The sequence below is a fragment of the Canis aureus genome, chromosome 35 (genome assembly GCF_053574225.1).
Source record: "Canis aureus isolate CA01 chromosome 35, VMU_Caureus_v.1.0, whole genome shotgun sequence".
Classification (NCBI taxonomy): domain Eukaryota; kingdom Metazoa; phylum Chordata; class Mammalia; order Carnivora; family Canidae; genus Canis; species Canis aureus.
The window spans coordinates 13,916,579-14,060,757 of NC_135645.1; the positions used below are offsets into that span (position 1 = coordinate 13,916,579).

Here is a 144,179-nt window from a genome sequence, read left to right on the forward strand (position 1 = left end):
TCTAGTGGTGTTGGAATAGGAAATTAGTAGGATAAAGATCAAGACTTGATTTTACCGAAATTAAAGTTGCCAACCATAACTCAAGGAGTCTCAAATAAGATGCTATAAATCGTGTGGAGTTCAGGGCACACATGTAGAAGGTGAGGGAGGGAAAAGGAAGTGGAAGAGCTGTATTAACTGTTTTAAAAGATAAGTCACTTCGAACTCTGCAAATGAACAGTCCATCAGAAAACCTGAGGCGTGGCCAGCACTTCTAAGGGCTGGAAAACAACCGTGGACTCAGAACATTGTTTATGTTAGTAATAATCTCTCTTTGGAAAAGGAGGACAGTGGTCCTGACACCTAGGAAGTACTATAGTATTAGTTTTTATTATTCACATGTGATAAATAAACACAAAGGGTAAAAAAAATATATATGTAAAAACCCAGTCACTCTTAACATTTGGTTGGTATATTATTTTTAAGTAACCACATGTTTGCTCTTTCCAAAATAAATGATATCTAGGATGGAAATGAGACAGTTTAAATCAATGTTGGTCTGGGTCTAATAACAAATTCATGTTTTTGTTCAGATGAGGAAATAAACTTTAATAATTACATTAAAATGACCTTTGATTGCCTGATATTAAGATGTCCAAGACAGGCGAATGTTTAGACTATTTAAAAACAGCATACTTTTTTTTCTTTTTTTCTGATTAAAGACTGGTTTAAGAGGATAAATCAGTATCACTAGAAATGCAAGTCTTTCCCATCAGAAGAACCTTCTTTTGTCTTTGGGGCCAATGTTCCAAATCTGTTGGAAGAGCGAGTTGTCTAGTTCCTTGAGGTTCTCTGCTGGCCCCCACGAGTCCTTGTGCCACACCAAAACTCTGCTTGCTCTGGATGGATGTCCTTGCCATAAAATGGCCCCCGCTGGTCGAACCACGTGCTGGAAGATGCAGGCAGAAGAAAAGGGTCCTTAAGTGCTCCTCAAAAGCTGTGCATTCAGTGGAGGAAATGAATAGCTGGCTAGAGAACTCATCCGTCCTGGCTAGTTGGAAAGGAACATCCCGGAGACTGCCTCATTGAATTATTTCCTTCTGAGAAACAAAAAAGTGGGGATACACAGTATCTTAGCTGCCTGAAAGACGTCTCTTCTATTTCTTCCATCTGTCAACATCTGTGAGTCTAATAATTGTCCTGGACCTCAGTTCCTCATGGCTACTTTGGTGAGGGGGACCCTGCACATCATATGTCAACCTCTAATCGTCTTTTAAAAAGACACATTTCAGCTCCCCCAAATTACTTTTTTCTTAAAGTACAGGAATTTTGTTTATCTGACTTCCTAGAGCTATTGCACAGGAATATTCCAGAGGCAATTTTTCCATTAAAAGATGCTGGACAACAGAATGGCAACCTGAGGAGGAAAGAGTCAGAACTGCTGCATGGACATAACTCATCTCCACAGAAGGTCAGGAGCAATTTGAGGTGAAGTGCAGTTTTAGGGAAACCTAGTCTTGCTAAGAAAAATGCAGAGAAAATTTATTCCAAATAAAGGCCAAAATTAATTTTAAGAGTTTTCTTGTGTGAACAGTTGAATGTTTATGCAAATATTACGTTTTGAAAGGAAGAACAGGAGCAGGAAGGTGAGGCCAGTATTAAAAGGAAAGAACTAAGAGTCAAAATCATCGGTTTGTAGATTACCTGATAAACAATTCTGGTTTTGAAAACAACTTGGAATTCTTTTTTTTTTTTTTTTTTTATGATAGTCACAGAGAGAGAGAGAGAGGCAGAGACACAGGCAGAGGGAGAAGCAGGCTCCATGCACCGGGAGCCTGATGTGGGATTCGATCCCAGGTCTCCAGGATCGCGCCCTGGGCCAAAGGCAGGCGCCAAACCACTGCGCCACCCAGGGATCCCCACAACTTGGAATTCTTAAAAGTTATTTCAACGTGCATAACTTCACATGATACTCATAGCAGGGGTAACTGCTTTTTTTTTTTTAAGATTTTATTTATTTATTCCTAAGAGACACAGAGAGAGGCCGAGACATAGGCAGAGGGAGAAGTAGGCTTCCTGTGGGGAGCCTGATGCAGGACTTGATCCCAGGACCCCAGGATCACACCCTGAGCCAAAGCAGATGCTCAACCACTGAGCCACCCAGGCATCCCCAGGGGTAATTGCTTTTATTTTTATTGTGAGTGTCTTTAGTTTTGAGACTATGTCCTATAAAGGTATGAATTTTGAAAATATAAAAGTCCTTGGAAGATAATTTTCTATGGGTCTGAAGACAAATCAGTCTTCAAGGTGTGATAATGGTGCTTTTCCAATTTTCTATTTGGGCTTAACAATTTTAGCATGTAAACATCATCATTAATAGAAGGGAAAAAATAAATGTCCCCTCTTAAAAACAAAACAAAACAAAACATGAGACTGTTCAATAAATAAGATCTATTGTAAAATTAGAAATTTGGTTTCAACTCTGAGGATGAAGTTGTAAAGAGTTGGCCACTTTTGATTCTGAAGTGGGCCTTTGTAGTTGTCTCCTGAACCCCTGGAATAAAGAGGGTTGATTTGCGATGGAATCTCCAGAGCCCGCAGTCATATATTACAATATGTTGTAAATCCAGAGGGTACAATATAGATTTCACAGGGGGCCCGGGGGTTAATTGAAATTCCATCTGTTTCTTCTCTGTGGCAAACTTAGTATCCTGGGATATTAGCTCAGGATAAGATATGACATTTACAACTTTTTAATTTTTAGGCTAAAGTAGAAGTTTGTCTAAATCTGCTCCTCCCTTTCTACATCTTACCTTCTATTAAAAAAAAAAAGTTTACAAGACAGCCTCTATTTTCCCCACAGCTGCCCCTGAGGCAGCCCCCCTTCTTTCCAGTGCATGCCGGGCAATGCCATGTATTCTTAGACTCCCAATGGCCCCCATTACTGTCAATTAGTTACGGAATGCTACAGGGATTCATGCCTGACAGCTCGGGTAAAGGCAGGAGAAATGGGCCCAGTAGGGAGCGAGGGGCCTGATTCTTTTTTGTGCACAAGAAATACCTTTCTCAGCAAAGCTTTTAATGGCCTTCCCTTCATTCTTTCCTTCTGCTCTAGCGCTGCGCCCCCCATGATCCCAACACATCATATACACATGCGCTCCTATCTTCACACACTGACACGTTTGTGTGACTATCGCCCAGGACTGTGAGAACTCTCTGGGCAGGAGGCTCTGAAATGTCCTTATAACCCCTGAAAATTACAGAGCTTTAACATTCCAGTATATATCTTTGCCTTAATCTGATTCCTAACTTCCTCTCTTCAGTAGGTTTCTTGTTACCAAGTGCCTCTTTGGCCTCTGGCTTTTTAGCATATTTTCCTTCTGCAGCTCTCCTCCTTCCAAAGAAGAAATGCATTCTCCCCCGGCCACAGGCTCTGGGTCGGGAGCCCACTGTACCATGTGGTCAGAGCTGGGCAGGCGGTTGTGCTTGGCCTCTCTTGCCACTCCCAGGCCTTTCTGACTTCTTCCTCTACTTCTTGCCTTCTCCTCTACTTTCCCACAATTTCTCCCTTTCCTCCTCCTATCTGTGCCTAGATCGTTCCATTTACTCTGGAGGCTTGAGGCCAGGGGTTTTGTTGTACTCATTTTTGTTCTCTCTCTTCCCTTCCTTACCCACTCCAAGTATTTATCACAACAGGACAAAGACTTTGTTTTGTTCACCAACATATCTGTACTCCATAGACTAGCACCTGCCACAAGTAGGAGCTCAGTAATATGTGTTGAGAATGAATGCATGCGTAAAAAAGCATTTAATGCCATTGGTGGTATTCAGGGTTAAGGAGCACCCAGCATCCCATCGAAATGGTCTGCTGTTCCTAGTCTGCTGTCTTTGCTTTCTTGTAGGAGTCTCAGCCTTTTCTTAGCATTTGTAACAAAGATACACTTAGGAAAAGCCTACCAGGAAAATAACATGTCCCAGCAGGAAATAAATACAATGCTTAAAGTGATTACACTTCTCTGATGGGTTTGAAAAAGATGACAGAGTAAAGGTATAAGATGATGACACACTAGAGAAAAACACTCTCTGGGGCAATTCATGCCTGGGTTACACACTGTTCCAGGCCCTTCCTCTCCTGGAGCCCAGCCTTGTGGGGGGTGTTGAAGAGTAACCCAAGGACAGTTTCAGCCCATCAAATCCAGACGTCTATTATAAAGGGCAGAGGAAAGATCCAGAAGGCAATATGATGGAAACAGGGAGGAATGTAAACATTGGAGGGATTTCCTGAGCCCAAGAGTAAGGCTGCAGGCATCTCTTTTAGGGCTCTTGCCCTTGACACTTGACACTGCCCACAGCAGGACTCTGGTCTGCAAAATGCAGCTATTTTATTATGGTCAACCCATCACCACCCACATATTGCTGTAAGATTCTTACAGATTCATTAAGCTTCGTATTTATGCCATCTGAGAGATACTTCCAATGCTGTCTATCAAATCTGTCTTACTTCAGTGCTTTTCAAATGTTAATGTGAATGTAAATCACCTGGCAATCCCATAAAAGTGCCGATTCTGGGGAGTGTCCTGGGTTTCTGCATTTCTAACAAGCTCCCAGGTGATCTGTTACTGCTGGTCCACTGACACACTGAATAGCAAGACTTTACTTCATGATCTTGGCAAGAGGTAGAGAGGGCTTTGTAAAGATAAATTGACTCTAACCTGAAGGAGAGAAGCCAAAGTCTCATTGATAAAGATTCTGACTCCTCAGCTAAGAAAAAAGATGTATTTATTATGATTCTCATAGCTTTCCTTTTTGGTGAGTATATGAGGTGCTTGGAAATAATCAATGAGGAGATCCCTGGGTGGCTCTTCAGTTTATCATCTGCCTTTGGCCCGGGGCGTGATCCTGAAGTCCCAGGATTAAATATCCCACATCGGGCTCCCTGCATGGAGCCTGCTTCTCCCTCTGCCTGTGTCTCTGCCTCTCTCTGTGTCTCTCATGAATAACTAAATAAAAATATATATAAAAAAAGAAATAATTAATGAACTCATGAGCTAGATATGCTAACTCTGTTTGTCCAGTGTATATTCAATGCTTTTTCTACCCACTTGAACAAGAATTCTATTACAAAGTTTCAATTTTTGTTTTTGTTTTAAACAGTGGAGTTACTTCATCATGAAGAAAGAAATGAGTCATTGTAGGATAAGGCATGAGGTTACTTGGAAAAGAGTATGATCAGCTAACTACTTTGTTTCTTTCCTACCTGCTAAAGAAGGGGCAAAGAAGAGGTAAGGTCCATAATAAAGTTCCATTGGTAGCCAATAAATATGATTCTGATTGGAAAGACGCACAACACAATATCCACACCTGCATATGGTTAATCCTGCCCGAGGTATCTGGTGCTAGGTGCCATTTGGGAGTGCAGATCCAAAAGGAATGGACAGTCTAATTTGGAAAGAACACAGTAGGGGATCCCTGGCTGGCTTAGTGGTTTAGCGCCTGCCTTCGGCCCAGGGCGTGATCCTGGAGTCCTGGGATCGAGCCCCGCATCCAGCTCCCTGCATGGAGCCTCCTTCTCCCTCTGCCAGTGTTTCTGCCTCTCTCTCTCTCTGTCTCTCATGAATGAATAAAATCTTTTTAAAAAAGGAATATAACACAATGAAAATGAAACAATAATTTAAAATGTAAACTATAATTTTTCATTGTTCATAAACTTCCAGGTGTTCATGGGAGCTAAAGGGAGATTGAGATTGAGATGGTCAGGGAAGGTTTTCTAAAAGGTAAGATATGAATTGGAATTTGAAAGAAGGTTAAGCCAGGAGATATGGGAACAGAGTGATGACTGCATCAGGAAGGACAAACAACTGTGCAGAGGCCAGAAAACATAAAGTGTGATGGGGGCTTATGGGTAGAACAGTCGGCTGGAGTGATTTATTTAAAGGAAATATGGTAGAGAGAAATGTAAGAACAACAAAGTTGGGATCAGATTAAGAAAGGTCTTGAATGTTAGGCTACAAAAGTTGGACTGATTCTGATGATGATGATGATGATGATGATAATAATGATAATAATAAACCACTGTATATTTTGAGTAGAAGAGCACATTTTAACCAAAGTATTCTAATAAGTTTATTTCAATAGCCCAAGTGTAAGGCATAATTATTAGGATGGTAGCAAAGGACACCAACTATGTGGGATAGAAGGGTTGACCAGAAGGAATCATAGACTTTAGTGACTAATTATACTCAATGAGTGGGCAGTGACCTTGAGGCTTGAAGTTAGTAAAATAGAAAATAATGTGTGGGGGTTTAATTTGATATATTTTAAATTTTAAGTACTATGTGGACATATAAGTGGAAAAATCCAATAGATAGTTGGAAGTGTGACAGTAAGACCCTGTTGAGACAGGGTGGTGACTGAAACCTTGGGAGTGGAAAACAAGGAACTCCAAGGAGTTTCTCCAAGGAAAAAACATGCAGATATTGAATCTGGGGAAGTGCCCCTATGTATGGCCCAGATGGGTGAAGAAGCAGAGGCACACAGAGAATGAAAGAAGAGAGGGGAAGATGGGGTGACAGGGGCTACAGCACTGAATGCCACAGAAGAACCCAGCATGACCAGATCAGGGGAAGGTCCTTCAAGGCTACTGGTGCCTTTCCCAGTGTGGGCAACTCAGAGTGGAAGGGTGAAAACCAGATGACAGGAGACTAAGGGGTGAGCAAGTCATAACAAAGAAAGAATTTATGGACTTTTCTTTAGGCAAAAGTAAAAATAGAATGGAAACTGAAGGGGAAATTAAGACAAGTGTTGTTGTTGGCCTTTATATCTATTATAATGGTGACATGATTTTTTTTGTGTATTGATTAAGGGAAAGGAAAAAAAGGGGAGAGAAAAAAATAGTATTTTAAAAATTGCAGAGGAATGGGAATTTGAGGTGGTAAAATCCTGAAGGAGATGGGCTTCCTGAGAAAAGGTGAGCCCTATAAATGGCAGCATGGCAAAACAGAACAAAACAAATCTAAACCAAAAAACTCCCCAAACAACACTGCCTCCATATATTTGAAAGAAAACAGGTGCAGGCTTTTGGGGGTCCCATTGCCTCAATCATGTGAGACGGTTTCCAAGTTCTGGGTATGAAGGTAAAGTAGAAGAATGGAGACTATTTGGACCGGCCATCCTATTAGGAAATGGGCAAAAGATGAATAAAAAGCATCATCAAACAACAGCTGAGATGAACGTGAATTTGCCAAATAAGCACAAACACACACCTAGAGACAGTACACAGGGGGCATGACTCAGGGATGTGGGACCAACACAACAGACTGGGGACAATGAAGCTCCAGAACACAAGATGTTGATGAAGACAACGCCAAGGGGGCTGGCCTTTGAGTCCCAGTGGTTAATAACCTCAACCGGCATGATCCAGAAACTCTGGCATATCGACAAGCGAAAGATGGTAAGGAATGCTGGACCATGGCAACTATTTAAAAAGCACTTGTTAGGAATCAAGCAAAGGACAATAACTCAAGGAGCCTGGATGCTCAGCGCTCTGCTTGGATACAGCAGAACCACCAGGCCGCGTCCTGCCCTCCAACGTCAGTGTAGTTGGGGAGCGGCGCTGAGCACAATCGAACCCTGAGAGCGCATCCACATTGTGCAGTAGATCTAGACAGGCCCTCAGGTAGGTACCATGAGGAAGAGCTGGTTGGAGCAGGGCCAGCTGAGAAGTAGCCAGGGCGGCAGCATGGAAGTGGTCTGCCATCCTACGTCCTTCACATCCTCACCAATAGTCACAGCCAAGCTGCACAGCCGTACCTGCAAGACTGGAAATGGAGCCGAGGCAAGGGTAACTGTGATTTTCTTATCATGTGAGGGAGACCTGAGAGCTATAATCTCCCTGCACAGAGGAGAGAGATCTGAAAGCAATGCTCATCTTCCTTCTGTGCCTGGTGTGGGATGCTTTGCTCAGCAGAGCAAACTGTGTTAAGAAGAAGGAATGAGATTTGGGAGTCCTTTTTAAACAATTCTTTAAATTTATTTTCTCGGGATCCCTGGGTGGCGCAGCGGTTTGGCGCCTGCCTTTGGCCCGGGGCGCGATCCTGGAGACCTGGGATCGAATCCCACGTCAGGCTCCCTGCATGGAGCCTGCTTCTCCCTCTGCCTGTGTCTCTGCCTCTCTGTCTCCCTCTGTGTGACTATCATGAATAAATAAATAAAATCTTTAAAAAATAAATAAATAAATAAATTTATTTTCTCTCCTGTTTTACTGAGATATAATTGACGCAGAACAGCATGTATGCTTAAGTGTACAACGCAATGATTCGATATATGTATACATTGCAAAACGATTACCACCCTTCTAGTAGCGTCACTTTTCATCCAAAACAACACAGGTTCCCTAAACTTCCTCATAATTCGATACTGAATTCAACCCTTATGAAACTCTTGATCCAATATCTTCCTATAATGGCATTCATAAGATTAGTTAACATCCATTACCTCACACAGTGACGTCTTCTCCTCGTGATGAGAAATGTCAAGATCTACTCTCAGCAACTTTCAAGTACGCAGGGCAGTATTGTCAAGCATAGATGAGAAGGGCAGCTGCCGGAAGCCGCTCCACAGCTCACAGCCACCCAGTGCATGAGTAGTCTTTAGGAGCATCCCTATGGGCTGTGGTGAAGACCGCTCCCCACTCCTGGAGTCTCCCTCCACTTCAGAGCCTGCTGTTCAGGTCATTCAGGCCTGGGGGTGGGGGTGGGGGTGGGGGTGGTTCTGGCTCTGCTACTTACCAGCTGTGTAACTTTGGGCAAATTGCTTAAGATTGAGTCGCATTTCCCTCCTCCAACGGGGTAACAATTCTTGTAGGAAAAGTGTATGGCACTAGGCAATTACTTGATGATTTTGTCATTTCCAGTTGCTCTCTCTTTCCCTTACCTTCATTGCTTGGTATTGAAAAAGTAGTTTCCTCCTTCCTGTTTCATTCAGTCTAGGCAGCTGAGAGTCTTCCCCTGGTTGGATGGATCTGGCCGAAGCACCTGACCATTTGCCTGGTACTGGACTAGTGCCCCTCTGATCCCCCCCCCCCAAACACACACACACGTGAGGCCTGGAGTTCATATGTTTAAAAGTCTCTACTCCCGATTAAGACTGCTATACCTATTCAGACTCAGGTACCCCATGAGAACACATAATGATATTGTACGGAAAATAGATGAATTATTTTCTACCAGGCTGAGTGCATTAGGAGGCAGCAGCTGCCTCAATCACAGACTTAGGAATAAATTGAAAGGGATCCGTCTAATTGGAGACTTAACATTTCAGAGAAGTCCACCATCAAAAACAACTTCCTTTTTTTTTTTTTTTTTTTTTTTTTTGCTTGTTGAAACAGTCTACCGTTGAATCTTAGGTTTGCTCCAATCTTTCATTTTTGCTTTTTTGGGTCGAAAATTACCGTCACTCCATAGTGGATGTTTCCTTTACCTGTGATCATGTGACTCATGTCCTTGTAAGGAGTCAAGGACTGAGGCATCCACTGAAGGAGGAGAGGGGGTGGTGCACAATGGAGGATGGAAGGTGCAGAGGCTGAGTGGGGGTGATGGGAGAAGGCAGGGAGAGTAGCGGGGTGGGGGGCACTGGCCCTGAACTGAATGTCCCACATGTCCAGTTCTGGCAGGCAGGTGTAAAATTCAGCAAATCTGACTCAAGGAAACAACTTTTCAGATGTGTCTAAAGTCTTGCCCAGTGTCCCACACTTTTAGGTGTGTGTGTGTGTGTGTGTGATGGGGGTGGGGTGGCTGTATACTCAGAGTTGAAAATAAAAAAGCTCCCTCTATTGACTCCTGAATGGCTGAGATAAAGAGAACCACATGGGACTCATTGTCAGAAATGAGAGCTCAGAAGCTGGCCTCCTTTTTCCCATTATTGTGCTATTCTCCTCCTTCCCCCTATCCCTCCCACCTCAAAATGTTTCCCCAGCCCCCACCCAACCCCCACTGTCCCCCCCAATAGCCCAAAGACCCTCTTTTCAAGCTCCCACTGTTGAGGCCCCCTCTACGGAGCCCAAGACCTCCATTCAGAGTCACTGGTTTGGGTAAAATCCCTTATTCACCCCCTACCCACCCCCCTGCCCCATCAGCTGAGCCTCAGTTCAGACCTCACAAAACAAAACAAAACCAGGCCATAGAATTGATGGTTGCTGCTGGAGGACCCCCCTCCGCTCTGTCCCCCAGGGGCTCCTGCCAAGGCAGCTTCTATTCTCCAGTTCCCTCCCTCCCTGCCCCCAATCCTGCTGGATTTTTGTAGTTAACAAGCGCACACTGTTATTATTGTGCCCCCTATCATATTTATTCCCTTTCAGAGCTGATCCGCACTTTTGTCAGAGGCAACCGAGGCATCTTTTGACATTTTAGCCTTTCTGTCTGCTGGGGAGTGATGGCATTGGTGGCAGCAGGGGTGACCCATGCTTCTAAGATGGAGCAAGCAACGCAGAAATGAGGAAGAAGAGAACAAAACCCCAAAACAACAGGGACTGGAGAGGAAAAAGAAAAACATTGTAACTTGTTAGTGACCCAATGCGAAAGAGGTAAGGGGAGGAGGACGCTAATGAGTTTGATGACAGTTGTATTTAAAAGAGTTTTATTTCCCAGCAAGGCTGTGAGTTGGCTAACTTCGTGATAACCCTCAACTAAACTTCCATTTTCACAAGTTACCTAAATTTGAGAGAAATGAGAAAGGGAAACAGAGAAAGTGAGAAGGGGTGGAACCCAGAGAGATTCAGAGAAAAATAGCAACCAAAAACCAAAAAAAAAAAAAAGAAGGAAAAGAGAGACAGAAATAAAAATTTCTTTTTAGTGTTCTTAATATAACACACAATTGCAAGTAGCTAATAGATTTGGCAAAGGTCCCTTGTACATTTTCTACATGAAAACCTTAGGAAATGTCACCAGAATCTCCAAACTTAAAAAAAAAAAAAAAAAAAAAAAAAGAATCCCCAAACTTTGGTGATTAGTAAGCTTCCCAGATTCTTTCATATTCATTTCCATTAAGAATTTTGTGGTCATAGGCTAGAAGTAACGTCTGAAAGTGTTGTTCTAATTAATGACTACAGCAGAGTGCTGTAATGTCAATGGAGAGAAACTTCAAGAAAACACAGCTAATTAGTTTTCATTTGACCTTGCAGAAAGGGACATTTTTATTCCAACTGTACATCTGAGGAAAGAAAGCTGAACAGCACTGTGATTTGCAAAGGCCCAAGGTAGGACAGAGAACATCTGACTGCTGGGACCCCAGCCAGCTCCTCAAAAAACCACAGCCTCCATTTTTCATGATCATATTTCTAGGAAAGAATGCATTTGTAGTGATGAGGAAATCTGAACGACAAAATTCAAACATACTCCTATAGGAGAAGAGCCTGTGTCAAGAGAACTTAGTTAAGGGAAGAGATTAGCCTGTGGGATTAGTCATCTCCTGACTTGATTTTCTTTCCTTATAAGACAAAAAGGGAGGAAGCTCATAAAAAGGCTACATAGAGGGAGATGCTCCAAGTCACAGCCTCTCTGATCATGTTCTTTCACTTTTCTAAATAATTCGTTGTATTCTTAAAGACCTTGTTTTTCCAAATTGCTCAAAGCACTTACAAACATTAATCGAACCTGAGGACAGTTGTAGGTGACATATATTATTACCTCCTACTTTTAGATGGAGAAACAGGCTTAGAGAAATGAAATTTCTAGTGCAAGGTTACTCAGAAACTCCACAATAGAACAAGGTCTAGAATTCATCATTCCTAGGCTGAAATCCACCCATCGTATCATCCAATATGTCCTCCAACAAAATTTCCAATGGCCAATTCTTATTTTTATGCCCAAGCTTTCCCCTGTCTCCTCCTACAAACTTCATTTTATTTTTAAAGATTTTATTTATTTATTCATAGGGACACACACAGAGAGAGAGAGAAGCAGAGACACAGGCAGAGGGAGAAGCAGGCTCCATGCAGGGAGCCCGACGTGGGACTCAATCCCGGGTCTCCAGGATCATACCCCGGGCTGCAGGCGGCGCTAAACCGCTGCGCCACTGGGGCTGCCCTCCTGCAAACTTTAAATGGTGCCAATCACACTTTTTATAATCTTTCCTGAGATATGAAATTTAAGATTCTCACAGGTTTTGCTTCAGAATAAACCCTTCAACCTTTACTTTATTCTCCCACCATATAATTTCTACTCATCTCGGCTGACTCACTTGTATTTGGAGGCAGAAGCAGGATACCTGCCCCAATTTTCCTTTCTCAGGACTATAGGTACCCCTACTGGTATTAGTACAAAAATAATTGCTCCATGATATTTGTAGAATGCTTCATAACTCATAAAAAGGTTTCATTTAATCCTTCAGTTGGATTTTGCTATAGTCCTAAGACTTTTATAGACAAGGAAACTGAGTCAGGTTCAAAGAGGTTATGTATCTAAAGTCTCATGGCTAGGAATTTTGTGTGGGGGCTGGGATGGAATGCAGGGAGACGAGAACCAGGTCTTCTGGGACTCAGGTACAGAATATTTTATGCTAATGTTGGAGAGAGTGGCTGAAAAATGAATTTTCTGTATATTCTGAAGAAGTTAACAAGCGCAATATGGTCTTTGAAAAGAATTCAGCCTCGAAGACAATTTGTAGTTTGACCTTGCAGAATATTCTATTCCTTAAGTATTACTAAGGAACCTAGAACCGCTACTCGAAAACAGGAAGACTGCAACAAGTGTAAGGTAAATTGCAATCTATTTGGATGCAGAGATGTGAAATCTGGTTGACATTGAAACATTCTCCTACATTGTGAAAGATCATTCATTCATGTAACCAACTAGTAGAGTTTTGGGGTCAGGGTTATGGCTCATTTTAGAAAAGTATCTTCTGTAGATGTTGTGTGAAATTTTAAAATATTTTTAAATATTAATTTTTTAGGTTGAGGTGGGTCAATAGTGTTCAAGTCATCTATGTCTTCACTAATTTTTGGTCTAGTTCTATCAGTTGCTGAGAAAAGGGTGTTAAAATCTCCAACCATGACTGTGTATTTGTCTATTTCTCCCTTTAAGTCTGCTCATTTTTGCTTTGTATATTTTGCAGCTCTGTTATAAGGTGCATACTCCCTTATTATTTTATGCCTTCCTGATGAATAGAGTCTTTATCATTATGGAATGTCCCTCTTTATCTCTAGAAATACTCTGCCTTAAAATCTGCTTTATCTGATATAATAGAGCATTCCATCCTTCTTATGCTTACTGCTTGCATGGTTTATCTTTTCTACCCACTTACTTTCAATCCTGTATCATCTACTCAAGCTCAAATACATCTAAATTCTTATTTATATAAAAGCTTTTGTTAATTCTATTAGTATGAGTAAAATACTGAGGGTATGATCATCTCTGGATGAATAAATAAGAGGAAATTTCTGAACTTAGCTAAAAGGTTAAAATCAGGCACAGGTGGTCCAGTGCACAGAATTTGCCAGCTCCCTGACCCAAGTTCAAAAGTCATCATCTGACTTCTCCATGTCTTCTCCTCTCTCTTCTCAACCAGATTTCTCAAAATCTTCTCCCACTTTCCACTGCCATCTTTCCCCCTTTCTCTCCAAAAGGTAAACACTAAACCATGACCTTGTCACTTGGTCCATGATCATTAAGGTTTTCTCAACTCCTGCATCCCTGCCTCTCATCTCTTCAACCAAAAGACACAATCAGGGAGTTTTACTGAATTTCTTTCTTTCCTGAGACTCTCTCCTCAATGCTCCTTTTGTTTCCCTTTTAACCCCTTGGTTTGGTAATAGCTCACATTTTTGATGCCTCTTTATCCCTTTTTAAATCCCTCCATAAAACTTACTTTTTTTTTTCAGTCTCAGTTTTTTCCTCCTTTTCAGCCACATCAACTCAACTAGATGTCTCCCTGTTTATTCAGTGTTTTGTTTAAGCCTAAATCAGACAGTCAACGCCTTGAGGCTGGGGTTTCATGCTCAGAATTCTGTGCTTTGCAAAATGCCATCTGCACTTACCACACTCTACAAATAATAAATAATCAGACCAAAGAATCAGAAAACTGGTGCCAGATCACTGATTAGCATAAGTACTCAACACATAGAAAGAGCTGCTGCTGCTGCTGCTACCACAGAAACTTTTTTTCCAAGAAAATGAAAGCAGTGAACAAGAAACTTGGAAGAGATACTTGGTCACGATTCAATTTGGATGAGGTAGAGGATGAAATGACTGTGGAGGGGAAGGTCCTCAGGGCTCCATCTCACCCTCTGTGTCTTAAGGAACTGTGGCCTGAGAGCTCTCTCTAGGTCTTGTCTTATTCTTCCCTGTACCCAGCCCCTGGCCCAGTGCCTGACATGAAGGAGCCACAGAATAAACATATTCTTGAACTGTTGAGTTGAACTTAAAGAGTTAGGGGTACAGTTATCTCATTCCAGTGCCTAGCTATGCCTCTTGTAGGAAGGGAAGTCTAGGAAGATGATTTATAATATACATTTTTCTAGCTGTGTAAGATTTCCTCAAGACCGAGGTCTCAGCTGGCTCTTCATTTAAGGGGCTCTAGATCTCAAGAAACTGGTTGAGGGGCCATAAGTCTCTATTGTAGTGATTCAGCTCAGAGTTCTGTTGAGCAAATCTAGTTTTCCTGCTTTTACAAATCAAGAAAACCTTTAGTAGACTGTCCATCTATTCAGCTCTAGGAACAGCAAAATTAACTAGCCAATGCCAGTGACCTTGGAGGTTCAAACCATTCTGTTTATTATTTTGGCTCTTTTACCCATTCTAGTAATCATATCCACCTTGCCTTTGTGACTGTCTGCCACTTAGCCCTGAATCCCGGGGAACCAGTTAGATGGAAAAAAAAAAATCTGCCGAGCATATAGTGGCAGATACAAGTTTTCTATATCTCTAATTTCACTAAAAAGTTTGAATTTTTATCATGAAAAAATGCTGCCATTTGTTTTCACAGAAGTAACATGAAAATGTCAAGAAAAGCCTACTGTTCATCAGTCTTTTTTTCAAGTAAAAGGTGATATTCCATGAAAAAACCCTGCTAGTTCAGCTCCCAACTCAAACAGTCAAGTGCTTTTTCTCAAGATGACTATCATATTTTCAGCATGCAGCAGAAGTGCTTTGTAAATACTTTCCCTTTGGGGGCACCTGGGTGGCTCAGTCAGTTAAGTGGCCAACTCCTGATTTCGGCTCAGGTCATCTCAGGATCATGGGATCAAGCCCTGCATTGGGCTCCTCACTCAGTACAGAGTCTGCTCCAGGATTCTTTCTCTCCCTCTCCCTCTGCCCCCTCCCCTGCTGCTCTCTCCCCTGTGCATTCTTTCTCTCAAATAAATCTTTAAAAAAATACTTGCCCTTTGGAATATAAAAATAGTGAAAGGGATTGTAAGGGAAAGGAGGAGAACTGAGTTGGAAAAATTAGAGAGGGAGACAGACCATGAGAAACTCCTAACTCTGGGAAATGAACAATGGGTTGCGGAAGGGGAGGTGGGTGAAGAGTTGGGGTAACTGGGTGATGGGCACTGAGGAGGGCACCTGATGGGATGAGCACTGGGTGTTATACTATATGTTGGCAAATTGAACTTCAATAAAAACAACAACAAAAAATACTTATTTAATTACACAGAATATTTAAAAGATGTTCATTCAAGCATTAAAACCTAATACGATTAATATTATTCCTGCTTCATCAAGGATATTCTTAAGTGCAGTTAACACTTTCTTTTTATTATGAGTGTGTGGCAGTGTAGATCAGAAAGGTGACTAGTATAGTTTGGTGATCCTGCTGGATTCTTCCAACATACTTTACCCATAATTGCTTTTGCACCATCAGCGCAACATAGTGACAAATGGAAATAATTATTATGAAAGCAGTTTTGATCTTATGCACCTGTGAAAGGGTGTTGCAGACCCCCAGGACTTGGTGGACTACATTGTAAGAACTGCTGCTCTACAGTAGCTCAAAGAAGTTCTGATTTTTTATCTAAGATAGGCCACCTTTGCATCCAGAATTCAATCAACCAACTCATGGTAGAGCCATTCCCAACTGCTCTTGGCTGCTTGAACTAGTACTTTGAATCCAGAATCTTGGTTTAGTGTGCCCATATCAATGAATTAGGCCATTTCCAACATTATATTCCTTCCACACTGATCTGTCATCTTTAGGATCTATGTAGGATTCTCATACATTTTCCCCATTTTCTGTGAAAATGGGCAAAATTGTGTAATTCTTTTTGTGTATACAGTACCTTTTCATGGATCATCAATTCTGCACGTTACCGTTGGGGCCTGCTGGGACTTGAGTCTAGTCATGGGTCTAGAATCAATGAGAGTTTGTGGGGGAAGGTCTAAAAAAATATCAGGAGTTACCTGTAAGGCCAGTACCCCAGGATTATCCATTTCAGGTTCTTTGGGTAGGGGAGACTAACCTCCATAGACAGGAAGGAAGGAATGCTCCTTTCAGCAGTGAAGACTCAGAGAACTTAGGGGTTTAAGGTCAGGATGTGGCCATATATCTTCATTACAATGTGAGCTGGGAATCTGAAGCCCTGAACTCACCATTTTAAGTTCTCCAGCTTGTTAAGAAGTATCTAATTAGCTCCTTTATATTTCTTATCTTTATGTTCTATGACAATGTCTGCTTTTTCACAAAAAGCTTTGACTTCTGTTGGCAGTTGTTTACACATGTTTGCACATAATAGGTGATAATATAAATTCTGTATTGGAATGACATAGGCTACCAGTGTTCCCCTTTACCACTGGCAGTAAGGGAATTAATGCCATTAAATCCAATCAGATTAAAGTAACAATTCCAGAAAACCCAAAGCTAATTCAGAGAACCCATCCTTAAGGCTCTGCTGCTCTAAAATCACTTCCAGTGCTAGTTTCTATATCAGTAAGAATCAGTAAGCAAACCCGTAAGTGACATAGAGTAAGGGACTTTTAATAGGGATTAGGCCTTGCACAGTAATGGTTAAGCAGTTTATTTAAAGCCATGCCTCCATATCTCATGTGGGGCCCTAAGTCACCAAGGCCAATAGTCAGGAAAGAAAATTAGATATAAACTGGGAAGAGCAGATATCCATTAAGTGCTTACTATTATGTGCCCTCTGCTCTTCTGGGCCCCAGAGCGGTGTCCTCTGTGCATCTCATCACTACTGACTTTGCTGGCATTCATGGCAAATGTGAGCAGCATACTGAGGTCCCTTTTGGCTCAGGCAGGGATAGTAATCATGGCTGGAAGTCTTGATATGCAGACCCCTCATATGCAGACCCCTCTGGAATTGAGCTAAGACCTGTATTTGGCCTTGGTCCAGGTGGTCTCCTCTGCTGAGTATAACCCAATGCCAGATTAGCAGACCCTCTGTGGCAACTTCTCCAGATAGATCCTCACCTTAATTTGAGCTCTGTATGCCCTGGATAACTAAAGGTGGTTTGGACAAGCTAAATTAATATGCCTTCCTCTGCTCCACACCATACTCCTAGGTTTACATTAAAGTAACACATCCCATGTCAATCAAGGGCAGCACAAGATGTAATCTTCCAGAGCCCCAAGTGAGGAGTCAAAATAAAGATTCCCTTCCTCAAAACTCACTTGCTTCATTGGATGTTTCTAAGGCACCCCTGACATTTCAACTCATGGCCTGTGTACATATGTACATGCTGGGTGGGGTGCGGGGAGGGAGAGAGAGAGAGAATGAATTCTATGGATCCAATAGTGTGTTGGTCATCTAGATCTGTTACGAAAAAAAAAGCCTTAATGTGTAATGTTTGCTAATTTCTGTAATGAAATGGCTGATTTCAAGCAACCAAAGATTTAACAACCTGCTCAGAAAATTTTTGAATATTTAAAAAGTAACCTTGCTAGCCAGTATAAGCTGACTCCAACATTCAGCTGCCTGGAGCCTTCCTTTACCTAATTTTGTTTCCTTCTATTTATCTATTGTCTCTTCTTACAAATCCACAGCCAGAAAGAGTGGGTTTTGTTTTTCTTTTTTTTTTTTTAAGATTATATTTATTTATTCATGAGAGACACAGAGAGAGAGAGAGAGAAAGAGAGAGAGAGAGGCAGAGACACAGGCAGAGGGAGAAACAGGCTCCATGCAGGGAGCCCCACGTGGGACTCGATACCCGTTCTCCAGGATCACGCCCTGGGCTGAAGGCAGCACTAAACCACTGAGCCATCCGGGCTGCCCGTGTTTTCTTTTCATTATATCACATTCTTCTATTTTGGAGTAGGAAGCCTCTTGGCTAGGCGAATCATAGAATTTATTATCTGAATCAGGACTTTTTTGAGTGAGAGGGAGTACTCTAAATTATTCATCAGAATAATAGGAATAAACAAGACTGTCCCAGAAAACTGGAATATATGGTCACCCTATTCATGACCTATTGTTCACAATCAGTAATTGTGTCTTCCATAAAATGTGTGGATACTGTATGATCTGAGTTCTTCGTGCTTCCTTCCCAAAGAAATTTAAGAAATCTTTCACAGTCAAAGCCTGGATTTTAAACCTGTTGTTTTGTTAAATGGGCCTCCAGTATGGAGGACTACAAGGAAACATCTACCATTTTAATATTTTTATCCCTTTCTTCATTTTTTAAAGATTTTATTTATTTGAGAGAGAGAGAGAGCAAGAGCGAGAGACAGCAAGAGAGAGCATGAACAGTGAAGGGGCAGAGGGAGATGCAGACCCCCCCCCCCACCTCATCAAGCAGGGAGCCAGATGTGAGACTCGATCCTGAGACTCTGAGACCATGGCCTGAGCCAAATACAAATGCTCAACCAACTGAGCCACCCAGGCGCCCCTATTTTTATCCCTTTTTGTCAATAAATATAAATATCCTTACAGATTTCCCAGTGAAAGGGAAGTCCTGTCTTTGAAGTCAGACTGGGATACAAATTAGGTTCTGCCATCACATAGTGTGTGATCTTGAGCAAGTTTCTCAATTTCTTAGAGCATCAGTTTTGTAGTCAGTGAATTGGGGGATGGTAGAATTGGAGTTTAATGGTGTTATCAGCTCTCCCTGATTTACCTGAGATTATTCTCATTTTGAAACTATAATTCTGCATCTCCAGCATCCCTCCCAGTCCTGGGCAGACTGGGATGACTGGTCACCCTGCAACCTAGAAAATCGTTATGAAGCTCACATATGTAGTAGTGCATCTCATCTAGATGGAACTGCTATCCTCAGGGGAGGGTGAGTGAGTGGTCAGAGGATACTACCTGGCAATCGTTTTCAGTTTTACTCTATACTGTGTTTCTACAGTTCTACTTTATTGCCAACTATGGTTGGGGGGGCGGTTACCATGTATCTGATGGACTTGCCCATGGATGATGAGTTTGTCCTTTATGTCATCTTGGTAATTCAATTAATTATTAGACACAAAGTAGGAATTTTGAAGACTGATCTGATATAATTCTAGTCCCAAAATGACTAAAGAAAACGTCTGTATTCCTCTTGCCAAGGAAAGTCTAGGTTGCCAAGATAGACTTTATCCTCTTGTTACTTCTGTTAGAATGATCACTGTAATCAGAGAGGCAGAGAATCAATCAAGCGATACATTCCATCCACCCCTCTGGGGACCAGCATGGAACTGTTTTTTTCACAAAGGCTTTACTTAGACTGGCTTAATAAGAGCCTCTCTTTTAAAAATATAATGTGAGTTTAATACTGATGACAGGGGCTGGATGGCAAGTGCAGAAGCAAGTCTTCTATTGATTGAGAAGTTTCAGCTAGTGTAGCTACATGAGTTTCTCTCTCCGAGTCTGAGCCGTGCAATCTGGACAGGTAGGAAGTAGCTCTCAAGGGGCCTGTCTGGTCTCAGGGACTCATTCCAACTGTGACACCTTGGCCTCAGCTGCCCCATTATGTGGGGCAGTATGAATGACTCTTGCAGAGGCAAGGCTTGGGATGACATCAACCTTTTTCCATCTGGAAAGAATTGAAATCATCAGCTCATTTTTGGTAGTTTCCTAGAGAGTCAAGGTTGTGATTTAAGAAATTGTGACTTGGAACTGAATGTGGGACAAAAGATGGTACGTTCATAGCACTTTTATTATCATCTCTTCAAGCACACATCCCTTTTCTAAGTTGGCAGGCCCTTCATGGTTGGCGTTAATAAACCCAGTTCTCAAAATGATACATATTCCATGCATTGGCTGGAAGGGAAGGATTAACAAGTTTCCATTCTTCCTTTAATTCCAGCCTGCCTCACCTTTTTAAGAGTAAGTTGTAGTGGAGGCAGAAGTAGGAAGAGCAAGGATTAGGAACCATCACAGTCCCTGGCACATAGTAGGGATAATGAATGAGAACTGGTACCTGGCCCTGGCTATGGCATTAACTAGTTCCATGACCTATGAGTCAGTCTACCACTTTGGTTCTATTTCCACAACTTTAAGTGAGGGTTTGGGCTGGGTAATCCTCAAAGCCTGTCTTATCTGTAAAAGCCAATGAATTGCATGCTTCAGTAGCTATTCTACTTTTTCCTTTTCTTAGTTTGTGTTCCTCTCTGCCTCTCCTTAGAAAATGAGTAGGTTGATGAGATGGTCCTTGTCAGGGATGAGGAGATGGTGATTAGATTGGTTAGGGGGTGGAAAAAAAAGGATGTTTCTTTTATACCCCACACTCAAGTCTTGCTTTCAATAGGGGGCCTCTTCAGGCACCAGTTGGCTCTGCCCTCTTCTGCAGACATGGCTTCACCTTGTCCTTTCTCATGTCAATCCTTATATTCCTTCTAACTCTAAATCTATCATCTCCAATCTTGGGGAGTGTCCCTTTATGGTTATTGGCATGTGTTCTGGTAAACCAGCTTTATAAAAATGAAGTCCTAATTTGTAGAATGTGTCCATTTTCATGGTGTAAATATTACTTTTGTGGCTGATTTCATGCTAACAATGGTTTAACAACCTGCTCGAGAATTTGCTGAATATTTAACACTGTTCTTATGAGCTGGTGTGAGCCAATTCCAGCACACCACTTGGTCTGGCTAGATTGTAAATAGAAATCAGACTTTCTACTTCTTTCATTGGTCTATGGTATCAATACAAGGTTGTGCATATAGTAGGAACACAAGTGAAATCACTGGTTGACAGAGCTTCTTTGTGCCTTAATTAGTACAATCTTCCTTACTTTCTGCTATAGACTAAAAGCTCACATCTTTCCAAAATTCATTTGTTGAAATCTAATCCCCAGTGTGATGGTATTAAGAGACAGGGACTTTGGGAAGTTGTTAGGTCATAAGGGTGGAGCCCTCATGAATGGAATTAGTGCCCTTTCAAAATAGACCCCCCCCCCCAAAGAGAGAGAGCTCTCTCACCCCTTTCCACCACATGAAGACACAGTGAGGGGCTGTCTGTAAACCAGACCCTCATCAGACACCAAATTAGCTGGTGCCTTGATCTTGGACTTCCCAGCCTCCAGAATTCTAAGAAGTGAATTCCTATTGTTTATAAGCCAGCTTGTCTATTGTATTTTGTTATAGCAGCCCTCAACAGACTAAGGTATCTTCATAATCTTTCTTAGGGAAAGTAACTGGAATAATTTCCAAGTTGGTCTTAGTTCTTGGCCCTAATTTATTTTATTTATTGTGGTTTTCTTTTCAGTTTACAAATTAGCCTGGTTTGCTTTTCTTTTTGTTCCCTTCCTCTTCTGGTATTTTGATATTTAATGTACACATACACACCCATGAAAATACAATCACCTTTAAGCTTCCTTGTTTGTATCTCAGAAAAAAGAAGATACTCCTAGAGCTCAACTTCAGGCCATGTGAACTCCATCTCACACTGGAGTTTTCTTGTGGTTCAGGTCAGCCTGTGAGGTACTCAAGGATTCCTTCTTGAAATGTCACCCATGGTGATCGCTGTGAGCTGAACATCAGGTCAGAGGAATATTTTAGAGACCAACCTAATATTAGTGAATCAGATACTACACAAAAAGCCTTAATAAAGAACCGCCTCTATTGTGCTCTTTATCCTTTCAGTTCTTCCCTTGTTTAACTTTTGCCCTAACTCTGTTGTGCAAGCTTACTTTGTAGGGCTGTGCCAGTTGTGGCTCTAGGACAAAGTGTTCCTTTTTCAGGCAGAGATGTTTCATCTGGAGCCAGTCTTGACTTTTCTTTCAGCCATAATGTAAGCATGAAAATATGAAAATGAACAGCACAAATAAGGTTTTATGGCTTTCTCCAGCAATGTAGGAAGCCAGGCAAGGCAATAACAGAATTCAAGCCTTCATCCTCCTTTCCTATTAACTTGATTTCAATTTCCCTTCCAGAATAAATATTCGACAAATTTCTTCATTAGTTGTGGAGCTGGAGGAAGTGCAGTCATTTTGGCTCAGGCGTGTCAATATTGTCCTGCCCTGGCCCTTCTGCCTTGTGCTGTTTAGGGCTGGGTTTGTAATTTCTACCAGGCTATGGTGGCAAAGAGTAAATAAAGAAGGTGATGAAGTTGCTGAGTAGGGGGTCCGAGGCTGAATCAGCAACGAACAGATATCATAGGTCAAGGCTGAGGTGTGCTGGCAGAGATGTGCTTAAGACCAAATGGTGCTTGCATTGGCTATATCCATGCTCAGGAGCACAATCCATTCTCCAAAGTGGAAAAACACAAGAAAACTGCCAGAAATTGAGTGAAGCCTTCAACAAATTAAAAACAGTCATGTTCTTCACAGACTTCAGGAGTTGAAGCATTAGGAGGTCAATTGCAAATTAGATTAGGGAGCAGTGAACACATATGCACATTCTAAAAGGGCACAGGAGATAATTTTGAGAAGGCATAGTCAGGGCCAGTCTGTAGCAAAATTATATGATTTCTTTTGGCATCCCCAACTTCTGCTGTCCTTCCATCTTACTTTTCTTCTCTTATGTCTTGCTTAAGTCTTATGACTCCCCACCCTTTCCAGGGCCTTCCAACTCTACCCATTCAGTGAGATAGTGGACTCTTGCTAAAACAGAGATGCTTCCAGGAAAATGCCACATGGGGAGTTTGATAATTTGGGACTCAGGTTTACATGTAAATATTGCCTTCCTTTCACTCTCTATTCCAATGATGTGCAAATGTGTATCAATACTTAGAATAATCTGGAAAGGCTTTCAAAATACCAACCCATTTCCTTCCATTCTTATTTTCATCCAAAGAAGCAAGATGGTAAGGGGGTGGCAGTACTATGATGACGTGGTGGTGGGAGGCAGTCTGATGGCGGAGGAACAAAGTGGGAAGATGTAGAGGTGGCAGATGGAGGAGGCAGCTAGAAGTCTGTAGATTGGTTACCTTTAGCAAATAAGTTAATTGAGCAAATAAGTAAATATACTGAGGATAGTCAATTCATATTTCTTACCATCTCAGTCAAGATTTTCAAACATGGTAGGGAAGGCTAGAAAGATTCTGAGGTGTTGTGGATTGAAGTTTTAAGTATTGGTATGAATTCATGAATTTTAAATATATATACATTGATATAGAAATAGTTTGAGCATGCCATGTCCCCAGATCTTGGTTTTTATTTGCTTCCTCTATTAAAAGGAGCCAAGGCTCCTCAGAGGAATGGCTGATTGTAAGGCAAGAACAAGGAAAGAACCAGATGAACCCGAATCATCTTGTGCCAGGAAGTAATGCTCAAAGAATGATGAAGACATATCAATCAATAGGATATATAAGTCAGCTTAAAGAGCTTCCATTGGCCAAATCCAGGACCACTAAAGCATCAAGATAAATAATAAAACATTGGCTTGAAACTCAATGAATAAAATTAGAATCTCTAAGTTCACAATGATATAAATAAATGTATAAAAAATGAAGGAAAAGTTCTTCCTTACAGTACATTTCCAGTTATTAAATGTACAGATTTGATGTATAGCATATTGGTGTAAAACTGACTATCTCCCTACAAAATACTAATCAAATACAAAGAAAAGTGATGACTTTGTAGTGGAGAACTTGGCAGATATAAATCTGGCCAAATGATTGAGGTTAACATCACCAGTAATGGGACAGGCTGTAGTATAGCCTCCTAATGTGACATAGTGAGAGGGGCACAGCATCTTTTCTCCAATTTTTCTGCCAAGAATGCATGGCTTGTGTCTAAGGAAACATCAGACTGATCCAAGTGGAGGGTCATCCTCGTGAATGAAAAGTCTGTCTCTTTAAGACTATCGAGTACACAGAGCCAGGGAAAGAAGGAGGGACTGTTCCAGACTGAAGGAGAACAATGAGACTATGGGTGTTCCTAGAGAAGAATGAGAAAAAAGAGACATTCAGACAGCTGGAGAAATTTGAATGGGGTCAGTGGATTGGAAGTTGGTGTTGTGTTGATGTTGATTTTCAGATTGGGACAGTGGTCTGATGGTCTCACAAAAGAGTGTTCTTGTTTTGTCAAAGTAGACATAGAGCATTTAGGAGCCGTGAGTCATGATGTTGGGAAAAAGACTCTCTGTACACACATACACACACACACACACACAAAACTTATACACAGACATACATATATACACACACACATATATACATATAAGCAAATAAAAAGTATGTATTTCTCTATTAATAAATTTATAAAGAAACTTTACATATGTATCTGTATGTGTGTTACTAAAATTAGCATAAATACATACAGACCTTGGACAATAATGGGGAAACGAAATGGCAACTTCTAACATTTTCTCCATCTTTACTTGTCATCATTTGGATCAAACGCACATAAGACACCATGAACCCATTTAACTTCCTCAGAGTACACGAAATACCTCTTTTTTGGTCACCACCTCAGAATGAAAATCTATGACACTCTACACTAGTAATTCATCCAAAATTTTTTTTTTCTTAGAGAGAGCATGTGTGTGTGTGGGGGGGTAGGGGCAGAGGCAGAGAATCTTCAAGCAGACTCCCTGCTGAGCCACCGCCTGATGCTGGGCTCCATCTCACAACCCATGAGATCACGACCTGAGACAAAACCAAGAGTTGGACATTTAACTGACTGAGCCACTCAGGGGCCTCTCATTTATATTGATATTTTAATAATCCTTCAAAGCCACAGTAGCATTCATTCACTCAGTATTTAATAAGCAATTGTTGCCAGGCCCTATTCAGGTGCGGGGACACATGGTGAACAAGGAAGATCCCCTGCCTTTGTGGTGCTTTATATCAGACAAGCACCACAAGTGTGTTGTCCATGACATAAGAACAACGGTCATCTGATGGGTACCATCTCACCAAGGTGTGAGCACATCATAGCAGTGTTAATCCATAGTGTGCTTATTCTGACTGAAAAATGGAAACTGTTCATACTGTGCCTACCAGCAAAACCTTTCCAGAACACCAGGAAACTGAGAGAAGCTCTTTGATAACATAACCAAGTTTCCTTGGTGATCTGCACGCACCACACCTCTTCTCCTTCAGGCGTGGGGCACACACGTGACTTTGAAAACAAACACTTCTCAGCACAAGCTCTCCACTGAGCAGAGCCACACGTTCTCATGTGTCTGAGGCAAATACATGTTTTCCGAACCGGAAATCAGAACCTGTGTCTTCATTATTGTAAATTCCAAATTATGTGGGCATGAAGGAGGTGAATACAAACGCTTCCTTCTTTCTTTTTTTTTTTTTTTAATTTTTATTTATTTATGATAGTCACACAGAGAGAGAGAGAGAGAGAGAGGCAGAGACACAGGCAGAGGGAGAAGCAGGCTCCATGCGCCGGGAGCCTGACATGGGATTTGATCCTGGGTCTCCAGGATCGCGCCCTGGGCCAAAGGCAGGCGCCAAACCGCTGCGCCACCCAGGGATCCCCGCTTCCTTCTTTCTTAACCTCACAGCGGCCCTGACAGGCCCTGCTGACTGAGCTTAACGTGTTACCAATTTAGGAGAAGCAGAGTATCTATACCTTGGACCCCAGAGGGAGACTGGCTGTGCCATAATGCTTTCTCTTCTCTGGGTCAGCTTTGGTAGGAGCTCCGGCGTTGGCCTTGAGCCTGACTTCCCCCTGGCTGCCCTGGCAGTGACCCCAGCCTGACCTGGCTGAGTTTGCCTCCCTCTGGTAAGAAATGTATGTCAGGGAGGCTGGGGCAGGGCAGAGGGGTGTTAGGTGAGAGTCTCTGCTCAAAGTTTCTTTTACCACAGTGTAGACATTGTGGTTTTGTTGGAATCACATTTAGGTTTATGTGCATTTGGTTTTATGAAATACTGAGGGCCATTTGCCCAGGAGTGAAATGAGTTGACCCAGCTCAGCCACAAATGACATTCTGGCTAAAGATAAGCTCCTGTAGGGAAGGGGAAACCTCCCTTCTTTAATGTTAAAGGTTCTCATGGGGACAGCGCGGTGAGGGAGAAAGAACAGGAGGACCTGGGTTCTGCTGCCAATCCGCCATGTGGCCAAACGCAGGCCACTCCACCTCTCTGGGCCTGTTTCCTCATCTCTAATATGCATGGGGGTGGAACTGGTGACCTTCAAAGCCCTTCCGGCTCAAACATGCTATGATTCTACGTAGGACTGTCTACATAACTTGAGGGCCCAGAACAAAAATAAAAATGCAGGGCCCCTTGTTTAAAAAAAAAAAAAAGTATTAAGAACTTCACGACAACAACAGCAGAGCATGAAGGGAAGCATAGGGTCATTCCAGCACGGGGCCCTGCGTGCCTTACCCCAAAGCATGTCCACCAACCCTTGATTCTGTGGGTGTCCCCATCACTACCCTTTATTGATTACATTTGATGGAGCCGCTGCTTAATATAATGGGAAGCATATGGGCTCTGCAGTCAAAAAGCCTTGGCCTTCCACATTGGTCCTGTGTACTAGTGTGTGACCTTGGGTGACTCATCTAAGGGCTCCTTGCCTCAGTCTCCTCGTGTGTGAAACAGTGCGCCCACCCAAGAGGCAGGCTGGAAAGGATACAGACAGCCCCGTAGAGCACGTGGTCGGGGTTCAGGAAGCAGCACCACCAGTGTCACAAGGTACTGCGTGTTCACACTAAACAGAATTCCATCTGAAACAGGGTTTAAAAAGCTACTGCTTTTTAAAGAACGGCTATGTGCCGCTCAAAAGATAGATTCAAAACAGACGTTGTTTTTGCCAAAAAAAAGAAAAAAGTCACGAGTAGCTTTTTACAGTAACTGTGTCTGTGGTGCTCTGCTTTCTGGACCACACACTCTACGATTTAGGAAGTCATCCTGTTCCCAATTGTAAATTATCTCCTGGGCCTGTTCCTTTTTGCACTCAGTTCCCTGTCCTCCCACTCTTTCCCCTGCTATTCAGGACTGCATATGGCTTCTGAGAAAACCATCTGAGTTTCCCATTTATCTCACAGTTTTTATTTCTTCCTTTGCTTTCCTTCACGTGTGTGCACATGGGCTCGCACGTGTGCAGTCTTCCCCTGTCCTGTGTAGCCAGAGATGACTAGCCTCTCCTTGGGTCTCTCTGCGATGCTTACTACTGTGGGTACAGGTCAGCTTCTGCCGAGGAGAGAATTCCACTCATTCATTCATATGTTCATTCCTTCCTCCCTTTGCTCACTCATTATTTTTTGAACACATAACATGTGCTGGCCATGTTGCCAGGCACTGGGAATATAGAGATGAATTATGATCCCTAAGAAACTCCAGAGCTAACAGGAGAGACAGATGAGTGAATATAAAACCTGAGATACCACAAGGTAAATACCTTTAAAAGGATTGTAGGGATGGGGTGGGAGAGAGAGGATTCCCATGAGTTCAGTTTCTACCTGGGTAAGTCAGAGAAGGGAACTTTGAGCTGGGGTAGGAGTTTTCCAGGAGATGATATGTCCATCTGAAAGGAACCCTGCAACCTCACTGCTGTTTTGCCATCCTTTAATCAACCCATAACATCTGTCTGAGGATTATTCTGTGGTACCACAGGTTCACACATTGGGCAGGCCTTGGCGCATGCTCTGCCATCTTGCTCTAGGGATGAGAATGTCTGGAGGTGAGGTCCCTCCACTTTCCTGTTTACCTTAGTGATGTGGTGCTTCACTCCTCCTCCTTCCTTTCCTTCTCTCTCTCAGAGAAGAGGTCCTTTCTCTTTCTAAAAGCAGCTCTTTCTCAGGGATTCCAAGCCAATTTTGACAGAGAGAAATAAGAATAGAACTTTCCAGGTGAAGAAAACAATTTCAACAACTGTGTCAACATGGGAAAGTACCATGGGTGTTTGGAAAACCATGAGTAATCCAGATTTGCTGAAGCTATCTAGTCTAATTTAATCTTCTTGATGAGTATGAAAAACTACATATTCCTTTAGGAAATACATAGTAAGTGGCATGACTTAGGACTGTGGCTTATGCTTGCTTCAACAAAAACATTTATTTGAGTGCTTCATGTTTTTTGTTAGTGCAGGTACACACACACACATGCACTATACACACACACACACACACACAAGATCATGCTGGGTGGTGTGGATACACAGACCTTGGTCTTGAGGAACTCACAATCTCTTAGGGAGGAGGGAATAACAACTTCATACCGTAAAGACTATCAGTGCTAGCAAAGATGTGTGCAGTGCCTCTGGCAGCCAGAGGAAGGAAGAAAATTAAGTTGGCATGGACTGTAAGGGAAACAATATAGATAGATAGCATTTGATTGAGGCCTTCAATAATAAGTACAAGTTTATCAACGAGATAGGGAAAAGTAGGGTGTTTCAGGCAAAGGGAACAGGAAGAAAGGTGTGTATGTGTGTGTGTGTTTAGTGGGATATGGCGTGTGAAAATGTGTTCATAGAAGGGCAAGTTGTGTCATGGGTTAGAGCAGTGGTTCTCAATGGAGGTGAGGTAGTTATCCCTGGTGGTTCTCAATGGGGGTGACTGTATGTCCCAGCAAACATCTGGTGATGTATTTTAACATTTTTTGATTGTCGTGACCTTAGGGGTGGGGTGCTACTGGTATCCAGTGGGTAGAAGCTAGGGTTGATGCTAAGTGTTCTATAATGCACAAGACAGTCCTTTATAACTAAGAATCGTCCCATTCAAAATGTCAACAGTCCTGAGACTCAGACACCGTGGGGTAGAGTATGGCAGTCCTACAAATAGTGGCAAGACATGAAGTTGGGAAGACAGATTAGTGTTAATTTGTGAAAGGTCTTATATGCTATATAGTATAATAGAGGTTTCTAGAAAAGCAGTTTTCATGTTTATTCATTTGATTGGTCTCAGTTTACTCAATAATCCTCATTTATAACATAGCTCACTTAAAAGTGATAAAAGAGCATTTTCTGTACAAAATTCCATAACTAAAGCTTTGATCACTTGAATCAAGATCTCCTTATGGAAAAGTGTTCATTTGTGTCTCCTTCCTCGTTACCAGCTAGATTTCTTTGCCCCTCTGCCACTCCTTCCCCACCTCCCTGTAAGTTGTCCAGGGTCATCTGCTGAGCCTCTGTTTAAGCTGACCCATGAAGTACAAGGGCTGAGCTCAGGGTGAAGGTGGACCTGGTCTCTTTGAGACCATGAGTGATCTGCTCACTTGTTTAGAATTACAGTTAGGTATGGGTTTTCAAGAAAGATGGGCTCTGATCCAGGACTAATACTGGCTGTTTGTGAACAGAAGTCTGAGGATCACTTTTTCTAAGCCTTATTTATGTTGGAAAAGCTGAATTCATATTCTCTTCACTTAATTCAGTACTTTCCCCCACACTCTTGCATTATGAATCCCTGCCCCATCCCCAGAATTTGGTGTTAGAGCCACTCCATTATTAGGAACTTGATAATTAGCTGGAGCTTACTTAGGAAACACAGAAACTTCCAAGGCCTAGTTTCAACCTTCTAAAATAAGGTATCTGTCCAGAAAGTATTTTCCAAAGAATGGGGTCCAGGAAGGTTACAGGGCAGGCTCCTCATTCTGATTTAGTGATCAGTCAATTACTAGAGACTGTGTATTAGTGCTTCTCAAAACTTGGAGGCCAGAGAACATTTTCAAATACTGGAATTTTTGATGGCACACTTGAGATTAAATGTTATCTACTGTTATCATCCCACAATGATGGTATTCATATACTTAAGTTAAAATGATAACCTATGCCCAGAAAGGAAGAAAGACCACAAATTTTAAGTCAGACAAATCCCTCACCCTTCTGCTCCAGAAGTGTATGCTTCAGAGTAGGACTGCCAGGTAAAATACTGGATGCTCAGTTAATTTTGAATTTCAGATAAATAATGAATATTATTATAGTATATAAGTGTGTCCCATGATAAATTCATTTATCTGAAATTCAAATTTAACTGAATACCCTGTATTTTTATTTGTTAAATCTGGCAGTCCTACCCCAGAGAGAAAATGAGATGGCAATCTTATATTTATTCAGTCAGGATCTGTGCCCATATGCTTCTCTGGGGTAAGCAGCTTGTCTCTCTGAATATTATTCTTGTTAAAGATGTACACCACATGGGCCCTTGACCCTAGGCAACTACTTCACCTAGTGTTCAACCGAAGAAATCGTGATCTGCCTTAATGCTGGAGGTGGAGAAACGGCTACCTGGAGAGGGCTTACTCAGAGATATTGGTCTCTGATGTGGTAGGTTTCTTAAGTATTTTTTTCATTCAACAAGTATTAATTGAGTGCACTTAGGAAAGGTCCTTAGTAAGAAGAAGGAAGTCATTTCTTGTTAAAACAAGAAACAAATCATTCCTGTTCTCATGATGTCTATGTGCTTATGGGGGAAAAGTTTTAATACTAATCTTAATATCCTTAGCTTTTATCCTAGAGTTGATCTGAGTTAGATGTGACTCCATGTATTGGCTTTATCACACTTGAGCTCCTTGTTACTCTTTGAATACATTTGCTTATGGCCCTTGATCATGCTTGCTTTTTTGCTTTTGGGGGCAAAATTCTCGCTATCTGGCATCTCTTACAGTAGATTCTATTAAAATATGCAGCAATATATATACTGGCGTGAAAAGGAAAGCTTTAGAGGCATGACTGTCCTGAGCAAACTTTTTGTTTCTTGGGTGTGTGCATGTGTATCAGTGTGTTTGTGAGTATATCTGGGTGTACAGATGATGGGTCTCTTGAAAACGCTGGGTGTACAAAGACTATCTCTTTTCTGAGTGAGCCTTAATTTTTAAAAACCATTTCCTTAACTAGTTTAGTTATAAAAGCAAACAGTTGGACGGTTCCAGGAACAACTTCTTGGGCAGGAAAGATGGTTGCTGCTCAGAGCTTGGTTGAGTAGCAGACACCGAAATGTGGCTTGGCTCTGTCCCCTGGCAAAGGATGATGGTGTTAAGTTCCACTAGAGGCCCTGGTACCTTCTCAGAAACCTGCCAAATCAGGCACAGACTTGCTAGCAGCCACAATGGAGGGATCCTACTGACCCATGCCCAGTTCTCAGGAGGTAACTGGCAAGAGAGAAGAAAGCAAAACAAGCAACCAAATCCCTATATACCTTATAAATCTGACTTGGAAATTCTGCCTCAAGGCTGTCAAAAAGTAGAAATAATGATTCCAAGGCCAGTTCTTGGACATTTAGTCTTCAACATAGAAAAAAATAGATCCAATTACTTGATTATCAGCTTGTTTTTTTTAAAATCTAGCCATTCTCAGGATCAGATGATTCTGGTCCTTTGCCTGTGAGACGTTTCCTTGATTATCTGAATCTCCTCTGCTAGAGATAAGTTGATTTGTCTCCATTCTGTCCGAGGTTGTGGAGCTAGGATTCCCTTGGAGAAATGTAATGTAGATTAAGTTCCTCTGCTTGGCTTCTGACTGAAGCCAGAAAGAGGATTTAGAGGCAGCAATCTGGGCACGGCCTTTTGCTGCCCTCTGGAGGAAAAGGTGGGTATTGAACTAGCCTTAAAGACTCCGTTGTACCCGGTAACAATTTATACTTAAAGCTATTAAGTTAAACTAAAATGTGAATCTACATGTCACAATAGAAAGATATATTAAATAAATGGAGTTTGAAAGGTTTCTCTGTAAGAGTATTATTTTAAGTAATGGGATTTTAATTCCACTCCCTATTTTTCTGTTTGCTAAGAACTTGTTTCTTGTTTTTCTCTCTAAATTCTTTTTTTTCCTTCAACCATCATTTCGTGTACCTTGAGAGAGCTATAAGAATATCATAAAGAATAATCTTTAAACATGTTTAAGAAGTGAAAACCAGCATTTGATTGAGAAAAACTGTCATTCTGACACACTCCAAATCATAAACTCAGATTTATACCTATATATTCAGATCAAAATCCAAACCAAAATTCACTTTAAGAATTCAAATGAATTATGTTAGTCTTATACCTTCTGAGAGTCCCTCAACGCAAGTGAGAGACTTCTGCATGCAAATTATACTTTTTGTTTGTTTGTTTTTTAAGAAGGCTCCCTGCCCTGCATGGAGCCCAGCTTGAAGTTTGAATTCAACAGGAGCTGAGGTCAGGAGTCCGATGCAACCAACTGAGCCACCGAGCCACCCAGGCGCCCTTTCACTTTGATTTTGGATAGAAATATATGCCTAGCTCACCTAACAGTCCAAGCAGTTGTTCCTGGTATACAGTGACTTTCCTCCAGGCAATGATTCCACCAATGGCTCTGCCATCCTTTAGGGCTTCATCCTATCTCCTGAACAGGAAAGAGGGTGTGAAAGAGGCAAAATTATTCTAAAGACACTAATTTAGGGATGGCATCCATTGTTTAAAACTCAGTGACATGGTCACCCTAAATTCAGAGAGGCTAAGAAGAGCAGCCCAGCTGTATACCCAAGAATAAAAGGAGAACCTCGATCTTGTTGCACAGCTAGCAATCTCTGATACATGGTTTGTGTATCATGTTATGAGTTTCAGGCTTTATCGTGGACTTAATATGCCATTGACAGCCAAAGAGTAAAATGATCATATTTTTAATTTTGGAAAAGTCATTCTATCAGCAGCAAAGAGAATGGCTCGGCTGATTGATTGGATAACCGGGAAGAGAGAAATGTTATTCAGTGAAACACAGGAAGAGGTGCAAGTTCACAGGGAGGGGGTGGGAAATAAGTGCAGTTTGGGACGTGCTGAATATGAGATGCTTTGGCATCATCAGGGGAAAATACAGATACATGCTCTGGTTACCTGCTCTAAAGTCTGAAGTTCTGGAAAGAAACCTGAGCTGCAGATGGGGATTTGTGTTTTCATCTTCTGGATGTAGCCATGGGAGCATATAGAGAACCACTGGGCAGAGGGAGAGGGACTGGCAAAGGACACTGAGTGGGAGCATCCCAAGCAAGAAGGAAAAGTGGCAGGATGTAATGTCACAGATGTCACAGGAAGAAATTATTTCAAGTAGGCAGTAGTTGACAATGTCCAAGCCAAACACAGGATATTTTGAAAAAGAGGCTGTGTGAATATGCTGGTTATTCTATTTATCTACCCTTCTCTCCCTTTCTCTGTGCCCCAGAGGCTGAGACCTGCCAATACTTTACCACTTGAGCTCCTTTGCTCTCTGGCTTCCAATTGCGTTTGGCCAATGGCAGATCAGAAAGCAGAAAAGGGCAAGGTATTTTCCTCCATTCCTTCCCTGTTTCTGTGTCTGGTCTCAGGGAGTAGGTACATCAGTTGACTTGACTTCAGTTCCCACCAAGTGTCCGGCTCTCCTGTTTTAGTTCTCACTGTGCTACTTCTTTTTTGTTTCTTCACCCCCAGGGATGATAATGGCTTACCACTCTCCCTACTGTCTGAGTGCATCACCATCACATGGCTGTTGCCTACATCTCTGTAAGTAACCTCTTCTTTTGAGCCATCTGGAGTGGATTCCACTTCCTTCTGGCACACTCCTTGATAAAGCAGTTTTAGTAGGAAGTCAGAAACCAAACTGTCATGGGTTAAAGACTAAGTACATAGTGAAGAAGGAGTTCGACATCCAAGAAATTTGGCCACAGAATTAATTTTTCTCTTATTGTGAAAGGGAAGGAGAGAGGACAACCACTATAAATACCCTGAAGTGGAGGGAGGAGTTTGTTCTTTCCAAGATGGAAGAGACTTGCTTATGTTTAAATGCTGATGGGAAAGAGGGTATATTGTTGATATTCATGAGTAGGTTCATCTATTGCCTAAAGTGTATGAGAAGGCAGAGTGATTGGAGACATGGAACACAGATGGGGGACTTGCCTTAGGTGAAGAGAGGATTGCCTTATCCAATGTAACTGGTGGAATGGAAGAGGGGATGGGTAAGGAGGACAAGAAGGTTTATAGGTTTGGCATTAGGAATTGGAGAGAATTCTTATCTAAGGGCTTGTTTTTTCCTGTAATCACATAAAATTCAGAGAGTGGAATTAATATGGGGGTAGGCATTTGCCAGGCAAATGTGATAAAAGTATAATGAGGTGAGGGAGTTAGGAACATCAGCAAGAGATAGACTAGGAGAATCTAAGCTGCATACAAATAGGGATGAAGGTGAAAGGGTATCAATGAGGAGAGAGAAAGAGTTAAGGACTGGTGCTTCAGGGAGGCTTAAGATCAGTTTTATAAGGAGTAACTTGAGTAAGAAAGTTGAAAAGACAGAAGCTGATGTGACAAAGAGAAATGTCTGACTTTATGATTTCAGAGATGGAACAATTGTGGATGACAACAAGATTTAGGATATGACTTGTGAGTCACGAATGGAGTGAATTTGAAAGTCACCAATCAGGAATGACTATTATTAATATGCTGGCATCATTTTCACTCCAGATATAGATCTTTTTCGCCTCTTCCCCAACTTAGAGTCATACTCTATGTAACATCTTATAACCTCTTTTATAAACTTTATATAACGTGAGCATTTCCCTGTGCCATTACATATCTTTGAAAAATGATTGTCACAGTTTTTACCTGTTCACCAAAATCCATTTCCTTCTTGGACTATATTTCCATGGCTCTCCTGCTGATAGATGTAGCCAATGGAATATGACTGAGTGTAATATGTGCCATTCCTGAGCCAATGCTCTCAAGACGGTGTTTTTCCTGTGTGTTATCTGTTCCCCCTTCTTAGAGCAAGATGCAAATGATAAGGCCCCATGGGAATTCAAAGTCAAAGGGAAGAAGGAGCCTAAAATTCTGAATAATCATGTACAGTGTGGATGAGAATAAACAGGTTTTGTGTTTGAAACATTATATTTTTGGGTCTGTTTATTATAGCAGTTTTACCTATCCTGTTTTCATCCTACTATACTTTTTTTTTAATTCAAAATTTTTATTTTATTTTAGTTAATTTTTGAAATTTGAATATAGTTGATACAATGTTACATTAGTTTCGTTTACAACATAGTGATTCAACATTTGTCTGTGTTATGCTATGCTCCCTACAAGTATAGCATTTGACAGATGGTCACCATACAACACTATTACAATATCATTGATTATATTCCCTATGTTGTACCTTTTATTCCTATGACTTATTTATTCCATTCTTCCACTCTCTTTCCCACATTTTGCCCATTCTCCACCTCTTTCCCCTCTGGCAACCATCAGTTTGTTGTCTGTATTTATAGGTCTGATTTGGCTTTTGTTTACTCATTTGTTTTTTAGACTCCACGCATGTGTGAAATCATATGGTATTTTTCTTGATCTCCCTTATTTCCCTTAGCAGAATTCCCTCTAGGTCTATCCCTGTTGTTGCAAATGACACAATCTCATCCATCTCAAAGGCTGTGTAATATTCCATTACATATGTGTATATGTATACTGTGAACATGCGTGTATATATACATACCACATCTTCATTATCCTTTCATCTACCAATAGACACTTGGGTTGCTCCCATAGATTGTCTATTGTAAATAATCCTGCAGTAAATCCAGCAGTAAACATAGGGATGCATATCTTTTGAAGTAGTGTTTTTGGTTTCTTTGAGTATATTCCCAGTAGTGGAATTTTTGGATCATATGGTATTTCTATCTTTAATTTTTTGAGGGACTTCCATACTGTTTTCCACAGTGGCTACACCAAATTACACTCCTACCAACAGTGTACATCCTTTCTCTATATCTTTGCCAAAACTTGTTATTTCTTGTCTTTGATTTTAGTCATACTGACAGGTCTAAGGTGATATTTCATGGTGGTTTTGATTTGCATGGCCCTGATGAGTGATACTGAGAATCTTTACATGTGTCTGTTGGAAAAATGTCTATTCAGGTCCTCCACTCATTTTTTAATTGGACTGTTTTTTTTTTATGTTGACTTGTGTAAGTTCTTTATATTTTTTGAATATTAACCCCTTATCAAATATATCATTTGCAAATTCCTTCTCCTATTCAGTAGGTTGGCTTTTTGTTGATGGTTCCTTTCACTGTGCAAAAGCATTTTATTTTTATGTAGTCCCATTGTTTATTTTTTGCTTTTATTTCCCTTGTCTTAGGAGACACATCTAGAAAAATGTTGCTATGGCCAATGTCAGAGAAATATGGCCTGTGTTGTCCACTAGGATTTTTATGGTTTCAGGTCTCATATTTAGGTCTTTAATCCACTTAGAGTTTATTTTTGTATATGGTATTAGAAAAATGGTCCAGATTTCATTCTTTTACATGTAGCTGTCCAGTTTTCCCAGCACCATTTGTTGAAGAGACTGCCTTTTCCCCTCACTGTATATTCTTGGCTTCTTTATCCTAGATTAATTGGCTCTATAAGCATGGGTTTATTTCTGGGCTCCCTATTCTGTTCCATTGATCTATACATCTATTTTTTTTTGTGCCAGTACTACACGGTTTTGATCACTACAGCTTTGTAGGTACATCATGAAATCTGGAATTGTGATACCTACAGTTTGTTTTTTTTTTCTCAAGATCGTTTTGGCTCTTTGGGGCCTTTTGTGGTTCCATACAAATATTAGTATTATTTTTTCTAGTTCTGTGAAAAATGCTGTTAGTAGTTTGAATTTGTGGATTGCTTTGGGTAATATGGACATTTAAACAACGCTCCAATTCATAAGCATGGAATATCTTTCCATTTTTTAGTGTTGTCTTCAAGTTCTTCCATTAATGTTTTATAGTTTTCAGAGTACAGGTCTTTTACTTCCTTGGTTAAGTTTATTCCTAGGTATTTTGTTCCTATTGGTATGATTGCAAACAGGATTGTTTTCTTAATTTCTCTTTCTGATACTTGTTTCTAGTGTATAGAAATGCTACAGATTTCTGGGTATTAGCTTCATATCCTACACATTTATTGAATTCATTTATTACTTAGTTTTTTTTGTTTTGTTTTTTTGTTTTGTTTTGTTTTGGTGAGGTCCCTAGGGTTTTCTACATATAGTATCACGTCATCTGCAAGTAGTGATAGTTTAACTTTTTCTTTACCAATATGGACACCTCATTTTATTTTCTTGTCTGATTGCTGTTGCTAGGACTTCTAGAACCATGTTGAATAAAAGTGGTTAAGAGTGGACATCCTTGTCTTGTTCCTGATCTTAGAGGAAAACCTCTCAGTTTTTCACCATTGAATCTGATATTAGTTATGCATTTTTCATATATGGCCTTTATTATGTTGAAATATGCTCCTCTAAGCCCACTTTGTTGAGAGTGTTTTAAAATCATGAGTATTCAATTTTGTCAAATGCTTTTCCACATCTGTTGAAATGATCATATGACTTTTATCCTTTGTTTTGTTGATGAGTACCACATTGCCTGATTTGCAAATAATGAACCACCCTTGCATTCCTGAAATAAGTCCCACTTCATCATGATGAATGATCTTTGAATGTAGCTTGTTAATATTTTGTTGAGGATCTTTGCATCTATGTTCATCAGAGATATTGGTCTTTAAGGTTTTTTGTTTTTGTTTTGGTGTTTTATCTGGTTTTGGTATCAGGGTAATGCTGACCTTATTTGAAAATTTTCCATTCTCTTCTGTTTTTTGGAATAATTTGAAAATAGATATTTACTTTTTTGGAAATATTTGTTAGAATTCACCTGTGAATTCATCTGGTCCTGGATTTTCATTTTTTAGGTAGTTTGCTTTTTTTTTTTTTTAATAACAATTCAATTTTGTTTCTAGTAGTTGGTCTGTTTAGATTTTCTTTTTCTTCCTGATTCAGTTTTGGAAGATTATGTTTCTAGGAATTAATCTATTTCTTCTAGGTTGTCCAATTTGTTGGTATATGTGTTTTTCTAGTATTCTCTTATAATCTTATGGTGTCAGTTGTTACTCCTCTTTCATTTCTAATTTTATTTATTTGGGTCCTTTCTCTTTTTCTTTTGATGAGTCTGGGTAAAGGTTTATCAATTTCGTTGATCTTTCCTGAAAACCAGCTCTTGGTTCTTTGTTTTGTGTTGTTTTGTTTTAGTTTCTATGTCATTTGTGCTATGATCTTTATTAATTCTTTCTTTCCACTCACCTTGGACTTTTTTTTCTTTTTCTAGTTCCTTTAGGTGAAAGTGTAAATTATTTATTTGAACTTTTTCTTATTTTTTGAGATTGACCTGTAATGCTATATGTTTCCCTCTTAGAACTGCTTTCACTATGTCCTAAAGACTTTGGATTGTGTTTTTATTATCATTTGTCTCCATGTATTTTTAAATTTCTTCTTTGATTACTTATTTGACCCACTGGTTGTTTAGTAGTATTTGTTGAGCCTCCACAAGTTTGTGTTTTTCATTGTTTTTCTTGTGATTTCCAGTTTGATACCATTGTGGTTGGAAAACATGCATGGTATGATTTCAATCTTAAATTTTTTGAGGCTTGTTTTGTGGCCTAACATGTGATTTGTTCTGGAGAACGTTCCATGTGCACTTGAAAGAATGTGTTTTCTGTTGTTTTGTATATCTGTTATGTCCATCTGGTCTAATGTATTAATCAAAGACACCGTTTCCTTATTTATTTCCTGCCTGGATGACCTGTCCATTGATATAAGTGGGGTGTTAAAGTCCCCTACTATTATTGTCTATTTCCATCAATTTCTCTCTTTCTGTCCATTAATACATGCTTTATGTATTACGTGCTCCAGTGTTGACTGTGTTGATATTTATAACTGTTATATCCTCTTGGTGGATCAATCCCTTTACCATTATGTAATGCCCTTCTTTGTCTTTTATTACAATACTTGTTTTAAAGTTTGTTTTGTCTGATCCAACTTTTTTTCCTTTTGCTTCCATTACATGGTAAATGTTTTTCCATCCCTTCACATGAGTAAGGTGGAAGGGGAATGTAGACTGTATCCTTCAGACCCTTCCACCCAGAGAGTGTTCCAATAGCTCCTCTCTCACCACAGCTGCCAGCTGGTAGAGTTCTAAGCTTGGTTATTTTTATGCTAGTTGCTCTTTTAAACCACGAGTTTTTTTCTGTGCCCCAGCATGACTGCAGCTAGTATGGGTTAAAGGGCTTGGAGCTTGCTAAAGCAGCAAAATTGGCTATAGTGTCTGGACCCTGCTCCAGCCTGTGCTTTCAAGATAGAGGAGGGACATAAACTCTTATCATTCTCCAGTCCCTGTGACTCAGAGAGTGTTCCTAAAGCTTCTCTCACCATTTGGTGGAATTCTGGGCTTGCTCTTTCATATGCTAGTTGCTCTTAAACCAAGGCATTTTTTCCTGTGCTAAAAATTAGCACTATTTTGCAATTATTCTGGAGTATAAACTATCTCTTTCCATGTCAAACTTTATATTTGTCTCCATGGAGCAAACTGAGATCCTACTTGAGGTATAGCTCTAGGATGATTCTTTCAAGTTGGGGTGGGTCTTCTGGTTTTTATAGGGTCTTCACACAAGCCTTCTCAGACACAAAGTAACAGCCTGCTCCCAGATTCTCAGATTTTCCCAAATCAAATTAGATAATTCCTATCCCCAGTTTTGGGAGTCCTTTTTACCCATCAATGCCCTAACTCGTATATACAAGACTTGAGAGTCAATAAATTCAATTTAGGTTGGAATTCTTCAACCAACAAAATTAAATCTGGGATCAAGTTCAGCCCTGCAGCTTATAAGAAATAAGTGATTCTTGCAGGACCACCACAGAAGCTCTCTGATTCTCTATGGCTAGAGTTAAAAGTTAAAGATCTGAGCTTGTCATTTTGTGTAGGCTCTCCAGTGCACTCAGAAGCATCACTGCTACCATAATTGTTATCTAGTCCTCTTGGGGTTTCAGTAGGCATTTCATCACAATCAACTTCAGGTAAGTAAGCAACAAAATACCCCACAGCATGGGTTTATCATATTTCAGTTCCTCTTGATAAGGAGATCATTACTGAGTTCAAAGCTAAGGGACATGGCCAAACCAACAATATCCCATTTTGAGGGACTGTTTCACAGGACTACTTCTTGTTCTGAGTCTCATAACAGTCAGGGTCCATTAGGAAAACAGATTCATACTATTCCACTAGAGAGAATTTAACATAAGGAACTGGTTAAATAGATGTTTAAGAACTGAAGAGCATACATGCAAAAGCAGTTACAATTCCTGGAGCTGAAGAAACAAGGGGAAAGGTTTGGGATTATCACAATATAGACTTTTGGAGACTTTTGGATCTGCAGAATTAGGACCAAGATCTTAGAGGAAAGAACACCATCCAGGTGCTGCTATGGCCTCTGAGGGGTCAACTAGTTCTGCTAGCATGTCAAAAGAGTCAGAGACTAGAACAAACTGCCAGTACCCAGGATAAAGAGCTGTTGCAGAGTAATACTGTTAGAAGGGAGTAAACAGGAAGGAACAAGTCCTTTTTCTCCTTTTTTCTGCCTTCCATCCTCCCTCTAGTAGTCCATATTAATGTAATTACCAGCTGGCAAAGATGATTTGGTTTTGCAGAGTCCCAGCCACAGCATCACAGAGCAAAGTATAGAAGGGTAGGATTGAAATTGAGAAGCCACAGTAAGATGGCCCAGAATGCACATGTTTCTAAATACAATGGTGCACACATGTGCATACACACACACACATACACACACACACATCCTGACACTGGTGTACACTATTTTGGCATTAAATTTTTTTTCTCATGATATTAACACACATTTCTTTCCTTATTTTCCTTTCCTTTAAATAGAAAATACAAATAAACTCAGAAGAAAAAAGATGTATCCCACTGCTGGAATGATGACCATTGTTAACACCTTCATTTAGATTCTTCTAGACCTTTTTTTCAATGTGAAGGTGTGTATTTTCCATGAAATTGGAAATTTATATACAGTGTTATTTAAAATTTTTTTTTTACTTAAATTCAATTTGCAAATATATAGTATAGCATCCAGTACTCATCTCATCATGTGCCCTCCCTAATGCCGGTCACCCAGTTAACCCATCTCCCCACCCACCCCTCCTCTTCAACCCTTTGTTTTCCAGAATTAGGGGTCTCTCATGGTTTGTCTTCTCTAATTTTTCCTCATTCAGTTTCCCCCCTTCCCTTATGGTCCCTTTCACTATTTCTTATGTTCTACATATGAGTGAAACCATATAATTGTCTTTCTCTGACTGACTTATTTCACTCAGTATAATACCTTCCAGTTCCAACCACATCAATGTAAATGGCAGGTATTCATCCTTTTTGATGCCTGAGTAATATTCCATTGTATACTACATCTTCTTTATTCATTCATCTGTTGAAGGAAATTGTGGCTCCTTCCACAGTTTGGGTATTGTGGACATTGCTGCTATGAACATTGGAACATTGGGTGCAGGAGTCCCATCATTTCACTACATCAGTATCTTTGGGTAGATGCCCCATAGTGCAATTGCTGGGTCATAGAGTAGCTCTATTTTTAACTTCTTGAGAACCTCCACACTGTTTCCAGAGTGGCCGCACCAGCTTGCATTTCCACCAACAGTGCAATTTTAGCCATTCTCACTGGTGTGAGGTGGTATCTCATTGTGGTTTTGATTTGTATTCCCTGATGGCAAGTGATGTGGAGCATTTTCTTATGTGCTTGTTGGCCATGTGTAGGTCTTTGGAGAAATGTCTCTGTTTCTTGACTGGGTTGTTTCTCTCCTGGGTGTTGAATTGATAAATTCTTTATAGATCTTGGATACTAGCCCTTTATCTGATATGTTATTTGCAAATATTTTCTTCCATTCTGTAGGCTGCCTTCTAGTTTTGTTGACTATTTCCTTTGCTGTACAGAAGCTTTCTTTCTTGATGAAGTCCCAGTAGTTCATTATTGCTTTTGTTTCCCCTGCCTTTACAGATGTGCTTGCAAGAAGTTGCTGTGGTTACATACAGTGTTCTAAGCTGCTTTAAAAAACACCTTATCGTATCATCAAAAATTGCTCACATCAATACATAAATTTATTTATTTACAATAGTGGGTTCAAAACTGTTCTTATAACACTTAATGGGAGGGCCCTGCATTCTACCATATATCTCAATCACAACAATTCCACTTTTACTTGTTTTACATATTTGATTTCCGTGGGGAAAAAGAATTCAATGGCCAAAATATTAGAAACCAACTGATTCATCATATAAGTATCATATCATTTTCCACTTTTATGACAACCAAAGATAACTTTATATCTAAATTTTTGTAGAAAACCCTAGTAACATGGGATAGCATGCTTTTTATGTTTTTACTCATTTGACAGTACCTGAAAATTATTTTAATCGGCATTTCTTGGATTACTAATAAGATGGCCAAGGTTTTATTTATTTGATGGTCATTGTGTCTGTGGCAGTCTTTCTTTACAGACTCTAAATTTTCTAGGCATGGATCTAAAACCTTACTTTCTGTCTAATGTACAGAGCCCCTGCCTCTTCCACACCTTCCCCCTCACTCCCCCACCCCGAGTTCAAGGAAGCTGACTTGAAATATCCACTGCTTATCTGCAACCCCATTTCCCTGCCCTCTACACTTGGTAATGATTGTATATCCTCCTCCACAGACAACACAGATGCTTTTGCTCTGGGGTCCCTCATCCTCCTAGTACCCCACACTAGACATCACATCTAAAGCTATTTTTATTTTCCTTCCTGGCTTGGATAATAAAGGCTTTTTTGATCTTTAAATCAACCCCTTTACCTGAATACTTGATCCTATCCTTGTTGGTCTCCTCTGGATTTAGTATGGTGCCTGGCAAACAACGGATGCTCAAAAACTATTGAATGAATAATGGATCTTGTTCTATTAATTTTCTCCCCTCTATCTCCGTAGTATGGCTAGCTTCTCTAACTCTTCTCTAACTCTTTTTGCCTCCTTTCCTTTAATCTGTATGGGAGCAAGTAATTTCCTGTTCATAATTGTCAGTTTTGTGTGTTAACTGGGCTAGGCTAGAGTACCTAGTTACTCAAACACGAGGTGTTTCTGTGGAGGTGTTCTACAGATGGGATTGTCAGCTACAATCAGTTAACTTTATGTGAAAAAGAGATTATCCTGGGAAATCTGGGTAAACCCAATCCAATCAGCTTAAAAGGTTTTAAAACCAAAACTGAAGTTTCCCTGAAAACAGGAAAGAGCAAGAAATCCCATCAAACAGAAGATCAGTAGCTTCAGCTCCTGCTTGAATTTCCAGTTTGCTCTTGTTGGCCTGCTATATGGACTTCAAACTTGACTATCCAACCTCCACAACTGTGCATGTCAATTCTTTCAGATAACTTCTATGTTTTAAAAGCTATCCAAGTAATCACAATCAGCCAGTTTTGGGAACCAACAGCATTCAGGGTAAAACCCAAGTTCTGCCCAGGATCTGATACCACAACTCCCAGCTTCATCCCTCAGCACATACCATGCTCCAGCTATACTGACCCAAGATTAATGATTCTTCCAACCCATGTTGTTTAACTCTTTTGTCAGGGATGTCCTTCTTCCCTTATCTGCCTGAGAAATTCCTAATCATCTTTTAAAAACTCTATTCCAGCATTATCTAGTCTCTTACTCAACCAGTAAATATCGATAAACTGTGAAGTTATATATGTGTGGTTTAACCACATTAAATATGTGTGGTTCTTTGTATAGCAATTATACCTCAATAAAGCTATTAAAAAATAAAGCTATTAAAATTTATTGAGGTCTTACTATATCCCAGGCTCTGAGCTAAGCATTAAGAGAAAAAATTAGTAAACTATACTGGTAGTACTGCCTTCAGTAAGCTCAGATGCTGTTGGAGAGAACATACAAGTACACTAATACAATACGGTGAAGTAAATTTTTTTTTTTAAAGATTTTATTTACTTATTCATGAGAGACACAGAGAGAGGCAGAGACATAGGCAGAGGGAGAAGCAGCTTCCTCAAAGGGAGCCTGAACAGTGAAGTAAATTCTACGAGAGAGTACGTGGTAGCTGAATAATGGCTCTGCAGAGATGTCCACATCCCAAACCACGGACTCTGTGACTGTTACCTTATATTGCAAAACAAACTTTGCAGATGTGATTAAGTTAGATTCTGAGATGAGATTATATTGGATTATTTTGGTGGGTCCAATGCAATCACCAGTGTACTTCTAAGTAGGAGGGTGGATGAGAGAGAGAAAAGGAGGGTGGAGGGAGTTTGAAAGATGCTACATTACTGACTTTGAAAATAGAGGATGCGGATCCCTGGGTGGCTCAGGGGTTTAGCGCCTGCCTTCGGCCCAGGGTGTGATCCTGGAGACCCTGGATCGAGTCCCATGTCGGGCTCCCTGCATGGAGCCTGCTTCTCCCTCTGCCTGTGTCTCTGCCTCTCTCTCTCTCTCATACATAAATAAATAAAATCTTAAAAAAAAAATAGAGGATGGACATATGAACTCAGGAATGCAATAGAAGTAGTCTTTAGAAACTGGAAAAAAATAAATGAATTTTCCACTAGAACCTCCAGAAGGATCCAGCCCTGCCAACTTTAGTCCAGTGGGATCCATTTTGGACTTCTGACCTCCAGAAATAGAATTCTTTTAAGCAATGAAGTTTGTCGTGATTTATTACAGCAGCAATAATAAGTTAACACAGAGGCCAATTCAAGGCACGATGGTAATATATAAAGAAGTCTCTATATCAAGGATTTCAGGAAGAACCACCAGGGGAAGGAAGACTGTGTTTCATAGGGATGATCCAAGTGGAGGAATTAGTATTTGCAAAGGCATGCAGGAAGAGCTTGGCAAATGTTACAAGAGGACAAGATTATTACTCCGATGAAACGGTAGAAATAAGAACAATATTAATTCTGGTAAGAGTAAATATGTTTGTATGCCGGACACTGTTCTAAAGCACTTTACAACCCTAAGGAAGAGACTACTATTTTCATTTTACCCCTTAGGACACTAAGGTTTGTTGGAGTTACGTAAATTTCCTGAGGTCATAGAATTAGTAGTAAATGGCAGACCTAGAATTATAACCTTGGTGGTCTGTCTCCAAAACCCATGGGCTGCCTTTCTAACACGTTATAGACCTTTCTCAAGTAAGGTGTCGTCAGTGTGGCTGAAGACAATCTACCAAGAAGTTATTAATGAGGTGAAGATCAGCAGAGCTTGCAGCACCAGCTTGCTGTGCACACTGATCGAGGATGGGGGCGGCCGACAGTCGGATAGATAGGGGAACCCCTGGGCGGGCTTGGACAAAGTAAATCTCCTCTTCTGGGTTTCAAATACCACACCTTGCATAAGCCTCTTTATTTCATTTCTTCCGCTCCCCCTAATGTCTGATGCGGGAATGGGGGTGTACGGGCGGCCTCCGGGTCTACACCTGTAAAATGCTTTTAAGTAATTCCGAACTTCCCCGTAAGGAAGCCTCAACACAAGGCAGACTCCTACCCTCTTCGGCGAATCTGACTGAGTAGGACTGGGACGGAGCCTCCCCCCGCCCCTCCCCGGGGGATTCGGACCCGCGGCCAGGTTTCGGTGACCAGGGACTGGACGACCGTCCTTTCCAGGCCACTGGATTTGGTCCACGATTCGCGAAGGCCCCGCCCCTCGCCCCGCCCCCACGCCCGCCCGGGCCCCGCCCCTCGCCCCGCCCCCACGCCCGGCCCCCGCCCCCGGGGCCCGCCCCTCGCCTTCTTTCTCCCCCCGATTTCCTCCCTTCTCTCCTCCCTCGGTCGCTCCGTTAGGTCTCGCCCAGCTCCGCCCTTCCGAGCCCCTCCCGGGCCTCCCAAGATGGCTACGGTGCTGGCGGGCCCGGAGCCGTGGAACCGCGTGAGAATCCCGAGGGCGGGGAGCAGCAGCGTGGTCACCGTCCGGGACCCCGACGCCGCCCTGAGTGAGTGAGGGGCCCGCGGCCGGCACACGCTTCCGGAGGCGGTGTCCGGCGGGCCCGGCGCACGTGCGCGGGGGGCGGGACTTCCTGCGCCCGCGGGTCTCTGGGAAGGGGCGCGGGGCAGGACCCCGCAGAGGGCTCCCGGCGGCCGGTGATGCCGGCAGCCCCGCCGGGCCCGTGGCTCGCTCTGGAGTCGCTCACTAGACCCACGACGCCGCCCGCACGGCCTGGCCGGAGCCAGCCCCGCGCGCAGGGGGCGAAGAGGCGGTGCAGCTCGCCTTGGGCAGGAGTGCTGCCCGGAAGCCCTGTGCCGCGGGCCGCCAGCCGCCCCGTTCGCCCTGCAGGCTGCGCTGAGCTCCCACGAGGGCGCCGGGGCCGCCGCCTTTACCCTGCGATCGTTCAGGCCCCCGGGTCCTTAGCTGTGAAACGGGGTTCGGGGCAGCCCGGGGGGTGACCCTGGGGACCCGGGATCGAGTCCCGCGTCGGGCTCCCAGCTGGAGCCTGCTCCTCCCTCTGCCTGGGTCTCGGCCTCTCTCTCTGTGTCTCTCATGAATAAATAAATAACATCTTTAAAAATCAATCAATCGGGGTAAGTCCTCCGACCTCTCCCTGGCTGTTAGCATCTAGTGATGTTAGGAGGGGAGCGTGCTCCTAAACCAAAGTGTTTTAGCCATGGTACCTGTTTTTAGGCAGGAGGGCCCAGTATTGGGAGCTTGGCTCAGGAGCCAAATTGGGTTTGAATCCTGGCACTTCGCTCTGCGGGCGCGGGCAGGCCGGGGGTGTCGTGTAACCCTTCTGTGCCTCGGCTCATTTTCAAGTGCAGGTAAAAATAGTACCTGCCTCATAGGGCTGTTTGGAGGAAGAGTCACTGTTATAAAGTGTTTGGAACAGGGCCTGTACGGTGAACAGACCCTCAAGTGATAGCATTAAGTACAACCTATCAAATCCTCACACCCATCTCACCAGCCACCCAACCTGTGCAATGATTCATTTTGCCTCTTCTTCAATTCAAAAATTCTTTAACAGGATTTCTGTGAGGCCTGGAAATTCAGCAGCTCCTCAGAGCGGTCCATTCTGGTTTCTTAGAGTCCTGTTCTACAGGAATCCGTCTTTGTATTACATCCATCTGGGAAGCTGGCGCCATCCTTACTGCCACGGAGACATTAACTCCAGCTTCTGCTTCACAGCTTTTGAGACTAGGAAGCCGTTCCTTCCTCCTGCTGAGCACCCCGTGTTCAGTCAGGCATTCACCAGTGTAACTTGCAGTTGCCACAGTGGTTTCTCTTTTCTGAGTATATCCTTACCTAAAAGTAGTACCCGCATACAGCACCTTTGCTTTTAAGAATAGGAGTTTATCCATTCTGTCTTGCTAGGGGATTTTTTTTTTTTAAGATTTTATTTGTTTATTCATGAGAGACACACAGAGAGAGGCAGAGACACAGGCAGAGGGAGAAGCAGGGTCCCTGCAGGGAGCCCCACGCGGGACTTGGTCCCGGGTCTCCAGGATCACGCCCTGGGCTGAAGGCAGGGCTAAACTACTGAGCCACCCGGGCTGCCCCTAAAATAGGGGATTTAGACAAGTTTATAACACATACCCCACTGTCAAGGTACTTAGGTATAAGTATATACCAAATGATTGCAAAGTATTCATATGAAAGATTAATAAAAATCATAATAACAGGATACAAAGACACTAACAGATGCTCTCTCAGTGATTTCTGGACTTTTATCTCATCGGCCACCATTTTCTATCTTCTCACTTAGAATTGTTCATTATGTTCTTATAGTTAAGTTGTTTGTTTTTAATCCACTTAATAAGGAAAGATGTTCCTTCAGAGTATTTTTACATAATAAACTTAATGTAGAGATACTTATTAAGTCTTATTAATATCTCTGGTTTAGACCTCTGTGTTGCAGCTGTAATTAGAGAATGCGGTCTTGTTACACTGTCACTGAAGAGCCAAACCTTAGATGCAGAAACAGATGTGCTATGCGCAGTCCTTTACAGCAATCACAACAGAATGGGGCGCCACAAGCCCCATTTAGCCCTCAAACAGGTAAGGAGGCAGCCTTGTGTTAAAGACTCAACATGTTTACTTGATGAAAATGAGATCACACTGCCACCTAATATAATACTTTGTTATTTAGGGAAACTCAATTACTTGTGATTCAATAGATCTTTAGTCCACAACTGCCTGTGGACTTTCATTTTTGTTTCCCCGGAAAGCATTTCAAAAACCAATTTATTCAGAAAGGAACCATGTTTAATTCTTTCTCAGTCTTGTTTCTAGTGGGTAATTTTCATGAAAAGTTTTCTTCATTATATGTAATCTGTAATAAATTACAGTGCTTTTGCCTAGTTCACAGATACAGTGATTTGAGCAAGACAAAGTGTTGGATTAAGAGAATTTTCTGAACACAATAAAAATCCTGAAATCATAAAAACAAAAGTTGTGTGCTGTGGGGCACATAATCTAATCAGTAATATATTAGACTGAATGGTTATATAACAAGTTATGGAAAGTGGTTTCCTATAATTTTTAGAGTTTAAGACAAAATGGGTCCTCTTTGTTAGGGACTACATCATATAGTCAAGTCTAAGCTGGGTTCCTTATAAGCTCATTCATTCATTCACCTTATTCATTCTGCAGGTATTTTTTTTTATAACTTTCTATGTGCCAGGCACTGTGCTTGGTGCTCAGTATACAGGGGTGAAAAAGACAGACATGTTCTCTAACCTCACAGATTTGTGCTCTCTGGTTAATTTTCCACTCCTATTACCTAAAGCAAAAGAATGGAGATTTCTTCATCAAAGAAAGATCTGGGAGCATGGTCTTTCTCTTAAGTTTTCTTCTCTGGGGCAGCTTTTTTTATCTCTGCACGAGTCTTATAAAACCACACTTGAATGTATTTCATGTTGAACATACAGATTGAACCTATTTTTTCCTTCTGGCTTCCAAGCTGTAAATAATTATTCAATCAGAAAAATTTGGTGTTTTCTCTGCTTCTTCCTTTTATTTGGCTCTCCCATTCAGTCAACTGATCAGTCAAAACTTCCTCTGCATCTAGACCCATCTTTGAGTTCTGGCTGCATCTTCTTTTTTCAGACCTTGTCAACTTTCAGTTGCCTTGCTATCCTAAGTGATCTTTCCTCAACTCCAGTCTTTACTATACTCTGGCATATTCCATATGCAAAGCCAGGTTAATCATCCTAAAAAATAGCTTTGATTTTTTTCTAATGGTTCTCCTGAATAAAGATGAAACCTCTTAGCTTGACTTATAAGATCTTCCATGATCTGGCCTTTTCAGTTTTCTTTAGCTCAGGCTTCTCTCTCACTTTCATATATTTTATATTCTAGGCAACCTGAACTCTTCATGAGTTCCCCTGATCACCATGTTCATTTTCTCCCCTGACTTTTGCTTACCTGGTCCTGTATGTTTAGAATGCCCAGCCCATCTGATGCCTGGTAAAGGCCTTCCCATCCTGCAAGTCCCATTCCAAGCCGCCATCTGGCATTGATAAACGTCTTCCTATGGTGTAACAGGAGGGCATATTGTGATAATCTCATTTTAAGTTGCATTTTTTGATTATTAATATAGTTAACTCCTCTTTTATGACTGTGGGCTATTTGGGATTCCCCTTTGTGCTTCTCTTATGATATTGAGTATGGTCTGCATGTGGCAGTTATTTGTGTACAGTTTGTGCTCCCTACTATAGGGAATGTGTTTTATGCTGCTGCAGCTACTATCCCCATTCCTACTACTGCCTTCTATCTATTTAACATTTCACTATTTACACATTACTGTCATCCACTTGACTTTTTTCTCCCTTCAAGGAAAGCTAAGTAGTAGAATTAGCATGCATCCCTCTAATGTTCCCATACATACAGCACAGAAAATAGTCTTGATTCCCCTTTCTGTATAATACTTTTGGTATATGAAGACTGTTCTTAGGTTGTTTCAGTTCTCTTTGCCTTGCTACAATTCTCAAAATTATTTTCCCTTATTTGTTTTGAACCATAGCTCACATACTATATTTCCCAAGTTAATTTTACCATCTTGGTTTGTCAATACTTCTCTCAAAGTATAGTGTCCAAAATTAAAAACTGAAGATAGGTGCTAACCTCAAAATTTGAAGATTGTTGCCTCCCTTGTTCTGAAAACTATGCTGTTATCATAGAATCAATTCTGAAAATTTTCATTAGTATGTATGTGGCTTTGGCAAGATATCTTTGCTAGTATCAGTGCCCCATTCAGATTTTAGACCCTCAAAATCCAGATGCAGTCCTGTACATGCCCTTTATGTGGTATTTCCTGAGGACTATAGAATTCTTACCACATTTTGCATAATGGATAGCTCTTACTTTTTTTTTTTTTTTTTTAAGATAAAAATGCTGTTAGGTGCCTACTTAACACTGTGCTAAGTACTGAGTTAGAGTGGGGGATAAAATAGATGAAATATATTGCCCTCATGGAGCTTACATTGTAGTTGAGAGGAGAAAGACCATCAGTCAATTAGTCAGTTGATCAAATGTCAGATGGTGGTAAGTGCCATGAAGAAAAATAAAGCAGGAAAAGGAAGAGTGCTGAGGGGATTGCAATTTTAAAGAAGGCATATCTTTTATTTTAGTATTTAAATACTTTATATGTCTTATTTTTACTACTAGATTTTTATAACAAGAGAATGAGAAGTATCTTATATACTACTTTATTTCCTAGCATACCTTGGAAATAGTAGATGTTCAGTATGCATTTGTAAAGTGATTTGTAAAATCTGTCACTTGCCTCATTTCTGTGGCCATTTACAAACTGTTGAAATTTAGTAATTAACTTACTATCTTGTTTTAATAGTTTGAGAATAATCTCGTATTTACTTTGATGCACTTTATAGCATCAATCACATCCTGGCATATAGTAAATTCTTAGTTATAACTTGAGACATATGTTTGGCTGGGTTAATTTCAAATTTTTAAGCAGGAACAATTGCTTTTGGGGTAGACTACCCTAAAATAAAGTTATTCTCTGGTGTTCAGTATATTTCCATACTTTTAACTTTTGCATTTCTTTGCTTTCCTGGTCACATCAATGGCCATGTCTGTATTATATGAATTTGAGCTGCTCTTCCCCTCTCAGGTTGAACAATGCTTAAAACGTTTGAAAAACATGGGATTGGAGGGTTCAATTCAACATCTGTCTGAGTTGTTTTCTTCCAAGTAAGTGGTCCAGATGCTTTCTGATGGGCTTTGTGGTGGGTTGGGAACTCCTGGTCTTCAATATGATCACCCTTTGGGGACTTTTCTTTGCCTGGTGCTGGGATATAACCCAACAGGGGAGCTTTACAAATTTTGTTTTAATAAGGGGCACCTAGGAGACACCTGTGTGGCTCCGGGGTTGAGCTACTGCCTTTAGCTCAAGGCATGATCCTCGATCCGGGATTGAGTCCCACATCAGGCTCCCTGCGAGGAGCCTGCTTTTCCCTCTGCCTGTGTTTCTGCCTTTCTGTGTCTCTAATGAATGAATAATTACATCTTTAAAAGAAAAAATAAGGGACACATGGTTTTTGTGATATTCTCTCCTCAGTGGGAGGGACTGGCATGACAGGGGTAGGGTTGATTATATTGAAACATTATTACATAATCTACCAGTCATTGTTGAACGTAACTACTTCAAATTGAGCTTCTAGCTCATCTGCACTTGAAAACTGTACTTTACAATTGATGAACTTTAAGAATGAAAGTAACATTCTTTTCCATTTTTGTGAAGCAAAAACCAGCCAGTAACTACCAAAGCATGTGTTATTCCCAGCCAACCAGTGGTCGAATTGGTGCTCATGAAGATTTTGGGAGCCTGCAAGTTGTTACTTCGCTGCTTGGACTGTTGCTGCAAGACATTTCTGTATCCTTAAATTAACTAAAATGCTTTCTTCTGAATTGGAATTGTTTGGATATACTTAATAGTATTTCTGTTTGAAAGCTAGGAGGTTTGTAGAAGTTATAACCTATTAAAATTTTGCTTCTTGGCCTCCTTTTCCTAGGAATTGCCTGATAGAGCCATTGCCAGAGACTGCCAGTCTTCATCTAGCACATATTACCCTAAGGGCATTGACAGAAATTCTTAGTCATAGAAGCTAAATAATGAGAGCTCTAGCAGAGTGCATATTATTTTATTTTTTTTTAAAGTTTCCATGACTGAAATAGAACATGTTTAAAGCTGAATTTCTTCAAGAAAATTCTATTTCCAATCTGTTTCTTTCATAAATATAATTTATAAAACCCAAATTACTTTGGTTTTGTTTTCCAACTTTAACTTGATTCTCCAGCTTGACTGTGAAACATCTAGGTTTGCAAGAATTCATTATTTTAAACCTTGTGATGATTGGGCTGGTGAGCAGATTTTGGTATGTATGTATGTACAGACCTTTGAAATAATTTTTTTCATCTAACTCAGCCTAGGTTTTCTTATTTGTTTTCCCATGGGATGTTAATGGTGTAGGGGTTGCATTTCTTCACTTGATCAGAGTTTATTTGGGGTGGATTGGGAACCTACGTGTTTGGTCAGGTCTTTGATGTCTTAACCTGGGTTTCTCAAGTACTATTTCCAATCTTCTTGTTTATTCTGCTTATTCTTAGAGGTAACGACATTAGAATTACCAATAGCTAACATATTATTCTTTTCTGTAATAAGGACAGCTTTAATTTTTACTGATTATAATAATAATACATGCTTTATTCTTTTCTGTAATAAAGACAGCTTTAATTTTTACTGATTATAATAATAATAATACATGCTTTATTTAGACACATTCCAAAAGAATAGAGAAGATGTGAAGAACCTGAAATTTGCCTAAAATCTCACCACCTAGCTAAAACCATACATAAGATGTTGATGCATATCCTTTGAGACATCTTTCCATTTAGTACTTTATTTAGTTTTAAGTAACATTTTTTTTTTTTTTTCTGTTTGGGTTAGACTAATCTGACTCTGCAAATATGTGCTGGAGCCTTTTTTTTTTTTTTTAAATCTATAGTGGCAGACTGATACACATTTATTTTCAGCTTTGAATCTGTTGTAGATATTACATAATTTGCAAATTATAATTACTGGCTAATTCATGACTTCCTATGTTTTTTCCTAGGGTTCTCTATAAAGGTATTTTGAAAAGGCTGACCTCTTTATATGAGCCATTGTTCATATTGCTTCAGGAGGTCTCTAGGATTCAACCACTGCCTTACTTCAAAGATTTTACCTTTCCTTCTGATATTGCTGAATTTTTAGGACAGCCCTATTTTGAAATCTGTAAGAAAAAAATGCCTACAGCTTTTGCAGCTAAAGGAGTAACTAAATTGTTAAATAAACTGTTTTTAACAAAAGAGCAATCACTGATGTCTAACAAAGAAACTGTGCTCAGAATTTCCAAAAAAGCTAAAGAAATGAGGATCAGTACACAGAATACTGTGGATCTTGGGCAGCCAATAAAGAGTAAGAAAATCATCAAAGGTAATTTGCTTTGATATAACACATACTCTTAAAATTCTCTTTATTTCTTTTGTAGTAATTTGGCAAGAAATATCATATACTTAAGAATTCATTGATTTGAAATAGTATGCCTAAGCTTTTGTATCTGCGGTCTCTCTATCTCTGCAGAAAAGTCATCAGAATTTGACGTGAGAGTTTTCTGCAAACAGCTGAAACACAAAGCTATGCAGGTTTGTCTGGCTTATAATTACTATGGCTTATGAGTTCTGCTGATGTGTAGAGTAGATGCCACTTAACCAAGGGCAGAGATCGAATCTTTGTTTTTATCCCCAGCTCTTAGTTTAGTGCTATTATAGTTCCCAGCCTATGCTTCTGAATGAATAGAAGTACTCCCAGGGGTCTAAAATCAGGTTATAGAATGCTTTTAAAAACATTCTATTCAGAGTTCACTAGAATTTTAAAGTGTTCCTAGGATCCATTATAGGTGTGGAATATATTAGGAGAATAAGCTTTGGGGGCACCTGGGTGGCTGTTAGTCAAGCATCTCACTCTTGATTTTAGCTCAGGTCAAGATCTCGGGGTCCTGGGACCAAGCCCTGGGAGTTGCACTCTGTGCTCAGTATGAAGTCTGCTTGTCCCTCTCCCTCCTCCTCTGCTCCTGCCCCGCTTAATCTCTTTCTTTAATAAATGAATAGAATTAAAAAAAAAAAAAAAAAGAGTATTAGCTTTGTGGTCAGACAGAAATGGTTTTAGTCCTGGCTTTAGTTGTGACCTTATGTAAGTTTCTTGACCCGCCCACACCTCTTTTTTCTAATATAGTATGCACCTCATAGGGTTATGTAGTTTTAATGCATGTAAAGTGTTCAGCAAAGAGACTGGAGTATGGTAAGCTCTTAACTGATGTTAGATGTCATTAGCTACTGTCATCATTGTTACTGTCATCTTCATTTTTTGTCACGAGGTTTCTCTTTCCCAGTTTAAGCTTTAACATGATTCCTCTTAGTGTCTCTCACCCTCTTTCATGTGGTAACTACTTGACTTATTACCATCTGTCCTTCTCAGATTGTTTTCTCCTGGTTTTCTGCATGGATTATTTCTTTTTTTCTATTTAAGAACTCTTAATAATTTCTGATAAGTCAGAGTACTTTCTTGAATGTTTACAAGGTGTCTAGTTTAGATTTATATTCTGTCCAATATATGAGTTCCATCATCATCATGATAGTCATAATAATACTAATACATATATTTCATTTACTCTTGAAATGCTTTGCATGTATTATTAGTTCCTACAATCCTTACAAAAGCCTTGTAAGGTTGTTGCTGTTATTATTGTTTCCATATTTCAGGTGAGAAAATCGAGGCCTGGATAGGACAAGAAACTTGCTCAGGCATACCACAAATACGGGGCAGAGTTGGGATTTGAACGCAGGCAGTTTGGGTTCACAGTCTTTGTTCTTTACCATTATATCAGTCCCCCAAATCGTTTTCTCAACTCTGTCTCTAGAACTATGGCTCTCTGATCCTTGAAAGTTCTGTAGTCCCATCCAGCTGTTCCTGGGTGAGCTGGTTGTGAAGCAGTTTGGTTGGTCAGCAGCCCCTATTCATGACTAGTCACTACCACAGTTTGAGCAATTAGCACTAACAGGCTCAGCTTCCTTTTAAGGTCAGATTTCTTTTATCAAGTCAGCAGTACACAATATTGATAGGTCTCTACTTTTATATTTTCTTTTTTTTTTTTTTAAGTTTTTATTTATTTATTCATGAGAGACAGAGAGAGACACAGGCAGAGGGAGAAGCAGGCTCCATGCAGGGCGTCCGACGTGGGACTCGATCCCAGGTCCTCAGGATCATGCCTTGGGCCGAAGGCGGCTCTAAACCACTGAGCCACCTAGGCTGCCCAATATTTTCTACTTTTTATGTTTTTCTTGAGAGTGAGAAATTTGGAACAACTTTTGAATGAAAGATAAAAGCAGACCTAGTTAAAAAAAAAAAAAAAAAAAAGCAGACCTAGTAAGTGGCACATTTTCATAAACAACAAAAGTTGATACAATTCAAACTTTACTTGACAGAGGGGGGTTGAAAAGACAAAGGTGCCACATCAAACGATGGCTGAATTGGAAGTGTGTTGCTCAGTTAAGCATTTTCAACATACATTCAGCATCATTCCTGTCTTAGTGCGTTTTCAGTAACATTTATGACTCATCATTGAGGAGTAACTCAGGGTATAGAAGTAAGTGACAAACAAATTTGTGGTAGTGTATTAGTATCAAGGAAAAGGGCTCTTCAGAGATTATTTTTCCTACCAGATGGGCTTTGACCAATATTTATTCATGTAGAGTTTCATTCTTATGTATAGGTTAAATAGATATCTGTTAGAATATTTATATTTTCTGTCTGAATTCAGTTATAGATAGGACCTTTGCTGCACAGAGGGGAAAAAATCTTGTGTTAGGAGTGATGGGTAAAAAATTAAGATTTTTAAGACAAAGGAAAGCACAGTGAGCTTTAAGTTTTCCTTCTTTTAAAAAGACATTTTCTAATTTTCATAGTCAACTTTTCTCTGTTGTTATATATTTACAAGTCAGTAGCAAATCCAATATACTTTTCTCACCTTTCCATATTTCAGGAGACTAAAGGTTCTCAGTCAAAACTAAAGGCAACCAAACATTCTCCTCAGAAAGCAACAGGAACTCCCAGTGCCAAAAGTTTTGTGCAAAGATTTCGAGAGGCTGAGACTTTCATTCAACTTTCTGAAGAAATCCAAACAGCGATTTTATGGTGCAGGAGCAAAAAACTCAAGGCTCAGGCCTCCTTTCTGGGTAACAAACTTCTTAAAAGTAACCGGCTTAAACATGTGGAAGCTCAAGGCTATAGGTAGGTATATACTAAAAATTATATTCCTTTACTTTTTCTGTTGTTACTTAGGGCAAAAGTATATATATTCAAGTCAGCTTTTTAAAAAATGGAATGTCCAGTAGCCCTAGAGGGGCTAAGAGAAGGATCTATTCAAACTGCAATTTTGTTTGCTTTTGTTGGGTACAGCTGTATCATTGGGAGGAAGAAAGTTAACTTGGTTAATTGGATGTATTCATTTATATTCTTCACCATTCCATGTGTTCATTCAGAAAGCCTTAGGAGTGTCTATGGCATGCTAAGCCTGGGGATAGGTTGTGTAAGACAGATTTAATCCTCATGGAGCACTAGCTCTAGTTCTCACTCTAGTAGGAGAGAGCCAGTCTGCCCACCTCGTGCAGCAGGATGAGGGTGTGAGAGAAGTGTCTGCCTCTTACAAGGACACACACCAGACTCTGGGTTTTGGGTCAGGCAATGTTCATTCATGGGTGCCCAATTCTCCATATATTGATTTCTCCCTTTTCCTGATTTAGATTCGTAGAACTGCTTAAGGATGTGAGCCAGTATTACTTGAAACATAACAATGAAGTTAGACACTTTAGGGTTTTATATTTTTATTGAGACACTAATAGATGCCTGCCCATGGTAACAATTTTCGACAGAAATGGCTCTAAAGATCACAAAAGCAAGTTTTGATTAAGAGCTGTAGGAGAAGTTAAGTATTCCTAAGGAATGAATGAATTGTTGGAACTATTTCTACATTAGAGTCATTTAAAGATCTCTAGCATCTAAAAAGGATCTATTCTAGGGTGAAAACTCAGCCTGAGATGGAGAAGGGGTAGATGAGATACAGATAATATATTTTAAGAGTTAATGAGAATGGTAACAAAGTGGTATTTGGTTAAACCTTATTCCCTACCCCACAAAAATACTGCTCTTTAGTACTGCCCTGTTTTGCTGCTTCAGTATGTTATATATTACAGTACATTTTAAATTTACTTAATGTCCATGATAACTCTGTGAAGTAGGCAGTAATACTCCCCATTTTGTAGCTGAGGACATAGGGGATTTTTCTCAGATTGTTAACAGCTGGAGATCTAGAACTCAATTCAGATCCTCTGATTCTTCCGTTTTTGTTTTTCTTCTATTTCCATTTCAGTTAGGAAGTACGCTTACCCTCTTCCCCACTTAAAAATCGTCACTTACAGTAAGACAAGAAAAGTGTTTAGAAACTGATCCTCCTGAACTACTACATTATAAAGAGCTTCCTCAAAGTTACATATTTATTTAAAAAGGAAAAAGGGGAGGGTGACAGGGCATAAGTTACAGACCCATGCTAATCTTTTGAAATCTATCACAGTGAGGCAGTTAGCAAGGCACTGATGTACCTTATCACCATACCTTATTCAGAAGCAAAACACCTAAACTAATCAGCTATTTGAATTCTGAATTCCCCAACTTGAAACGACGTATGAGTCACAATTAGGGTAGCCCAAGGTGTAGGTGGTCTATGTCAGCAGCTCTGTCTTCTCATTCTTAGATAAACTCCCTCCTCCACTTTTATTCCTTTCCACTTGTTCATTCTCAGCTACAACATGAAGTTGTTTATCCAGAAACGCATTACTGCATCCAGGCAGATTGTTCTATTTGTGATATATCCTTTCCCCAGCTCCACTATTACGCTATGAACTTTAGCACTTATCAGGGAAAAGCTGTGACACTGAAGTAAGGAGGGATCTCACCATTCAGCTGTCTTGGTAGGCAGTTGTAGGAGCTACTTTATGTTGGGAACGTAATGGGGGCATACTTGGCTACACCCTGAATCAACAGGGAAGCTCTGCTCTGAAAACACAGATTTGGGTTGAAGCTCCTATTTTCATATTTTTTGTGATGATTCTGGGGTTGTACACTTGTAGGCATAGGACTTGTAGATAAATTGTGTACTTTTCTTTTGGGAGTTGGTAAAATAGAGACAAAAGTTTTTGAAAATGTTTTTCTATGTCTTAATCCCAGATTTTTCCTTTCTCTTGCTGTCTTTTAAAGTTTGCCAAAGAAATTAGAATGCATAAAAACCTCTATTTGCAACTGCCTTCTTCGTGGCTCAGGAATCAAAACTTCAGAGCGTCTTGTGAGACGAAGAAGATCTCAGAATAGATTTTTACTGGGACAGAGGAAACCGCAGAGAAAGTTGCAATTGACTCTTTCAAAAGAAATTCAGCAGTCCCCTCAAGGGACTCAGAATGCTACAGATAGCAGTAAATGGAGACTCTCACACTGTACAGTTCATAGAACTGATCTCTACCCTAATAGTAAGCAACTCTTGAGTAGCAGAGTTTCAGACCCTGTCATACAAACTAAAAAGAAACAAATTCATGAAAACCTTATAGGAAGCAATGAAAATGAAACTGATTCATGGAAAATGATGCAAATGGACAAACATAATACATCAGGAACCATTAAGGAGACAGATGACATTGATGATATTTTTGCTTTAATGGGAGTTTAGATGCTCAAATATGAGTGCTCACATTTAAGTGTTTAACAAACTGGTCCAGTTTTCTGCTATTTTACGTGAAACTGCTAAAAAAAAAATCTGCAAGGACTTGGAAGTGCTAAGAGGTACTCAGAGAGGAGCTTCTTTAGTATAACATTGTACAGCAGTTCATTTCCGTTCAATAAACGTTTATAGTAACTGTCATTTAACTGACAAGTATTTGACTATTAGTCAAATTTTGACTTTTAACTTTGTACCAGGGGTTAAGATGAAGAAACTACCATATCCTGTCTTTGAGAAGCAAATATAATTCCTTGATTAAAGCTGGTGGATCCCTGGAACAACAGAATTAAGAACTGAGTGAATGAGTGAATAGGTTTATAAAAACCTACTCTGTGCCTTCAGGTATATGGGGAGTTGAGTGGAGTGGGAAATATCAAGGAGTGCTTAAAAGGTCACTTTGGTCTTACTGGCTCCATTTGTAGGTAAAGTAAATCCACCGCTGAACACTGTTTGTAGCTTCCAATGCCTGTGCTATCTTGATTACATATTAGAATCCATCATCACAAGGGACTAAAAATTTTGCCACTAATTGTATTATCAGGGAGACTGGTCATGCCATTAGTTTACTTCATTTGTTCACTTTATCTCACAGGAGGGCATCTCACAGGAGAATTTACAGAGTTCTCCAAAAGTTTTTGGCTTTTTGTTTTGTTTTGTTTTTGGTTTTGGTTTATTTATTTGGGTGCTAGTGACAGATTCTAAATAAACTTTTTCAAAAAGGATGTAATGTGACATGTGGTTATTATACCTGAAATACAACAGGAAAACAAAGTAGAAATAGATGAGAAAGTCAAATGAAAAAAATAAAACTTAGCTGACACAAAATAGACCCAGGAGTGAGGTCACACATAAATTTATAATTTAGTGCTGATGCTGTCATCTGACATTTGTATACTGTTAGCACTGTTGCTCAAGGCAAATCGTATGTATTTTTGAATGGTCTAGTTTACTAGAATTAGGTCAGTAAGCTATTTGTTAAGAAGTCTGTAGCCTTAAGTTTTATCTTACATGTAGATTTATAGAAAAATAAAACAGTGCCTGGTATGTACCACATCTTTTCCTTGGCCACCATCACTCTATTTCCTTTCCATTCTTTATTTGGCCTATTCTTTCTGTACATTTTCCTGCTTATCTATACTAGGGGTTCTCATACATTGTGCTGTTTTGAGAATCACTTGGTGGGTTGTTTAAAAATGCAGATACCTTTCTGAAGAGACAGATAAACACAGCCAGGGGATGAGGACAGAAGCCTGCATGACCTCATGACCCTGAGATCTAAACCCAAGCTGGGATCAAGAGTCAGACTCCCAACTGACTGAGCTACCCAGGTGCCCAGAAGCCTGCATTTGTAACAAGGAGCTTAGATGATTTTGATGCAAGTAGCCTGCGAAGCAGAGTTAAACACTGCTTCAGCTTCTTTCTTTCCTGAAGCCTTGCTAAACATCTTGATTTACTTCAAAGTCCTTAATTTCTAGTCACTTTTCATTGTTTATATTTTTCCTGTCTTCCTACCAAGTGGTAGAAGCTACTTGGTGCCTTAAAACATAGATAATACTAAGGAGATCTCATGACCAGTCTAGAAATAACCATCAGCTTCTATGATTCTAAGATTTAAGGTCCAATCTTGTTTCTGCTTTTACTTGCATATGACTCCAGAGTTAGGTTCCTGGGGCTTAGACTGCTTCATGTGAAGTGGCATTATAGTTCAAGGATCATAAACTCTGACAGCTGAAAGAGACTTTGGAGATTATCCCTCAGTGGAAAAACCAGTGTTCAGTAAATTGTCTAAGGAGGTAAAACTAGAAAGCCTTGTACTTCATTAATGTTCCTTTGGAGTAAATTTCTTCATCTCCTCCTTCTCCCCTACTCTAGATCAGCTAATCTTTCCAAACAACTTAGAATTCTAATGTTTTAAATTTTAAAAAGTGAAATCTGTGATATACAAACCATATATTAGTAGTAAATTAGATTAGAAACTTCTGTTAGTGGGGCACCTGGGTAGCTCAGTTAAGCATCCAACTCTTGATTTCAGCTCAGGTCAGGATCTCAGGGTTGTGAGATTGAGTCCCATGTTGGGCTCTGTGATGGGTATGGAACCTGCTTAAGATTCTCTTTATTCCTTTCCCTCTGTTCCTCACCCCACGCCCCAAGCCCTCCAAGAAAACTCCTGTTAGTGTGTTATCACAGTGAATACTGTATTTTCCTGCCCTAGTAGCATTAAAACACTCCTCTCATTCGTAAGAGCACTATGCTGAGGCCTCCCATTCTAAATCCACTTAGCTTTTTTACTTCAGCCACTGCTGTGCCAACCAGTTTCCAGCAGGAGTGGACAACTGCACTTTGCCTCCTGTTCCAGAGACCCCTCACTTCCTGCTCCTTCTGACAAGTTGCAAAAACTACTTGGCACTTAGGCATGCACAAACTGGAAGAATTGGGGAGAAGGCCACTTCAAAGACAACTCAGAGGCACATTTCCTAAGGCTCCTCTTCTAGAAGGTCCCTCAAGATCAAGACTAGTACTTATGTGATGTCTGACTCCTCCATCCTTGATTGACTCTCCTTCCTTCTGTTTCCTTTCTTCATCGCTCCTGTTCCCTGGAATCACTTCCCAAATAAATGATTGAATGCAAACTTTTGTCTTGGACTCTGCTTTTAGGAGAACCAAGGCTAAGACGAGCAGTAAAGTAACACTGGCAGGCAAAATGATGACTTCTAAGATCATTCTACTGTTACCATATATTTTACTTTGTGAATACCTAAAGTTTTTTTTTTGTTTGTTTGAGCTTAAAACACTGCTGGTTAGAACAGACCAGTGCTATCAACTATGAAAATATATTCATAATTGAATTTCCCTAAAAAACCCCAAAGTTGTTTTACAGCCTTAAGGTTTTATCTGGGGCTACTGCAATAATCTTTTAATATTCACTCTCAGTTTGAAAAGCTAAGCCACTTACTTACATGAATAGGTCAGTAGCATCTTCATAAAAATCTTTTCTGTTAACTTTAGCTCAAAGGAAGGCTTTATCTTTCCATTCTGAATCTTACTGTACCAATTCTAAACAGGCCGATCAACTTTTTTCTCGCCTTTTGCAAATACCAGTTTTCTCAAAAAAACTGGTTTTTGGATTTTGTCTTTCACTAAAGAAAATGTTTTCTCCTCTAGGACAGAAGGTTTTCTGTGATAAATCTGAGGTTTGCTGTTTCTTGGATTGGTTTCACTTTATAAATCTGTAAACAGATATATTTTACACATATAATACCATTTTAATCTCTATAGCTTTGCAAATTATAAATGAAGGGCAGAGAAATCAAGTAATCTGCCCAAGGCCCAACATAATAAATATTAGAACTGAAACTTAAATTCTGGTGTTCTGATTCTGAATCCTGTGTTCACCTGAAGGTGAATGACTCCAGCCTCATCATGGACTGACTGAAATTTTATCAAGAATATTATTTTATTTTCAGGTAAGGACTCAGAAAAAAGATAAGTTAAGGCATTGAGAGGAGCATTTCTCTTCCATCTCCCTATAAGTGCTTAACAGAAAAGTAACCCCTTTATTAACTATTCCATTTTAATACTTAAATATACATAATAAACATTGTCTTTAAAAGGCAAAAGCCCAATAAAAACACAGCAAACCATTCTCTAGGTAGCACTAAATAGGTTTCCTATTATGGATTTCTATATGCTCTTGTTTGCCAGTTTGTTAAAATAGGAACATTGCTAAAATAGGAACTGTTAAAATAAAACAGTATCTGTCCTAATGAATAGCATAATTTATTATTTATAAACTTCTTTTTCCCAGCACAAATTCATTCTTGGTTTGGGAAGATGCAGGATTGATTGATTGATTGATTGATTGATTTATTGACTTCATTTATTTATTCATGAGACACACACAGAGAGAAAGAGAGAGAGAGGCAGAGACACAGGCAGAGAGAGAAGCAGGCTCCATGCAGAGAGCCCGATGCGGGACTCGATCTTGGGTATCCAGGAATCAGGCCCTGGGCCAAAGGCGGCGCTAAACCGCTAAGCCACCCGGGCTGCCCAAGATGCAGATTTTAAAGTTAAAATGATCCTTCTGCAAATTAATAGGTACACAACATTTAAAACAATGCTGAAATTCTAGGTGTTCAACTCTAGTTGGCATAAAGGATTTTGAATCTTCAGCTAAATTAGAGGCCATCAGTCTTAAGATTTCCTGTTATATTTGCAATAAAGCATCTCAACAGATGGATTCCAGAATAGGTCACAGAACTGTGAAAAGAAAAGAAAAATTTTCTTCTTTACTTCAGATGTAGTAACGTATCTGAATTCATCTAACTTAAAAACTCTTTTAAAACTCTTGAGTTTCATATATGAAATAATGTCTTAATTTTTCCTCTCTTCTGCCAGCCTCTTCTATTTTAAAAATGATGATCCATATTCTCAGAATCCTAAAAATTTCACCTTATCCACCAATTTGCCTTTTATTAACCAGATTAAGTTTTTTATTTTTGAGGTAGAATTGACACATTAGCTTCAGTTGTATAACATAATGATTAGATACTCTTATATATTGTGAAAAGGTTGCAGTAAGTCTAGTTAACATCTGTCATCAGGCCTAATTTTTCTTTTTCTTACGATGAGGACTAAGATTTGCTTTCAGCAACTTTCAAATATGCAACACAGTATGATAGTCATCATGTTGTACATTACATTTCAACGACTTATTTTATAACTGGAAATTTGTACCTTTTGATCCCCTTCCCTGTATCCCCTATCCTCCATCCTCCACCTCTGACAACCACCCATCTCTTTATCTATGATTTTGCTTTTTTGTTGTTTCCCAAATTCCACATATAAGTGAGATCATATGGTATTTGTCATTCTCTGCCTGACTTACTTCACTTAGTATAATCCCCTCAAAATCCACCAATGTTGTCACAAATGGCAAGACTTCATTCTTTTCTATGGCCGAATTATATTCCATTGTATATACATAAACACTACACTTTCTTTGTCCATTCATCTATCAATGGACAGTTAGGCTGTTTGGTATCTTGGCTATTGTAAACAATGTTGCAGTGAATGTGGGGGTGCATATATCTTTTCAATCAGTGTTCTTGTTTTCTTTGGATAAATACCTATAAGTGGTATTTTTGGATCATATGGTAATTCTCTTTTTAATATTTTAAGGAACCTCATATTGTTTTCCATAATGTCTGCAGTGATTTCATTCCTAACAGTGCACAAGGTTTCCCTTTTCTCTACATTCTCACCAATGCTTATTATTTGTTTTTTGTTTTTTTTTTTTTTCCTTTTTGATAATAGCCATTCCAATAGGTGTGAGGTGGTATCTCATTGCAGTTTTGATTTGCATTTCCTTGATGGTTAGTGATGCTAAGCATCTTTTCATATTTTCATCTTCTCCTGTTGGTCATATGTCTGCTTTCTTTGGAAAAATATCTTCAAATCCTCTGCCTATTTTTATTTTTTATTTTTTTGCTATTGAGTTATAGGAGTTATGTAATAAGCCCCTTATCAGATACATGATTTGCAAATTCTTTCAGTAGGTTGCCTTTTCCTTTTGCTGATGGTTTCCTTTGCTGTGCAGGAGCTTTTTTACAGTTCAGTGTAGTCCCTTGTGTTTATTTTTGCTATTGTTGCCTTTGCTTTTGGTGTCAAATCCAAAAAATCATTGCCAAGTCTGATGTTAAGTGTGTAGGTTTTCTTCTAGAAGTTTTATGGCTTCTGGCCTATTTTGAGTTAATTTTTGAGTATAATATAAGACTGTAATCGAAGTTTCATTCTTTTGCCGACACCATTTACTGACATTGCCCTTGTCCCACTGTATATTCTTGGCTTGTCATAGTGACCATTTATGTGTGGGATTATTGGTGGGCTGTTCTGTTCCACTGATCTATGAATCTTTTTTGTATGCCAGTACTACTTTTTTGATTACTGTAGCTTTATAATATAGTTTGAAATCAGGGAACATGATACCTTTCAGCTTTGTTCTTTCTCAAGATTGCTTTGGCTATTTGTGGTTCCATACAAATTTTAAGATTGTTCTATTTCTGTGAAAATGTCATTGGAATATCTTCTATTCTGCTTTTTATTTCCCAGACTAAAAGTTTTGATCTTTTTAGTTTTTTTTTTTTTTGACAAAGACTCAACAACCTTAATACTTTAGACCTTTTGTTATTTTTAAAAATTATCAACCATTATTGTGTCTATTATTGTCTACTCATCTTACTATATCATCTATATGCATCCATCCATTTGACAGCTGGAAGTGACCACATGGTTTCTTGGGATACACGGACTTTTTTGAATACACTATGACTTTTATGGATATAGGAATGGTATATACCTGTATATAAAACAAGTAAAATATTTTCTCCTGTACTCCTGATTCCCTTCTTGATAAAATACAGCATTTTAAGCTTTTTGACCAAAGCTGTCTGCTTGAGAACAGCCCATAATGATTTCTGGGTTATAAGTGAAGTTTAGCATTTAAACTTTTGCCTATAGCCTTAAAGGCCAACATTTGCTGGACTGTACTTCCACCTTTCTCCTACAAGGATCATATAAGAAGAGAAGGAAATAAAACCTGACATATTTTATAATAATTATTTCGTGAACAGGCCAAACTTCTTTCTGGAGGGATGGACTAGGACTTGGTCATGAGCATAAAACCAAGGAATGTGTTTAACTATTTTCTGAATTGGGTTTTGAGAGCTACAGAGTATAGCCTGCCAAATTCCTGTATGTGGTCCCTATGGTACAGTGAATGCTGAAGTTCTTGAAAGTCACCAGGCTTCTACACCTCAGGTCTTAGACTTGTATGGCTTCTGCAGTACTTTGGTCACTTATGGTGAGTACAGAGGCAGCAGTGATTCCAGGACCATACAGCAGAGAATGCTGACATATCTAAAGAAAGGATTATCTCTAAAAAGTACTGAGAATCTGATAATCTGGGTTGTTGGCCTAACCATGCTACTTACTGACTGATTTTAGGCAAAAAAGGAAATTAACATTTATTATATGGCTGTGTGTACATCGGTCACAATACATTTTATTATTCTCTAACAATCATATTTTTACTAGGGAGAAAACAGACTCAGAAAATGAAGTAAGTTGCTTTAAAATCTATAGCCAAGAAGTAAAGATTTATTTATCCATGAGAGACACAGAGAGAGAGAGGCAGAGACACAGGCAGAGGGAGAAGCAGGTTCCATGCAGGAAGCCCAATGCGGGACTCAATCCTGGATCCTGGAATCAGGCCCTGAATCAAAGGCAGATGCTCAACCATTGAGCCACCCAGGCTTCCCTGTTCTATTTAAACAAATATCTCTCTGCAACTCCACTTCTTTGACTTACAAACATCCCTAACTAGGCATAGGGATGTTTACTCTGAGGACCAGGTAAGTGTTATGAATGATGTAGTGACGTAACCACCCCAAGACCATCTGTTTTCAGATAGCTCAGTTGTTATTAATGTCGAGCCACAATCCAATCTGATTGGTCTGATGACATATAGCTCAAAGCAGTGTGGAACTACTGTTAGATCATTCCCTTGTTTGGAACACTATAATTCTATTAACGTAGGTCAAGAAAACACTGTCAGTTTTTTCCAGCCTCACTGAACTGTTAATTCATATTCAACTTATAGTCAACTAAAGCTTAATTTTTTCCCAATAAATGCTGCTCTTAAGCCACAATCTGTCCATCTTATGTTTGTGCTGCATTTTTAGTGAAGGTCTCACTTCCTTCTTATTAAATAGTTAAAAGAAACAGCTATTGGGGATCCCTCGGTGGCTCGGCAGTTTGGTGCCTGCCTTTGGCCCAGGGTGCCGTCCTGGGGTCCCAGGATCGTCCTGCGTAGGGCTCCCGGTGTGGAGCCTGCTTCTCCCTCTGCCTGTGTCTCTGCCTCTCTCTATGTCTATCATGAATAAATAAATAAAATCTTAGAAAAAAAAAAAAAAAAGAAACAGCTATTGTTCTATGACAATGCTCAGGGTTCTAGGAAGTAGGATTTCACTCCTGCCTGTAGGAATCTCCATTGTACAGATGGGACACAGACAAATGAACAGGATAAATACCTGAATGAAAGTCAAGGGAGAAGAGCATTTTGTAGAAATGAGTGAATGAAGGATTTTGACAGGCATGTTCATAATTACAAACAATTTAAATGTGATCTGGATTGGTAGGACCTTGAATAACTGATGAGGGGACAGTTTCATATAAAACTGTTACTTGGTTTCATTATTTCTCATAGCAAATACTATAGTGCCTTCCATAAAGAAGTTAGAGTAAGAAAATCGTATGGAAATGGTACTGTATCTTTGCTCTAATACAAGGCACTTACTACATCCAAGGTATATGCTCAAAGTACAAACTCATGTTTCATCACTAAACTATATCAAATATCTCAAAATTGCCAGCTCGAGAAATAACCATTCTGTCTGCTACCAATGCTTAATTCTAACTTATGTGAAGCATTTCTTTTTTAAAGAAAAATTTTTATCCCTCACAGCCTGAATAAGGTTTCTTTCATAAAAATAATGTAGTTTTTTTTGTTTGTTTTTGAAAGTGAGAAAAGCATGGCAGTATCTTTATTGTGGCTATTGTTTAGCTGATTTTAAAAAGTAAAAAGTTTGGGCAGTCCGGGTGGCTCATGGTTTAGAGCCGCCTTCAGCCCAAGGCGTGATCCTGGAGACCAGGATCCAGTCCCACATCGGGCTCCATGCATGGGGCCTGCTTCTCCCTCTGCCTATGTCTTTGCCTCGCATTCTGTGTGTCTCATGAATGAATAAGTAAAATCTTAAAAAAAAAAAAAAAAAAAAAAAAAGGAAAAAGTTTTCACTTCCGCTGTGGTCTAGGGTTGAGCAAGGCTGAGGCAGAAAGAGAAGGAAGATACCTACAGGGAAGATCCAGCAAAAGCCTGCAGAAAGCAGACAAAATAGAGGGAAGAAAAAATAAAAGTGCTGATGGGTTGTACCAATAAATCATGGCTACGTGTGTAGTATTCCAAACTCCTCTTATTTTAAGTGATACCTCAATGGAAGAAACACTATATAATATATAACAAATACAAACTAAGAAACACTATGTATATATTTATGTTTTATATGTATTTATATATATATTTTTATATATGTGTATCAAACACAAAGGATGTTAGTTACAAAATAAATCAAGTCTTACCTTACAGGAAACAACTGAGGAAAACATCCTTGTGTTTCACTCTCAACAAATTTTTGGATCTGAAGCACTTGTTTTAAAAGATGTCCCTTGGAAGATTTGTCAATTTTTGTTAATACCATCTGTAAGAAAACAAATATTTAAGCATTGGAAATAAAGATCTTTTTAATATACAGTTTTACACACTTTAGCTATCTAGAGAGAGAATGAGGGCACAGGAGGAAGGGCAGGGGGAGGGAAAGAGAAACCTTAGCTGACTCTGGCTGAGCACAGAGTCCCATGCAGGGCTCAATTCCACAACCCCAAGATCACAACCTGAGCCAAAAACAAGAATTGGACACTTAACCAACTACGCCACCCAGGCATCCCTAGCTACAAATGTTTAATAACAATTAGGTGACCTTTGTAAGTTTCTTAATCTCTCTATACTTATTTTTTCATCTATAAAATAAAAGTGACACCCCCAAAAGGAGTTACCATGAGGATTAAATGAGTTAATGCATGCAATGTATAAAGCATATATGATGTGTTTGCTGTTTAATGGTGCTTTTTTTTTTTTTTTTTTTAATGGTGCTTTAAATACAGAGAGCCATAATATCTTGGATTCAAGACCAGTGAAAAGGACCCTTGAGCCATATTTGCAATTGACATAAAACAAATGTTTCATGCAATCACTATATATGTTAACTAAGATACATAGTATTATTGGGTTGATCCATATAAAACTGCCAACTTACAATCATTTTTGACCAGGAAATAGTTCTGCCTTAAATATAATAATATAATGGAAAACTAGAAATCAGGCTATTTGTATCTTATATCCACTACAATTATAGGAATGATTACAAAATCAATTAAAAAGTAAAACTTTGATCTATCAATTTTCCTGGGGAATTTCTATAAAATTAAATTTCCTGAAATAATAACCTATGCTTTTCAGTTATAGAAAATGTTAATGGCAAAAGGAGTGAGAGGCAGAAAGTTTGTGGTTTCTAATGACTTGTGAGTCCCTCGAATTTGGAATCTTTCCTCATAAGAGCAAATATGCTGATATTTAAAAGGAGGCATATTTTTTCTATCACAACCTCTTTTCCAAAGAAGAAAGTAATATTTCCTTAAAGTTAAAACTGAGGAAAATATATGATTTCACAAATTGGTATCTATGATACCAAATTAGGAATACTATATCACTTAATAAAACCAGTTTGGCACTATTGAGTATTTTCTGCTATATGAACTATAATCCAACCTTTGGCTCCTCATACTAATTGTAGTTCTAGTTTTTGCTTCACAGGGCTTTTGCAAATCCCCAAATTCCATAACCACAAGAACACAAAAGTGTTGCTGACTAGCAACATGGTTGGATTTGCATTAAACTTTACTGATACGTTTTAGTGGTCTCCTAACTTTTTTTTGAAACCAAGTTATAGTCAATGGGTTCTTCACTTTTCCTTTGGAACTCTGGGGTGCTATTTTATCTGGAGAACTCATGAAGCAAAGAAAATATAGATACTAACCTACTAAGTTGTCTATTCTAGGACAAACAGAAAAAACAGAGGTACGATATTCCCAGAAGAAATTTTCTTTTCTTAAAGAATGTAAAAATCCTACCTGTGTATGCTGGAGCCAGCTATTTTCTTGAAATGATTCTTAAACTTCAAAAACTAGCAAATTTTTCAGTTGCAATTTCATTGACATTTTGGTAAGTACTATATGCAAACTGCTGTTAAAAAGCCACTAACATGTTTTAGACAAGTATTTATATTGCCATTAAAAAAAAATGAAAGGGAAAAGCACTTCAGAACACTAAAAGAACAGTTTAAAAATACTTTGATTATAATTTTGAAAACCTAACGCTGAGAGAAAGAAAAGAAAATAGAAGTACCATAGAACTTACCTATTAAAGGCTGATAAAAAGATTATTCAAAAACTACTCTTGCAGAGGTAAGATCTGCTCTCTCACTAAAGAGAGAGCAGGCACACACACACATACACACACACACAGACTCAAGTGCACATGCATATACACAAACTGGTATTTCCAATAGCAACCATAATTCAAAAGAAATACTTACCACATAAGGTAATGCAAATTCTTCACACATTCCTATGGCAATATTGTCAGTTTTTTGAATTCCAACAACACTATCCACTAACAAAAATGTTCTCATCAAACTATAAGAATGCAGAAATAAAAATTAATGACAATATAAAATATACTCATTCATTTCTCCCCCTGACCCTTACTACGCTAAGAAATTTTTCCTTTGGATAATTTTCACTCCAAAATTTAAAGATTTTTTTAGGCAAAAGGAATTCTCGGTTCACCAGAAGTCCATCCTACAATCCAATAAATCTCAATGCTGTTACTTTCAATCACTACATTTACTAAATATTAATTTATTTCAATAGCAAGTATTGGACCTAAGATCCCCTGCCAAGGACTGGACACAAAGATGAGTGAGTCTCTTCCTTTAGAAGCTTGAACTCTAGTGGGAGAACAAGACATGACCTCAATTACCTATAAGTTATCAAAAATATGTCTAAATTTTCAAATATTACTTTAAGACTAACAGGTAAGAGAAAACAGACACATTATGTTTTGTATTTTTTTGTGTAAATATTTCATCTTAGTTTCTATGTAAAGCTATAACAAGCAAGATACTTGCAGATACTTCTTTATACTTCAAAAGTTTGTTTTATACGTTGTGGTAATGCTTGAAACATAGAACTGCCATTTGACTACCTATGGAGACAACAAAAGTAACGTTTATAGATGATGTGGTGTCAGAAGTATTTAAAATAGGGCAGCCCTGGTGGCTCAGCAGTTTAGTGCCGCCTTCAGCCCAAGGTGTGGTCCTGGAGACCTGGGATCGAGTCCCACGTCGGGCTCCCGGTGCATGGAGCCTGTTTCTCCCTCTGCCTGTGTCTCTGCCTCTCTCTCTCTCTCTCTCTGATGAATAAATAAATAAAATATTTTAAAAAAGTATTTAAAATATACTGAGGTTTATTTATTTATTTATTTAAATATACTGAGGTTTTTTTAAATGTGGTAAATACCACAACATAAGAAAATTAATGAACTCTGCTGAAATACATTTATAGTCTCAATTTAGAAAACCCCTTGAATTTAACATTAAGCTAATCTATAGGAAAAAAATTAAGCAAGCATTATATACCTTGGCCCTAAATATTATATTACAGAATATTATGAGAGTAAAATGTACTTTCTAAAAGAAGTCACTTGCTAATGTGAAGTCATAATGTGGAGAATGTTAATGTTCCATTAATGAAAATGTGCTTTTGGATTAAACTTATAAGAAAATTTTTTCCTTACTTCCTTCGTTCTTTTAGATAGGTTTCTACCATGTCAACAAAATCTTCAGGAGCTCTATAGCCATAACCTGGCATGTCCACCAATGTAAAATATTTTCCAACTTTGAAAAAATTCATTTTCTTTGTGTGTCCCTGATAAAATAAATGGAAAAATAAAAGCTTTCTTAAAATATGTCCTTTACATGTTTAATGACTCAAAATATTTTCTATTCAATCAGCAAATATTTATTAAGAGCCTAAGTGTCCTGAATATAATCCTAGCTGTGCTGATGATGATACAGGAAAAGATAAAAGAGAAGTGGATAAAAGAGAAGTGGCTGGAGATAAGCTTAGATGACACTACTTCTTCCCTCCAATTCATTCTTAAGAGAATCTATATGACTTAGAAGAACTTTTGATTAGGAATATGTACCCAAAATATGTTGGGAGTCTTTTCATTAGCTCTCTCTCTCAGTGAAAAGTTACCTTGTAATGGTGTCACGTATTAGTCAGTATTCTCTGATGAATAATATATTTCCACTTTAAAGAGAAATAAATTATGGCACAGATTGGTTAAACTAAAAATACTTACTGCCAGTCATATAGGTTTTCATAAAACCTAGATGCAAAACCTGATAGACTACTGCTTCCCTAGAATCAGCATGTTTTGCATGTTTCATTAGATGGTTTTAGTGCTTTCATTAAACCATTTTTAAAAAGAATGTACAGCACTATAAAATATATGTTAAACTAAAACGATGTAAAGATGATAAAAAGTCAGGGTCTCGTGTCCAATGGCACTATTAATCAGAAAGCAAAAGATTAAGATAAACAATTTAAAAAGTAAATTGTTTGGAATTAGAACAAATATTTTCAGAGGAATGTCAAGAATACATTTCTTCCATTGTCCTCTCAAAGCAGGAAGGCAACCCACCCTACCTAGAAATGAGAGGTTAGCTGTATTACTTGGTGAGACAGAGAAGGCCTAAGGATAGGAGGTTTAATGAATTATAACAATCATTAGCATCAGCAATGGAGCCAGGGAATCAACTATATGAAGAAATGGGGAGCAAGAGAAGACTAGTGAAGCTTCATGGAAGGGTTCCAACGCAAGGAAAGGGGGGGCAGTGAGCCGTAGGTTAGTGGGAACGTTTGCCATGGATAGATAATAAGCTGAGGGGAACTAGGGCTGAGTTTTAGGGACACGGTATCTTAGATATTGGTGGTGTGCATTATTGAGAAAGAGTAAAGGAAATTTAAAAAAGGACAGAAAGCTACTATAGCAAACTGGGTGGGATAATCTCATAATTTGGCCCTGGGTAAACTGAGGTCTACCTAATATATATATGTATATGTATGCAAGTATCTCTATATCTTATCTACATCTATATATAAAGAGAGAAGGGGTAGGAAAAGAGAGGGAGAAAGAAGTTAGCAAAGTATACAAGATTATAGGAGAAAAAAAACCACTTCAAAGCAGTTTCCTCTAAAATCATTCATTTGGGGAATATAAAAAATAGTGACAGGGAATAAAGGGGAAAGGAGAAAAAATAAGTGGGAAATATCAGAAAGGGAGACAGAACATGAAAGACTCCTAACTCTGGGAAACGAACTAGGGGTGGTGGAAGGGGAGGTGGGCGGGGGGTGGGGGTGACTGGGTGGCGGGCACTGAGGTGGGCACTTGACGGGATGAGCACTGGGTGTTATTCTGTATGTTGACAAATTGAACACCTATAAAAATAAATTTATTATTAATAAAAAATAAAATAAAATCAGTGTGGAACTAGATGATCATTCTTAAACGAATACAGAACGGCAATAGAACACTTAACCTGGCAACTCTTTTGAAAAGATTTGGACAAAAGATATCCTCAAGAAACTGGCAAGACAACTAAAATCCAGACATACTTCCTTTTTCTTCAGGAAAATATAAAGGCATTAATAAAATGTCTCACTTTACTACTTGTTTGAAAGAAATCATTGTTCTAGGAACTTAACAAGTATGACTGCTTGTAACTCTCAACATTAGTCACTTTAGTCATTTCAGAGATAGTTCAGACATGTTTTAATTTCAGTAGCTATTTCTTTTATATCTCACCTCCCCAACCTTTTCCTTCAACATACCGGCTTTTTGGAGACTCTGACTTCGACGTCTGGGGCCAGTGAAAATAAGGCTTTTATTAGAGAGGATTTTCCAACATTGCTTCTGCCTATAAAACATACCTTATACAAGGAAAAAGAAGATAACTGAATACTAGGTATATATATTCATTTTTGTTATATGTTGTATTAGCTGCAAAAATCTGTCAGACTATTGTCTTGCCTAGCCATGTAGAAAGGTGGTTTATGTTCAGTCAAACCTCAAATTCTAACATATAGCTACTATCTACTGAATGATTCCCAGTGCCACGTACTGTTCAAAGCACTTAACGTAAATTTTATTATCTAGGGACACCTGGGTGGCTCAGTGGTTGATGATCTGCCCTCAGCTCAGGTAGTGATCCTGGGGTCCTGGAATCGAGTCCCACATGGAGCTCCCCACAGGGAGCCTGCTTCTCCCTCTGCCTGTGTCTCCGCCTCTGTGTGTCTCTCATGAATAAATAAATAAAATCTTAAAAAAGAATGTTTTCTTACCTATTTTTACAGTATCTCTATAAGGTAGGTAATACTATTATCCCCATTTTACAAATGATAAAACTAGAGGCAGAGAGAGGCTAAAAAAGCGGCCCAAAATTATATAGCTAGAAAGGGAAGAAGTGGGAATTTAAACTCGGAACATCTATATCCAGAACCTGTGCCTTGAATTACATTATGCTACTCAAGAATATCTGGGACATTTATTAAGCATTCCATATTTACAAAGCTTTTTGAAGTTAAAAACTAGATGCATTCCAACAAAACTTATTCTCAAGTACAACTACAAGTCTGAAACTGCCGGGAAACTGATTTTTCCCTAAAAAAAAAAAAATCCCAGAGTAGACTGTAACACCACTGTATTTATAGGTTATTCCTCCCCCTTGACCTCTCACTCCAATTAAAGTTTTCCCCTTTAGACTTCTATAGCCTAGAAAGAAACATAATGTTCCTGATACTAACCATTAATATACATGACGCTGCTTTTTAACATGGTATTGAAGGAGGTACAATACTAACCAGTGGTTCTTTTTTTTTTTTTTTTTTTAAGATTTATTTCACATGAGAGAGAGAGAGAGAGAGAGAGACACGGGCAGAGGGAGGAGCAGGCTCCATGCAGGGAGCCTGACGTGGGACTGGATCCAGGACCCGGGGTCACACTCTGGGCCGAAGGCGTCGCTGAACCGCTGCCCCCAACCAGTGGTTCTTGGTGAAGGTGGTATCACCCTTTGGGGGGGGGGGGCTTTGGGAATCTGTAAGAGTATTTCTACTTATGGATACGACTGGGTGGCACTCAGTGTGGGTGGGGCCGGGGGACGCTAAATATTTTGCAAGACTGGGGTCTGTCCTTCAACAGGAGTTGATCTGAGTCCTGCATAAATTTCAAATGCTCTGCCGGATTAAATCCAATAACAGTATGAGTAAGACTGAATTTAAAAAAAAAAACAAAAAACGAATTACACAAAAAGTCCGGAATTCAGAAGCTTCAGTCAAAATACGATACTATCTCAAAATCTTTAAATGACCTCCCTACACCCTTAGTTCCCACTATTCAAACTATCACACCAGTTGTAATTAGAAGGACAGTTTCCACCGCCCTGGTGCAGTCCCAAGTAATGACATCCGTGAGGCACGCGTTAAAGGCACTCTCCGTGGAATTTCACTCACGCTGTTTAAGACCATAAACCTACGTGGTTGCCATGTATATGTGATTATTATTTTTTGGACAGGAAACCGAGACTGGGTGAAAATGACGTACGTTTAAGGGCCACCACCACATTTGTGGGACTATGAAGACTTTTCATTTTCTTCACTCGTCTGTCTCGTTCCTCTCGGCACGTTTTCCCCACTTTCATTAAAAGAGAAAGAGGTCACAAAAGGCCAGTCAGGTTTTTTTTTGTTTTGTTTTTTGAACTGGTTTGGGCTTCGCTATCTTTTCCATATTCATTTACCCCAAAATAACTAAAACTACACATGTTTTCGTTAAATTCTATGCGCAGATTCTATGCGGATTTAGTTAAAATAATTCTATGCGTCCACACAGAGTTGGAAAATCTCTCAAAAATAAATAAATAAATAAATAAATAAATAAATAAATAAATAAATAAATAAAAATAAAAATAAAAATAAAAATAAAAATAAAAGTAAAAAAAAAAGAAAAGAAAATCTCTGTCGGTGCCAACGACAGGTGAGGGCAGGAGGCCCCAGCCGCCGCGACCCGGGGGCAGGGGCGGCTCTCACCTCAGGGTGAGGGAGGTCCGGGGCGTGGTCGAGACGCACGGCGGAGCTGACGTACTGGATGCGGTGCCGGCCGCCGGCGGTGAAGACGCTCTCCGCCCGGGAGATGGCCTCCAGGCTCGGGTCAAAGGTCTTCACGTGGAGGCCCACCCTCGAGTCCGGTGTGAGCTGCCGCTCCAGCTCCCGTAAGGGGAACGCGAGCTTCGTCATTTGTCTCTGGGGCAGCCTGAGAACTTCCGCGAAGGTGCGGAAAGCGCTGCAAGCTCGGCTCACGCGGCCCGGAACCGCCGGCCGCTCCAGGAGCCTGCTCGCGGCTCGCCGCAACCCCCGCGCGGTCATTTTGCGCTCCCACAAGCCCCGCGGCGTGTGGTCTGCGCCTGGGTGACGCGCCGCTCCCGCTACGCCTGCTGGGAATTGTAGTCTCCTCCGGCCTCACGCGTTTCCGCCCCAGAGCTCGAGGCGGAGGTTTCCTTGCGGGGGTGGGGGCGCGGGGGACTCAGGAACTGATGGTTGAGTCACACGTAGCCGCTCGCTGACGACTGTGCCTTTGACATGTATTATCACCGTGAAGCGGTTGTTAGACAGTTACAGAGGTGAAAAGACATATTCGGGCTGCGTGGCCCTTGAGTATCAAACGAAGGAGCAGATGTGTGAAACTCTGGTAGATTCCAGGCCTGTTTACCCCTCGCTGTATCCGGTGGTGTCACGGATCATCGACGTTGATGCGGACGTTCCCATCACTCGGCGGAGATGTGATGAGCTGTTGTAGAGCTGCGATGGATGCACAGTCCCAGAGGAAACTGTCAAAAGTCCGGGAAAATCAGGCCACATCAGTGTTAAAAGATTCAGTCTGGTGGATGGGGTGTTGCCATGGTACCCTAGGTGTTCTTGTGATAGCTTGACTGACGGTTGGCAGCATGTGGGTTCCAGGGGGTCTGTCTGGGTGAAGTAGCTCCCTCTGCAAAGGACCTAGCCTCCTGGCTGGGCAGGGTTTCAGGCCTTCGATTCAGAATAAGATTTAAATCCCAGTGGGGAAGAGGAACGTGGATTAGGAAACCAAGCAGCTACTTAAATCATGCAGAGTTTGCAAACATAACAAGGAGGTGAGATAGGGCTTGAATTGTCCCAAGGGCATCGCTCTTCCCCGGGGAACTCTGCAAATCCCTCCTGGGTCTAGGTCCACAGCACTGAAGTTAGCATGTATTTTGCTAAACAGAAAGAAGCTGGGAGAGGCCGATAAATGAGGATTGTATTCATGTACTGAAGCACTGTGTACTCCCCTGTATAATACTGTAGGGTACATTATCTAACAGAGTGGTAAGGCATCCCCTGCAAGATTCCATCATTTGTTAATTCATCAAATATGTAATGAGCACCAACTATATGGCAAGTGCTACACTAGACGCTGGAGATGTATCAGAGAGTAAATTAAACAGAAATGTTAATTCTGTCCCCATGTTATTGTCTTGAGACAACAAATAAGTAAAACACGGAATATATTAGATGATGAATGCTTAGGAAAAAGCCAAAGATGAGTCACGAGGTTGTGTGTGTGTGTGTCTGTGTGTGTGTGTGTGTGTAGCCATTATGTTGAAGTCAGATGGGCAGCTGGCTCTGCCATTAAGTCACAGTGGTAGAATGTGAGTCCAGCACTCATGACGGCCATTCTTCCCAGCTACATGGAGGACACCAAAGGCGCTTGAAGAGACAATGATGCTAACACACAAAGAAAAACAATATCAAGAAGCGGGGGTCCAGGCAGCATAACTCCTGATGAGCTATGTTGACTATCATGTTCTCTGTCCTTCAGCTCTTCAGTCACACAAGTCATCATGTTCCTCACCTTCACCTTTACTGGACTGTATATGACATGGATTGGCTGCAACCAAGAGTCCTGATTAATATAGCACTGTAGGATGTTGTGTGGTTCCTCGTGTAAATCCAGAGCCGTCAGACTTGTAGGATAGTTGGAATGTCCTAGGTAAATTTCAACCCTATTAGAAGTCATGGTAGAGCTTTAGGGCTTGAAGTTAAGTACCTGTGACAGCAGATTAGGCAAGCCAAATGTTATTCTCCCTTACTGTATTGGCTGGACTTTAGGGAGTTTAAGTCTCCCTTCCACTCACAGTATTTCCTCATCCAGTGGGTATTTATCATCTTTGGTAAAGGTCAGTAATCTAGTTACATTGTGAAAATCAGCAGAGTTCAGGATGTGTTTATGGTTCATCCTCCTGAGAAAAAGTACCTTGTGTTTGACAGTTTAGAAGGTAGTTTACCACAAAATTAACAAGATCTTACTACTTAGTATGACTTGGGGAGGTATTATATACTTTGCATATATTCCTTAGCATTAGCGTTTATTGCTACAATCTGGCTGGCCTAAATGCCATAGTATTACTCTGTCACCTTCATCTAATGAGAATGGGAGGAACACAGGTAGAACAGTGGCAGGATCTTAGCATTAGGACAGGGTTATCTCAATTGTTCCCTCAGTAATGTCTGTCTCTATAATGATTGGCCGTTAGTTCTGGGGTGATCTCAACTTATGTTCAAATTCTATAGGTGTCAAATTTAGGGAATCCATCTAAGACACTGAGAAGGCAAACACTGTAGGCTGAACTAGGTAGATAGAGTCAATAACATCAGCAAATTAGCAAGCATAGCATACACGTAGATCAACTCTCATCTAAGGCCAAGAAGTTTGCATGCTCTGCCAGAAGCAAAGGCAGAAATTCTAGAAAACTCACTTCTAGATGCAGAGAAAGGTAAAGATCTCAGTGTCCAATTGACACAAAACATTTTCCTACCATACTCTTCCCTAGTAATAGTAATTAACATGTATTAAGTGCCTGCTATGCCTGGAATTGACCTAGGTGCCAGGAATAAAAGAAAAACAGTGTCACCATCTAATAGGGACCTCCAACTCTTGTAATAGGAAGAAAATATTGGGAGAAAGGAAGAAGGAGGAGGCATTATATGAATGGGAGCACCATGGAAGAACTTTCCACATGTAACTTAAATCGCTTAGGTTGTAATGACTACTATCTGAATGAATGCAGTAAATTTAAAATGCATTTAATTATATTTTTCTCAAGTTTTCTGCACAACAGCTCATTTTATTTAAAAAATGTACATTAGGGGGATGCCTGGGTGGCTCAGCAATTGCACATCTACCTTAGGCTCAGGGCATGATCCCAGAGTCCCGGGATCAAGTCCCACATCAGGCTCCCTGAATGGAGCCTGCTTCTCCCTCTGCCTATATCTCTGACTCTCTCTGTGTGTCTCTCATGGATTAAATAAATAAAATGTTTTTAAAAAGTTTCTTAAAAAAATAAAAATAAAAAATAAAAAAGTGCATTAGGGATCCCTGGCTAGTGCAGTTGGTTAAGCATCCAACTCTTGGTTTCCACTCAGGTGGTGATGTCAGGATCATGAGATGGAACCCTGAGTTGGGCTTTGCACTCATTGCAGAGTCTGCAAAAGTTTCTCCTTCCCACTCCCATGCTCCCTGCCCCCACTCTCTCTCACACACTTTCTCTTTAAAATTAATCAATCAATCAATTAAAAATACATTTAAAAAGGTGCGTTAGGGGCCCCCAGGGTGGCTCAGTCAGTTAGATGTCTGCCTTCGCCTCAGGACCCTGGGATCGAGCCCCTTGTTGGGCTCCATGCTTAGCGGGCAGCCAGCTTCTCCTTTTCCTTCTGCCTCTTCCCCCGCACTCCTGCTTGTGCTCATGCTATTTCTTTCTTTTTTTATTTCTATTTCATATAAATAAATACATAAATACAATCTTTTAAAAAATGTACATTAGATATCCCCTAACATGTTGACACAAGTTTATGGTGCACACATGCAATGTGATGTATGACTTGTTTCTTTAATGTTCTAACTGGATTGTAAATTATTCTTGAGATTCATTGTTTTACCATCAATCTAGAACAACAGAGATGATCCTCTTCCTCTGGAACTCAACACATAATTTAGTTTCACTTTATATTTCATTAATGTCGCTTTAGAGACTCTCTCTAACTTCAGAGAGGGTTTTTCCTTCAGAGAAGCCTTTTGAGCTTTCTTTTAAGGTTGTGCCTGCTGTACTAAGAGATTTCTTTAAAGAGATCTGGAGATTAAATATCAGACAGTGCTCATGTGTAGGAGGTGAGTTCTTAGAATGATTTGGGTTTGGAGGAAGGGTAATGTAGAGCTTCACTTCCTTCAAAGTTGTTTTTCTCAATAGAAAAAAAATGTTTCATGTAGTCAGTTTTTCTCATTTGTAATTGTGTGTTTGATTTCTGTCATACTTAAGCTATTAAAATATTTTAAAACACTCTTCAACTTGTGTTTTTATATTACTCAGGTTCATTTTTTTTTTTGCCAGAAAAAAAAAAAAGCATGGATTTTGCTGTTCTCACTGATGACTTCATTAACATTTTAATTCTTTTTGCCTAATTGACCAAGTTATTTTAATGGGTAAATTTACCTTGTAGTATATCTCTAATCTATATCTTCATTGCTTTATTGTAAGTGAATGGTGTGTTCTCTGGCACCCTGAGTAGATGAGATGCATTCCAGGGGCAGAGCTGTTGAGATATATTCAGATCACTTAATTCACTTACAAATAGATTTGTCACGTGTTCCCAAGACTACTCCCCAGATTCAGTGCTCAGAATTCAGTCCTCCCCAGATTAGGAGGACTCACAGTGCTCAGCATGTGATTGTACTTTTGGCTATGATTTATCACAGTGAAAATACACAAAGCAAAACTGGTAAAGGGGAAGGCACTCAAGGTAATGTCTGGAGGTCAATCAGCCACAAGTTTCTATGAGTCCTTTCCCAGTGGAGTTGCACAGGATGCACCTGATTCTGCCCATAATGTGAGAAATGTCTCCCAGGAACACTTACTTGAGCCTAGACTCTAGCATTTGTATTGCAGGCTGTTCATGTAGTAGTAACTGACTCTAGTCACTGAAATTCCAGACTCTTGGAAGGAAAGCAGGTGCTCAGTATAAACCTCATTTTATCTTTCATACAAACAGTAGAGGTTACACTGAGCCACTCTTGTCATTTAGGTAACATTTTCTAATCAAGTTCCCAGACACCAGCCAAGTGTCAGTCTGTAAACAAGCCCTTCTGGAGATTGCAGTCATAGGCCTGCTATGTTAACTCTTTTCTGTACATTGATTAAAAGGTTAAAAAATTTAAATAATTAGTTAATTTGAGAGAGAGTAGGGGGAGGATAAGAGTGGGAGGGAGAAGGAGGAGGAAAGAATCCTAGGCAGACTCCACACTGAGCACACAGCCTGACTCCAGGCTCGATCCCACGATCCTGAGATCACGACCAGAGCTGAAACCAAGAATGGGAGGCTCCACTGAGTGAGATACCCAGGTACCTTTTTAAGGTAAAAAAATTTAAAAGTAAGAAGTTCCTCATCTGCACTTACTATGAAACTGTTCACTTGTAGGTAAGTCAGTTACGTTAGGTTCTGCTCTAAATACAAATAACTTCCCTGGAGATTTTTTAAAAAGTGGGACAAACCTTCTCTAGTCTTTTTAGCAGAACCTTCTCTAGTCTTCTTTAGTCTTTTTAAACTAGAACTTTGTGGGAGGTAGCTAGGTCAGCTACCTATAATGAAGTATGGGGGTTCTAGAGAGTAGTTGGCACTGAATGATAGTGGTTGAATTGGTATGAATAGCAGATCCTAGGTTGACCAGGTGTGCTCTGCTGCAATGCTTAGCTGCTGTTGAGTGCAACTAGATCCTTGACCATTCATCCTTCCAATCTGCTTACTCACTCTCCTCATGGGCTGGACAGTACATTTGTTTTGTTTTATGATTGCTTTTATAAAGGAGTAATGCCTAGGGTAGAAATACCAGGCAGTTACCTGATAGGCAGGCCCTCATAGGTGGAGGGCACAGGAGTGGTTAAATATAGAATGTAATGTTAGAGTCTTCATGCTGTGATGTTCTCCTCTACCGCATAAACCAATACAAACCAGGGCCTAGACCTTCGCTCTTCTCCCCAGATATTTGTTATTTGCCAAGGTAGCTAACTAATTTTACCATGATAATTGAGCTCACAGACTCATATTATGAGCCCTGAAGGAAAAAAAATCATTCTGGAAGTAGTACAGTGAACAGACCTGGTGCACAAAGAATTTAAAATAAAAACAGTAAATATTATCGGAGAAATACGGGAGAATATAGGAAATATGAAACAGGAAGCTTCAAAGAAGAATCAATTAGAAATATTGGATATTAATATATTATTGTTGATGTAAAGATCCCAATGGTTGGATTTCATAACTGAATAATAGAATGAATATGGCTGAAGAACAAAATAGTGACATGGACAATCAGCTGAAGAACAAAATAGTGACATGGACAATCAGTTTGGAGAATATTCTAAGAAAGGGGTAAAGTTCTAAGCATTAGGAGGTGGTAATGAGATAAAAAATTAAAAAGTTGTTCTACTTAGCTGGCTCAGTTGGTGAAGCATGTGACTCTTGGTCTTGGGGTTGTAAGTTTGAGTCCCATGCTGGGTATAGAGATTACTTAAAAATAAAATCTTTAAAAATAAATTAAAAAAATTAAAAAGTTAAGACCTGTTGGGTATAGGAGAGGAAATGTTACTATCAGTATGATTGGAGTCACAGTAAAATAAATGGAGGGATATTAGTATTTGAAAAATAATTATTGGGGTACTTGAGTGGCTCAGTCAGTTGAGCATCTGACTCTTGATTTTTGTCTCAGGTCATGATCTCAGGGTCATGAGATAGAGTCCTGCACTGGGCTTTGCACTCAGAGTAAAGTCTGCTGGAGATTCTTTGTCCTTCCCACTCCCTCCCCCCTGTTATCTCTCCCAGCTTGTTCTCTCTCTCTCTCTCTCTCTCAATTAAGTAAGTAAATAAATAAATAATAAAAGAGATCTTTAAAAAAAGAATTATTGGAAGTTTCCAGAATGGAAGATATGTGTTTGAAAGGGCTTATATGTATATCAATATATCATCAAGACATATGATAAAACTCTATACCTAGACATATTAAATTGACATTTTAGAGCACCAAATTCAAAAAAAACAAATGCTACAAGTTTCTAGAGGATAAATGCAGGTTAACTACTAAGCAATAAAAGTCAGACTAAATTTTCTGAGTGGCAACACTGGATGCAAGAAAAGAGTAAAGTAGCATTTTTAAAGCATTAAATAAAATAAAAATCAAGCTTAGTAAATTTTATTGACCAAACAGTGACACACAAAAACATATTCTAAAATCTAGAACCAAAAGTCTGGTCTAGACCAGTGCTACTCAAAGGGCCATTCAAAGAACAGTTTGTTATCCATCTCAATGAGATAAGGAGCTTGTGTGGGAATGTACATCAAATCAGTACACTGCTTCTTTTATTGAGAAAATCTTGCTAAGAAAAAAAGTCAGCTGAACTAAACTAAAAGCTTAGTAATAGAGTGATTTACACTGGCATAAAGCTTTTTTTTTTTTTTTTTTAATTGCAAACTGATATCCATTTGTGGACCAGCACTGGTTTATGAACTATCTTTCCAGTAGCACTGCTCTGGAAGCTACCAACATGGGGTAAGTGTGGGTATGTAAGACCCTAGGGACAAAAGAGTAAGCTTGGAGGTTTGTCTTGGTTTTACGGTGGAGAGAAGATTTAGGTATTGATAAACTTTAACACTTTATAGTGAAAAATAAGCATGAATATAAACTTATCAAGTTGGAGAATCCACTGTAAGACTGAAACCAGGATGTAGATCTTTTAAAATAAAACAAGGAAATTGCATTTTTCTAATGGAAGTATTAGGAAAAAAAAAGTAGATAACCTTAAATAGAATGGTAAATAGAGAATTAAAAATAAGATGGCTGAAATAAGACCTCATATCACAGCAACATAATAAATATAAATAATCTAAACCAATAAAGTGATAAGATTCTTATGTTGGTAAAAAAAAAAACAAGACAACAAAATACAAGTTTCAAATCCATCAGATAATGCTATATTCTGTCTTTGAGTCAAAGTTTAAGATAAAAATAGGTAGCCTTTTCTCTTCTTCTAAACTATTTATTGGAAGCATGAGTCAGCTAAGGGGATTAATATCTAGAATAAAATAACTTTAGTACATTATAAAAAATATGTATATAGCTAACCCCAAATAGATAAGAAGCTAGGCAAAGCATATGAGTGATCAATTCATATGAGTGGGGAAACTAAATTGTGTAGAAACAAGAAAAGGATTTATGACATAATTACATAAAGGCTTATATCTCATCCAAACATAGAAGGACCATTAAGAGAACACTTAGACTACATAATAGTAATTAAATTCAGCCATCTTTGATATCTTGCCAACATTTTTTCTTATACAAATCACAGGTTACATTAAAAAATTTGTTTCAAGGTATATTTGTTAAGATAGGAAGACAGAACATATTTTTTTTAACAATTTGTTATCTTGATTTATAACTTTAAAATATTTGGCCTGTACCTGCACTCTCACCTGGCTCCACAAATATTAGGAATGGGCCTGATAAAGGAGGCAGAATTATAAAATAGAATCATAGCAGGCCTTTATACATACTGTGGAAAGTTATACCAGTACCACAGTGATTAAATGATGTATTAATTTCCTATTGCTACTGTAATAAAGTAAGTTAGTGACTTATAACAACACAAATTTATTGTCTTACAGTTCTGGAGGTCAGAAATCAGAAATGGCTTTAATTTCTGGGCTAAAATCAAGGTGTTGGCAAGGTTGTGTTCCTTCTGGAAGCTCTAGAGGAGATTCTTCTTCCTTGTCTTTACCAGTTTCTAGCAGCAGCCTGAAATCCTTGGCTCATGATACCTTCCTCCATCCTCAAAGCCAGCATATAGCATCTTCTATCCCTCTCTTTGACTCTGACTCTGTTCTCCCTTTTCTCCTTATTTATGAAAAACTTATGCTTATATTGGACTCACTCAAATAAGGCAAAATAATCTCCCCATTTCAAGCTCCTTAGTTCAGTCACATTTGCAAAATCCTTTTTGCCATGTAGAGTAACATATTCACATACTCTAGGGCATAGGACATGGATGTCCTTTGTGAAGACATTACTCTCAACCAAAAATGCAGCACGAAATAGGGAGGCAAGTAGAAATTGGAGACCTTGGAGGAATTATGTAATATTTGTACTACAAGGGAATATATTTTGGAAGAAGAAAACAGTGGTATAAAAGAATATAAGTAAGGCATTAATAAAAAAAGATGTTTAAGAAATATTTCAGCATGTCACTTCCCCCATATTAGTTCCAATCTGTGGATTGAGTCTTCTTCATTAATACTAATATCCCAGGGGACAAGGAGTTGCTATTTGCTTCCAAACTGGCCTAAGGCCAAAAAACAAAACAAAACAACAACGACAACAAAAAACAAAACAAAAAACTGGACTAAGACAAATATTAAATACTCAATGACATATTTCTAATGCCATCTTGCACAATTCTGTGATGATGACTGCTCTATGACTTGAAGCCTTCTTGGGTACAGGTCTCCCACCCCCACATTCTTTCCTTTTGTTCAGTCACACCCTTAGGTACACCCTCCAGGCATAGTGTCTTTGATCTGCTGTGGCATATGACCATGACTCACATCAACACTCTCCTGGGTGGCCCCCCAGCAGGTGCCCAGCCTCTAGGGCTATCAAAGCAGGTCTTTAGGGAGATGGGGTTACTGAGCTGTACTTGTCCTGTGGCATCTGAGACACAATTCTGTCTTTAAGCTCTCTTAAAAAAAAAAAAACATTTCTTGTCACACTGGACTTGTCAGCTTATTTTTTTCAGACTTAAGACTCCTTCAGTCTTTGGAGGTCATTTTGCATACATCTCCCTTTCATGGAACACCCAGGAAAACTTAACTCTTCGAAATCACAATAGTTTATTTCCCTCTTTTCCTGATCATTTCATATTGGCAAACCAGATTTAAGTGGTCATAAAATGCATTATCTTAAAACAGAAATTATTTAATACATGTACAATGGACAAAGATAAAAGCAGCCTACTCTTCACATCACATATTCCCCAAAGTATCTACCAAAAGTCAGGGTGCTGTCCCTCTGGATGGAGGTGTCTCAAGATAGATATTACGAAAGTGACTGACTTTTGAAGATGGAGGGATGACTACTGGTGTTTCCATGGCTGTTGTTTCTGGGGTTCTCGTTTTGAAGAATTAGGTTTTATAGATCAACTTATGATGCAAGCTCATCCCTGGTTCATTCTCTCCAGGGTTCTTATAACTAGTAGGGGCTTAGTCATAATTGGTTTACTTATTCTTAAGACAAATTTGTTAGAAGTTTCTCATGGGTTTGATTGCTTTATCATGTTCAGCCAAGTAAAATATAGAAACACTAAATCAAAAACAAAAAAAGATCTTATCTATCTTTTCTCAGCATGGAGCATTTAACATCTAAACATTTTCAAGTCTTGTAACCATTTTTTCCCCCAAGGTGAGATAATTTTAACAGTATTCTTTAGAAAATTCCCCTAGACACACTTTCAAATCATATTAAACCACTCCAAAGCAATTGGCAGTATATTAAATCAGAATAATTTAATAAGAAGAAATGAAGCATATAAGAAAGAAAGGTCACTAGTAGGAAAACAGTCAATGGAAAAATAATTTAGATAGATGTTAATGCCACATAAAGTACTCAAGGAAAGATATCTTACTGTAGGACTTTTGACTTAAAAAATGTTTTAATTTGTTATATGGAATACCTGAGCTTTTATATTCTATTAACATGATCAATGTGACAGGTGACCAAAATAAACAAAGATTTGAATAGAACAAACCGAAGGAAGTTGTATGAAATGGAGCAGCTGCCAAACACAGGGTTCTTCAGCTTCTGTTGTCTTTTTATCTTTTTGCTGCCATCCAAAGTTAAGTGACATAGTGATTTATTTTTATAAACCATGCTTTTGGATTCATAATTTTATCCTTTTCTTTTCTAATCCAATACAGCGGACACTGGTGAAATGGTCAAGTTCAGGAAATATTAAAAGGAGGAGTCTGAGAGACTTGCTGAGGGATTGTGCGACAAAAACAAAACAAAACAAAAAATTAGTAAAGAATCAAAGGATAAGACTTCTTCTTCTTCTTTTTTTTAAGATTTTATTTATTTATTTATGAGAGATGATTCCGGCCCCAGGATCATGCCCTGAGCCAAAGGCAGATGCTCAACGGCTGAGCTACCCAGGGGTCCCAGATGAGACTTCTATATCTGGAAATGGCAGACAGAAATTTACATCAACCTTCCCAATGAAAGAAGTAGAAAAGTGAGAAATAATAATAATTGTTATTATAATTCTGCAGGAATTTATCAGGGAACTTGCAAGGTAACAAAAAATTACCTGGCCAAGATTGAGAAAAAAATACATGGATTAGTGAAGCTGAAATTTGGAACTGCTTTTACTTTAGGATATTTATTAATCTAGATGACCTGACTGAAAAATTAAGGGATGTTTTGACATCCTTTTGGGGGCAGGGATCAGAGGGAAGAAAGGGGAGAAAATAAAACCATCCCTCACGTAGACTGCAATCTAGCTTTGAGGCACCTGGTGATTTACAAAATTTGTCCTAACAGTGGATTAAGATGATCCCAGATTGCTAACTTCACAGATTCCTGGTGGACCTAAATGAACATTGTCTCTGGAGAAAGATAAAATCATTAAAAGTCCTCAAATTATTTCTATGATTTGAAAAGCAAAACATAATATCTGGGACCAGAAGAAATTAACTTTACAGAAGGAAGCAACAACAACAAAAAACCTGATAGAGAACATTTACCCACAGGCACTCTAAATATTGGAATTATTAGACAGAGACTATAAAATACCCTTTTAATATTCAAAGATTAAAAAAACAAAATTAAAACTTTTGGTAGAGAACTAGAAATTATAAAAATGACAGTAGTTTTGAAAAAAAGAACAAAATAAACACTCTAGAACACAAAAAAACAATATAGTAACCAAAAACTAAGTAGCAAAACTGAAGTGCGAATTGGGGAAGTTCAACTTCAAGCCATAATCTTAACAGCTATTTTAAAACTAGGAAAAACATTCTAACATTTTTAAACTTCCAAATTTAACTCTTTAAAGTTCAGCCAACTCAGACTATTTTTCAGTTATTCATTGAAAATGTTACATTGTTGTATAAAAGATAGCATGGTCAAATATGTAATTTGGAAACAAGAATTTTAAATCACTGATATATTAAACAAAGACAGTTCAAAAGAATATTTTTCATCCTCCTGAAAATGGTCTATTGTAAATTAAATGAAATTGCAGACAGGTATCAGCTTTTCATGTTTCATATTTTTTTACTAGGAAGTTGCACAGAAGTCATTTATTATTAATTTAATACTATCTGAAACTTTGAAGTTTCAGATCCCATTTGGCTCATTCTGGAATATTTCTTTTTAAAATTTCCTGTCCCCCCCCCCTTTTTTTTAAGATTTTATTTATTTATTTATGAGAGACACACAGAGAGAGAGGCAGAGACACAGGCAGAGGGAGAAGCAGGCTCCATGCAGGGAGCCTGATGTGGGACTCGATCCCGGGACACAGGATCACGCCCTGAGCCAAAGGCAGACGCTCAACCGCTGAGCCACCCAGGTGTCCCTCCTGTCCCTTTTGATTCTCTTTTTAGTATAACTTTCCTGAACATCAGCTTTTAGCCATGGTTTATGAGTTAGCTTTTCATTCTTTTCCGTTCATGTGTGTGTTTTTCTGGACTTCTCCTTTGTCATTCATAGATGAAAATAACATAACTGCCTCTAAAGTCCACCCCCATCCCCCACTGTGAGAATTGCCATCTAGTCCCTAAGTGGCCAAAAATCATCTCAGAAGATTTGCTAAGGGGTGCACAAGGGGGAACGAAGAGTTTCAACAACTTGGTCAGGAGTTTGCAGAAAGAGGTAATAGGAGGGGGACCCCCAGCTATCTCTCTCTTTTCTAATGCCATGGGAAAGGGGGCTTCTCCTCTGGCCAGCTCCCCTCCCCATTCCCCATGTTCCCATCCCCCATGTCTAGTTCCTCTTGGGGGAGGTGGGATGTGGGGCTGTGGGAAGAAGGTATAGTGTGAGTAGGCCCCAGGAGAGGGGGGTCCTGGCATGGGGTGGGGATTCCCTTTTCACCTGCATCCTAATGCAGAGTTCCCACAAGGTTACTTTTTTTTTTTTTTTTTTTTTTTTGAGAGAGAGAGAGAAAGAGAGAATTGGAGCTGTGAGCAAGATGATTGGCAGCAGTAGAAGGAGAGGGAAAGAGAGAATCTTAAGCAAGCTCCATGCTCAGCATGTTGCCTGACATGGGCCTTGATCTAGTGGCCCTGAGATCATGACCCAAGCTGAAATCAAGAGTCCCACACTTATCCCTTGAGCCACTCAGGCACCTCAGTTACCTTTTCAAGGTTTTTATTTAGTAATTTGTTTTTTTGGGAATGAAAGACAATTATTTGATTGGCATACCACTCTACTTGAGACCAGAATTGGATCAATTATTCTCCAACATTTATCCACATGGCAGGCATTGTGAGGTACCACTTGATTCCTTCGGTGAAGGATTTTTTGTTCCAGTGTTGATAGTGTTGTCAGTTAAAGTCAGATCCTGCATGGATTGCCTCACCCAATGTCTTGCTCCTTCTTAGAGTTATATCTAATGACTGATAGATGCAGAAGTATAAAATATGGTCATTTTAGCATAACAGAGAACAACTCTGAAGGGCATTCAAGCTCCAGAGCTCCCAATGGAGTTAGCTGAACTTGTGGGCCTACCTTATTGTTTTATTTCTGGTTCTGTCCACTCTAGTTCCTGTTCCTTCATTTTTACAAGTGATGAATTCAAGGTTATTCCTTAATAAACATCTTTTACACTAAACTCCATTTTAGATTTTGCTTTGTAGGATATTCAACCTATAACAATTTTATCTCAAATTTCCCAGGAATGAGGCATGGAATCTATTTTCCATCCATCCATCCATCCATCCATCCATCATCCAACCGTCCATTCACCAATCCATTCAACAAGCCATCCACCTCTTTCTACCACTGTTTTTATTAAGCCATCCTGGTGTCTCAGATGATTACTATTCTTTTCAATAATATTTCTTTAGGTCATATCTATACTATCCATCAAGTAGTCAATTGTTATGTTTAGCTAGCTTCCAAAAGATGTAAATAAATGTGCAATGTGAGGTATGCAATCAAAATCACATCAAAACATTACCAAAATCTCAAAGTGCTTGCTATTATTGAATTTATGAAATAAATTTATGAAAACATTAGTTTTAGTTTCACCAAATTATCTCCAGGGGGCAGCAAAGAGTAATCCTAAATTAGTAATTCTGCAACTAGAGAATTAGGGACAGAGCAGTTTTTTTTTCTTTCTTTTATTACTTTATTGCTTCTTTTCCCTCCTCTCTTCCCTAAGTTCCCCACTCTTCTCTCTCTCTCTCTCTATCTCTTTCTCCAAAACAGATGACTATGAAGCTGTAGGAGTGCCCAAATGGGCAAAATAGTGAGTGAATAGATGAATAGATTTAATAGAGATAAGGAGTGTAGGAGAGGTATTGGAGACAAGAAAGAGAGTTAAAATTTAAGTAGTAAATGAGGCCATATTTATAAAGTGTTTAGAACGAGGGCCTAGATGTTAAGCTGAGGGTTTGACATATGCTATTTACTATGGATGTGGTGAGGGAGGCCTAGAATTAATATTTAGAAAAATATAGTGTGGTGACTAATTTCTCTGCTCTGGTTTGACTTGCTGAGATTGCATATATTTTATTTTCAAACATTTGCAAATTTTTCTTTTTGCATAATTTGTGACTTTATATAAAAAATAATGATTAACTCTCATGTGATAGGGAGAAGCAAGCAGTTACTTGAGCTCTAGGCAGTCAGGACTCAAATCCAGGAGGTGAAAGGATAGGCAGTGGAGAACAAAGAGTCAAGGGTAAAAGGCCACTAGAGACTGCAGTAAGTATTCAAGATCCATGCAAAGCTTCTATGTAATGGACAAGCGAACAACATCTTCTTAACTGGCTTCAATTGTGACTACATATGAATCTGATTCTGGAATCATCTGGCCAGAGGAAGTTTACTTCAAAAGCACTTATAGGCAGATAAATCAGTTTTTGAGTAAATCAACAGTCCAAATTTGGGGGCATTATATCTTAAAGCAGCTCTAACTTAGTAAAGCTTTCTGAGTCTTTTCATTTCAGCTACCACAACATTAATCAGCATAATATTGTTTTCTTTGTCTCCCATGTGCACTGATTCTTTTTTTAAATTATTTTAATTCCAATATAGTTAACATACAGTGTTATATTAGTTTCATGTGTATAATATAATGACTCAACAATTCTATACATTACTCAGTGCTCATCATGATAAGTGCACTCTTTAATTCCTGTCACCAGTTTTGCCCATCATCCCCACACATCTCCCCTCTAGTAACCATCAGTTTGTTTTTTATAGGTAAGAGTCTGGTTTTTGACTTGTCTTTCTCTCTCTCTCTCTTTTTTCCCCCTTTGCTCATTTGTTTTGTTTCTTAAATTCCACATATGAGTGAGACATATGGTATTTGTCTTTCTCTATTTTGCTTAGCATTATACTCTACAGCTCCAACCATGTTGTTGCAAATGACAAAATTTCATTCTTTTTTTATGGCTGAGTGATATTCCATTTCATGTATATGGACACTTGGGCTGCTTTGCAATGTCTTGGCTATTGTAAATAATGCTACTATAAACATAGGGGTGTATGTATCCCTCTGAATTAATGTTTTTAAAATTTTTTTTGGCAAACACCCAGTCCTGTGATTACTGCAATATAGGGAGTTCTATTTTTAACTTTTTGAGGAACTACCATATTGTTTTCCGTAGTGGCTACAACAGTTGCCATTCCCACCAACAGTGCAGGAGGATTCCTATTTCTCCATAGCCTCGCCAACACTTATTTTTTGTGTTGTTGATTTTAGCCATTCTGACAGGCAAGAGGTGATGTCTCCTTGTAGTTTTTTTTTTTTTTAATTGTAGTTTTGATTTGCATTTCCCTGATGATGCGTGATGTTGGGTATCTTTCTTGTCTGTTGGCCATGTGTATGTCTTCTTTGGAGAAGTATCTGTTCATGTCTTCTGCCTATTTTTAAATTGGATTATTTGTTTTTCTGGTGTTGAATTTATCATTTCTTTATGTATTTTGGATACTAACCCTTTGTTGGATATGTCATTTGCAAATATCTCTCGTTCAGTAGGTTACCTTTTAGTTTCGTTGATTATTCCTTCAGTTATGCCAAGCTTTTTATTTTGATAGCCCTCATGTGCACTGATTCTTAAGTGGCAGTATTGAAGAGAAATTGGAAGACTGAGGGAGTAAATGTTTGGGTTTCTGGTTTGAGCCAAACCTTTCTCTTGATCCTGTCTTTCTCTTCTGCTCTGCTTTTGGGCTCCTGTGCCAAGGGACACAACTAAGGAGAATCTGGGGCCTTTAGATTGTTCAAAGAGGTACATTTACTAGACAAGCACATTTTTCTCTTATTATATTTAATTTCATGGCATTTCTTTGGCTAGCAAACTCCTGGTCCCTTTATTGTTTCTCCAAGCACTTGTTCTCTATAAGAGCTAAGGGCTAGAGTTGGGAGGTTAGAGGTCCACTCCCCTAACTTTTGGATGGAAGAGGTAAAGGAATGGGGAAGAAAGGCTCATCCTCCCAAATCTACTTTGAAAATTCTATGTGTTTTGAAACCATTCTCTTGACTCTTAAACTGGTAATTGTATTTGTAGTCTGACTGAGATGAGAATGTGAGAGTGTGTCTTTGAAAGTTGTTGACCTGACACTCAAACCAAAGGAACTGAGTGGAGAGAACACCAGGCTAGCAAACATGAAACTTGAGTTTTTACACCCATCTATGTCACCAGGTCACTTTGAGATCTTAGGCAGGTCAGTAAGTCCCTTCTGTGCTTTAGTTTGGGCTGTGGAATTGAACAGGCAATAAAATAGATTATCACCAAATTTTTTTTGATGATATGAAATGATTGTGAAAAAATGCTCATGTCAATAGAATACTAAGTGGAAAGGACAGGCTACAGACTTGAGTAAGAAGCTTACCTAGAATCATCAGACTAGGGCCTCAACCCTGGGTCTCTCCTCTATCAAAACGCAAGATCTTGACCTCTTTAACCTTGGCCTCTACATAATGGAAACCAGAATGCTTTATTTAACTAACTAACTAATTAATTAGTTTAAAAAATATTTTATTTGAGAGAGAGAGAATGAATGGTGGGGAGGGGCAGGGGGAGCTGGAGAAGCAGACTCCCTGCTGAACAGGCAGTCTGATGTGGGGCTCAATGCCAGGACCCCCAGGTCATGACCTGAGCCAAAGGCAGCCGCTCAACTGACTGAGCCATCCAGGCGCCCCAGGAATGCTTTATTTTAAATGACATTTCGTCACTGATTTTTCTGACATAGAGTGAAATATTAAACAATGGGGAAGTTCCTGTTGCTATAGTCCACCATCTTTACATAGCACATCTCTTTGTGTACTCCAAGCCCTCAAGTGCCTGATTCTACTGTCTCAATCAAATTGGTTCACTAGAAAGAAAGCTTGAGAAGAGGAAGGGAGGATATATATATATATATATATATATATATATATAGTTTAATGTTTGGCAAGAAGGAAGATGAAACTGCTAGCCTAAAAGAAAAAAAATGCTTGTTGTTTAATCTTTTTCCTGTTTGCAATATTTCTTCCCCTTCCTGAAGAGTTTTAGTCTTGGTGTAGCAAATAAAGGATTTCTTTTCTCCCAAACATAATCTAAGTGCATATGAGGTAGCCAAAGGAAGGCTGAGGGTTTTTTGGTAAGTCTGAATTCCAGATGTGTAATAGCTAAAGATTGGTGTTTATTTGTAATTTGGCTCAAATGATCAGTCTGGCTCTTTAAAGGTGAAAATAAATGGAAATAAATACTAAATTTAATGCCCCCCTCAAGATGTCCATGTCCTAACCTCTGAAACTTGTAAGTAGTTAAACTTACATGAGAAAAGGGACTTTGCAGATGTGATTAAGAATTTTGAGATGTGGAGATTATCCTGGATTATCTGAGCAGTCCAATGTACTCACAAAGGCCTTTTTTTTTTTTTTTTTTAAAGTAGGTTCCATGTCAGCATGGGCCTTCAACTCATGACCCTGAGACTTGAGCTGAGATGAAGTTAGATGCTTAACTGACTGAGCCACCCAGGCACCCCTCACAAGGGTCTTTATAAGAAGGAAGCAGGAGGGTTTACGATCCAAGGAGACGTGACAACAGAACAGAGGTGGGATTGATGTAACCACAGGCCAAGGAATGCTGGTGGCACCCAGAAGCTGGAAAAGGCAATGCATGGGTTCTCTCCATGTGTCCAGAAAAAAACACAGCTCTGCTGACACCTGGCTTTTAGCCCTGTAAGGTCAATTTTGGACTTCTGACCTCTAAGACAAATTTTTGTGTTTTTAAGCCATTGGGTTTGTGGTAATTTGTTATAGTGCCAGTAGGAAACGAATACAATTATGATTCTTCTAGAGTTGTGGACCTTATGGACAGTAATTTCACGCAAGAATTTTCAAGGGAGGATATTTTATTCCAAACTTTATTACTGCGGCTATACTCTTCTTCAACTCAGAGAAGCTTTCAAAAGTTACAGTGATTGGGAAATGGAAGGGGATGGGCCAAGGACAGATAAATATCCTGTTGTGCTCTGTAATCCAAGTTTAGACGAGTCTGTTTATCTTGGGCACATTCAGTGCTTTACTGTAAGGTTGATCTGTGTGTAGCAGAAGTGAGAGAGGGACCAATGAGCTGAAAGAGGGCTCAATCAATCTGCTTCCTCTGTTTCTGGTTCGGTGCTTCATACAGGAAATCTATTGCTGTGTCAAGTTCCAAAGAAGAGTGTCTTCTGTTCCAACTTACTAATCAGCCTAGCACACAGAGTGGAGGGAAGAGGCTGGAAGGAGAAGTGTCCCTGCTGCTGATGGGCTAAGAGGATCCCGCACAGAGCCGCTGACCAGAGGAGAGCCCCACCATGTCCACAGCTCCTTTCATACCTGTGTGGAGGCAGAGTATTCAGTAGAGGGCACAATACGAGAGATCAGAAATGCCCTGTGAGGGGAAGACTTTTGAGCTATGGCTTCTACTAGGTTTGACCATCTTCCGTGTGTTTGGTAAGTCTGAAATCTTTGTAGGAGAGTGACAGGAGAATGACCGGTGGCAAACATGGCTTAGCTTCTGCTGAGCTTTCTTTGCCTTTCTTGGGGAGGGAGGCCAGCTAATGTTATCACAGAGATGGGGGAGGGGGCTGCTCTCAGATCATGTTATTCTATTCTCCTCACTTAGCTCTTTGTCTTACTTATTTTACTTTTTATCCTACGGTACTAAAGGCATCTCTATAGTTTGTTTCACTGCCCACTTCCTTATTTCCCCCGCTCTCCCCTCACCCCCCACTTTTCTGAGCCAAGCAGAATATATCAAATATTTTCTAGTGGTAATCCAAGCCATCTGGGTTCTCTCTACCCTCTTCTCTCTTAAAAAAAAAAAAATTTAAATAATAATTCCACCCCACTTAAGTCTATATTGTTAACCATATAAATTAGGAAAGTTTATTCCTTTTAATCACATTGTATGACCAGGTGCTTTTAAAATAGGATGCGCTCGAAGTTGAGTGGTGTATCTGTGAGGTATGTCTGTATTTATCTTTAAGATGTGTAGGCTGTAAAAGACACTTTCTGGATGAGAGGACACTGCAACATCTAGGTTCTTGTAGGAGTTGTAGGGCCCTGGGGGCTATGGTGGGGGTGTCCTGGTTTCACTACAGAGGGTTTGTAGGAGTTGATGTGGGAGAGAGTTTTCAAGTTTCGCTTTTAGTAAATGGGAGCAACTGCAAGGGAACAGCGTAGTTGGCATTAAATTTTATAATTTGATCATTGAAAAAAGAAAAGACTTTTAAAGTATTGCCTACTTTCCAGCAAAAAAGTCTTACTGGTGAGCACAAATAAAACAACCATACGGTATTACCTTTCCATGCAGAATTTTCACATGCTTTATATCCTTTGATCTGCAAAGCAAATCAGTGAAGTAGGCATGGAAGACAATTTTTCATTTTTAAAAAGTAGAAACTGAGGCCTAGAGAGGTGAATTGATTTGTTCAACACCACGCATCTATGGCAGAGCCACATCCAGTTAGGTCTGTGACCATCAGTGGACATTTGAATAGGACTATGCTTTTCACTAAAAAGCACCACTATTTATAACACCACTGAAAAAAAAAATTATGCTGCCTATGCTTGGTTGTAAGCTAACGGATTACTTACTCACTTAAAAAAAAATCAAGTGATCTAAATCTTTCTGTAGTTGAGACCTAATTGTGGAAAGCAAGGACCCAACTTGGCAGGGAAGCCAGCTAGGCAAAGAGCTATTGATTCATGTCAAGTTGCACTATGACTTTTGAGTAAAGGAAAAAAAATCAAGATAAAAAAGTACTTGATAATTTTAAATTGTAATGGTCTAAAGGTTTGAATTTTAAGACTATTTCTGAATACAGCTAGAATATATTACCTAAATCAAATCTCTGAAAGCCGTGCTTGTATAATTATAAAGTTTTTGAAATGCTTAGCATCAAGATACAAAAAAGCAAATTATATTACATGCAGAGATTTGCATGATAAATTTCTCGTGAAATAATTCAGAATAATGAGAAGCAAACTACTTGGGGCATGAATTTATGTGTTTATTACTAATACTGCTTTGTTTTTAATACTGCCAAACAGAAATAACACATTTTATTGTACAAGATGAATTCACAAAGGCACATAAAACACTAATGACTTTAATGAAAAGCACAGCATTTAAAAAAATCTATTTACTTTTCTGTTGACTTATTTGCCTATAAATTCAAGCAACGTAGTAATTGGTAGACAAGGTTTGTTAAGAAAATACCTGAGGGGAAAAATTAAAACAACCGAAGCAGTCCACTGTCCAGCAAGTTTCTCCACCTCTGTGTCTGGTCCTCTTTCCTCACACTCTCCTTACTTTAGCCTATTTTATTCTAGATCTTTTTCTTGTATTAATGGATAGCAAAATTACTATCTTAATCAATTTGGTTCTACCTTTTATAAAAGTCACTGATTAAGATTATCAGGATTAAAATTCTGATAATTTAAAAGGGTTCCTCCACTTTTCTTTGGGCTGATTTTGATCGTTTGTTGTTATCTTCCACTAGGGGGCAGGCAGTAACAAGAAGAGGAGATTAAAAAAAAATCAAAACTGTGGCTAGCTGAAAAGGATGGAGGAAGGAAAATTAAAAACAAATGCCAAAAGAAAGAAGTCTGTCTTAATTTCAGATTATATAACACTGGATTATTTATGGAGGGTGTGAGGGTATTTTAATTATTAGCAATTAAAATAGGGAGATCAAGCTAAGATGAAGTAATTGAATTGGCCAGTCTTGAAATTACCTATGAATCTAGTAAAATCCAAAGACGAGATTGTTTATTATTACAGTAGATTGGAGTTTTTGAAGTCTTAATGGAGAAAATGGATCTTGGATGATAAATTTGGATAGATGGGGAAAGATAGGTACACAAGTTGAAATTGGATGTATTATATTATTAATGCCCTTTTGCTTCCAGATTTCATCCATGCATTGAATATTTTGATGCTTTTAATTTTCTCAATAAAATCTCAGTCTCCTTTCCCTGAATTTCTAGATCCTTATATAATTCTGTGTTAGGTTTAAAGGTTTGTCATGAGATGAAAATTTAACCACTAGCTGTGTCATCTTTAAGAAATTGCTTACCCTCTTTAGATGATAATTTTCTCATTTGTGAAATGAAGGAAATGTATGACACTTTCGAGAAATATAGAGTTTTCAGATAGGAGAGACTTTAGAAACCTTCAAATTAAATCCTTTCATTTTATACATGGGCAAATAAAGCTCAGCATTGTTCAAGGAATTACTAAGGCTATCACTCAACTTTTTAGTAAATGAACTGATCTCGAAACTCATCCATAATATCAAAAATATAGTGTAAAAAAGATGTGCCAAATTATGTCTGGGAAAATCTGTCAGTTAATAAGTAAGGGCATACCTGTCATGTGTTAGAGATTGTGCTTCATGCTGGGGATACTTGGAAAAGACAGACATAAATCACACTCTCACAAAGCTTAGAATCTCAGAGGAGAAGCCAGCATTAAATAAATAATTGCACATAATTAAATAATGTGAAAGAAGAAATAGAGAGTGACAGAGAAATGTGTAATTGCTAAATCTACAATTAGATTGTACAATTAGATTGTGTTCTGTGAGGGTCAAGGAAGACTTCCTTTGGAAGTGATGTTTGAGATGAAGAGCAGAAAAGAGCGGCCAGGGAGAGGTGAGGGACTAACATTGCAGGCAGATCAAACAGTTTGTATGAAAGGCAGAGGGAACTAAGCTATGGCTTCAGTTGTTAAAAAAAATAAAACAAAAACAACAACAAAAAAACAAGGAGAAATCAATTGTATGGAGAATAATGAGAAAAGATGCGGAGAGAAAGATGGGCACTTGAGACTTGGAATGTCCTCATTAATGTGCCTAAGGAGAAAGACATCAGAGGCAAAGCACAAAGATAGTGGTAGAGGCTGACAAAAGGGTTTTACAAAGAAAGGAAAGTGATTAATAGCATCCACATCTTCCAAATAATCCAAGAGCACTAGCACTGAATAAAGGCCAAAAGTTTGGCTCTCAAGGAGCTGGTGACCTTCAAAACTGTGTGCTGGAAGGGTGTAGGAGCCACAAGACTGCTGGTGTTGAGGAGACAGTGGGTATGGAGGAGATTTAGACTGTGGTCACAGACCACTCATTCTAGACAAATATGATTTAAGATAAGAAATCTCCTATTTTGTATTTTAGTTTCTTTCTTTTTTGGAAGCAAGAATTCATAATAGAAATGTTAAGCTATAATACATACGAAGGAGAGAGTTTTCATTTTATAAACATGTTATATTTCATATGGCTAGAATGGCAAAAACTTTTTTTCCTTTCTGTTCTGCTTCCGTAAGAAGATACATTTGTCTCAGGAAAGAAGTTCTGAAATCATTATGTAACACTAACATAACAAAAGATGATATTCTTTTTTTTTGGCCCTGGTTTGTTTTCTTTCTTTCTTTCTTTCTTTCTTTCTTTCTTTCTTTCTTTGAGAAGAGAGAGGGGGGTGGGAGAAGCAGAGGGAGAGGGAGAGAGAAACCTAAGCAGACTCCTTGCTGAGTGCAGAGCCTGATGATCCCACGACCCTGAGATCATGACCAAAGCTGAAACCAAGAGTCTGATACTTAATGAATTGCACCATGCAGGCACCCCAGCCCTGGTCTTCAGATCCTAGTTTTCTATAATCTCTTCAGGTACATGTCATCTGCACATAATGGTACTTTTATTTAGAAAATTCTTCTCTCTCTGTCTTTGTCTCTCCTTCTTCTTATTGGCTTTTGTCTATTGGACCTTGTATTAATTACCTATTGTTACATGATAAATTACCCCCAAAACAAATATTTATTTTCTCACAGTGATGAAGGAGGGAGGGAAGGAGAGAGAGAGAGAGAGAAAGAGAAAGAGAGAGAGAGAGAGAACATTGGGACAGAAACCACAGTCTTTTTATAACTGACTCTTAGCACTGACATCCATCATTTTGCTATATTTTGCTCAGTAAGTGAATAAATGAATCCCACCCACAGTCAAGAGGAGGGAATTTTACAGACATGAATATAAGGAAGAGACAATACTGGGAACCACCTTACCTCAAGACTAGGATATGTTGTTCAGGGTACATTTTTCACACTTTTCATTTGCTGTTATTGTAATTTCACATAATTATTTGATTAGTGTTCATTGTTCTCAGTAAATTGAAATTCCATGATGAATAGGCATTTATTGAGTGCTTAGCTACTGCAATTGAATCAATGAATATTTATATAGCCTCCAGTTGCCCTCCATCAGTCCAAAAGTTCTAATATAACTGATAGGGGATCACTCAGCTGCCATTTGAATGAAAACTACTAGATCATAATCTGATCATAATCTTAGAAGGCAGAAAACATTTCCTTTATTTCAAAAATTTATCATAAAATTAATGCATTAGTCTTTGGGCAGCTTTGGTAGAGAAAAGATTCACACGAGTCTTTTATTTCAAGCATTTCTATTTGCTAACAGAATTTAGAGGAGAATTGTTGATACTTTCCAATTATTCCTACAGGGTGACACTGCTTTTTAATTACATATCAGAAATAAAAGTATAATTTGTGCTTCAAATTTTCAAAAGTTACAAAGTTCATGGATTTTTTTGTTTGGCTACCATGGACTTTCATAATTCCCAGATCACAATGTGAAAACTACTGCATTAGAGGAAGAAATATAGTTAGCCTGTTTGGGTGGCAATTCATTCTCAATATCAGTAGAAAAGGACGCAATTTAATTCCACAACTTCTTGCTTGAATGCATTCGTAACTGTTAGGAAATAATACTTGCAGGTCTAACCTATACCCACAATATGCAGTTTTATAAAATGCAAAACAAACACTCACTAACTAAAATGTTAAGTTTGGTATCTTAAGCTTTCTAGAGCCAGAAGATTCAAAGTAAAGGTTTCTGTATTGTATTGGCTTTACTGTACTGTTGATTAGAAAAACTTACGTGCTTAGTGTAGTTAAATAAAGATTGTTCTAACAATGTAATTTGAGTTTCCAGGTCTTTTTGTGATTAAGATCTCAGTCTCAAAGTTGCATTTATTTTAAATAAAACCTTGAATCTTTAGGTAAGGTGTACTTCCTTATAACTGGATTTAATACCTCAGTCTGCAATGTATTTTGAATACCTTTCATGAGTTATTCCTTACTCATTAATTAAGAACAATAGTCTGCATTTTGCGAGGGGAAACCTAGAGCATATGAATTCACTTGATTACCTAAAATGATTCAAAAAAGAAGCAGAGTAATAAGTAAAACTCATATCTCTCATATTTTGCAGCCATTGCTTAATCCAAGATGGTCCAGCACTATATTTGTTAAAATAATTTGTAGAGTTTTGAAGTTTGAAAGACCGAAATATAAAATGTAGAATGAAATAATCATATTATTTGGTTTTCCTTATGTAAAATATCACAATTTTTCCATAGATTTCAATGTATTGAAATATATTTCAATATATTCTATATTCTGTTTTTTTAAAGTAGTAAATTCATTCAATGTTGAAAAACAATAAAGATGACAAATGAAGATGGAAAGACCATAATAAGCAATAGGAATGACTTCTAGTTAGTTAGTACTAGCTTAGAGGCCCCAAGTTCTATCCAGAAATGTCAAAAGAAATGCAAAAATAGAACTATACTATATGATTCTCTTTTGCAGATATATGGGAATCTTATTAGAGCATAGCCAAGTACTTTAGGCTCCAGTTTTGCCTATAATTAAGCATTATTAGCTTAAAATTCATTTTATTAACCTCCTTACTGCTTTGCTTGCCTTCTTCTAAAAAAAATCTGCAAATGAATGAGAGGGTGAGAACTCTTTAACTTTTTCATTTCCCATCCCCATACATTGGAAATAATACATTAATCTTAGCGACTATAGTAACTATTGGAATATGGCATGATCCACATTCTAATTAGGTTACTATCAGTTATTCAGTCAAGGGTTTTTTGGGAGTAGTGAAATATCAACAATGCCTATCTCTCACTTTTTTAATCAGGACAGCAGACCACAGGATTTTAGAATAGATAAAAACTGTTTAACCTCACAAAAAAGCCATGTGCTCTTTCTGAGAGCACCCCCTTCCCCCCCCCCCCCCCCCCCGCCTCGAACTGGAGGAAGCCTTTGGAGTATAGCTTTGCACAGTCATGCCCATACAATGTCTGTTGTGTGGGTGATAGACACTTGTTCAGGCTTATGACAATGACGACTGGGAAAGGAAACTTCTAGTGCTCAAAGTGAGTAAGAAGTTTCATTTGTACTAAAATCACAAAACAATCTTACTTCTACTGATGCTTTTAACTTAGATGGAAAAGGTTTTTTTTTAAAACCTTATTTTCAGCATCAAGGGTTTTTCCATTTGTATTTTGTTTTGTGTTTGTGTGGATGCATGTTCTAATGTTATGTGTGTTAAAATCTAATGTTTCTGATACTATATTTACTTCTATTGAGGGACAATTATGTATAATTAACTGTACCCATTTAAAAGGTACAGTTTGATGAGTTTTGACATATCCTGTGAATCCTCACAAACAAGATACAGAACATTTTCATCATTTGCCAAACATTCCTCCATGTATGTTTGCAGCCCATCTTTGCCTTCGTCCTCATTTGTTTGGCATCACAGATTAGTTAACATTTCACATTCGTAGGACTCCTTTGTGTAAGGTATAGTGTATACTCTTTGTGTCTGCTTGTTTCACTCAACAATGAGTTTAAGAATCATCAATGTTGCTGTGGTTCCTTTTGTTGCTGAGTCATATTCCTTTATAGGGAAAATCTATCCATTTATCTGTTGATTGGTATTTAGGTTGTGTCCAGCTTTTTGTTATTGTGAATGAAGCTGCTATGAACATTTATGCACAAGTGTTTGTGTGGACATATGTTTTCATTTCTCTTAAGTAAATACCTAGGGTTGGAATGGTCAGGTAATGGTGGGCACATGTTTGACTTTTAAAAGAATTGCCAGAAGTTTTCCAGTGTAGTTTCCACTACCATTAGCAATTTGATTATTAAAAATAAAGATTTTTTTTGCAATTATTTATGCCATTAAGTATATTACACTAGCAGCATATAGTCAAATTGCTGTGCTTTGAAAGTCAGTTGGAATAGCTGCTCTATATGTGGTTATGTAACCAATTCTACATGCAGTTAGTTAGGTTCATTTGTTTCACTTTGCTTAATAATTTTAGTTTTTACAAGTAATTTGATTATGCTTTATAATTGTGTAAAATGATTACATGGTTCCAAAGTCAAATCTATAAAATCAGAGACCGTTTCTATTTTTGTTCTTATTTTGTCCATTTAGTTTTGAAATTATAAGTAAGGAAAGAAAGAACACACACACACACACACACACACACACACACACACACCCATACGTATCCCTCCCATCGTAGCTTAGATGAACAGTAGTGTACTATATACAATTTTATGTATCCTGCTTTTTCCACTTAACAATATACCATGGAGATTACTCCATAACAGTTTATAGAGCTATCCCTTATTCTTTTTAAGAGTTTCATTATATATATATAATATATCTCAAATATATAAATAAAATCTTTTATTTTGTGGATGTACAATAGTTTAGAAAACTAATCCCCTACGAGCGGCCTTTGGGTTATTTCTAAAAGTCTTGTTATCACAATGTAATGAAAAGCCTGTGCATATATTCTTTTCATACTGTTGCTTGTGTATCTTTAGGATAGATTATGAGAATTGGTATTGCTGGGTGAAAAAAGAAATGCATATGTAATTTTGCTATATATTGCCAAATTTCCCTCTGTTGAAGTTGTAACATTCTACATTCCCACCAGCATTATATCACCATGCCTATCTGTCCACAGCTCCAAAGTACATTGTCACATATTTGGCCATTGGCTGTCTAATGGGTGAGAAACGGTATTTCTGCATAGTTTAATTTGCATTTCTTTGACCATGAATGATGTATGAACATCTTCCTATATGACTAAGAGACTTTTGTGCTTCCTATGTAAACTAACTGTCCATGTCTTTAGAACAGTTTGCTGTAAGATTGTGTTTTTAACCTAGTTTGAGTCAGCTACATGCCAGGGAGCTGGGCAAACCACTCTTCTAAGCATTGGGGCTGTGGGAGGAAAAACATATGAAAATCCCTGATTTCATAGAGCTTACAATCTAGTGATAAGTTTGGCCCACAAATTTTGGCAATCGTCTACAATCCTTCTCCTTAGCTTAACTGTTCCCATTCAGATTCAGAATTCATAATGCTTGTGTCCATATGCCATTATAATCCAATTCTAATGACTTGCCATTTGATATACTTTTTCAGACCTTTGTTTCTGTTTCCTCAAAAAATGTGGCTTGGACTTGCTTCTTCAACTCTCTTAATTTAGATTAATTTGGGTAGTGTAACTATTGTACTGCATTTCTTAGGATCCAAATCTTGGTTTCTTTTCACTGTAGTAAGACCTACTTGCACAAGAATAGTTGGGGAATTAGAGCAGCTTACAAGCTGGGTGGTTTTGGCCAAATTGCTTCATTACTATGAGTCTACATTTCTTAATCTGTAAAAAGAGGATAAAAATTTACCTGTCAGGATGGGGAGACTGAAATAAATAACATATGCTAGTTACCCAAAATTTGCTCCTAGTGAAAGTGCTCAAAAATTATTTTAAGGGGTGCCTGGATGGCTCCGTTGGTTAAGTGTCTACCTTCAGCTCATGATCCTGGGCTCCTTGGATCCAGCCCTGTATGGGACTCCCTGCCTTTTTCTTCTGTTTGTGTTCTCTCTCTCTCAAATATATATAAAAAAAATCTTTTAAAAATTATTATTTAAAAAATAATGTTTTATTAAAGAAAATGGAAGTTAAGAAGAGGAACAGATTCAAAATTTCTCCAGAAAAACACTGTGCATGAAATCTTATCCTAAAATGTTTCTCTTTGCCAGTCAGGTACAACCACTCTAGATGCACTAGAAGTGTATCATCTCCTTGTGAACACTTTCTAGGAGTTTGTGCCTTCTACGGTGAACCTGCCAATATCCAGATTCAACTCTAATCATACATCCAGTTTTTCTCACTTAATAGCAACAGTAAACTATTTGTAATTCTTTGAAAATCCCATGTAGCTTTTCTATCTTCTTCTAAATGACTTTCTTTCTGTGTGCATAAAGATTTCCTTCTGTCTCCCTGAAAAAACTCATCTACTGAGATCCAGGTCAAGTATCATCTGTTGTAGAGAATTCTCCCTAATCTTTTACACTTGCTCTTTTATAATTAAACACTTCTGCTTTTTAACTTCTGGGCGTTGTGTTTGCTTCTATCATCACTCTGAAAACTTTACCTTGTAATTGTATACATAGACCTTCTTTGCCTAGACCTTAAATTCTTGGAGAGAAGAGGGCATTGTTTATTATGATGTCTCTATGCTCAGTGAATACTTTGCCAGGTGTATTGCTCAAAAAAAAATGTTTATTAGCAATTCCCACTTAGAGCTTGCCTTACAAAATTTGAATGTAATAGACAGTTATTTATATGGTATGATTTCAACACAGCTTAGGAAAATCCTTTTTTGCTTCAAACCAGCACCCAATGAACACATCACTACTAAACTTTATCTACTGAATGGTCCTGAAAAGCCTGTAATGAATAGAAAAATGCTTTCTTTCACAGTTGGAGGTAGATTAAATGCACATAAGAAATAACTTGAATGGGGATGCCTGGGTGGCTCAGTGGTTGAGCGTCTGACTTCAGCTCAGGGCATGATCCCTGGGTCCTGGGATGGAGTTCCATATTGGGCTCCGGGCAAGGGGCCCACCTCTCCCTCTCCCTATGTCTCTTCCTCTCTCTGTGTCTCTCATGAATAAATAAATAAAATATTTTAAAAAAAGAAATGACTTGAATGTAAAAACAGGAGGGTGGTGATAGACACTTTGGATCTAAAGTAGAGGTATGCCAAACAGATAGGGTGTTCAAGTCAAAAGTTCATACTGGGAAAATTGGCCTGAGAATTCTTGTCTGTCATAATTTATGTTTTTATTGTCAACCGCAATCCAAAAATGGCCTGAAGAATGTGAAAAAAGTCTGGTTTAACTAGGAGTCAGAAATACTACTGTGTATTCTTTTGATCATCTCATATGTCTTTTCAGAGTGCATAGGTACAGGAGGAGAAAGTCCTGGTACACCAAACAACTTAACACAATACCAAACGGGTAAGGACAACTACAGCTTGGGTAATGGTCATCACGTATTGATTCGACTAGAAGCATGCTTGATGATGGTATACTTTTTATGTTTAAGATCTTGAATAGTCTTACATATATTTATAGACTATATTGTCTGAAGTAGTCTAAATAAAATATTATTTATTTTATTAAAAGTGTTCATAAATTTTTCATTCTAAAATTACTCTGTGCTTATTTAGTGCCTTTTTGAAGAATGTGATCACTAAGCAAACCAATGGTGTGTCAAAATTTTTCTCATTCAATTTTTGAAACATAAGTTAAATTTTTCATTCAATTTTTGGAACATAGGTTTAAAAAAATAGGTCTTAGCAGATATTTGTAATTTATTGACTCTGTTCCCCACCCAGCCCTACTGTCTACCAAAGTTGCCATTGTAGTTAGATTTTTCTTTATATTTTAAGTTTTTATTTTTATTATATACCTCACTTCATTGAAAAATAATTCCAGTGATTCTAAAATGCATTTCTGGACTTATAAGTATACTTTCTAACTGCACTCAACTATTCACTATATAGAAAAATTAGATTCCAGGTCAACTACTGGATAAAATAAGTAAAGTAGCTGTATAAACTATAAATAAAAAGGTTGGAAACAATGCATCACTGGTGCTCCCCCCAGAATGGTGGGTTGAATGGTGTCCTCTCCCTAAAGAAATGTTCAACTGAAGCTTGTGAATGTGGCTGCATTTATAAAAAAGGGTCTTTGAAGATGTAATTAACTTAAAGCCCTTGAGATGAGATCATCCTTGATGGAGTGGGTCCTAAATCCAATGACAAGAGTCCTGAGAAGGGAAGAGAAAAGGAGAGGACACAGGGAGAGGCAATACGAAGATGGAGGTAGAGATTGAAATGATACATCTACAAGCCAAGGAACACCAAGGATTGCTGGCTGCCACTAAAAGGTGGAAGGATCAAGGAAGGATTCTTCCCTAGAGCTGTTGGTAGGAACAAGCCCTGATAACACCTTGCTTTCAGACTCCTGGCTTCCAGAAATATAAGGGAATAAATTTCTGTTGTTTCATGTGACCACGTAGGTCATTACATGTTAAGGCAGCCCCAGGTGACTAATACAAAGAGAAATTAAGCTACTTTTATACTATAAATGTATTTTATTTTAAAGATTTTATTTATTTATTCATGAGATACACACACACACACAGAGGGGCAGAGACACAGGCAGAGGGAGAAGCAGGCTCCATGCAGGGAGCCCCACATGGGACTTGATCTGGGCACTGCAGGATCACGCCCTGAGCAGAAGGCAGATGCTTAACGCTGAGCCACCCAGGCACCCCTACAAATATATTTTAAAAAACAATTCACATTTGTCTCTGTCTGTCTCTCTCTCTCTCTCTATATATATATATATACATACATTGTGAAAGTGTTAAATTCGACTTCTGATGTTAACAATGTAAAACTTTCTGAACTTTAAAGAAAATTTAAAGCTTTCATTTATTTTTTTTAAAGATTTTATTTATTTATTCATGAGAGACAGAGACAGAGACAGAAACACAGGCAGAGAGAGAAGCAGGCTCCGTGAAGGGAGCCTGAAGTGGGACTTGATCGCAGGACAGAAGGCAGACGCTCAACCTCTGAGCCACCCAGGTGTCCCTAAATCTTTCATTTAAAGAAATTAAAGAAAGAAATCACAGGACCGTTGATCAAAGTTGATGCCTTTGTTTTACTACTTTGATGTACATGAAGCTTCAAGCAAGATTGAATAAGAACACTTTCTATTTTCAATGAAGACACTTGATATGAAATTGGCATTCTATGGTAACTAGAAGCATTAAGAAGCATTTCCAATATCATAAAAATAATTACAGGAATATTTGTGAAAATAAAGCGTTTTTTTTTTTTTTTCCTCTTCTGAAAACAATCATTTTGTACACTTAAGAGTACATTCCGACTTGTGGTTTTATCTCCAGCATGAGAAGTCTCGGGGATAATTTACTGATATTCCCTCTCAGGGCATTCTTTGGAAGGAGGCCTCTTTTGCTCGATTATAGGAAAATTTGATATCTGGTTCTAGAGGCAGATTTTTCTATGCACCTCTACTCACTGAAATACCTTTAATAGGCAGAAGTCTCTTCCACACTCTAGCCTTCTGGGAGATCATTGAGAAAGATGCTTGAAAACTTCATTCAAATCAGTTGTGAAGACATCAGTTAATGCCAGACCAGGTTCTTCTAACAGAATCCTGTACTATCCAGATATGGAATTAGTTATATGTGATAAGAATTAAATTGCCAATATTCCCAGACAAGATGGTTAAAAAAGAATCCACTGAGATGGTAACAGCTTAGAAGTTCAGAGCAAAGTTCATTTGCTTTGTCACTAAAAGTAACAATATCTACAGGGCATATTGAGTAAAATCCAAAGGCTAGAAGAAACTCTTTAGAGCTATTGGTCAAGACTGAGTTTCTTGAACTTTCCATTGACAACAGTCTGTATCTTTAAAATAGAAGCAGTTTTTAGGGCTGCAGAGGCCAAAATGACCACAATAGAAAACCATCATGTACTAGACTAACCTTTGTCTATCACGGTGGCCCTCTCTTGGTCCCAGACATCTCTCTTAGCTAGGAAGGGGGCAGGACTTATTGCAGTTTTCTTATTCCTATTTCTTACTTCTTATTCTTAGCCAGTCCTTTTAGGTGCCCTTAATACTTGCCACACTTCATGTAAAGTAAGGAAAAGAAGGAAAGAATGAGGGAAGAAAGGAAAGAAGGAGGGACAGAAAGGAAGGAAAGAATTACTATTTATGGTAAAAATAGAATAGGACATTTATTTCACTTGAGGGAGAACTTGGAGTGGTCAGTGGAGATTTAGTTTATTTTTAAAAGGCAAACTAAGCAGGTACCAAGTAAAATTCTGAATAGATGTTTATTATTTTTATTTCTCATTGTGGTAAATGCAAGAAATTTGAACAAACAGTACTATACCTTCAAATTAAGAGTCAGTAAACTATGGCCCATGGGCAAAATCCAGCCAGCTCATTTTTATAATTAAAGTTTTATTGGAAAAAAGCTATGCCCATTTATTTTTGTATTATATATGGCTGCCATCTTGCTACAATGGCAGGATTGAATACTTTCAGTGGAAACCATATGGACTGCAAACCTTAAATGTTTATTCTTTGGTCGTTTATGGAAAAAGTTTGCAGATTTTGATTGTTCTTTTCCAGTAATCCCCAGCCCACCTTACTTATACCCCTTATTCCTTTTTTTTTTAGTTTTTTTTTATAATAAATTTATTTTTTATTGGTGTTCAATTTGCCAACACACAGAATAACACCCAGTGCTCATCCCATCAAGTGCCCCCCTCAGTGCCCATCACCCATTCATCCCCACCCCCCACACTCCTCCCCTTCCACCACCCCTAGTTCGTTTCCCAGAGTCTTTATGTTCTGTCTCCCTTTCTGATATTTCCCACACATTTCTTCTCCCTTCCCTTATATTCCCTTTCACTATTATTTATATTCCCCAAATGAATGAGAACATAAAATGTTTGTCCTTCGCCGATTGACTTATTTCACTCAGCATAATACCCTCCAGTTCCATCCATGTTGAAGCAAATGGTGGGTATTTGTCATTTCTAATGGCTGAGGAATATTCCATTGTATACATAAACCATATCTTCTTTATCCATTCATCTTTCGATGGACACCAAGGCTCCTTCCACAGTCATACCCCTTATTCCTAATACAACTTAGAAACTTCCTTTTGACCCTCTAAATGGAAACTACAATACCATCATCAAAACTACCCACATCCTAAATTTTCTCTCATTATAAACCCTCAGTCTTGTTTGCTGGTGAACAAAGGAAGAAACTGTCAGACCTTAGACTTCTGAGAAGCTGGGAGAGGTCTAGAAAGGCTGTTATATTGCTTATAATGGAGGTTTAAATTCTAGAATATCTAAGTTATAGCTTGATTTCAGTAAGCCCTCTGAGGTCAATTCTGACTTCTTATGTTTCTGGAGTAGATTCTTGAGTCCAATAGAAGCTAAATTTAATCGTTATCACATCATTCTTTGCCTTCCTTCCAGACCACGTCAGTAAAACTTAGTTGCCTAAAAAAGCCTAATTATTTTAGAGGCCTGAACACCGCTTATTTCTAAGACCTTTAGTGAATTTCTTTATTTTTTAATGTGGTAGAATTGGGTACATAATTAGAATGAGAGCAAGAGGTATATTTTTATAAGAAGAGGGCTCATAAAATGCTTATTAAATAGTGATCTTATAAACCCAGAGGAAGAACTTTGTTAGGTTCTTAAATCAGAGAAGCATTAGTTTTTCATTGTTGTTTTTAAAAAACAGTACTTAAATGGGAATTTCTCAGAAATCAAGTTTGAAGTAGATTAGAACTATTTTGATTGTCAGTAACTCTACAGAATGCAAGGGAAGGAATACATGTGGATCTCAGGCGCTATACAGATTTAGAAACTTGAACTAGGTGAATAATGTCCTTTTTCTTCTTTGTTTCTGTGACATTCTTCAGAAGATAGATTAGTTAGGCTTCCTAAAAGAAACAGAACAACAAGAGATCTATCGGTCTATCTACCTACCTACCTACCTACCTACCTATCTACTTTCTGTGTAACTAGAGAAATATTTATTTTAAAGAATTGGCTCACATGATGGTGGAGGCTTGGTGAATCGAAAATATGCACAGTGTGCCAGTAGCTTGGAGACCCAGGAAGAGTTGCAGTCTGAATCTGAAGGCAGTATTTTGGGAGAATTCCCTTTTCGAGAAGGTCAATCTTTTTCTATTGAGGTCTTCAAGTGATTAGATAAGGCCCACCCACATTCTAGAGGGTAATTTGTTTTACTCAAAGTCTACTGATTTAAATGTAAATCTCATCTAAAAAATACTTTCACAGATGCATCTAGAATAATGTTTAACTAAATACTCAGGTGCCATGGCCTAGCCAACTTTAAGTTGACACATAGAATTAGCCATCACGGTAGGAAAAATGAGAGGGGGTTGTTGGGGGGGCTAATCTTCTCAATATGGTTCCAAAATACTTGAGAAAGTACTCTGATTTGGCAGCTGGGTGAGGTACCCACCACTGACTCAAGCAACTTTAATCTTGTGGTCAATTTGAAAAGCCAATACAAAGACATGTAAGTTTGTCTTCAGGTGGTGAGAGATTTCTGAAGGGTGTCCGAGTGGAGGGGATCACCCCTGTGTTACAGAATCATGTACACAGCTGCAAGGTAAGGTATGAACTGAGAAGAAGAGAGGTTTGAGACAGAGAAGATGTTAGGAGCCTTCTGGAGTAATGCAGGAAGTACTATACTGGAAAAGCACTATACTCAGCTCAACTCAAGTGAGCCACCAATGATGGACCAATCCACTGTGACTAGGGAAGTGGCGGAGTCAGGTTACCTTGTAGGAAATTGCAGTCAAGTAAAAAACATGGTGTCCCATAAATGGCATCGCTGACTAAGAGTTTCTATGTAATTTTCAAGTGTTAACATGTATTTCCACTTACTGATGGAAAAACTTCTAATTTCTGCCTTGCAAAACTTTTTGTTAAATTTATTTATATTTAACTCATTTTCTATCATGGTGTCTATAAGTTTTGTGGATACATAGTACCTTGCACTCCATTTAGGCACCAAAAATTGATTTCTTTTACTTTCTTCTGAATATTTTCTAGCTTCAACAAATACGTTACCTGTGGAAAGAAAGCAGAAAAGCATCACACCTCCTGTGGAAGGTAATATGCTTTTTAATTTTTTTTCTAGAGGCCAGTACTAAAGGGAGGAAGTGTTCAACATCTTTAGAAACATAGTTGACAGTCTGGTCAGGGGGACAATTTTGAGCCAGTTGAAGAGCATGGTGATCTGAACGCAACGGGGTGAGGGACCATGCATGACCCTGACCCTCCTCTCCTAAAGCAGTTCAATTCCCTGTGAAGATTATGGAGCTCTCTCTATCAGGCACTGTGCTAAGCTTCATGGGGGAAGTCATAAACATGCTGCTCACCACCCTCTCTCTTACTGGTTTCATCTTCAGCATCCTGCCCTTGGGCACATGTATGCTCGCCCACACCCACCTCTAGCTCCTCTCCAAGCCATGGTGTTGCTGCTCACTTCTAAGCCTTGGCCAAGTTGCAGGTTCCCCGAGCATGGGGTGTGGAGCCATGTGCATGGTGGAAGGAGCATGAATTTAACTGCCCCTCAGATGTACTCTAAACAAACCCCCCCTGCTTCCTGTAGTTATGGGATCTTGATTTGGCTTTGAAATGCAAGGGCTTGAGTCCGTAACACAAGAGGCAAATACAAGATACCAAAAGAGGAGAGGAGAGATCTCAAATGCAGAGTTTAGCACAAACACTTCATCCACATAAGAACTTTGCCCCGCCACAGCAGGTTCCACTCACGTTAAAATGATGAGCTTCCTGCCACTCACCTGGGTACAGCAGGTATGTGATATCTGATGCTCCTAATGTATCCCCAAGCCCCCCCCCCCCCCCCCAGTCATGGATGCATTATGTGTGTTTATGGGAGAGCTGGAGTTTCTATACTGGAGAATACTTGTAGGCTGCAGGGCTGAAGTTTTACTTTAAAGATAGACAAAAGCAGTGAACTTCTTCATTTAATTCTCATAATTTGGTAGAACATACAGGAATGAAATCTGTGAGCAGAGTTCCCAGTGGGACTGTTTGGCAGTGTGCGTGTGACTCAGTTGGAAGGAAGGAAGGATGATCTGCTGATTTTGTCTTTGGGATTCTCCAAATAAACAATAACTTAAGAAAGTTCAGCTTGCTCAACCTGAATGCCATCTCACCCTTTTTTATTTATGTTTATCTGAAATGGCAACGTTAGGGATAGGCATTTTGTTCTGATATTACTGATCTATTCTTTCAAATCAAAACGTAGGAGGAGAAAACCACATCAGCAATTTTCCACTTTCTATTTCGAGAAGACCAAAAGATTAGATTTGGATGACTTTGTCCTTTAATTTATATTGTTTCCTTTTTGTTTTATACCAAACTTCTGAATTAATTTTAAGCCCTTTAAATATTTCTTGCACATATAGTAAATATACTTTATCTAATAACACAAATGTAGGAGAGAAATGGGTTCATCTCCGGATTAGCATAATGTATTCTATACATTATGTGCATTTTTATTTTTTACCTAAGTCTAACATTTTTGGAATAAGATCACCAGGAAAGTCATGTGTAATATGTTGTGGAAAATGTGCACATGAAGCTGTTCACCACGCTTCTGTTTTCTCCTTCTCTTTGTGTGTGTGTCCAGCCAACACTTCTCTGTCTGTATTTGTGGATACAAGGGCTGTGCTCCATTGCCCTAATGCCACCTCGAATGTTCTGGTAGTAACATGGTCAGTAATCTTCAGAGACAACACTTCCTGCATCAGAGCCTACAGGACAGATAGCAACAAGACCAGGGAAAAAACTTGTACAGACGAGAGAATATCCTGGGACTCCAGACCTGATCAGAACTTTGCCCTTCGGATTAATCCCGTGGCCATCACTCATGAAGGATATTACAAGTGTGAAGTGGTCACACCTGATGGGAATTTCTGTCATGGGCATCACCTCCAAGTGTTAGGTAAGGAGCCTCGCGTACTGTGGTATGCCAGAGAACCAGATCTGAGACTGAACCAAAGGTCTCTCTCTAGTCCATATCGCATGTGTTGAGCCTGAAACATTTCCCCCTGCATCTCTGCAGTGTCCCCTAAGGTGACCCTGTCTCTAGGCGAGAATGGAACTACCGTGTGCTGGGCAGTTGCAGGGAAGCCAGCTGCACAGATCTCCTGGACCCCAATGGGAGATTGTCACACTGTGGAAGAACAACTGGGCAATGACACAGTGACCGTGCAGAGTACATGCCACTGGGAGGACCACCAGGTGTCTGAGGTGTCCTGCTTTGTCTCCCATGTGACTGGCAACAAGAGTCTGTCCATTGAGATGAATCCAGGTTAGTGATTCGAGGTTTTGCGTGATATCTTCATTTTTTTCAGAGAAGTTATAGAACGAAAATGGAGGATGTGGAGCGTTTCACTCAAGGATGATGTCCCCATCCTCTTTTTTATGTCCTTCTCCTCCATCATTAAGAGTTATGTCCAGAAGAAGAACACAGAAAATTGTTTTTAAGAAGCCATATTTTAGAATGAAGTTTATTTAATTAATTAAAATAAAAATAATTTAATATTAATGTCCACTGTATACAAGTAGTCAGTTGGCTTGAGTAGTTTACTTTTTAGTTAATGCTTATGGTTTTAGGAGAAGGATAAATTGTATTTTTAAATAAATGTTTGTTTATAAGAAGGATCGTGTCATTCATTAAGTTTCTTCACAATTTTTTAGTTTGGTGGGATTTTCTTCCCCAGGTTCTGCCTAGAATTTCTTAGGTATACTATAATAATCTCAATCATTGATTTAACCTTTACTTTTTATTTTCCTAAATATATATGTACTTAATGTTAATTATCACTAAGCTCACTGAGAAGATTAGAAAACCCATCTTAATACTACTGTCCACATGATCAAATTTTTTGGGTAATCCATCAGTTCTATTTTTTTTTTCTTAAAGATATCCTGTATGAAGTTTTACATACTCTTGTTCTAACCTGGCCTAGCTAGTCACTAACCTGTGGCACAACCAGCATAATCGGCACAACCAGAGTGTCCTGGACACTCTCTTTCCACAGTGCTCTGCTTGATTCCATGTCTGTTTGATCTGAGTTCCTTCTGTATTCCAGACTTTTGCTAGTTTTAATCTCTGTGTTTTATGTATGAGGCTTTCCTTTACTCTCTGGTAATCCTTGGCTATCCATTCATTTCAAAGTGAGATTTCAAAAATTACCTGATCTGGAGCTATGTTATCTGTGGGTGATGCTATCAACTAGTTAGCTTCAATAGGCCAAAAGGAGGTAAATGAAAAAAAAATTTAAATATGGATTCTTTGGTTATCTGAAGGTCTTTTCTCTGGACTGTTTAAGTTCTGCAGAAGATTATTCTCCAGTCTATTGTCTTAGAGGGATAACCCTGACTATTGGTGTGATGGGAACAGGGAATAAGAGTGGAACGTGTGTGTGTGTGTGTGTGTGTGTGTGTGTGTGTGAGAGAGAGAGAGAGAGAGAGAGAGAGACTGTAGAACTCAGATTTTTCTTTGATATCTCCTCTCTTCAGCCTCGTACTCCGTCTCCACCTTCCACTATGTCTGGATCCTTGACTCTGAATCTCTTCAGGTCATCTTTTCTGGGGCCAAACTTCTTATTTCTGCTGTTTGAGGGAGGTATGGTGGCCTGGCGGCACAGGGTGGGAGTGGACTTGGCAGCCTGTCTCTTCTCAGTACAGACCTTCAAAGAAGCTTCCAACTTTTAGCTCACACCTCACCCTCCACACACTTGCCCCTTTTTATTAGACTTAGCCCTTCCTATTCCAGTGTCTTCTTGGTGTTCTATGGATATTAAGATTCTTACTTATTCCACCCTAAATTATTTGTCTTCTGTACATTTTTCACCTAAAAAAAAAGTCGAAATTATTCATCTCCTCATCTTCATCCATGTTCATTTTCTATATTTAAAAGTTCTACTTAAAAAATTTTCCTACAGATAATTAAAGTTTAAGAAGAAAGGAGAGAAAACCCACGTCTTGAAACATTTTCCAATATCCATTGTTAAATTGATTTTTAAAAACATTTTAGCAGTATTTACTGAGGAGAATAATTGTGCCCTGTGTATGCGTGCAATCTTACCCCTGCTATTGTGATGTGATGTTACGTTTATGAACTCTCAGAATCGAAAGGACTGTCTCATCCACTGCCAGTTAGTCATTAGATCTCCTCCCTGTCACCTTGCAGGAGGGATCCTCAGCTTCTGTAGCTATACTTCCAATGAAAGAGTATGTATTCTTTTAAGGAGAGGGGTTCAAAACAATGCTATTGCTTTTGGCTGTAAATTTTTTTTTCTTTTTCAAATAAAAGAGAAATGCAATGTTTAAAAACAAACTGTTTTAGATAGATAGATATCTCCAATATTTTACTTTTTAGTTATATTACATATTTTAAATAGACTGTAGTTTTTAGAGCAGTTTTAGGTTCTCAGCAAAATTGAGTAGAAATTACAGAGTTTTCATATAACCCCTGCCCCAACACATGCACAGTCTCCCCTCTCTGTCCATCTCCAACACCCTGATACATTTATGAGAACTGGTGAGCCTACATTAACACAACATTATCACTCATAAAACATAGCTTAATTAGGGTCCACTCTAGGTGTTTAGCCTATGCATTTTAGCAAGTGTAGAAGTGGCACATATCCACCATGGTAGTTTCATAGAGAGTAGTTTCACTGTCCTAAAGGTCCTCTCTGCTCCAGCTACTCCTCCCTCCCTCCACCTTAGCCTCCAGTAACCAACCCCTGATCTTTTCATTGTCTCCATAATTTTGCCTTTTCCAGAATGTCATATACTTGGAATCATACAGGATGTAGCATTGTTAAATTGGTTTCTTTCACTGAGTAATATGCATTTAAATTTCCTCCATGTCTTTTTATGGCTTGATAGCTCATTTCTTTTTAGTGCTAAATAATGTTCCATCGTCTGGATGTGCCACAATTAAAGCATATATTTTTGTGTCTATATTTACAGGTCACAAATCACCACTAAATTGGAATATTGTATATATCATCCTCTCTACTTTGATTTTATTCATCATCATAGGTTCCATTTTGCTGTTCAAAATCTGTGGCTGCAGGTATTAACTGATGCTTTTTCTTCTTCAGTTTTATTGGGCTAGAAGGGGTCAGATATATGGAATGATGGGGTAAAATTAATATGTTAACACCAACTCTCCCGTAATCAAGAAGTGTGTCCTAAAGGTGTTAGCTTTGAAATACTCTAAATGACAAGAGACATTTACTTGGTTACTTGGGCATGCGAGCATAGGGATATAGGCCATTTAGGACAAGATCTTGGGAGAGACAGTGTATATTTTTCTGTATTAGAGAAAAGAATTACAATAATTCATTTTGTACCAAAAAGATGTGTCACATATATTCCAAAATCAGGCTTCTGTTGCATAATTCCACTCCTTTTACCAAATAAAGAATTATCTCATTTAGGTGTATTAACTACAGGCAGCATTCTTATTTCTGATAATTCCATTCTATTTTATTAATGGCTTCTATCAAAAATAAACCACACTTGTCAGTAGTATACTGTTTTGTTTTCCCATTTTTAATTAAATAATGATATTTTCTGCATTCACTTCAGCTTATTTTTATTTTTGCAGAAAATGCAAATTAGGAAGAACAGAAACCACTACAGTTGTTGAGGAGGTAAGATAACATTAAAAAGTTTGCAATCTTTTAAGCCACAAAATCGAATATAGCCGTATAATCATACATTGCATCAATATTAGTATTTTAGTTAAAAGCAAAAAATCGAATTTCAATATGCTAACAGTCAAGTGTACTTAGTTTGTTAATTACCTACCATGTACTATTTATACACATTCTGAACAATATTTTCATTTCAAGAATTGTTTCCTAAAAAACACATAATGTTTGCCAAATTTGGAATGTAATGTTTAGAGAAACTGAATTGATCTTTACTCCCCCATGAAACCATCTCCAATTCTTTCCTTTCCGTTTCTCCATACCATCATTTCCCTTCTACCTGAGCTAAATCTTCTCCTGCTCGATAATCTCATAACCAGTAGCTTATGAAGTCTTTGATCCTCTCCTTTGAAATACCTCTTCTGTTACTTTATTCTTCTCCATTCCTACTATCAAGCAAACTTTGTAATCTCACACTGAGACTTAGATAAGCAATACATTTTTTGACAAAATAATAGAAAAAAGTCTTTCTTTTTTCTATTATATCCATGTAAGCACAGAGACACAAATAAAAGCACTCTTGGTAGATACTAAATCTGTGGGCATCTGTTAGATCAACATAGGTAGTTGATGATTCATGGCTTTTTAAAATTGATTTTGACTTTGAATTCTTTCTTAGGATGAAATGCAGCCCTATGCCAGCTACACAGAAAAGAACAATCCACTCTACGATACTGTGAGCAAGGGATGAGGTCTCAGGTGTTACGAAGTGAAGTTGAGGGCTGTGTGTCTCCATACTTCATAAGTTACTGGAATCTAGCAGCAGGACAAATGAATTAAGATATAGCACAGCTACTATTATGCTTTTCTTAGAGTTCTGGCAAGGAAAACCTATTTTGAGATTAGCTTTTCAAAGATTCTGAGAAGACATTTGAAGGTTTGAATTCATATCCTTATACAATTGAAATTTTTGGAATGTTAGCTGATATTAGCTGTTTCTCTGAAGAACTGATATTGATACAAAGAAAGTAAATGCTCATGATAAAGCTCAAATTGTTCAGTATGGTAGATAATGAAAATTGAGTTTCCTCAAGAAGGAAATCTGCAGAAGGAACAATCAACATCTTTTATGTATTCATCCAGAAAATTTTATGTACATATATATTTGTACACCCAAGGTATGTGTGTACATTTATGTCTATTTACATATCATACCTATCTCCTTGTTAAGACAAAGATGGGAATATATCATGATGCTCCTCTGTAGTTATAGAAAGCTAATAATATAATAGGTCTTGGAGACCTTTTATATCAATACAAGCAGAGCTACCTCATTCTTTTTAATGGTTGTAAAATTCCATTATATGGCTATATCATAATTTAATTAACCATAGCCCTAGTGATAAAAATTTAGGTTGTTTTAAGTTTTTTTGTTTGTTTGTTTTGGTATTATAAACAATACCATATAGAATGTTACTTGTGGATATGTCTCTTTGTATTTGTTTAAGTATATTTATAGAATAACTTCCCTGAGTGGAACTTCAGGTCAAAAGGGTTTGTGCATTTTTTTATTGATGGATATGTCAGATTGAACCAATTTTCATTCTGTCAACTGTGTTTGAATGTGCCTTTCCATATACTATTATTTTAATATCTGCAAGATTCCCACTTCTTGTTTTTAACCAACAAGTTAACAAATATGGTTTAAGGCTATAATAAAAATTACACTATTTGGCAAAACTCGATTTATGTTTTTCTTTCATGTTTATGAGAAAGAGCAGGAATAAGAGAGAAGGAACACATGTGTGGGATTACTTTCTGAACTCATCATTAGCTAACGCCTAAAAGTTTTTTCAGATTTGATAAATTGAAATTGTGTATTTTTATGATGTACATTTTATTGTGAGGTATTTAAGAAATATGTTCATTGACTATATAAGAACTTATATACTATGAAGAATATAATATGAAGGACTTCAGTATCCAAAAAGTATGATCTGTGTGCTAAGAGAATGCCCAAGGGATGACATGACCCTTTCCTTTAATTTTTTCTGTGGAATACACTATTAAGAATGTGTATACAAATTATTTTTAATATTATGAAAAATGTATTTTATTTATGAAAACTTGTGAAAAAAATCAGTCTGCTTCTCCATCCAGGAAAAACATTAAATTTTTCATCATGGTGGAAATTAAATCAAAATCCATTCATTTTTCAACTATGCCATGTGAAACATTTAAGACAGCTCTTACATCACTGTCATCTTCCTTCCAGGTGTTTTGGCTACACTAGGCTTTATTGTTAAAAAGATTTTTGGTTTCTTTTGGGGGTAAAACTAATTGAATGACATTTAGCAAGTGATTTTGACCAAAGCATTTTTACACCAGTTGACTATGCCCTCAAAACAGTCCATTCGGTTTCCCCATATAAATGTTACTAAGCAGTGCATATAATAGATATCAGACACTGTCCTTGACATTTTCTAAATTCTTCATCCACCTCTGAGTGTGTTAATTTGGTTCAAAAAATCTAAATATTACTGAAAGACAAAAAAAAGCAAAATTGTGTTTACATCTTAACTTAATAATATATGTCAAAATAACCTGGTAAATGACACTTTAAATACTTCAAGATAGTTTATAAATGCTAAATTATGATGTACAGGAAACAAGTATACTAAAATCTTCCACTACAGGGGTGCTAAATGTGGTTGAACAGGTGAATCATGTGGGGAAATAAAAAACTATATAGATTGCCCTCATGTCGTCTTGAAAGCTATGCTAATAACATAGCTAATAAGCTTCAGAGACAAGGCTTCCTGCATTAGAGCCTCAGGACATATAACAATGAGGCCAATTCCTTTAGGTCCAAAGTTAGCTTGTATATTTGAATATTTTCCAATGTTTTGAGGGAGGCTTGTATTGCGATGTATTTCCCTCATAGGACCACTTGCTGCATCCCAAAGAGTTTGAACAGTTATATTTTCATTTTCATTAGTTTCCATGAATCTTTTTAATTCTTCTCTAATTTCCTGGTTGATCCATTCATCTTTTAGTAGGATGCTCTTTAACCTCCATGCGTTTGAGTTTCTTCCAAATTTCTTCTTGTGATTGCGTTCTAGTTTCAAAGCATTGTGGTCTGAAAATATGCAGGGGACAATCCCAATCTTTTGGTATCAGCTGGGACCTGATTTGTGACTCAGTATGTGGTGTATTCTGGAGAAAGTTCCATGTGCACTGGAGAAGTATGTTGCATTTGGATGGAATGTTCTGTAACATTCCAGAAATTTATTTGGTCCAGTGCATCACTGAAGGCCCTTGTTTCTTTGGTGATGTTCTGCTTAGAATATCTGTCATTTGCAGAAAGTGCCACATTGAAGTCTCCCAGTATTAGTGTATTATTATCTAAGTATCTCTTTACTTTGGTTATTAATTGATTGATAATACTTGGCAGCTCCCACATTAGGGGCATAACTATTCATAATTAATAGGTTTTCTTGTTGGATAGATTCATTAAGTATGATATAGTGTCCCTCTTCATCTCTTATTACAGTCTTTGGTATAATCTCTAATTTATCTGATTTGAGGATTGCCACCCCAGCTTTCTTTTGAGGATCATTTGAATGGTAAATGGTTCTCCACCCCTTCATTTTCAGTCTAGAAGTGTCCTTAGGTCTAAAATGAGTCTCTTGTAGACAGCATATAGATGGGTCTTGCTTTTTTATCCAGTCTGATATCCTGGGTCTTTGATGGGGTCATTTAGCCCATTCACATTCAGAGTAACTATTGAAAGATGTGAATTTAGTGTCATCGTATTACCTATACAGTCCTGTTTTTGTGGATTATTTCTTTGGGCTTCCTCTTTCTTTTACAGGGTCCCCCTTAATATTTCTTGCAGAGCTGGTATTGTGGTCACATATTCTTTCAGTTTCTGTCTATCCTGGAAGCTCTTTATCTCTCCTTCTATTCTGAATGACAGCGTTTCTGGATAAAGTATTCCTGACCGCGTGTTTTTCTCATTTAGTACCCTGAATATATCCTGCCAGCCCTTTCTGACCTTCCAGGTCTCTGTAGAGAGGTCTGCTGTTAATCTGATATTTCTCCCCATATAAGTTAAGAATCTCTTGTCTCGAGCTGCTTTAAGAATTTTCTCTTTGGGCAGCCCAGGTGGCTTAGTGGTTTAGCGCTTCCTTCAGCCGGGAATGTGATCCTGGAGACCCGGGATCAAGTCCCATGTCAGGCTCCCTGCTTGGAGCCTGCTTCTCCCTCTGCCTGTGTCTCAGCCTCTCTTTCTCTCTCATGAATAAATAGATAAAATCTTTAAAAAAAGAAATTTCTCTTTATCTTTGAAATTTGCAAGTTTCACTATTAAATGTTGAGGTGCTGAATGGTTTTTATTGATTTTTCAGGGGGTCCTCTCTATCTCTTGGATCTGAATACCTGTTTCCTTCCCAGATTAGGGAAGTTTTCAGCTGTGATTTGTTCAAATATACTTTGTGGTCCTCTCTCTCTCTTAGCCTCTTCTGGAATCTCAATTAGACATATATTCTTTCTTCTCAAGCTATCATTTATTTCCCTAAGCCTTTCCTTGTGGGCTCTTGTTTTTCTCTTTTTTCCTCAGCTTCCTTCCTTTCCATCAACTTGTCTTCTATATCTTCTACTCTTTCTTCGACCTCATTAACCCTAGCAGTTAGAGCATCCAGTTTGGATTGCATCTCAGTTAAAGTATTTTTAATTTCAGCCTGATTAGATCTCAATTATGCAGTAAGAGTCTCTAGAGTCCTTTATCCCTTTTTTCCAGAGCCACCAGTAACTTTATAATTGTACTTATTAATTGAATTTCTGATATTATATTTAAATCCACATTTAGTAACTCTGTGGCAAAGAGTATTGCTTCTGGTTCCTTCTTTTGTGGTGAGTTCTTCCTTCTAGTTATTTTGTCCAGTGCAAGGTGTCTGTATGAGTGGACTGAGTCAAAAATATCAACCACAACCTAAATAAAATACACCCTAGATGATTCCAAAGAAGTCAGAGACCAGAAAATAAAAGAAAAAGAACAGAACAAAATAAAACAAGAGGACCATTAAAGTGAAAAACAAATTTTAAAACAAAATAGTAAAAATAAAAAACCAAAAACAAAGAAGAAGGAAAAGAAAAAAGAAAGAAAAAGGGGGGGGGGGAAGGATGGTGGTGGTGAGGAAGTAGTGGTGGAGAGAGAATATAATTTCCATGAGGGGACCTAAAGGGTGAGTCTCTTAGCTCTTCTTTTTTTTTTTAAGATTTTATTTATTTATTGATGACACACACACACACACACACACACACACGGGGGTGGGGTGGGGGGAAGGGACATAGGCATAGGGAGAAGCAGGCTCCATGTAGGGAGTCTGATGTGGGACTCAATCCTGGGATTCCAGGATCATGCCCTGAGCTGAAGGCAGTTTCTAAACTGCTGAGCCACCCAGGGATCCCGAGCCTCTTAGTTCTGAGTGTATTTTGTTCTGTCTGTTAGAAGATGCTCAATTCCAAATTTATATAAATCAGCAAAACTTATATAAAGACCCAATGTTGACCAAAAAAACATAAACATGATAAAAGTGGGGGCATAATGGGAAGGAAGAGAGAATAGTCTCACAGAATGAACCAACACAATGTTCTACTTGGTTCTGGTTGTATGCTGGTCGTATTTTAGAAGGTACTAACTTCCACCATTGTAAAACAAAACGAGACAGAAAAAAGAAAAATCAAAAACCCATATCTTGTATATGTACCAAAATTAAATTGAATACATTGAAGGGAAACCAAAAGTGAAAAGTATATCCAAGACATGTAATTGTAGAAATATGAAAGTCAAAAAGGAAGAAGCTTAAAAATAAAGATTTGGTAAAATATTGTAGTTAAGGTGGGAAAAGAGAAAAAAATATTGGAAAATTTTAACCTGATATAAAAACAAGTCATAATGAAATAAAAAGAAAAAAGAAAAAAAGACCCTCTAGTTCTATATACTATTTTCCCTCAGTCCTGGAGGTTTCCAGTGCTGCTTGTTCAGTAAACTTGCTTTTCCCTTGTTCTTCCGGCAATTGTTGTGGGGGAGGGGTCTGTTGCACCTGATTCTCAGGTGTCTGTGCCTGGGTGGAGATGCCCCATCCCTTGCCAGGTTTTGTTCCCTAGTGGTCCTGCCTCTCCCAGGTGCAAAGTAAAAAGAAGAGAAAAAAATACCCATGGCCAGATTTCTAGCTCTGGAGTCAGCTCCCTGCGAATAACTGACTGTAGTCTGCCAGTCTACACTGGCCTAGATGCTCCTGGGCACAGGCTTGGGTGCACTGATCTGTTGAGTTTGTGGGGTGCCCAGCAGTAGGAGAGTCCTCACTGTCCTGTGCCCTCCCTGCTTCTGCTTGTTCCCAGGGGGGAATGGAGGATCCCCGGCTTTGTCTTCTTTGGTGCCCTTGGGTCCAGGGGCCTGTGCCACTGGACCCACGCTCCCGGGGCTCTCCTTTTCCAAAGGGAACACATGACAGCTGCATCCATCCATTGTGGGGCTCTAGGGTAAAGGGAACTCTGGAGCTGGACCCGGAACTGGCTGGCTTCTCCCAAATGCCCCGGAGGTCTGCACGCGTCACCCCTTTACTGAGGTTGGACCCTGGTTTGCGGTGAGCTTTCTCCTGGGTGCCCCTCTTTTTATGGTGATTCCAGGAATCTTGATGTTTCACTGCCCTTCCTCTGATTCTGCCCTATTTCCCTACTAAGCACTTTTCCGTCAGGAAAAACTCAGGTGTGGATTTTTAAAGTTTCCCTTTGCCCAAGGCTGGGCTTTCCTGCCCTGGAGGCTTTCGCCGGGGCTTGTCAAGGTTCCTCTCCCCGACTTGATTTTTTTTTTTAATTTTTTTTTTTTTTTTTTTTGCCTTCCTACCTTGTTAGAAGTGAAAACTTTTCTCTCTGTAGCATTCCAGCTGTTCTCTCTTTACATCTCAGGTCGAATTCGTAGGTGTTCAGAATGTTTTGAAAGTTATCTAGGTAAGTTGGTGGGACCAAAATAGTTGAGGACCCTACTCCTCCACCATCTTGCCTCCACTCCTCTGATTTCTAATTTCACTCCTTTGTGGTAAGAGAACATATTTTGTATGAGTTGAGATCTTTTAAATTTATTGACACATGATATGTGACTCTGATGGAGGACCAAGTTGGTAAATGTTCCATGTGTACTTGAAAATTAATATTCTGTTGTTCTTTAGTATTCTATAAATATCAACGAGGTGGAGTTGGTTGAGAGTGTTGTTCAGATCTTTTATGTAAAATCTCTGATTATGATTGTCAATTTGTCCCTTTTTCCTTGTAGTTCTATCAGTTTTTGCTTCACAAATTTTGAAGCTTATATAAAGGGCACAACCTTTAGGAATGTTATATATTCTTTATGAATTCACTTCTTTATCATTATGAAATAAAGTTCTTTATCTCTGACAATAATTCTTCTCTAAAATTTACCATGTCTGATATTCATATAGTCTTTCCAGATTTCTTTTTGTTTTAAACATATTTTATTTAAATTAAATTTGTCAACATACAATATAACACCTAGTGCTCATCCCATCAAGTGCCCTCCTTAGTGCCTGTCACTCAGTTACATTATCCCCCCACTTACCTCCCTCCAGATTTCTTTCAATTAGTGTTCATATCATGTATTTTTCCCATTGTGTTCCTGTTAAACTATTTGGTTATTTATTTATTTATTTATTTATGATAGACATAGAGAGAGAGAGAGAGGCAGAGACACAGGAGGAGGAAGAAGCAGGCTCCATGCCGGGAACCCGAAGTGGGACTCCAGGATCGCACCCTAGGCCAAAGGCAGGCGCCAAACCACTGAGCCACCCAGGGATCCCCGGGTTTTATATTTAAAGTATGTTTCTTATATGCAATATATGCTTTTAAAAAATCCAATCTGACCATGTTTGGGTGTTTTGAAGATTTATTTTTTGTCTTTGGAGAGAGAGCACACATGAGCAGGGGGAGGGGCAGTGAGAGAGGTAGAGAGAGAATCCTCAAGGAGACTACCCACTCAGTGTGGAATCTGATGTGTGGCTCACAGTGGAGGCTCCATCCTAGGACCCTGTGATCATGACCTGAGCTGAAATAAAGAGTCAGCCACTTAACCAACTGAAGCACCCAGGTGCCCCATGACCATCTTTGTTTTTAACTGGCAGATTTAGACCATTTGCATTTGATATGCTTAGGTTGAAATCTATGAATTTTCTATTTGTTTTCTACTTTTCTTCATTTTTTATTTCTTGTAATTTTTCCCTTTTTTCTCTCTTACTTTTAGAAATTCAGTAATTTTTATGATACTATGCTACATCCTTAGTAGCTATAACTATTTTGTTGATGTTATTTTTATGATTGTTATAAGATGTATAGTATATACCTTCAACTGATTATATTCTATATTCAAATAGTATTATAGTGTCTCACATATAGTATAAATATCTTGCAGTAGTATACTTCCTTTCTTCTCTCCTGGCATTTGTGTTATTGTATCATGCTGTAACTTCCCATGGTATTAATGCTATGTTACACAGTAAACAAACCTAACCTAATGTAACTAACCTCAGTTTGTGATTTAAACAGTTTAAAAATACTTTTTTATCCTAATTCTATATTTAAATATTTTATTTTTAAATATTTAATGTTAAAAAGATATAAGTATTTTATTAAATGGTTATCTTTTTAAGATGTTTAAATACTGAAGAGAATCTTATATATTTGTTCTCTGGTTACCACATCCTGTATCTTCATTCTTTTGTATAGATCCATATTTCTATCTGGTATGATTTTCCTTCTAACTGGGGATTCTCTTGAACATTTCTTGTATATGTGGATCATAAAATGATAAATTTATTCAGTTTTTCTATCCCTCCCCTAGTCTATTTTGCCTCCCTTTTTTAAAGTTATATTTTCTGCATATGGCATTCTAGATGATGGATTTTTTTACTTTTAGTATACTAAAAATGTTGCTCCATTTTCTCTTCACTTGCGTTGATTCCTATGAGAAATCTATGATCATTCTTAATATTCTTCCAGTGTGTCTTTTTTCTCTGGTTACTTTTAAGATTTTTATTACCACTGTCTTGAGCAATTTGATTACATTGTGCTTTGGTATAGTTTTCTTCATATTTTTTTGTGGCTGGGATTCTTTAAACTTCTTGCATCTGTAGGTTTGTACTTTTTATCAAACTACAAAGATTTATTTTGTTATTATTTCCTCAAAAAATTTTTTCTGTCTCTTTTTCTCTCTCTGTCCTTTGGTTACTCCAAATTTATATATGTGATCAAGTCTCTTGAAATTGACCCATAGCTCATGGATACTCTCATTTATTTATTTATTTTGTATATATTTTATTGGAGTTCAATTTGCCAACATAAACTCTCTTAATGTTAATATTCTCTTTTCTCTGTGCTTCTTTTTTGCATATTTTCTATTATCAAAGTCAATAATTCTTTTCTTGCAACATGCAATCTGCAGTTAATTCTATTCAGTATATTTTTCACTTTGTACTTAATAATGTACATCTTTAGAAATTTGATTTGGGTCTTAGGTAATGCCTTCTGTGTCTCGATTAACTTTTGTACACATCAACAACAGTAATATTGTAATAACTTTTAGTGCTCTGTCGGCTGTATCTTTCCTCTGTCAGTTTGTATTGGTTTTAACTGAATGTCCTTTTTCCTCATTGTGAATTGTATTTTCCTGCTTCTTTGCCTCATAATTAAAAAATTATTAACATATATAACATAAAATGGATAATTTTAACCATTTTTAAGTGTGTAATTCAGTGGTATTAAGTACATTCTCACTGTTGTTATGTATAAGATTTAGGTAGGTCTTTTATTATATATCAATAACTGGGTTCAAAATTATGATTATTTTAACATTTATTGTTATGCTTATATTTGATATATTTAAATATTAGTATATTATACTTTATATTTTTCCTGATTTTTCTGTGCTTGTCTTCTCCCCCCTTTGTCTTAGACATTACAACGCTTTAAAAGTTCTATTTTTATTGTACTAGAAATTGCACACCCCATTTCTATTCTTTCAAGATTTAATATATATATATATATATGCTTCAAATCTAGATTTAATAAATATTATTTACCTAAGGAATTAAAGCAGCCTAGGACAGTTTTACTCCAATTGCTTAATCTTCCAGCTGAGAGTTACGCTATCTAATTTTGAAATTTTACAATTTTTAAACAACCATTCTCCAAAACTAAGTATTACTATAATGCTTCATAAGACTTTATCCCTATTTTTACCAATTTTTTTTTGGTTCAGTATTTCTTCTGGAAACAGACTTTCCTTTTAGAGATTACTTTCTTCTTCCATTCCTTATTTTCAAGTTTTATTCAAGAGCTTATATAGTGAGGGTCTGTATTTATTGGTAATAAGCTCTGTTTGTGTTTGTCTAGGGAAAAGTCTTTATTTTCTCCTCATTTGCGAAAAATACATTTTTCTAGATAAGTAATTCTAAACAGTTATTTTCCTTCAGCACTTTGAAAATATTCCATTTATTTTGGCCTTCATCATTGTTGTTAAGAATTCTACTGCCAGTGCAAGTGTTATTCCCTGGCAAGTAAGTAATCTGTCTTTTCTTCCCGATTGCTTTTAAGTTCATCTGTCATCAGTTTTGTAGTTTCACTCTTGTGCATCTAAAAATGGATTTCTTCTTATTACTCTGGTTCAGAATTTGCAATGTATCCTGAATTTGAGGATTCTGGGTTTTTCTTTTTTAAAAGATTTTATTTATTTGAGAAAAAGAGAGAGCAAGAGAGAGCACAGAGAGAGCAAGAGGGAGGAAAGGAAGAAACAGACTCCCTGCCGAGCAAGGAGACTGATGCTGGGCTCCATCCCAGGAACCTGGGATCATGACCTGAACAGAAGGCAGCTGTTTAAGTGACTGAGCCACCCATGGTGCCCCCTGTTTTTTTTTTTTTAATTCAATACTAGAAAGGTATTAGTTATTACCTCTTTTAACATTTCATCATTTTTATCTATTTTCTTCTCCTGGAAATCTAATGAAGTCTTTTCTAACTTCTATGACTCAACATATGTTTCATATTTTCTACATCTTTGTCTCTCTGTGTAGTATTTTCTGTGATTTTTTTCAGATTTCACTTAGAGATTGCAAATTTTACTCACTTGTGTTTAGTCTATTTGATCTGTTTATGGTATTTTAACTTTTAACAATATTAAATTTCATTCTGTAGGTTCTATTCAGTTTCTTTAAATCTCTTCTTTGGCTTGGATATCATTTTTAATTTTTATAAACATGTTAAAATAACTATTCTGTATACATTAACTGTGTATTCTTTAATTTATTTGAATGTTATAATACATCTTTTCATAGGTCTGTTTACTTTTTTTTTAATTTGTCATTTTCTTCTATGGATATTTGACTCTGTGTTCTTTTTGTTATTGTAACTTTGGATTGTGAACTTATATTTAAGTAATTGATATCTGTGGGCATCATGTGGAATCTGGACTCTTGGGGCAGAGGTTTCTTCCAAAGTGGATTTGCTGTTCCTGAGATTGTTACTAAGATGGGGACACTATATTTTAATTTCTGAGATAAGAGTTTCTTAGATAACACAAGCAATATAAATGTAGCAACTAGACCCATGTGAGGGCAGTGTGGTAACACATTCATGGTAGAATTTTTTTTCATTGTTCTTATAAAAATAAGAGGTAAGAGTATGAGAAGTAATTTCTTCTTTCTTTTTAAATAATAACTATTTAAAATTTATCTTGACTTTATTTGGGGAAAGGGAATCTCCATTTTTACTTTCTGCTTTGCCTGGGTACAATGTTTTTCTATTCCCTACATGGCCCTTAAAAATCTAGTGTGTTGGGGATCCCTGGGTGGCGCAGCGGTTTGGCGCCTGCCTTTGGCCCAGGGCACAATCCTGGAGACCTGGGATCGAATCCCACGTCCGGCTCCCGGTGCGTGGAGCCTGCTTCTCCCTCTGGCTGTGTCTCTGCCTCTCTCTCTCTCTGACTATCATAAGTAAATAAAAATTTATTTTTAAAAAAATCTAGCATGTTGGGCAGTCTGAAGGCAGCATGTTAGCTCTGCCTTCAGCCCAGGGTGTGATCCTGGAGGCATGGGATCGAGTCCCATGTCGGACTCCCTGCATGGAGCCTGATTCTCCTTCTGCCTGTGTCTCTGCCTCTCTCTGTGTGTCTGCCGTGAGCAAATAAATAAAATCTTAAAAAAAAAAATCTAGCATGTAGATTCCTAATACCACTCTTGATAGTTTTTGGGTTAAATAAATCTTTCCAGTTCATATTTGCTGCGTTTCACTTTTGATTCCAGAATTTGTCTTTTATTACTTTAAGCTCTGTTAAGCATTAAAAATTTATTCATACTTCAGCACTCATTTATGGTATTTTTACTGTAGATTTTTTTCAGAGTACACATGATCAATATTTCCAGAAATAGGAGTCCTAAATAGAACTAAAATAAGATCCTACATTAGATCTATTTTCTTTTTTTTTTAAAGATTTTATTTATTTATTCATGATAGTCACACACACACACACAGAGGCAGAGACCCAGGCAGAGGGAGAAGCAGGCTCCATGCACCGGGAGCCCGCCGTGGGACTCGATCCCGGGTCTCCAGGATCACGCCCTGGGCCAAAGGCAGGCGCCAAACCGCTGCGCCACCCAGGGATCCCTAGATCTATTTTCTAAATTAGGTCTAATTTTTTAGCAATCAGTTATTGGTAATATGAAGATATGTAAAAGTATAAAACACATTGGCAATGATTAGTATATAGTCAAATTCAGACTATTCTAACACTGTAATGCTGGTATATAAATCACTTAATTGTAATAGAGATGAACAGAAAAAAAGTATTAAAAATAACTGTATGTTACATAACAATAGGTAAGTGGATATGCAATATAAAAATATGTAAGTTTTTACATCAAAAACATAAAACGGGGACCCCTGGGTGGCGCAGCGGTTTGGCGCCTGCCTTTGGCCCAGGGCGCGATCCGGGAGACTCTGGATCGAATCCCACGTCGGGCTCCCGGTGCATGGAGCCTGCTTCTCCCTCTGCCTGTGTCTCTGCCTCTCTCTCTCTCTCTGTGTGACTATCATAAATAAATAAAAATTAAAAACAAAACAAAAAAAACATAAAATGTTTGGGAAGCAGTAAAAGGGTAGAGTTTTTATGTAAATGAAGTTATGTTGTTATCAGTTTAAAATAGACTACTATAAGGTGTTTTATATAATCCTCATGATAACTACAAAGGGGAAACCTCTAGCAGATCCATGAAACATAAAGAGACAGGAATCAAAGCATACCAATACAGAAAGTCATTAAATCACAAAGCAAAACTGCAAGAAAAGAAGAATGGTACAAAGGATCTACAAAACAGCCAGCAATGAAAGTACAGTATTAAGTCCTGACTTTTCCATAATTACTTTAAATGTAAATGGATCAAGTTCTCCAATCTAAAGACAAAGAGTGGCTGAATGAATAAAAAACAAAATCCAACACAGTGCTGCCTATGAGACTTACTTCAGCTTTCAGGATGCACACAGGTTGGATGTGATGGGATGGGAAAAGGCATTTCACACAAATAGAAAACAAAGGACAGCAGGGGTAACCATGCTAATATCAAACAAAATAGATTTTAAGTTAAAATTTTTTTTTTTTTTTTTTTTTAAAGACCCGCTACAAGCACCTGGCTAGCTCAGCGGGTTGAGCACGAGACTCTTTTTTTTTTTTTTTTTTAATTTTTATTTATTTACTTATGATAGTCACAGAGAGAGAGAGAGAGAGAGAGGCAGAGACACAGGCAGAGGGAGAAGCAGGCTCCATGCATCGGGAGCCTGATATGGGATTCGATCCCGGGTCTCCAGGATCACGCCCTGGGCCAAAGGCAGGCGCCAAACCGCTGCGCCACCCAGGGATCCCTTAAGTTAAAATTTAACAAGAGACAAAGATGGTCATTATATCATGATAATGGGGTCAGTTCCTCAAGAGAATATAACATTTATAAATATAATGTCCCCAGTATTGGAAAATCTAAATATATTAAGCCAATAGTAACAGATCTGAAATACAGCAATATGATAATTATAAGAGACTTCAATACCCCACTTAGGAAATTAAAGGAAACATTATACCTGAAGTATAATGTAGACTAAATGGACCTTACAGACATACAGAACATTTCATCTAGCAGAAGCAGAGTACATATTCTTTCTGAGTGTACAGAATGTGCCCAGGATGGATCACAAAGTTAAGGCAAAAACAAGTCTTATCAAATTTAGAAGTTTTATTATAACAAAAAGCTTTTCCAAATACCATGGTATGAAACAAGAAATTGATAACAAGAGGAAATTTGGAAAACTCACAAATATCTGGCAATTAAACAGCAAACTCCAGAACCACTAATGGTTAAAAGAAGAAATCAAGAGGGAAATAAAAAAAAATATCTTGAAGTAAGTGAAAAAGGAAATACAATATACCAAAACTCATAAGGTGTAGCAAAATAAGTTCTAAGAGAGAGGAAATAAAAAATCAATAACCATCATATTCACTACTGAAAACCTGTAAGCTTTCCCCTTAAGATTATGAATAAGACAAAAATACCCACTTTTGCTACTTCTATTCAACATTGTACCAGAAGTTCTAGCCAGGGAAAATACATAAGGAAAAGAAATGAAAGGTATCCAAATTGCAGAAGAAGACCCAGAACTATGTATTCACATATGACATCATCTTTTTTTATAGAAAACTCTAAGCATACTACCAACCCCACAAACCCAACATAATTAGGACTAATAAATTCAGCAAAGTTACAGGATACAAAATTAAAGTCAGCATGCAGCAATGTGTTGTATTTCTATACATTAGCAATGAACAATCTGACAAGGAAATTAAGAAAACTGTTCCATGTAGCCAAATAGTTACAAGACATACATTAAAAAATATAAAACATTGCTTAAAGACTATAAAAAAGATATCAATAAATGGAAAGATATATTCATGGATTAAAGATAGTATTGATAAAATGACAATACTCTTCACAGAGATATACATATTCAATGCAATTCCTGTCAAAATCCCAATGGCCTTTTTAGGGGCAAAAATGGGAAATCCTCAAATTCATGTGGAATTTGAAGACTCAAATAATCAAAACAATATTGAAAAATAAGTATAAAGTTTGAGAACTAATATTTCCAATTTTAAAACTTCCTACAAAGCAATAATAACCAAACAGGTTGGTACTGACCAAGACACAGACATGAAGACCAATGAATGGAAAGGGACTTGGAGTCCAAAAATAAAACCACACTTTTATGGCCCATTAATTTTCAGTGGAAGTATCAAGATCATTCAGTGGGAGTAAGAATAGTCTCTCCAAGAAGTGAACAAAATAGATCATCAGCTGACATCATATTCAAAAACTAACCCCAAATAGATCTAAGTCCTAAGTGTGATTGGTAAAATAATCAAACTCTTAGAAGGCAAACATCTTCACTACTTTTAGATTTGGCAATGATTTCTAGATTGGCATCAAGAGCACAACCATCCAAAGATAACATATAGAGAAATTAGAGTTTGTCAAAATTAACAACTTTTGGGTACACAGTTTTGTGTATCAAGAATGGAAAACAACTTATAGAATGTGAAAAAATAATTGCAAATGATATATCTGTTAAGATTCAAGTATCCAAAATACAAAACAAAATTTATTACTCAAAACGAGTACTGATACATACCACAACATGGATAAACCTTGAAAACATTATGTTACATGAAAGAAGCCAGACACAAATTGCCAAATACATTATCTTTCCATTTATCTAAAATATCTAGAATAGGCAAATGCATGGAGACAGAAAGATTAGTGATTTCCAGTGGCTGTGGGATGAGTGCTTATGACTACAGAGTTTCCTTTTGGGATGATGAATATCCTCTGGAACTTGGCAGTGATGACGGTTTCTTTACATTGTGAATGTACCAAATGCCACTGAATTGTACACTTTAAATAGGGTAAAATGGTGAAATTTGTTGTGCATATTTGACACAATAAAAAGAGTGCGCTTCAGTTATGTTTAGGCACATCTACAAATAAGGAAATGAAATTTTCTTTTAATTTTAATCTTTAGGTACACCTGGGTGGCTCAGTAGTTAAGCATCTGTCTTTGGCTCAGGTTGTGATCCTGGGGTCCTCAGGTGGAGTCCTGCATTGGGATCCCCACAGGGAGCCTGCTTCTCCCTCTGCCTATGTCTCTGCCTCTCTCTCTCTGTTGCTCATGAATAAATAAATAAAATATTTTTAAAAATTTAATTTTTAAATTAAATTTTTTATTTTGCGATGGTTGCAGATTCACAAGAATTTGTTAAGAAACAACCTAGAGATCCTGTGTACCTTTAATCAGTTTTATCTAATAGTAACATTTTGCAAAAACTACAGTAAAATAACAACAAGGATACTGACATTGATCAAGATACAAAATAGTTCTCTCATGCCATCTTCAGTTTTCTTTTTTTCTTTCTCATCTGTATTCCTTATATTTAGTTTTCTTACCTTATTGCACTGGCTAGAACTTTCAACACTGTATTGAGTAAGAGTTGTGAGAGTAGGTATCCTTGCCTCACTTACTCGTTGAGGGGGAAAACATTCAGTCTTCCACAATTATTTATAATGTGAGCTGTAGGTTTTTATAGATGCTCTTTACCAAATGAAGAAATTTCCTTTATTGCTTTTTTTTTTTTGAGAGATTTTTTTTTCACAAATTTGTGTTATGTCAATAGATATGTTGAAGTCCTATCCCCAATGTGACTGTATTAAGAACTAGGGTCTTTAATGAGGTCATAAGAATGGGACCCCAATCTAATTAACTGTTATTCCTACAGGAAGAAGAAAAGATACCAGAGGTATCGCTTGCTCAAGCACATACACAGAAGAAAGCCATCTGAAACCATAATGAGAAAATAGCTCTCTGTTAGCCAGGAAGAGAGAAGCCTCACGAAATCCCTCCTGTACTAATTTTGTGGTATTTTCCTACAATAGCCCTAATGGACAAAGAGAATTGGTTGTAAAAGTGATTGATCAATGCTTTTTAGTTACCTGTAGCATGGAAGAGAAAAAGAAAAAAGAGAGAGAGAGAAACTTTAAGGAAACTTAAAGAGAATGGAATTTTCGTTTTTCCTTTCTTCTTTTTCTCCTCCTCCTCCTCCTTCTTCTTTCTATATTGTTTCCAAAGTCATGTATCAACTCATTTAAGTTCTACAAAGTTTGAGTAAATAATTCTAGAGGAATTAAAAATTTATGTAAATTTTGATTTTGGTGACTGTATTATAAACTGCATCTCTACCATTTAAAATTGTATGTTGAAGAATAGTTAAGAATAACTTTTTAGCAATATATTCACATTCTGAGAAAGGACTAAGTATATTTGTTCCTTTAAGAAATAATTTATAAGAAAATTTTAGAGCATCGTAATGACCATAAAAAACAAATAATGCCCTAGAATGATGGTGTCCAATATGTTAGTTGTTAAACACAAGGGCTGTGGACCACTTGAATTGTGGTTGAACTCAGTTGAGATACAAGATGTGGCAAATTGTCTTGGTAGAAGTGGTGATGTTTTGTGTAACTAGCTCTCTGCAATGGTAGGGAAAAAATGGCACTACTGGTTTGGAAATGTATTAGTTTTCTAAGGCTGCCTTAACAAAGTACCACAAACAAAGTGGCTGAATTAACAGAAATAAGTGTCAGTTCTGAAGTCTAGAAGTCCAAAATCATGGTGTCAGCATGGTTGTTTCTTTTTGAGATTTATTTGACCAAGTTTTTCCTTTTTTTTTTAAGATTATATTTATTTATTCATGAAAGACACACAGAGAGAGGCAGAGACATAGGCAGAGGGAGAAGCAGGGTCCCTGTGGGGAGCCTATGTGTGACTAGATCCCAGGATGCCAGGATCATGACCCGAGCTGAAGGCAGATGCTCAACCACTGAGCCACCCAGGTGCTCCAACAGAGTTTTTAATGCCATTTTTATTTACTTTTGTGGCCAGTCAGTACCCTTTCTTAAGCACTTGATTAGGCCCATCTCTCAATCACTTCCTTATTAGGACTCCCACCCTGGTCCACCATGCACCTGCAGAAATGGCCCCAGGACCAACCCCAGACACCTAGGGACTGGGGTACTCATGGACACCTCAGGAGCCCTGCCACCACATACATGCTTTGCAGGCAGGATTATAATAAGTGTTTCCACTTTCCCCCATAAATGCAAGGATGACATTACATTAATAATATCCCCATCCAAGGAGTTTTGTTGAACATACTCATTAAGACATACAAGTCCAACATCTTTTAATCCCTTTAGGATTCTGGAGGCAACATATTTCTCATTTAATTTTACTAATCTCCCTGATGCTGCTATCTACAGATGAACTCCCATCCCCAAAAAGCTCTACAACCTACCCAGTTAAAATCAATAGGCCGTCCCACTAGCGCTAACAGAGACTCGTTCACTGTACAAGCTTCAGCACCTCTTCTCATACCTCCTGGGATCTCTGGACTACCTATAATGGCCATAAATAGCCCATGAGTTTCTGATACAAAACCCTGCCCCTCACTGTTTGCTAAGTCCAAAATCTTAATTACTCTTTAGTCTCTGCCAAAACATACATCGCTACACTCCCATGTCTAAAGAGAAACCTAATTTGTCCTAGTAGCAGTGGTACATTGTATATTGTTCAGCAAACCTTTTATTTATCTTATGTCAGTGGTGCACTGACTAGTTGTCTAGCTTAGTGCAGCATAATACTGGGGGCCCTGGAATGGAGTGAAACTGAAATTGTGTGACTAGACAAAATGTAGTGTTTCCTCCAGTTTTTTGGTTTGTAATTTTATTGTCTCCATGATTTCTTATTTGCTGTTTGATATTTCTAATATTTCTCTTTTGATATTTCACCTTTGATATTTCTAATATTTCTAGCACGCGGATTAAGAAGGAAACCTTAAATTTCTACTTAGTGTTTTAAAATTTTAAAATAGAGGCAAAAAATTAATGGGTAAAATTTGTATCATAAAATGTGAACCAGAGAACATAAGAGTATATAAATAAATAATTATTCAAACTCAATGATTTTAAGGTCACACCAGAACATTTTATACTATTTTGGTTTGTTTTATGTTTTGGGGTTTTTGTTGGTGTTGTTTGGCATTTTGAGTATTTGGTGGTCTCCAAGCTTCCAAGAACTTTGATTTGGTATCTGATAGTAACTTGGGGTGAAATTCTCAGTCATTATTTCAGATAATTCTTCTGTTCCTTTTTCTCTTTCTTCTTCTTCTGATTTTTCCATTACATGTGTTTTACATATTTTTATAGTAGTCCCACAGTCCTTGGATATCATGTTCTTTTTATTTTTAAGTATTCTCTTTGCTTTTCAATCTTCCACTGGTATATTCTCTAGTTTAGGGCTTCTTTGCTCAGTCATATCCCATCTAATATTAACAAGCTCACCAAAGACATTCCTCATTTCTGTTACAGTGTTTTTTATTTAAACCTGTCAATTTTGCCTCATGTATTTTGAAACTCTTATTAGATATACGGGCATATCTCGTTTTATTGTGTTTCACTTTATTGCACTTTGCAGATATTGTGGTTTTTACAAACCGAAGGTTTGTGGCAAACCCTTATGGAGTAAGGTGCTGATAGCACCATTTTTCCAACAGCATTTACACACTTTGTCTCTCTGTGTCTCATTTTGGTAATTATTGCAAATTTGAAACTTTGTTACTACTTTTTATTTGTTGTGTTGATCTGTGGTCAATGATCTTTGATATGACTATTGTAATTGTTTTGTGGTGTCACTAATCATGCCCAAGTGGCATGTATGTGTGTGTGTTCTAGTTCTCCCGCCAACTGGCCATTCCCCCATGTCTCTCTCCTTGTCCTCAGGCCTCTTTCTTCCCTAGACACAACAATATTGAAATAGGATAATTAATAATCTCACGGTGACCTCTAAATGTTCAAGTAAAAGGAGGAGTAACATATTTCTCACTTTAAAATAGAAGTGAGAAAGGATTAAGCTTACGGAGGAAGGCATATTGAAAGCTGAGATTGATCAACAGCTAGTCCTCTTGTGCCAAGCAGTGACCAAGCTGTAAATGTGAAGGAAAAAGATTGAAGGAAATTAAAGGTGTTATTCTAATGAACACAATAATGAAAAGAAAGTGAAACAGCCTTATTTCCTTTATGGAGAAAGCTTGAGTGGTCTGGACAGAAGATCAAACCGGCTACAACATTTCTTTAAAACAAAGACTAATCCAGAGCAAGGCCTTATTTTTCCAATTCCACAGAGACTGAGAGAGATAAGGAAAAGAGATAAGGAAACTGCAGAAGAAAAGTTGGAAGCTAGAAGAGGTTGATTAATGAGGTTTAAGGAAAGAAGCCATCTCTATAACATAAAAGTATAAGGTGAGGCAGCAAGTGCTGATGTAGAAACTGCAGCAACTTATCCAGATGATGTAGCTCAGATAATTCATGAAGGCGACTACAATAAACAACAGATTTTTAAAGAAGATAAAACTACCTTATATTGGAAGAAGATGTTATAAAGGACTTTCTGCAATTCTATTGCCTTTCTCCTTTCATGTACACTTGTGTTATTATCTTTTTTAAAAAATATTTTATTTATTTATTCATGAGAGACATAGGGAGAGAAAGACAGAGACATAGGCAGAGAGAGAAGCAGGCTCCATGCAGGGAGCCTGATGTGGGACTTGATCCTGGGGCTCGATCCTGGAACCCCAGGATCACACCCTGGGCATGAAGGCAGGCGCTCAACTGCTGAGCCATCCAGGCTCCCACATTTGTGTTATTATCTATCATTTTCCAGGTTAGGTAAGTAGAGAATCAATGAGTAATGTGACCTGTTGTGTACTTCTAATGTACATAGCTTTTTTTGGAGGGGGAAGAAGCAGGTGTTGAAACCATATATTTCTTCTTCTTTTTTTAAATTATGCTTTTATTTCTTTAACATTTTCCACACATGTCTTATACTCTACATTTAAATTTCCAAACTCTGAAGTTCTGAATCTTATTCTTCTCTTTAGGAATAAGAGAAGGCAACCAATAAAAAGTGCATCATCTCATTCTGTGGTTGCATTTTCTTCTCCTGTATTTTGTAATTCTGTAATGTGAAGTCATAATTACGTGCTTTGAGTTTGAGAACTACTTTGAGTGAAGGATTATCATTTTCCGGTACAGCAACTAACCTAAGTTTTTACTCACTGCTATAGACTGAATGTGCCCTCCAATGTTAGAACTTAATCTCCACTGTGATGGTATTTGATAGAGGCCATGGAAGGGAATTTTGAAATGAGGGTGAAGCTCTTGGATTAGTACCCTTATATGAAGAAACCCAAGAGAGCTTTCTCCCTCGCTCCCTCTCATTTTCTCTCTCTCTCTCTTTCTCTCTCTCTCTCCATCTAGCCCTCCCAAATCAGAATACAGTGAGAAGGCAGCTGTCTACAAGCCAGAAAGTGGGCTTTCACCAGACACAATATCTGCTTGTGCTTTTTTTTTAAATTTTTATTTATTTATGATAGTCACAGAGAGAGAGAGAGAGAGAGAGAGAGAGAGAGAGAGAGGAGAGGCAGAGACAGAAGCAGGCTCCATGCACCGGGAGCCCGACGTGGGATTCGATCCCGGGTCTCCAGGATCGCGCCCTGGGCCAAAGGCAGGTGCTAAACCGCTGCGCCACCCAGGGATCCCCTCTGCTTGTGGCTTTGATCTTAGACTTCCCAGACTGTACAGCTGTGGAAACTGTGAGAAAAAATGTTTGATATTTAAGTCTGTCTATGGTATTTTTGTTAAAGCAGGCAAAACTAAGAAACTCACTCTTAATTTGGTTAGATAGGGAAGCCATATCATCAAGAGGATATAACAATTGTAAATATTTATGCATCCAACTTTGGAGCACCTAAATGTATAGATCCGATATTACCAGAACTGAAGAAGAAGTAGACAATACAGCAGTTGTAGGGAACTGTAGTACCCCACATAAAAATGGAAAACTCTTCAAAAAAAATTGTTGTTTTCCAAAAATTAGTTCAATATAGAAGTTTACAGAACCTGAATTTGAAGTAGATTAGGATTGTTTTGATTGTTAGAAACTGTATAGAATCCAAGGGAAAGATGCATGTTGGTCTCAGGGACTAAGGAGTTAGAGATGTGAGCCAGGTGAGGAGAATCATTCTATCTTTCCTTGCTTCTGCTTCAATCTCCCAAGATGGGTGTATTAGGGTTCCTTGGAGAAAAAGTAAGAGAGAGAGAGACTGTAGAACTCAGATTTTTCTTTAATACCTCTCTTCAGCCTGGTACTCCCTCTCCACCTTCCACTATGTCTGGATCCTTGACTCTGAATCTCTTCAGGTCATCTTTTCTGGGGCCAAACTTCCTGTTTTCTGCTGTTTGAGGGAGGAGGTATGGTGGCCTGGCTGCACAGGGTGGGAGTGGACTTGGCAGCCTGTCTCTTCTCAGTACAGACCTTCAAAGAAGCTTCCAAATTTTAGCTCACACCTCACCCCCCACACACTTGCCCCCTTTAATTAGATTTAGCCTTTCCTATTCTAGAATCTTCTTGGTATTCTATGGACACTAAGATTCTTAATTATTCCACCCTAAATTATTTATCTTCTTCTGTACATTTTTCACCTGAAAACAAGGTGACATTATTCATCTCCTCATCTTCATCCATGTTCACTTAAACAGTCTATATTTATAAATTTTTCTTCCTGATAATTTAGTAAGTTTAAGAAGAGGGAAGAGAAAAGCCCATTATCTTAAAACCACCATGTTCCAATATCCATTGTTAAAGTGACTTTAAAAGAGATTTTAGGAGTATTTACTGAGGAGAATAATTGTGCCCTGTGTATGCAGGCAATCGACCCCTGCTATTGCGATATGATGTCATGTTTATGAATTCTCAGAATTGAAAGGACTGTCTCATCCACTGCCAGCCAGTCATCAGGTTTCTTTCCTGTCACCTTGCAGATGGATCCTCAGCCTCTGTGGCTACAGTACCAATGAAAGAGGATGCGTTCTTTTGCAAGAGAGGGTTTCGAAACAAGGCTGTTGATTTTAACTATAACATTTTTTTTTTCTTTTTCAAACAAAAGGCAGTGAAATGCAATGTTTGAAAACAAACCATTGAAAGAAGGTGGAGGGGCAGGACGTCAACCTGTTTAGCCTCCACTCACCTCACTCTGCTGCCCTCAGCCCCATTCAGGGTACAGCAAGAGCAAGGTCATAAAGGGATTGCCTCTGGGACTGGGTAATCCCTTTGTTGACTTCTCTTGTCACACTGAGCTTCATCTTGCTGCCAGAGTTAATAAAAATTGTTGGAAGTTGCTGCCATGCATTTATGTCAGTTCTGAGGTCCAGAAGAAAGGTGACTTCAGGATTAGGTTGTTTTGGGGCACCTGGATGGCCAGTGGTTGAGTGTCTGCCTTTGGCTCAGGTTGTGATCCCGGGGTCCTGGGATCAAGTCCTGCATCGGGCGCCCCTCAGGGAGCCTGCTTCTCCCTCTGCCTGTGTCTCTGCCTCTCTCTGTGTGTCTCTCTCGAATAAATAAATAAAAACTAAAAAGATAAAGGATTAGGCAGTTTTTCCAATTACCTTCTTTTCCTCCTTTTCCAATTACTCCCCATTTATTTCTGAATGCTGGAGACGGGAAACACCTTGCTATTACTGCAACTGAGAAATCTAGTCTTCACTTCCCTCTATATGAATTCACCATTCATGGATCCTTAAAGCCATAAAAATCTAGATTGAGGATGATGTCTTGCTAGCATCAGAACTGTGAAGAACATTTTATTTTATTAATTATTTGAACTGTTAATGAGTCAGAACTGTTTAAAATAAAATCACAGAATTTCATGAACTCTGAGACATTGTTGAAAAGTATTTTATTTTGTAGTTATATATTTTAAATAGACTGTAGTTTTTAGAGCAGTTTTAGGTTCTCAGCAAAATTGAGTAGAAATTACAGAGTTTTCATATAACCCCTGCCCCAACACATGCACAGTCTCCCCTCTCTGTCCATCTCCAACACCCTGATACATTTATGAGAACTGGTGAGCCTACATTAACACAACATTATCACTCATAAAACATAGCTTAATTAGGGTCCACTCTAGGTGTTTAGCCTATGCGTTTTAGCAAGTGTAGAAGTGGCACATATCCACCATGGTAGTTTCATAGAGAGTAGTTTCACTGTCCTAAAGGTCCTCTCTGCTCCAGCTACTCCTCCCTCCCTCCACCCTAGCCTCCAGTAACCAACCCCTGATCTTTTCATTGTCTCCATAGTTTTGCCTTTTCCAGAATGTCATATACTTGGAATCATACAGGATGTAGCATTGTTAAATTGGTTTCTTTCACTGAGTAATATGCATTTAAATTTCCTCCATGTCTTTTTATGGCTTGATAGCTCATTTCTTTTTAGTGCTAAATAATGTCCCATCGTCTGGATGTGCCACAATTAAAGCATATATTTTTGTGTCTATATTTACAGGTCACAAATCACCACTAAATTGGAATATTGTATATATCATCCTCTCTACTTTGATTTTATTCATCATCATAGGTTCCGTTTTGCTGTTCAAAATCTGGGGCTGCAGGTATTAACTGATGCTTTTTCTTCTTCGGTTTTATTGGGCTAGAAGGGGTCAGATATATGGAATGATGGGGTAAAATTAATATGTTAACACCAACTCTCCCGTAATCAAGAAGGGTGTCCTAAAGGTCTTAGTTTTGAAATACTCTAAATGACAAGAGACATTTGCTTGGTTACTTGGGCATGCGAGCATAGGGATATAGGGCATTTAGGACAAGATCTTGGGAGAGAAAGTGTATGTTTTTCTGTATTAGAGAAAAGAATTACAATAATTCATTGTGTGTACCAAAAAAGATTGCCATATTTATTTCATATATCAGGATTCTGCTGCATAATTCTACTTTCCTCCAAACCAGAATTAACTTGTTTGGGTATATTAACTATAAGCAGCAGTCTTATTTCTGGTAGTGATTTCTGATTTATTTTGGCTTCTATCAAAAATAAACCACACTTGTCAGTAGTGGTTTTGTTTTCCCATTTTTAATTAAATAATAATGTTTTCTACGTTCACTCCAGCTTATATTTATTTTTGCAAAAAAATGCTAATTAAAAAAAAGCCACTTCAGTTGTTGAGAAGGTAAGACATTAAAAAGAAGTTTTACCATCTTTAAGCCACAAAGTCAAAATATAACCATGTAATTACAATTTGGATTAATATTAGTTTTTAGTTAAAAAGTAAAAATTCTAATTTCATAATGCCAATAGGTATACTTATTTTGTCAATTATTTACTATGGACTATTTATATTCTGAACAATATTTTCATTTCAGGAACTGTATCCTACAAACACATAATATTTGCCAAATTTGGGCTGTAATGTTTGGAGAAACTGAACTGGTCTTTCCTCCCCTATGAAACCATCTCCAATTTTTGACTTCCCTTTCTCCATACCATCATTATTCTCCTCTTACTTGAACTTAAATCTTCTCTTGCTTCATAATCTCTTATAACCAGTAGCTTATGAAGTCTTTGACCCTCTCCTTTGAAAAATCTCTCCTATTACTTTATTCTTTTCTGTTTCTACTATCAAGCAAACTTTACCATCTCACACTGAGACTTAAATAAGCAATACATTTTTTTTTTTACAAAATAATAGAAAAAAGTCTTTCTGTTATGTCCATTTAAGCACATATACAAATATAAGCACTCTTGGTAGATACTAAACCTGTGGGTACCTGCTAGAGCAAGACAGATAGCTGATGACTTCTGGCTTTTTGAATTGATTTTGACTTTGAGTTCTTTCTTAGGATGAAATACAGCCCTACACCAGCACAGAGAAGAACAATCAACTCTATGATACTGTGAGCAATGTGAAGAGATCTCCAGAGTTTCAAAATGAAGTTGATGGGCTGTGTCTCCATAATTCATAAGTTACTGGAATCTAACAGCAGGACAAATGAATGAAGATACAGCACAGCTACTATTTTGATTCTCTTAGAGTTCTAGCATGGAAAACTGTTTTGAAATTAGCTTCTCAAAGATTCTGAGAAGACAAAGACATTTTAAAGGGTTTGAACTCAGAGTCCCTGGGTGTCTCAATGGTTGAGCGTCTGCCTTTGGATCAGCTCCTGATCCTGCAGTCCTGGGATCAAGTCTTGCATTAGGCTTCCTTCAGAGAGCTTGCTTCTCTATCTGCTTATGTCTCTGCCTCTCTGTTGTCCCTCATGAATAAATAAAATCTTAAAAAAAAAATAAAGAGCTGGAACTCATACCCTTATGCATTTAAAAACTTAGAATGTTAGCTGCTATTAGCTACATATTGAAAAATTGATATTAGTACAAAGAAAGCAAATGCTCATGATAAAATATTCAAATTGTTCGGTATAGTAGATAATGAAAAATGAGTTTCCTCAAGAAAGAACTCTGCAGAAGGAACAGTCATCAACATTTTTTATGTATTCTTCCAGAAAATTTTATATACATGTATCTATCCACCCAAGGTATGTGTGTGCATTTTTAAGTCTATTTATATATACCCATATGCTTGTCAAGACACAAATGGGAACATACCATGATAGTGTCCTGTACTTACATAAAGCCAGTAATATGATAAGTCTTCGAGGGTCTATATCAACACAAGCACAAATGCTAAATTATGTTTTTTTTTATTAATAATTACAGAAATTTCCATTGTATGGTTATATAATAATTAGTTAACCATATTTATAGACATTTAGATAATTTGTTTGCTATTACAAACAATCCCACATATAATGTTTCTTGTGGATATATCTTGTTATTTCAGTGTATTTATAAAAAGATTTCTGTGAATGGAATCACCTGGTCAAAAGGCTTGTGCATTTTAATTTTGACTAATATTTCAAATTGTATCAATTTTGATCCCCATTAACTGTGTTTGAATGT

At 38.3% G+C, this 144,179-nt stretch overlaps 3 protein-coding genes and 1 long non-coding RNA gene across 18 annotated transcripts; 3 read left to right on the forward strand and 1 right to left on the reverse strand.

Annotated features, from left to right (window-relative positions):
• Positions 1-478: 478 nt before the first annotated feature.
• On the reverse strand, positions 479-76,143 carry GTPBP8 (GTP binding protein 8). 7 transcript variants are annotated; one of them, XR_013372335.1, is made up of 8 exons: positions 75,772-76,138; positions 73,522-73,620; positions 71,420-71,550; positions 70,158-70,257; positions 68,086-68,204; positions 49,433-49,538; positions 32,443-32,540; positions 479-928 (listed from the first exon to the last, which is right to left on the reverse strand). XR_013372335.1 is itself a non-coding variant. In XM_077884008.1 (6 exons), the coding sequence occupies exons 1-6, from the start codon at positions 76,105-76,107 to the stop codon at positions 49,406-49,408; spliced, it is 918 nt and encodes a 305-aa protein (XP_077740134.1). In that variant the 5' UTR covers positions 76,108-76,138; the 3' UTR covers positions 47,315-49,405. The 7 variants fall into 7 exon arrangements, 5 of the variants coding, with proteins under 5 accessions (XP_077740134.1, XP_077740137.1, XP_077740136.1 ...); XR_013372336.1 differs by lacking the exon at positions 49,433-49,538 and having other exon boundaries at positions 487-928; positions 75,772-76,137; XM_077884008.1 differs by lacking the exons at positions 479-928; positions 32,443-32,540 and having other exon boundaries at positions 47,315-49,538.
• Positions 45,803-61,523, forward strand: RMP64 (ribonuclease MRP subunit p64). Of its 7 annotated transcripts, none has more exons than XM_077884002.1 (9): positions 45,803-46,010; positions 47,910-48,064; positions 51,141-51,220; positions 51,771-51,902; positions 52,327-52,404; positions 53,143-53,504; positions 53,652-53,713; positions 56,110-56,357; positions 61,188-61,523. In XM_077884002.1, the coding sequence occupies exons 1-9, from the start codon at positions 45,908-45,910 to the stop codon at positions 61,369-61,371; spliced, it is 1,404 nt and encodes a 467-aa protein (XP_077740128.1). In that variant the 5' UTR covers positions 45,803-45,907; the 3' UTR covers positions 61,372-61,523. The 7 variants fall into 7 exon arrangements, with proteins under 7 accessions (XP_077740128.1, XP_077740126.1, XP_077740133.1 ...); XM_077884000.1 differs by lacking the exon at positions 61,188-61,523 and adding an exon at positions 58,380-59,615 and having other exon boundaries at positions 45,805-46,010; XM_077884001.1 differs by lacking the exons at positions 45,803-46,010; positions 61,188-61,523 and adding exons at positions 46,249-46,600; positions 58,380-59,615.
• LOC144305283 (uncharacterized) lies at positions 75,730-78,875 on the forward strand. The gene is made up of 2 exons (XR_013372337.1): positions 75,730-76,641; positions 77,444-78,875. It is a non-coding gene; the product is annotated as an uncharacterized LOC144305283 (long non-coding RNA).
• A 15,671-nt stretch (positions 78,876-94,546) lies between these two features.
• Positions 94,547-118,841, forward strand: CD200R1 (CD200 receptor 1). 3 transcript variants are annotated; one of them, XM_077883686.1, is made up of 8 exons: positions 94,547-95,003; positions 105,686-105,748; positions 111,445-111,504; positions 113,054-113,368; positions 113,516-113,737; positions 116,413-116,518; positions 117,056-117,101; positions 117,781-118,841. In XM_077883686.1, exons 1-8 carry the CDS (start codon positions 94,937-94,939, stop codon positions 117,850-117,852), a joined length of 951 nt encoding a protein of 316 aa, XP_077739812.1. In that variant the 5' UTR covers positions 94,547-94,936; the 3' UTR covers positions 117,853-118,841. The 3 variants fall into 3 exon arrangements, with proteins under 3 accessions (XP_077739812.1, XP_077739811.1, XP_077739813.1); XM_077883685.1 differs by having other exon boundaries at positions 94,548-95,003; positions 113,489-113,737; XM_077883687.1 differs by lacking the exon at positions 105,686-105,748 and having other exon boundaries at positions 94,548-95,003; positions 113,489-113,737.
• The last annotated feature ends 25,338 nt before the right edge of the window (positions 118,842-144,179 follow it).

Coding starts and splice junctions, on each gene's coding strand:
- RMP64 (XM_077884000.1), top strand. CDS start 45,908: ATGGCTACGGTGCTGGCGGGCCCGGAGCCGTGGAACCGCGTGAGAATC. Junction 48,065..51,140: donor CCCATTTAGCCCTCAAACAG/GTAAGGAGGCAG, acceptor TTCCCCTCTCAG/GTTGAACAATGCTTAAAACG. Junction 51,221..51,770: donor TCTGAGTTGTTTTCTTCCAA/GTAAGTGGTCCA, acceptor ATTTTTGTGAAG/CAAAAACCAGCCAGTAACTA.
- GTPBP8 (XM_077884008.1), bottom strand. CDS start 76,107: ATGACCGCGCGGGGGTTGCGGCGAGCCGCGAGCAGGCTCCTGGAGCGG. Junction 68,205..70,157: donor AATTTGCATTACCTTATGTG/GTAAGTATTTCT, acceptor GTTTTCTTACAG/ATGGTATTAACAAAAATTGA. Junction 49,539..68,085: donor CCTCAGTTGTTTCCTGTAAG/GTAAGACTTGAT, acceptor GTTACACCATAG/GAAGACGTTTATCAATGCCA.
- CD200R1 (XM_077883685.1), top strand. CDS start 94,937: ATGCCCTGTGAGGGGAAGACTTTTGAGCTATGGCTTCTACTAGGTTTG. Junction 111,505..113,053: donor CATCACACCTCCTGTGGAAG/GTAATATGCTTT, acceptor GTGTGTGTCCAG/CCAACACTTCTCTGTCTGTA. Junction 113,738..116,412: donor GTCCATTGAGATGAATCCAG/GTTAGTGATTCG, acceptor CTATATTTACAG/GTCACAAATCACCACTAAAT.